General features: G+C 39.6%; 2 protein-coding genes across 5 annotated transcripts; both read left to right on the top strand.

The window, feature by feature from the left end:
- Positions 1-6,096: 6,096 nt before the first annotated feature.
- On the top strand, positions 6,097-61,371 carry MAMDC2 (MAM domain containing 2). 2 transcript variants are annotated; one of them, XM_064735552.1, is made up of 14 exons: positions 6,098-6,278; positions 6,370-6,483; positions 34,782-35,047; positions 35,765-35,849; positions 36,881-37,018; positions 39,280-39,536; positions 42,204-42,297; positions 44,884-45,030; positions 45,901-46,166; positions 55,604-55,697; positions 57,383-57,535; positions 59,291-59,550; positions 60,166-60,250; positions 60,561-61,371. In XM_064735552.1, the coding sequence occupies exons 1-14, from the start codon at positions 6,248-6,250 to the stop codon at positions 60,620-60,622; spliced, it is 2,052 nt and encodes a 683-aa protein (XP_064591622.1). In that variant the 5' UTR covers positions 6,098-6,247; the 3' UTR covers positions 60,623-61,371. The 2 variants fall into 2 exon arrangements, with proteins under 2 accessions (XP_064591623.1, XP_064591622.1); XM_064735553.1 differs by lacking the exons at positions 60,166-60,250; positions 60,561-61,371 and having other exon boundaries at positions 6,097-6,278; positions 57,383-57,531; positions 59,291-59,426.
- Positions 61,372-64,431: 3,060 nt separating this feature from the next.
- SMC5 (structural maintenance of chromosomes 5) lies at positions 64,432-107,797 on the top strand. 3 transcript variants are annotated; one of them, XM_064735859.1, is made up of 24 exons: positions 64,432-64,588; positions 65,868-66,009; positions 67,090-67,142; positions 69,239-69,401; positions 70,577-70,711; positions 71,311-71,451; positions 76,040-76,201; positions 80,502-80,573; positions 81,378-81,633; positions 82,803-82,957; positions 85,465-85,578; positions 86,561-86,655; positions 86,851-86,983; positions 87,857-88,030; positions 88,160-88,329; positions 92,953-93,076; positions 94,255-94,377; positions 96,514-96,591; positions 97,228-97,323; positions 97,672-97,776; positions 98,039-98,158; positions 100,920-101,099; positions 101,189-101,284; positions 103,992-104,729. In XM_064735859.1, the coding sequence occupies exons 1-24, from the start codon at positions 64,494-64,496 to the stop codon at positions 104,124-104,126; spliced, it is 3,117 nt and encodes a 1,038-aa protein (XP_064591929.1). In that variant the 5' UTR covers positions 64,432-64,493; the 3' UTR covers positions 104,127-104,729. The 3 variants fall into 3 exon arrangements, with proteins under 3 accessions (XP_064591929.1, XP_064591928.1, XP_064591930.1); XM_064735858.1 differs by having other exon boundaries at positions 96,466-96,591; XM_064735860.1 differs by lacking the exons at positions 100,920-101,099; positions 101,189-101,284; positions 103,992-104,729 and adding an exon at positions 107,375-107,797 and having other exon boundaries at positions 96,466-96,591.
- The last annotated feature ends 273 nt before the right edge of the window (positions 107,798-108,070 follow it).

Below are 108,070 nucleotides of genomic sequence, written 5' to 3'. Positions count from 1 at the left end.
ATATTTGATGTTGTAGGCCTAATTGTATTTACTTTTACATGTATACTGTTGCATCTGGTACAAATTACTGTCCATGGTGTTTTGTTATTTCTGGATTAAAAATTTTTGTTTACAATTTCTTCTCTTACCTGATTCATTCCACAATGTCCAAAGAGGATAATGGCACTTGAATGCTTTTTGAGCAAAAAAGTACTTTCTATTTTCAGAGCTCAAATTTGCAGCAGAATATAGGTAGTCTGTACTGGAAAAAACGGTTTACTTTGGCTAATTGGACACTGCTCCAATGTGGTCTTCAGATAACTCACCCAGACCCTGACTTTTAACCTTTGTGGGGGATAAGACCTGTTCATCATTCCAGATGTGTTCTGAGTTACATCTTTTCCTGAGCCCAGCTGCCATCCCAGGTCTTTTGGCTGAGAAAGATGTTGCTGACACTTCAGCTCTGAGGTCTTTGATTTCCCTGGCCCTAAACCAAATCCTAACTCTAGCTTTATGCAAAATAAAACTTCTCCAGTTCAAAATATACTCTGTCCTTCTACTCTGTCCTGTGACCATCTGGATTTTCCTGGAATTTTGTCTTCATGGGAAAACGTTGGAATTTACAAGCTAGAGTTACACTGGTACATCTTGTTTCAGAGTACTGTGAATCCCTTTTAAAATGAAAAATACACTTGTGTTGGAATTAATATTTAGGCTATATTTTTGCAAGTAGTCCTTATTCTCTATTTCACAGAATGACAGAATATGGTGAGTTGGAAGTGACCCACCCACAAGGATCATGGAGTCCAGTTTCTGACCCTGCACAGGACACCCCAAGGGTCACACCAGGTGTCTGTACTTATTGAAATTCATCTTTTCATGTTGACCAGCAAAGGTTGTTTTTTCATCTAGATATAACTAACCCTCAGTAACAGCACACTCACAGGATGGCTTTAATTGAAGCGTTTCTTTTTGTTCTCACCTGAGTAGCTGAAATATTCACTAAAATGCCTGAATCTTTAGAAGTTCTGTGTGTTTGTCCAGGAACCAAAATCTCATTGAATATTAGTCCCCAAAACCCAAAATATGGTAATATTTCTTCCTTCTTCTTCCTGAGTTCATTTCCTAACTGCTCATCCCCAGCAGAGTATCTGGGGTATTCTAGCGCTCAGCCTTGCCTTGAGAGGTCCTCACTTGTGGTGGTTCCTGTCTCTTGTTAGTGAGGCAATGTGCTGTAGCTTGGACTTATTACAAGAAACTCCCCTACATGGCTGCGTGTGGAAAGGCTACTTTTTACTACTACTTTTTTCATCTGTAGTTCTCATGGCTGTGAGATTGCTCATCTCCCTTTGGCTCTCCTGCTTTGCCAAGGATGGTGCTACTCCAGCTCCTACCTATGGCTTCCTTTCCTCCACAAGGCTGACCAGCCTGAAGTGTGAAGCTGTAGAAGGGACTCTTGTAGAGCTGCATTCACAAGGATGGATCAAGCTTGGGTATTCTTGTGACATTCCTGATCACTTATACCGACTGCAAAATCAGTGACTTGAGCATCCTCCGTTGACAGAAAAGGACAGAATTTGTAGCTAAAAGCAATATCCGGAGGCCTTCAGGAGCCATTATCTGGCCAGCAGGCCCACTCTCAGCCTTGTAGTCAATGTTTAGATACTGCTCAATTCAGTCACAGAATCACAGAATAATCGAATGGTTGGGGTTGGAAAACACCTTTAAGATCATCCAACCACTAACCTAACACTGCCAGGTCCTTGACTAAACCATGTCCCTAAGTGCTATATCTACATGTCTTTTAAATTTCTCCAGGGATGATGAATAAAGTATTTCCAATAATCTGCTAGCTGTCTGGTTAAAAAAAAAAAAAAAAAAAATTTGAACTCAGATGTGAGAAGAATTGTAAAACGTTAATTAGCTATTAGACTGAGCATTTTGTGGCAAGCTATTTCTCTGGCACCTGAATGGTGTCTCCTTTTTTCATTTGGCTTTTGAAAGAGGAAGTTGCTGTTTGCTGGTGCCAGCAGAGATTTAACAAAATGACAGATCACTGGAACTTAACTCATTTAGTAATTTCATATGCAGGTGTCATTCTTGACTGTTCCTTTTACTCTTCTTCATGAAACCACAATGTGGTAAAGCAAGAGCCCACATTGTTCCAGCAGCTGGCTTTCCTTTACAGGGAATTAAACAAGGTTTGTAAAGGTAAAGTAAGGTCCTAGTAAAATAATATAGAAATTTTAAAAAGTAGCCTGATTATTTTAATATAAGAGAGTACTTAAGATGTAAGAGAGCGTTCCTGAGGTCTCTTTGTTGCCCCTCACAAAGAGTCAGCTTAACTGAGCAGTGTCTTCATGCCTAGGTTTAACTTTCCTGAGATTGGCCTCCTGGTCTTTTCCCTGCTATGAGAACCCTACATATTATAGAATAATTGAATATTTTTTAAGGAGTTCTCAGCTCAGTCACTAACTAAACTCTTTTCTGTAAGCACTACCTATAGATATACATGTATCTCATATATATATACTTATATACAGCAAATGACTTGGCATCTAAAGCAGATCAAGCCCTCCTGTCTGTTGTTGTGGCTCTGTGTCACAGCCCTCAGCAGCAGCCAATCCTGCCAAGCTCAGTTGCTGCAGAATTCCCTTCACTGAGCCTCAGCAGGTGACACAGCACTGCCCTGATTGCAATTTCCATTCACAAAGTCACATGCTCCTTAAGATCAGTCACCCACCCTCAGCAAGCAGCAGAGAGCTCCATGGGTCTCCATGTGTAGTTTTCAGAACATCAATTGGAAGATGCACCTTCAGTGCTCAGAAGAGTAAATACACAGAATTGAGACACAAAAAGTTGAAACAACATGACGAACACGTGCATTTGTTAGGAGTAAACCATGTTGGGCTGCGCAGAGCAGGGCATTCCAAAGTGTTATACAGAATCAGTTCAACAGAATGTAAATTAATTTCCTCTCTGAGCCATCCCCAAAAGCACATAGGTGTCCCTGCTTTGCTGGTGAACATGTGGCTCATGCCAGAGACAGCAGTAGAAGAGCTTTCCCCAGTGCTCCAGCTGCAGCAGTTGCAGTTTGCTCCTAAGAGTACCACGCGATAGCAACCAGAAAAATGAAATAATACTGCCAGGAGTTTTTCCTGCTCATCCCATGGGTACATTTCTTCTCTTACCCCACCCTCAAATGGTAAACCATATGGGAGCAGAAATGTCCAGCACAGCCACTGGCTGCTAGTACCTTCTACCTTTCCAGTGGAAGTATTCCTACAGCACAAAATACTTACAGAGAATGGAGAAGACAGCAGCTGCAGAAACTGGCTCATAGGCAAGATCAGAATTGTCTGAAATTGTGTATCACAGGACACGATGGGCAAAGGACATAAGAAATATGGATATGTCAAAGCAAAGTTAGATTAGATGAACTCGGCTCAAATGACTTGTATTTTTCTTATTGAACATAAACATAAAAAGGAAAAGATGCCAGGACTTCTGCCTAAGTACACTTGCACAGTGTCATGCATGATTATATTTCAATTAAAGCATATAAAGCATAAAATAATAATATTAACACATGTATATTAGAAGACTGAAGCTTGAACACTGAAAGGTACTACAAGACCCCATTTCCTTTTTCAGTCCTGATATCCTTTTCCAACTGAGAACAGTACTGGTGTCCAATATCTGAGAACAAGTGGAAAGTTTGGATGTGCCTGGGCATGCAAAGAGGTTTTTTTTATTAAGTGTACTTTCCAGGATTTCAAAGCAAACACTGGTGAGAACAGTATCTGTAGAATTGAGGACAGAATCTGCAGAGAATTTGGAAAAGCTCAGACTTTAGTTGCTGCTCGTCTCCTTCTCTGGTGCTGCCATTAATCTGCAAAAATGGAGCCAAATTAATAAAAGTCAAATGGTAGCCTGTGGATTAACTTTATACTCAAAGCAAGCTCACTTAGAAATAGGAGTAGACAGGAGGTGTAACTGGCCTCCTGCCTTATGTTAGATCTCTGCATTCCCTGTCTCAAAAGGCAGTAAGGACAAACGTTTCTTACCCATTTCCTGCCTGGTCAGGAACAAACCGGGTAAGTGCTTATGGAGCTAAACTCAGCCATCTGCAGAAGCCTTTTGTACCTCTCAAATACTCCTATATAACAATTAATGGTGCTTCTGACATTTGTTTTCCCTTGCGAGGTTGCCTGGTTAGCATGGCCTTGATTATGTTACTCCCTGATGTGAAGAGGACAACTTAATTAAACCAGCAGCAGGAAAGGATGGGGTGAGATTTCAGGAAACATGAGTCAATAAGGGGCAAAATGCTTTTACAAATTCATTATTAAGGAGAATGTCTTCTATACAGTTCTTGGAAAAGAATTTAGTGGGCCACTGAGGTTTTACACCAGTTTCAGCAATTTTAATGCCATCTCATTCACACACACCTGCTACTTCCTTGGCTGCAGGTGCCAGTTTTAATAACCAGTTTACACATGGTGCTGTAAACTTTGGTGGCTGACATGTGAAGCTAAGCCACCTCTGCTAAGAGGTGGAACACCTTGGAAACCAGCAAGGAAAAGACTGAGGGCATGAGCCACTTCACCTGTTCTTAGTGAGTGCTCATATTGGTGAATCATCAGCATCCAATGGCTATTTGTGCCATCAGCTTTCCAGAAGTGGTGTATTCTAGATAATGCACTAAACTCAATTCTGTGTAAAAACAGGCATGTGTCAAAGCTGCTGGAGAAATTTAGCTAATTAGGTAATGGAGATCCTGAAACTGGCCAGAATAAACTTTCTAACTCAATTTGAAGGATTAGAAAGCAAGCATTCTTTATCTGCACAGGACACACAGAGGATCAAACTCTTCTCATTCTGTGTGTGAGGTGAGATTGTACAACAGGGGGTTTATCAATCATAATCATACATATTCATTAAAAGGTGTTTCTTATCTAACACATAGATATCACTTCCCTAAAAATAATTTACACACATCCACCTCCTGCTGGAAGTCCTTTTATGGTGCTGGAGAGTAACAAAAGGGGTCTCTGGTGGTCCTATTCACTGAATGCTTTGATATTAAAGCATGGTAATAAAATGGAAGTCTGTATTTTAAATACTACTGTGTGCCACCAGTCAAATCTGAAAAGTATGCTATGTCTGCAGCTCTGATTAGACATATAATTCAGAATTTCTGTATTTGCAATGCAACAAATTAAGTGATCTTAATCTCTTTTAGATGTGAGGTGAGAGAAGGCCACTGAGGCAGTTGGCCTGGACACCCTGTCCTGTGAGGAGAGGGTTCAGCTGCGAAGAGAGGCAACTTTGGCAATATCCAACAGCAGTCCTGGACAGGAGAGGAACAGAGGAAATGGAGCGTCAGGACTCATCAGGGTGGTGCATGGTTGGAGAATGAGAGGGAGTAGCACAGCAGTGGAAATTCAGAGCATTCTCAAGGAAGAAACACTTTTCCCACAAAAACAGCCCAGGATTGGAGCCAGGCCCAGCTAGGCCAACCAGCCTTGGAGGTTATCTAACCCCAACTGAGCAACCTCCAAGCTCAAAGCTGGCTCTGCTTTGAGCAGAGTTTGGACTGGATGTCTCTTGTGGTCCAGTCCTGAGCTGCTCTGTAAACTGATGAACTACAGCACTTGGAGCATCTCAGCAGCTGCTGGACCATTCTTAGCTAAAAGTGCCAGGGTACCCTGCCATGGTCCTCTGAAGGTCCGGTTTAGTGGAAGGGAAGGACAGACAGGCAAGCTGTGCTAACACGGGAGCTCTGGTGCAGTGGGAGCCTCCTCATCCTCTGCAGATGTGTTTGAGTGGTGATCTTCCTGTTGTGCACAAACATCTGACAGGGACTGCGTCATCCAGAGCCAAGCTCTTCGAGTGGTACCCAGCGATGGTAGAAAAAGGACGGGAGCGGTGCGCCGCATACAAGCTGAAACGCGGGAAAACAACACTTAAACGTACGAAAGCACATTTTCCCCGCGCGGGGGGAGGGATACTCTTCCGCAGGCTCCCCGGAGAGGCGGCGGCAGCCCCCGCTCTGGAGGGCACTGCAGCCTCAGCCGCTCCGGCCCCGGGCCACCGTCGGGGCCGGCCCCGCTCGGCGACAGGAGCGGCACGGGCCGCCCCCCGCGCTGTCCGCGGTCCCTCCCCGTGCCTGCCCCGCCTGCCTGGCCGCTGCCCTGCCCTGCCCGCGCCCCGCCGGCCGGGGTGCCCAGGCCGCGCTCCCGCCGCTCTCCGCGCCCCGGGGAAGATGCCGCGCCTCTGCCTGCTCGCCGCGCTCGGTAAGCGGCGCCTCCCGCCCGCCCGGGCTCCGGGGCGGCGGCGGCCCCCGGGCCGGGCGCGCCGTGACCGCGGCTCGTTTTGTCCTTGCAGCTCTGCGGCTCGCCGGGGCGGCCTTGCTCTCGCCCGGGTCGTGCACCTTCGAGGACAGCGCCTGCGGCTACCAGTGGGACTACGCGCATCTGCCCTGGACGCTGCACGGCGAAGGTGAGAGCGCCGCCGCTCCGGGCGCAGCTCCCCGCTCACCTTCCCCCGGCGCTGCCCCGGCCCCATCCCGGGTGCCGGCGGGGCCGCCCGGTGCTCGCGGGGAACGGCCACCGTCGGGATCCTCCCTGTGCTCCCCCTGACAACGGGCTGGCCCTGCGGGGAGGCGTCTGCGCTCCCCCGGCACCGGTGTCTCCGCAGGTTTCTGCAGGATGCCTCAGAAGTCTCCTCGCTTTCTCTGTCTTTCACGTTTTGTTGGGAAAAGGTGTCTTTTATAAGACCTCTTTCTTAAAAGACCAGTCACATCGGTCCCATTCCTTACGCATTATTTTCCTTGTGCATTCCTTATGCATTATTTTCTTTCTAAATGTATTTTGGGTTCTACTCCAAAAGTGGATGCATTTCGAGGGCAAGAGACAGTCTTTGCCAAGAGTATCTTTGCAACATGTTCAATTAATACTTTTCTCCGATTTATAGTATGTCCAGTTCAACAGAAAAGTGAAGTCTTTCAGTAAGTTGTACTAGGCTTTACAAGACTAAATGTTGTTGAAAAGAATAATCAGTCACTGCACAGTGTCCATGCAGCTCTGACTGCTTGGTAAATTTTCAGTGTGGGCTCCAATATTTGACAGAATCTACATGAACAAAAGACTAAACAAAAATATACACAGCATAGTTATAACTGGGTAATAAAATAATTTAGTTTTGATTATGTGTTCACCAAATTGTCATTCATGAAGTCAAAGCTGTGCTCACACAGAAAGAGAGACTATGTGTTTTTAAAGTTTTTAAGTCAAAAAACACGTGCCAAGAATAATGAAGAGGTGGGTACAGATACAAAGAGATAGACAGCTTCTCAGAAACCATTAATCAGTGCTCCATTCAAAACTGGCTGGTCCAGTTTTATATTCCACTTGTCTCTCATTTGAGAAAAACTGTTTTTTCCCTCTGATTCATACCCGGTTCTCACCTATGCAAAATAAGTCACCTTCATTGTTACTTTTTAGTTTACTCAGTAGGCTTTGAGAATGTACAAAAAACCCTAACTCAGAAAAGCTTGCAAGGACGTAATAATTGAATATGTGCTTTTTCTCTTATTTGATGTATATTTCTTAGTGTATTTATTTATTTAAATATACATCGATTTTCCTGTATTTTTGAAATTTCCTGTATTAGTATAAATTTAGTTACCATCTTTGCTGTCCCAGCTATGCCTCCCAACACCATGCCCTCCTAGTCTGTCTGTCTGCAAAGCAGCACTTACTTCCTCCTTGTGATTTACAGGCAGCCACATGGTAGTGGTATTGATTCAGCTCCAAGGGACTGGGAGCTGCTGGGAGCAAAACCTGCACGAGTGGGTGTGTATCATGTTGTGCACATCCACGCTGCAGTGTTCCAGGATATAGGGACCTTTGATCAGGGCTTTGGGTCAGCAGCAGCCTGCTTTTTTTGGTGCACAGAACACAATTTTTGTTACCGTAGTTTGATCTTTCTTTACAAACAAACAGACCAGCAGCTGCATGGCTTCTGTTATTGCACATCTCATTTTCAGAGATACATAACTGAACTGCTGTACTCTGGGAGGATGTGTGGTATACCAGATCTCGTAATAGGCATAGTTCTGTCAGGATTTCCATTATAAACAGTTTTTGTGCAGTCTGTAATTTGATCATAGCAAGACATTCTGTGCAAACATTTGGCACACAAGGTATTCTATTAGTCTCCTCAGAAATACATTCATAGAATCACAGCTAAACCTAGCTGAAAAGAATCCATTCTAATCTACACAGCAGGTGTGCAAAACTAACCTTCCTTAGACGCTCTTTCATTCTTTTGTCTTATAAAACCATGCCCCTTTTGGCAGCACTGTGTCCTGGTATTTGCTGGTCAGTGTATGTGCCTGTGGTGATTTACTGGGACAACAGAGGAGGTTGAGAACAGGAGACACAGCTTAGCTTTGAATTGTCCAGTTTCTCCTTGCTTTGCTTCAAAGTTGCTTTATTATTTTAAAATGTTGTTTGTGCTATAGAAATTGCACAAATAACATTTTAAAATAACAAAGCAACTTTGCATTCAGTGGGTCTTTAACAGGGATTATGTGACTTGCAGTGCAAGTTCTTGCATCTTATAAATGTCTCAATAGTGTAGTCTTGTGCCAAACTGTCAAGGTGATGTAAATATAACTAAAACCATGCCCAGAAAATTCCACTCCATACTTGAAAGTATTTTGCCCAGTTGCCAGGGAAGCCAGCATCTTCTGATGAGCCAGGCACACAGAAAGGAAGTATAAGTTTTGCTTTTGTTTGCAGCTACACAGTCCCACTTAAATAAATGTATTTCTAAGGTTCAGCTGCTGTTTTAAATCTTTCTGGTTTCTCTTTAGTGTTCCGGTAGTTCCAGCATACAATAATTTTTTTTGTTTAATTTTAGAATTTTCATAATTGAAAAAAATTTAATTTTTAAAGTTTTGATACCTGTAACTGGCATTTTAGGGCCTATTTTAATCAAGTGCAAATCAAAAGAAAATACTCAGTGCCACAAAGGATAGCTGTTTCACTGCTAAGTGCTTTACTCAAGACTGGCCAAGCTGGCCCTAGTGAAGTGGCTGTTTGTGGGAACAGCTATAAAGGAAACAATTCAGGCATCTGTCCAGTCAACCTGTGCTCCCATAAAACCTCTGCTTCAGTGAACCCCTCTATAAGCCTCAAGCTCTCTCACATGACTCTGAATTCAGGAATAGCATATCAAGGTGCTTTTTTTAAATGTCAGCTTTTTCAGTAACTGGCTAGCTCAGTGTTTGCCTTTTAGAACTATGATGATTTTAGCAGACAAACACCATGCAAGGGAAAGCATAACATACAGAAAAAGCTGGATATAAAGTGGATATAAATTCCTGGTGAGCCTGGGGGTGGTTTGGGAAGCACACCCAGCTGAGGTCATGGCCCAGGCTGGTTAAGCACAGCATCAGGCTTGAGGCAGCGTGATCCCTAAGGAGCCAGTTCTGTTTTCAGTGTAGCATGGGAAATTCCATGCAACACGTTCTGCTGTTCTCTTTCAGGTGTTTGTAGGATACCAACTACACAAGAAACATTGTAATGTTGTTGCTTAGGAAGAGATCATTATGTAATCCTGCTTCTGAAATGAGTGATAGATCAATTTGTATGTTACTAGTGATAAGATCTGAAAGCTTTGCAAGTTTGTGCTATGCATAAACAGAGGGGACAATGGTCCATTTTCATTTCAGTGGTGTAGGCATTCCCACAGAAATGTTACTGCATTCACGATGCCTCTGAACAGATAATTTTACTTTAAGTTCAGAATACAAGACAATGAATGTACTCTTGGACTCAACCAATGGATAGGAAATTTAGGAATCACATCTATATTCATCACTACTATAATAATTAGAGATAGTTGAGAAGCTTGAACACCATGCTGGTTCTACTAACACCTGCAGGTGTATGGACCATGAGTTCATGTCCATTTATTTTGGGGCATAGAGCTTTGCAGATGCAAAGTGGCTGATTTTCACAAGAATTCACTTTTTTGTCAGGAGCATATGTGTTTGCAAGAGAAATACCAGTTAATTCTAATACATGCTGTCAAACTGCCTAGGGTAATATTCATCAAATAATATTGAGATTTTCTTTAACCAAATTGCACAATTATTTTAGACGACAGACATGCGCTGGAAATCCAAAATGGTCTTTGAGGCAAAGGAAGATGCTGTGTGTAATAGGCAGTAATCCTCAGCAGAGTAATTAATAAAACCATGCAGACCCACTTGAAACAGCAGTAGGAAACACAGCCTTGGTTCAATTGTAGGCATTCTAAAGTGTTAAGTCTGGGCACTTTTTGCCAAACTTTACACTTAGCCATGGCCAGCACAGAGCTGGTCATAACCTGATGGTAAGAACATCCTGCTCACAAACATTATTAGAGATAAATTTCATTAAATGCAATAACAATGGCATGTCTTTTCTGTGACTCTGGGCAATGTTTACATTTTTGCTTAGAATATCTGTACAGCACTTTGTGTGAACTGTGGGTATGTTTTATTTTCCATTGCCCTTCACTCTAACAGAGACCGGTTTAATACTGCTAAAAATAATGTGCATTTTGGCTTTCAGCTTAACTCTGCCCTAATGGAGTTTGCTGTGCTGCATCTGCTTGCCTGGATTTAAGCACTAGATAAGAAACTTGTCTATTATGACCGCAACCTATAAGGAAGAGTGATTTTATATTGACAATGTGCTCCAAAAAGCAAGAGATCATTGTTTCACGTGCCTAATGAGTTTTGTGGCACTGAAACACTAGATCTGTCACTGGTAGTTGATACAGCTGAATGCACCTGGCTCTCATAGGATAATTGACAGCTTCAAATACCTATTTTTTGAGTGTTGCTTTCCTTCAGAAATTCTGGAAGTGTGTATTTCTTCAGATCTCATGTCACCAAGGGTACATTTTAATAGCCCACATTTCAGGGGTTTAATAATGCTTTTCTTTTTGCAGTATTTTGAAGGAAAAGAGATAGGTTTCACTCAGAAGAGTGATGTAATGGATTACATTACATACAAATATGGCCATTTTTTCTTATTCTTAAAGCATATGCCTATTTTTGCCTATTCCAAGATGCTGCTCCTGTGGTGCACTCCAAACGTGTGCACCAGGTAACAATTTATAGAAAGCAAGCAACATCAATAACAGTAGCTTCAGGAAACTGAAGTTTGTCTTTTGGAACAGATTTATCACATTGCTACACTTAAAAATTTTTGGAAAATAATTTCAAGAGACAGGACAGCTGTTGCAGGCCATCAGATAAGTCAGGCGTGAGAGCAGCAGCATAAGGAATCTCAAATCTAAACATTGCCTGCATACTATTTAAATAGCTTGTATTTACAGCTATGCCATATGACTTAAAATTGACCTCTTTTGATCTGAGCTCTCTGATCTTGAATGTCACATCATGTGGTTGTAATATGCAGAGTAATGAAGCAGGTGATAATTGGCAATCCTAGATTTTGTGGCACAGCAAACACAGTTCATGTCTGATATGTGCTCTGTCATGCTTTGTTACAAACCTATTGGCAAATAAATTAGCACATTTGAAGGCTTAGTTTTCTTTCCATCTATCTACAGTACTTTCTTGTATGTTTGGAAATACATAACTTGAAAATGTAAAGAAAACTTGTAACATTGCTGGCTTTGTACAATTCTTGTACAAGACAAGTGGTCTCACGTGTTTGTTGTGAGATCACTGTGTATTTGGGAGTCAAGGAGACTTGCACCAGCTTGTACCTAACTGCAGCAGAACTGGGCTGGCATACCCCAGAGCTTGTTTGCTGGCAAGTTCTCAGTTGATGAATTCACCCTGCCACAGGAGCTTATTGGTTTGGGATTTCCAAACCTGTAGCCACAGCATCTCTGCACTGAATGGTGTTTGATGGAGGGTAGTGGCCCTTAGATTGGCATATGGTCTGTTTTGCCTTGATCTGATAATTAAAATGTTGGTGTTCCTGGCCAAAGTAATTGAATTTAGAGAGACAGCTGTCCTTACTGAGGAGCGGGGAAAGAAAAAATCTTCTTTTACACTTAAACTCTCATGTTCTTCTTGTTTTCATTTACTTCTGGTGCCATTTCTCCTGTACACTCTACTTTGACTACTCAGCCACCACTCTGGTGTTAGTAACTCCTTTCTTCACACTGTTTTCCTGTTCAGGCTGTCACTGGCAGTTAATTAGTAGTACCTACCATGTGTGAGGAGCATTCCATTTTGCTCCAGCCTATCCCTTGTCTTGCTGATCCCAGAATCTTACATTTGGCTTGCCCAGGTGTAACGTCCATCCTAGGCTCCTGGGTATTGGCATTTTTATTGAGCTATGCCCAAATTACAGTTATTAGTGTGTTTTTTCCCCATCTTCAGAGGTGGGTCTTGTGCGGAAAAAAAGACAGCCAAGGGCACTTTATGTCCATCAAGAGCTCCAGCAGCAGTTGCCTGTGCATGATGACACTTGTGATAAGTCTGGCCTTTCCATTTGCCGCAGGGGAGCAAACAAAGCCCAAGCTGTTGTCAATGAGTCACTACATGAGAGATGAGTTTCAAAGCATTCCTCTTCTCCACAGAATGGTAACATTCTCCTAAGTGTATTTTCACATACAGCTGTTACTGATTAAGCACTTACAGAGTCGACAACTGCTGTAGTGCATTTTGCACTGAGCCATGGAATCTGGCCACAAGAGAGGGAGGATGGCTCTCAGAAAATTAGTGTTTACTGAATATACCTTGCACTTCTGACAGTAGGCTGGACTTCGTTTTGCATAAAAGTACTTAAAATAGATCATTTGCCACTTGAATTGAGAAAAAAAAAAAAAAAGAAAAAACTGTAGGAGGGCAAAAGAGAATTTGGGAGTCGTGATGGAGGTGAAATCACCTCAGTCAGAAAAATCACTTGCATGTAACCCCTGGCCCTGCAGATGTTGTTGAAGTTACCTAAAATTCAAGTACATACATGCAAATCACTAAAAACTGCTAGAAATATTTTCAGCTTTCTGAAAAAGAATGGAAGATGCAAATGAACTGATGTTAAGCTTCTTTCAGGAATTTCAAGATGCAGCATGGCATGAGCTTTTTTATCAGTAAAATGCTGTTAGGCAATATTTTGTGGTTGTTACACCTATTGCACTACATGCACAATAATTTTGAAAAAAGAAGAAGAAAGCCAATCATTTGCCAGTTCATTTTTTGGAGGGAAGGGAAGAAATTTTCACTATAAATTTTGGTTAAGATCCAGTGTGAGTCAAGGTCTGTAATGAGGAAAAGTAAGCTTACACTTGTGCTGAAAGGATGATCACAGATACTCCAGAAGCACTTCTACTAGTAAAGATTTCTTCATCTTGCACATGGTCCAGACTGTTAAAACTTTAATAGAATCAGCCTGAAAATGCATTAATATTCTCATTATATAGGATGCTGTTCAGTAGAAATATTTGGAAGCTTATTGAAAAAGTAAGTCCAAACCAGTTACAACTAGCTGGTTTTGTTCACTTTTTTTGGAGCTCTCCCATGATGTTACTTTCTGAGACATTTCGTCCCCAGCCACTGTGTGCAAGAGCAATGCAAGCAAAGCTATAATTACTGACTGATTAAATTTACCATATAGGGCCAAATCTTCTGTGGTTACATCTCATGAAAATATACTTTAAAAAATGGAGATATTTTTCTTTAACATTTGTGTTTTTACTGTCTAAACAATACTTTTTTGTTGTTGTGCTACAGAAGGCCAGATAAAAGGCCACAGTCATCCATGTACTTTTATATAATGCTTTGATTGCTTAGAATGCTTTATATAATTTGAAGAGTTTTGCCGATGAAAAAAGTAAGCCTTTTTTGCCCCATCCTTCACTGTGTCTCCAGACAGCCAGAGATTAACGTGTGATCATTGTAGTCCTTCTTCAAAGCACAATTAAGCCAAAGATTCCTACAATTTTACCTAACAGTATAGTGGTCTTTGATTAACAGTGTGTTCTATACTATACGGCTGTTTCTTTCCTCCAACACATTTTCCTTTGCCAAATGTGGCTCAAGATCAGTATTTGAGACTACTCTTCAAGTGTGAGTAATTGTGTTGGTGTACTTTGAATGCTGTTTTGAGTAGATATATTCTCTGATAGAGTATGAGCTACATGTTACTAGCTCTTCTCTCTCTTCTGAAAACCTTGTAAGTCTAGTATGAAAATAACCATGAATCATGGTAATTAGATTTCCATTTGAAACATTAGCCAAAGTCTTTTAGGAAACAGAGTCTTCACAGTTTTCAATTAGCAAACTGTTAAAATGTTTTAAGAGGCACTCTTGTGATGTGCCAAGTTTCTTCAAAATTTCCTGGCCCGCAAAATGTATTTGATATTAAAAATGCATAAAGAACTACAGTAATGGAAGGGCAGTTTACAGCTGTTGTATACAAAACCATATTGAGATACAAAGCTATTAAAGGAGGTAATTATCCATATTTCAGATGATCTTGTTTTTTGGATGTTACATCACTAACAATTGATCAATACTGTGAGACTGTTGCCTTGTCTGTCCCTCATGCTTCGGAAAGACTGGAGCAGGCTTCTGTGTGACAGTGAAGTCTAGGGAAATGCTAATGCATTTGTCGCAAAATTTTACACCTGGAGACTAAGGAAGACAGATAATTATACCTGAGCATACCTGTGAATAACCAGATTTCCCTGTTTTCTAGTAATAACATTAAAGATCATGTTCTAAGGCACTAAACAAAATTTAGATTTGCTCTGTAAACACTTCTCTTTGGTAAAATTTTTAAGTGTTCCAAAAAGAACTTTCCTCTTGCAGTAGAAATCCTCGGCGGATACATAAGATGGGGAACCTTAATTGTCCAATGAACTTAATAATTCATTTGTAGATCTGGCAATGAAAATATGACTCCCTTCACCAGCCTCTTTCATGTTTTCTAAACAGTGTTTATTCCAGCCTGGAACATGGTTTTTTGCTTTTCAGAAAATACCATGAACATGACTTGAGAAGGCCCTTGAAAAAGGCTGGAGTCAGCAGGTAGGATGAGTGCTTTCCCTGGGTTAGAGAACTGTGGAATGCAGCAAACACCACTTAACATCTGTCTGTTCATTCCAGGGTTAGATGATAAGGTTGGTGCCTGGCTATAAGAATCCAGCCAGGCTTATGGAGTTATAGGCACCTGTAAGGCAAAGTCACTTCTGAATTAAAATCTTTATGGATGCTGCAAGATCTGTGAGCACTGGAGGGTCTTTTGGGAAAACATTCCATGTTTTTTATATTGTGGCCTGGTTAGGAACAGCTCGGCAGAACAGGTCCTGGAGGCTTTGGTGGGTACGAGGTTGGACATGAGCCAGCAATGTGTCCTTGTGGCAAGGGCAGCTTGTGGTGGCCTGGGCTGCATGAGCAGTGTTGCCAGCAGCTCAGGAGTGACCCTTTCCCTCTGTTCAGCACTGCTGGAGCCCTGTCTGGAGGTCTGTCCAGTTCTGGCCTTCCCAGTACAAGAGAGACATGGGCATAGCGGAGAGAGCCCAGTGAAAGATTGTGAAGATGATTAAGAGACTGGAGCATCTCTAGTGTGAGAAAAGTCTGCAAGAACTGGGACTTTTCAGTCTGGAGAAAAGAAGGCTTGAGGGGGAAGTTTATATTATAAATAAATAGACGGACCTGAAGGGAGGGTGCAAAGGGGACAGAGCCAGGCTCTTTCTGGTGCTAGCCAGTGACAGGACCAGAGGCAGTAGGCACACACTACAACACAGAATGTTCCCTCTGAACAACAAGAAGCACTCTTTCACTGCGAGGGTGGCTGTGAGGCTGTGGGGTCTCCATTCCAGCTGATACTAAAAAGTTGTCTGGACATGGTCCTCAGCAACTGGCTGTAGGTGGCCCTGCTTGAGCAAGAGGGTCTGAACTGATGATTTCTGGTGGTGTCTTCCAACCTTAACTAGTCTGTGATTGTGTGGCATCTTTGTATTTTTGACTGAAAGTTAAAAAAGCCCTACTGCAGTGGCCTTTCAGAGATATCTTCATGCACAGGAAAAGAACATAAGAATTTCTAGTTCCTTTTAAAGTTAAGAATTAAACAGAATAGTCACATGCTATGTGTATGTATATATGAAATCTCTGATCCATTTGAATGTATGTATATATGAAATCTCTGTGCCCTCATGCAAGAGAAGAAATTAGTTTGTTGTAGATCCTGTTAGATTAATGACCTCAGTTGTAAGCAGGATACGGAGAACTTGCTGGTTACTGGTATCTTTGGAGCTTGACTGTCATGTAGCTAATGTTTCTAATGCTTATGGCTGCAGAATTTCATGGGAAGCAGATAGGTTAAAGTGTAGAGTGCTCTGATGCATTTTGTGACAGGATCTCTTCTTTATAATTTCCTACTTTTTTAGTAATTTCCTTTTAAAAGCCTGGCTTTGCTGTGTTCTGTTTAGACATGGTTGTTATCCTGAGGAAGTTTTGGCAAAATAGTTGTGCTCCATCTAATCTTGGCAGATCATTCTGCCCATGAACTTCCTTGACTGAGACCACAGTTTTGCAGCTGTTTGGCCAAAGTGAATTGAGTTCATTTTAGGCCATATGAGAGGGTTGATGGTAACTGGCATCATTGTTTTCTGGAGCCAGCCGGGAAGCCGATGAATGAATGAACATTGACTCTGAGTTGCTCTCAGCTCACCACTATGTTCAGGCAGGTGATGAAACAGATGTAGATGTCTGTGCTCCCTCCCTTGCATCTGTTTGGGAAGTAAGAGTCCTTAATTCTCCCAGGCCATGTATCCCCAAGCTGGCCTGCAGTTCATTATCTGTATTTATTGCTGTTGTCTGCTCCTAGCAAATCCCATCTTCTCTCCTTCTCCTGAGTGCCAGATGTACAGCAAGTTATGTTCTCCGCCTTGGACATGTAAACACTTGTGGCAATACATCGCAGTCATTTGCGGGCTCTAGGCGCAAGCTGGAACCAGCAAACTGGGTACCTGGTGACACATTTCTTCATGCTTCACAACCTTCCTGAGATATTTTTTATCCCAGGAGAATCATATTTGTATACCCAAGTGTCAGTTTTGTCCTGTATGATTACAGTAGCACAACAGTGAGAACTGGAGTAATGCCACTGTTGCTATATTTTGCCTCTACTCCATAGTCATTAATTTTCCATTATAGAGCGTGACAGTTTGGTGTCATCTTTAACTGTTCAATTCAGAAAATTTACTCAATACAGGCTGCAAGAAAATTAGGAACTTCTAGTCCTTCTCTGGCTTTGAGCTACAGATTGGTTTACTCCCCTAGCTGAGAGCAAATTTGGATATGGTTTTTCATTATGTAAACTACTTTTTGATTGTGTCAATTCCTGAGCTCTTAAGGAAAGTAAAGTCTGCCTTGAGTGCTAGAATACACAGAGATACCCAAACACAAACTGCAAATGCAGCTATCCTGGTGCCTGGATTGTAAAAGCTAACAAATATAGCAGCAATAAACGTTTCAAGAAATCTGGATATATTAGATATTTTCTTCCCTTAGAGGCAGGCCTTAGCAACATGATAATGTGGGCACAAGCAGCTATAAAATCTGACACTGTACAGAATAAAGTGCATTTTCTAGACTGTGTCATTATACAGGTTTGCTTAATATTTGCATCTGCAGGTTAATATTGAGCTTCACAGTGCTCACTGTCAGTATTAACATCTTCACAGACAGCCTCGCGAACTCACATCTAGCTATAGAAATGCTCCATTTTAAGATGTTGTTTTGTAGCATTTCAAGTAGAGTGACCTTTAACATTTTGAATATGCATCCATATAGCCAGACAGTGATAATCTAAGCTGAGCTTTGCAGAAGTTTAGTTGAAGTTCACTAACAAGCAGAAGGAATTCAAATGAATGAGGCTTTTCTAGTTCCTATACAGTCATTGCTTTGCATTTGAATTCTTACAAGACCTTTCACAGAGACATTTCTTTCCTGGCCAAGGATATTCTTGTGTGCTTGAGTCGAAACATGAGAAGCTTTATACCAATACCAGATTGTTCTCTAAATATAGCCACTTCTAGTTGTTATTTTAAACTGAGTGTCAAACTGGAGAGTTATTAGGGCAGTAACTGTGGTTTGTTTGAAAAAGAAGAGAGAACGTTGCACAGTGAAGTTGTCTTATATGGAAATAAGATGAGTGGTATGTGTAGTTTGGACTACCACATGTAGGTAGAAACCTGAGAGCAGTAATCAGTGTTTGTTTTTATATAAATTTGGAGTGAGTATAAAGTGAATATAAATTCACAGCTGATGGATGTTGAAGCCAAAAATAGGGCTACATGATCAATCATCCCTTACTAGCATAGGAATGAGAATCTTTTCCTGTGCTGGGTCAGCTAGATATTTTTCTGTTAGTTAAAAAAGTTCTCTTTTCATGGTTCCTTAGATTTTGTGCTGGTTTTCTGATTCTTTTTTCTATTTTTATTTTGAGAGAGACCATTTTGTGTTTTCTGTTAGCTATGCATCTAGAAGGAATTTTCATTGCTATGCCTATGGTTGACCTGCAGGTTAGTCCACTGTGAGAAAGTTGAAGCCCAGAGCAGTAAGAAGTCACGACAGAAGTCCACAGACTGAAAATATTTAAACAATTCTGTGAAAAGGCCAAAACCTCCTACTTTATCTTTGAAACTTGCTGGGAAATGGAATTGTTGCCTGCTGGACATCTGCACTAGCTGAATCATCCTCATAAGGTCTTTTCTAATGCAGTGATTGTACCATCTGATTTTGTATGAGCTGCTTTGTCCTGCAGTGTACCCCCTGGCAGGGAAGGGTGGCAAACAGAAGGGGCCTCACAGGAATGTTTTGCTCTGGCCTGATGGAAGAAGGCAGCCTGGAATCTTTTGGGAAGATGTTTGCAGGCTTTACCTGGCCAGGGGGTCTGTGCATTTAAGCACAGGCTGGTGAGGAGGTTGCATGGTGTGCCCAGGGAAGCTGCTGCAGGGTTTCCATTAGTGCTGCTGTGGTCACTCTTGTCCCCTGAGGTGCCTGAAGGTGGCAAGAAAAAGCCCTGCAAAGGCATGGAGGAGAGCTTAGGAGTGGTAGATTGTCCAAAGCCATGAATGCATCAGATAGGTAGACCACAGCATATCTGTTGAAAAGGCTGCTGAAGGAGTCCAGGTCAAAAAGGAATTGATATGCAGCATGGAATTTCAAAATTTAACCAGGAGTCATGGCTCTGCTTTCCAATCACTTTATCTCTACCAGCTTCTTATATCAGTATATTGCCAAACAATAAATCAATTTTTTTTCCACAAAGCTGAGAGAATTATAAAAATTTTGAAATATCGTGACCTCTGTCAGTCCTCTATCAACCACTTCTGCTGCCTATCATCTCTAACTAATGCCAGTAGTCTTGTGTCAGCAACAGTCTGCAAGCATCCACAACCAAAGAGCCATAAGCTGTGAGGGAGGATGGACCACTACCGTGACAACTTCAGTGAGCATCAGAAATGAGCATGAGATGGGTTGCTCAGTTCTAAACTTTTATTCATCGTTGATGATTCCCTGGTCAGATTAAATCAAGCCGATTATATAAGTAATACTCCAAATAAATGTTTTTGCTCTTTTCTCCAGTTGCAACATATTTTTAATTTTCATCTAAAGCAATTAATTAAATTAATTGCTTTTAAAACACCAACTGTAATGAACTAGTCTATACTTACTTCTTTATTCTCCTATTTCACCAGCTTATTGCACAACTGCATAATATTTAATAATAATAATGTGGAGATAAGCACAACACAGTACAGTGCAGGCACAGAATTGAGGGCAAGAAGTGGGTGTGGACTGTAGGGGGAAATGAAGACACCGAAAACTATCAAAGCCATCTGGAGTATTTCCATAAAGGTCTAAAAGAATGTACCATGTGTGGCAGCCGATTCACATAGAAGGCAAGAAACTTATTTCCAGGCAGGGATAACTTACCTGTAGGAAGGTAGCTCTGCAAAGCCCAGATGCTTGGGCACTTCCAGGACCCTGGACACCCCAGCTGGTTCAATACTAGAGCCAGGACTGGTGACATCTTTTTCTTCCTTCCTTTCTCTCTTTTTCTCTCTCCTTCTTTAATTAACATCTCTCTCCCTCTTCTCTTTTACCCTACGCCTTTATACAAAACCCGCTGTTTTGTGTTCATATAGCAGGTCAGGAACAAACACACCAATTTCCTTGCAAGGGTATAATTTACTAACAAAACTTCACAAGCTTTTGCAGACCCTCTGACTTTTGTCATTCCTTTTGACCGGGAGCCTCTATGAATCTTACAGAATCTTTCAGAATATTTAGTTACCTACTTGCAGGGTGTATTTTATTGACCCGCCCCATTATAATTTTTTTAAAATGGAAATAGTAAAATGCATATAGCAAAGTTCTTTGCAGCATTCTTGTGTCATTACATTTTCCTAAATTCCGAATGTGAAGAGTTTTTGCCTTAGATAATTTTTTCATAATAGATCAGCTTCTATCAGCTTCTTGGTACTTTTAGAGACCAGGGTTTTGAAGACTGGCATGTGAGTTCTTGTGCTTTCTTTCCTTCCTCAGAACACTGCAGCTGTAGGGCTCAGTACTTTGGGTTACTTCAGTATCATGCATTGAAAAGTTGTCTTTTCTGAGTTCCCAATGGTTATAAATATTCCCCTTGTTTTCCAAGATAAAACTTGGCAAGCATCTTCTCTTGTGCCCTGGTTTACTCTCAGCTTCTGAGGTGTGGAGGAGCAGCAGCTCTGGGAGTTTCCCTCTGCATGCGCTGAGTCTTTCTCCTGCTTCACAGCAGAGGGAGAGGCTGGGCACCATGTCAGAAGGTTGCACGGATACCACGTTTCATGGCAAATCTCGTGTGTGTGTGTGTTGTGAAGCAACTGTTGATGCTATTTGAGTCTGTAGCTTGGAGCAGGAGGCTGGAAAAGACATCGCCACACCTTTTTATTTTAAAGAGTTGAGCAGCCTGTGTATGAAATTTGAACCCAAAATAACAGTTGTCTAGTTAGTCTAGTTGCTCATTAACATTTAATAGGAAATTAATTGTCTCTGTATTCCCAGAGATGTCCATTGATACTTCTTGGATGAGCACACCTGCAGATTTCTTCAGTAAACAATGAGCTTTCTCTGCAAGCAGCAAAAATTTCTGGCTCTGCAGGGTAACAGCAAAGCTGGTGGGATCAGCTGCAGGGACAGGCTTGAAAATCTGTTTCTTGAATTGTTTCACTAGAAGCAAAGCAGTGAGGCCCTGCCAGCGACCAGCAGACATGCCAGCACTCCTGACAGAGCTGTGAGCAGCGCATGGGAGCGCTCACATGCGCCCCGTGCAAGCTCCTGGCTCCCATTTCCCCTCCAGGGATGCGTGTTTGCAGAAAATACTGTTGCAGCAGAGAATTTGCTCTTCCTGGGGAAGCTGCAGACACAGAGAACATGTGTTTGGGATCGGCACTGAATGTGTTTGTTGATGCTGTATGAACTTTGGTAATGCCTTCAAGCCTTGCAACATTTGCCTTGTCTCAACTTATGAGTTATACTTCATGGCAAATATGACACTAAAAAGCATTCTCAGAAGACGTGGACTAAGGACTGTTTTTTTAGAAAGACCACACAAAGCTTGGCAGATAGAGCAGAGTTATTTCTGCAAGGTTTATTTTCTGCGTAGTTTGTTTTTATTCAGAATAACTGCGAGGCACATGCTGCTCAGTTGGGCTTGTGTGTTCACACAGTTGATAGCACAGCCTGCACAGGCAGACCTCCACGCTGAAAAACAGCAGCAGGAGCTGGGAGGCAGCAGGAGGGTAGTGCCACAGTGTGCTTATTCTATGCTTTATTCATACCTGGGCATCCATCTGAGACCACTCTTGGGTACTTACTAACAGCCAGCTGGGAGGAGGCGAGGTCGGATCTGCTGGCACATTTTGGGGTTCTTTAACTGCATTGTGAGCAATACTGAAATGTAGGGTGTACATTTGGAAGGGAACTAGTCCTTTGGGGTAGTGCTAAGTGCCCAGTGAGATTTAGCACACTGAGTGTAAGTTAATTTAAACAGTGTTTTATGGATTTACATAAACTTCATTGATGTCTATTTGATCACCCTAGGGTCACAGAATCACAGAATATGCTGAGTTGGAGGGGTCCCATCCAGATCATCGAGTCCAACTCCTGACCCTACTTAGGACACCCCAGGAATCACACTGTGTGCCTGAGAGCATTGTCCAAACTCTTTGGGAACTCTGTCAGGCTTGGTGCTGGGACCACTTCCCTGGGGAGCCTGTTTCAGTGCCCAGCCACCCTCAGGGTCAAGAACCTTTTGCTGATATCCAATCTAAACCTCCCCTGACACAGCTTCGTGCTGTTTTCTTGAGTCCTCTCACTGGTCTCAAGAGTGCAGAGACAGTGTCTGCCCTTCCACTTCCCCTCATGAGGGTGTTGAAGAGCACAGTAAGTCCTTCCCTCAGCCTCCTCCTCTCTAGGCTATTTAGGATATAAAATAAGTGGAATAAGTCCTAATAGCCTTAGTGATCCCTTAAGAGGAATAATACTAATCTAATAATAAAAATATCTAATAAGAGGCTATAAACTCAATTACTTTGGAAAGTTTTGACAAGCTTTTACTTTGACTTTGACTGTGAAACATGAGTTGGTGAGGACATCTTGAAGAAAACAGTTTCATGAACTGGCAGGGTCAGATAGGTTTTTTTTCAATGACCCATTTATATCTCAGGTTTTACTTCGGTCTTTATAAATGTCTCTTATAGCTCAAGTGGGATTTGCTGAATTCCTTTGTGAGCAATTACCCAAGGATAATACTGGATATTCACTGGAAGGACATTGCAGAAAATACTAAAATTCACCAACATTCTCAGGAGCTTTTCACTTCAAAAGTCATCTAGGAAAAAAATTGAAACATTTGAGGCTTTTGTTACCCATGAAGTCTTAGCATCTGTGGTGACAAATGTCCCAGGGCAGCTGGGGAGTACTTGAAGGGGACGCCTGTAGGAATTCATTTGTTGACAGTTGCCTAGCAAGGGGAAGCAGAGAGGCCACCATAATGTGTCAGATGTATGAAGACTGGACTGGGACAGACAGATGGCAGAGCCCTGTGCCTGGTGACATCTGATGGCCTGAGGTGAATTTAGATGTGTTAGGTGGTTCACTGAGTTGGACAAAAAAGGGTTTGACTAGCTATTTTAATAAAAATAAAACCTAGGGAAGCTAAAATATATCAAACCTCAATTGTTTACAATCAACAGTTAGATACGCCATAGAAACCCAAATACTGCTTCCTAAATCTCCTAAATGACTAAACAGTCATAGCATTGACTGGCCTCTATCTCTTTCCGTCCCTTATATCAGAGTATGCTCAAGGAGTTGTCTTTTGCTTTTGATACTAAGCAATCCTCAATAATTTTGGATAGTTCAATTATCCTGCTTGGAGCAGAAGCTCCATGACTGAATCATCTTCCAGTGGTTCTAGGGACTGCAACTACTTAGGGAGAGGGGAGAGAATCCTAGGACATCAGCCCCTCCCCACAGAGTCCCACAGCATCCTGTAAAACACTTTGTGAATGTTATGGATATTGAGACCATCAGTAAATTCACCGCTGTTCCAGAGATTAGAGTTATATATCTTGGGACTATTTTGATAAACCCTTCCCCAGTTTCATGGATTCTGGCTCAGTCTGTCTGTACACCTCATACACACTTTCAGTTGCTACTAGCCCCTGCCAAGCAGAAATGATGTACAGGACTGTAAGCCTAGAAGCATCCCTAATAAACTGAAGCAGTCTTTGAAATAGTTATTTGATGTATGCAATTGTGCAGAACTCCAGGAAATGTTAGCCATGGCCTGGTGGTTGTGATGTTCAACACCAGTAGATGCGTTCCTTGACTGAAGGTTTTGTGACTATGCATGTTGAATCTTCTCCATTGCATGCCCCTGGTGCAGGATGCAGCTTGCTGGGGCAGAAGATGAGTCACTGCAGCTGCTTTCTTGTCAGTTTCTCAAGAGTGGCCACCAAGTGAGTAGAGCAGGAAATGAGGGGCTGCCCAACAGCAGCCAGTGACAGACTCATTAGAAGACAGTGATCTCCATCAGGTTTTGGAAACGGATGGTGTGGCTAAGCCAGTTCCCTCAGGTGACCTGTGACCAGGCTACAGCCCACACTCATCAGGATCTGATTAGCTCACCTGTAAGCTCTTTCTATAGCCAGCTGTTTCAGCTCATGTATATAAATATGTGCCTCACCTGTCTGCAGCTTTGTTTGCATTTTATGATGTGAGATCATTGATCAGCCCACCATGAGCCTGCCACTGATCCCAATGATTCTGGTATAAAAAAGAATATGAAACCACTAAGCTTATGTAAAGCAGGAAACTGAACTCATGGGAGTTCAACTTCTGATGTTAGTGAAACCAAATATGTATTTCAAGTTGTTTTTTGGTTTTTTTTTTTTCATCTGTGTAGGACCGGGGGTCCAGCTAGGTATCAGAATAAATGGAATTTCTACTACCTAAGTGGATCTATAGTTTCCCTTGGAGAGACAAGGCTTGTGGATAGAGGTTCCATTTTAGTTGATCTGATGTAGCTGGGAGAGACAGACAAGCGTTTAGGCACATGAGCTGTTTTCCAGGGTAGTGCAGCAGGCCAAGTGATTTGGCAGATGCTGAGAGAGCAGATCCAGGCAGTAGAAAAGTTTAGCTTTTATAGTCATGCATTTAGTGCATCCACATGGTTTGCAGATGCACTCCAGAAGGCCACCAGCTGAGGCTTTTTTGCTTCCCCAAGGGAAAACCTGGTCCAGGACCTCCCCTGCATGCTGTGACCCTAGTCCGTCATGAACCAAAGCCGAGTCATGATGGGCAGACTTGTTCCTGGCTCATGCCAACTCCAAAGCTTACCTGCCCTCTCCCTCCCAGCACCACTACTTCCTGTGACCAGTCTGACTGCTTCCCTAAGCCCAGGATTGCTTCGGAGCTTGGCATAGATGTGAGCACCATGGGCTTTTAGTTTAACCACTTTGGAGCACACCAAGGACATGAACTTGACTCAGCCAAGAAATCTTTACTTTTGACATGCCTGATCTTTCAGATGATGGAAATCCAGACACACAGAAACCAAAACAGTGTTGATTGCATTGGAGTATCTCTTCTTCTCTTTCTTAAACTCCTACTCCCCATGGCTGTTCTTGTCACTCTGATCCAAGGAGGAATAAATGCCCCATTTTAAAACACAGCAAGAAGTCCCTTGTTTCATGGTCTGGCTCACCAAATTCCTTCTGCTGGCTGCCTGTGGAATGCTGGCCTACAGTTTGATGTGGGCAGTTTTGATAGTTTTTTCTTCTAAGATGTGCCCCCAAAACTGTGTGGACTACAGTTGGGCAGGTTTGCCTTGGCCAGGCTGAGATGTGCTCATACCAGAGAGCACATAATGTGCACATAATACAATACAGAGCAATACAATACAATACAATACAATACAATACAGAGCTTGTAATATGTCACCTCCATACTCCTCTACATCACGTGCACCTATGCAAGCAACTAAAAGGAGTGATAAGTGAAGTAAATAGACAACATAATGCAAAAGGAATGAAATTTTGTATTTTTCTGCTGAAGGAGGGATGCACTCCACCAAGGCAAGCAGCTGTGCTGGAAGAAATAACACAGTGCATTCCTTTGTATGTTTGCTCCTGGTGGAAACTTGATTTAGCAAAGAAATAGAGCTAGTAATGGAAGAGATGAGAAATGCAAACAAATAGATGCTTGGTGATTTCTACCGTATCTACTTCTTATCTTTACTATTCCCTATGCACTGGGGGCAATGGAAACTCATTTAGGATGCCAAAGAATAAAGGAAAAACTCTTTTCAATTATTTCCCATCCAGAAATTCACAGCAGAGAACCTTGTGTTTCCAAATATTGCCTGTATTGGAGACACAAGATGTTGATGTATACCAGCTAACAGAAGTCATGGAGATGTCTTTTGGAAATAGCTGTCTCAAGGAAAATCAGAGATACCCAATAAAAACTTGGCAGCCTTTGTGTCAGCAGATGAAAAGTTGTTGAAATTATGTGATGAGTAGCGTGAAAATGAGAACTGAGTGATGTGAACAGCAGTTTGCTGAGACTGATGGGTCAGTTGAAACAAGAGAAACAAAATTTGAAAATGCATGAAAATTGTTGAGGTCATTGTGAAAGGAAAAAAACCACATGCTTGTGGCCCAGAACAAACAGGAGATCTGGTGCATGATGTAAGGATCTTGGGACTTGAAGGGGAACAAGGAGAGGAAGCATCCCCAGTGCAGTGGAGCAACTCTTCTAAATCAGAAGCAGAAAACAGCAGCTCAGGCTGGACCCTTGCCAGACCTTCACAGACAAGCTGATGGATGGAGGCTGGAAGAATTTTCCAGAGTGGTAGTAGCTGCAAGCAGATGCTGCAGTCACAGAGTGTTTCAGGCTAATTGTATTGGTTTTGACAGGCTTTCTAACAGCTGCATTTCTGAACTTCCTGAGGGAACAAAGCCCAGGGCAGGAGGTGGAGCTGGTAGTTAATTCGTAAAGCATCGTTTGGGAAAGGAGACTTGGAAGATTTAGGCCCCAGAGTGGGCAGTTCTCTGGTGTGGTCTGGGTGAATGTGGCAAGAAAAAGATCAAATCATCAATCTCAGTTCCTGTAGGGAGACTCAGCTTGTAAAGTAAGGTGAGCTGGAAAGAAAGCTGCTGGAGGAACTGCTGTTGCCAGATTTGTCCATTTGACCAGAGGGAAGTGGGTGGCTACCTGGCTGAACTGCCTGTGTGTTCATCACACCAGGCTGTGTTTTCTAAAAAAATTCTTCTTTTTTTTTAACATACTACTCAGCTTTGTGCAAGTTACCTGGAACCCTGTTGACTCCCTGAAGATGACTAGCACAGGAGCAGATCTGGTGGGGTATTCAGGTTCCCTCCCTGCCTGGAAGGGCAGCCAGGTGGAACCACAGGCTTTTTATGCAAAGAAATATCTTTGGGCTTGAAACTGCAGCTGTCCCTGTAGATACAGAAGAGAAAGCTAAACCTTCACAACAGCAGTCACTGCAGACAATAAACACAAAACACCCACCTCCTGCTTCTCCATCCCTCAGCTGCTTTCACAGAGCTGCTTTTAAGAAACCATGGAGGAGACAAGCAGGCTTAAAGAACAGAATGTTTTTTCAGTGATGACATCACAGATTAGTCCCAGGGTATGCCACGTAGGTTGTCTGGTGTGAATCTAACAGCTTAACAGAAATAAAATAGTCTGTGACTTGATGGGAATGAAAACAGCGGTTATACCCTGCAGCATCAGGTAGCTGTAACCATGGCACCCCCTTGAATGTCTGGGACTGACCCTCTACGTTCGTTTTGTGGGCCAGGCTTTTCCACTCAGCCCTGTGTGTATTGTGAGTGCATCCATCTGTTCAGGGGAGAAACTGCTGCTGCAAGTCTCCCACAGGCCAAGGGGAAGGGATTAAACACTGCTCTGGCAAAAGCGGATCAGCGCTTGTGTTCTTTTGAGACAATTTAATAGGTAACACTCTGAAATGAGCTACCTACCCTTACAGTTTTAATCAATCCCTTTTTACCAATGAAGAGAAAGAAATAGGAGCATGTACAGGTGAAGAAAATTACACTTTACTAACAAAACAAAATAGCAGCAGGCAAAAAAACCACTAACAGTCTCTAGTTACGAAGGTGCTGAAATCTCACCGGCTCTTGGGGAGCAAGGGGAAGCTCCAAATGGGGGAGTGAGGGTGCCTCCTCAGGCACTGCATGGTCTGGGAGACACGAGGAAGACACAGACAAACTCTGTCCGGTGCAGCCTTCTCTCTCGATCAAAAAACCGGGAAGGCAGGAGCTTCCCAAGCAGTTCTGGTGGCAGAATTGCTGGTGTGGCAGAGGCGCCAGCCTTTGGTTCTCTGGGTGCTGGTGCTGGGCTCTTGCTGCCTCCTGCTGAGCTCCGCCGGTGTTGGTGCTGCTGCTGCCAAGCTGCGGGTGTGTTGGGGGGCAGAAAGGATCTCCCCAAGCACTGAGGCAGCCCCCTCCAGCCCCTACAGCTCTAGCCCCACCCTGCAGAGTTCACTCCAAAACAGGCTTTGATTGTGAAATGCATCTTCTCGCGTCGCTGCTGTTGTGGGTCCACAAACCTGCCCGACACAGCCTCCTCTCTCTGAAGGCAAGAGAGAAACTAAAACACCCACCAAGGGGAGCCTCAGGCTTGAGGCAGAGCTTGGAGGCAAGGGAGCTCTGCTTGGGGGACCCTGGCTTTAAAAAGACCCAGCACCTGCTGGCCCCGTGTTTTCTGGCACACTGCCAGGTCTTAGACAGACTAACAATTTTGGGCACAGGTAGATGTGGCATAAAATAACATTTTGGGTTATCCACCACACTGTTGCTGCATTTTCTTACCTGCAGGATACACTTCATTATTTTGTCCCTCTGGCTCTATTGTTAATATTTCCAACTATATTTTTCTGGAGATGTAAGAAGATTTCATAGATCTCAGAAATGTACTGCTTCTCTACCTTTTTTGTTTTTTTTTTTTTTTGGAAGTAAAATACAAAAAGAAATCCCAAAATTAAAGCCAAGACCCAAAATTGAGATTCTGAGATTCCACAGAAGGCATCAATAGATCAAGTTTTGTCATAAGGAACCCTGGTAACATTCCTTCCTGTTTCTGTATGGGAAATACAGAGAAAAATTAAAGCAGGACCTTGCAAGTGTTAGACATTTCTTGCACGGTCTTCTGTATAAATGAGTATTTAATCAAATGTAGTTCTAAAATTTTCCTGCCTCATAGTTCCTTATTATTGTTTCTCTTGGAGCTTGCTGCTTATATTCAGTTTTTCTTGTAAAGTTGTACTGTGGCTGAACTAAGTGAACAGCTGTGTCAGACATAAACTCTACCAAGGGCCAGAACAAATCTGTGGTTACTCTTCCAAATTTTTACAGAGGAAATGTAACATTGAACTGGTAATTTTTTTTTTTTTATTTCAGTAGATATTTGGGGGCTTTTAAAATTTTTTCTCAATGCAATTTGTTTTAGTTTATTAGCCAGCATCTGGCTTTTTTGTCTTGTTTGTGCTATTTACAGTGGAAGCAATCAGTGTAGTTTCTGTGCTCTTTTTTGGAAAAAGCACAATTTCTGACCTCAGTAGCCCTTATTCCTTAGCCATTGATGTAACCACTGCTGACAGATCTACTGATGCCCACCTTTATGTATATATTTTTGGAAAACTTGGGTGAATGACTCATGGAGTTAGTGCATCACCGACTGTAATTGAGAAGAGCTTTGTATAGAACTGCTTATTAGAGCAGCAAGATGACAGACATTGAAACAGGAGGATTTTAAATATCTAGTTTCATCGGTGCATAGTTGCACTGATGAAGGATAGGCTTGAAACCCAGTGTCGTAATTCCCCCTGGGCTCAATGTTTTGCTTGAACATGGAGGAATATAAAATGAACACATGCTTGGTTCTGTAAAGTTTGATTCAGTTGTCAAGCAGAAGACATTCAAGTTACATGGTAGGTAAAACATCATCACAGAAGTGTGAGTAGGAAGTGCGTTACTTACTAGCCTGAGTAGTGAGAGAGGGAAACACATCTGAGTCTCCCTTCTCCCATCCCTTGTCCTGGCTGTAGGTGTTTGCCTTCACCAGGCATCTGCTGGCTGTCAGCTGTCAAAGGTAGTTAGCAATCCCTGGCTTTTGTCATGTCTGCAGAGGTTTGTCTTTGCTCAGGAGCAAGCAGGCCTCATTGATAGATGTGTCAGGGAAGGAGACAGTGTCAGGTTTGCCCCTGACAAGCTGTGGGATGGCATATGAAGGTTAAAGGGATAGGGTGCAGGTGAGGGTCCTCGGCCAGTGGACCTGAGACATGCTGGCCACACTGGAGCACATTTGATGTCTTGTGGAGACAAGCCAGGGGCTCCTGAGGTAACAGAAGCCAAGAAACACCAGTGAAATATCTCTGTGAGATTAGAAAGTATTCCTCCAAGAGGGCAGCTCAGCTGAGGTGCCTTTGCACCTGTACACACTGCGTGGGCAACAAACAGGAGGAGGAGGAAGCCACTGTGGTGCTGTGAAGTTTTAACCTCGTTGTCCTTACTAAAACTTGGTGGGACAAATCCCATGACTGGATTGCAGCTATGGATGGCTACAGGCTGTTCCAGAAAAGTAAGGGTGGAGGGATTGCCCTCTGTTTCAGGAGGTGGTTTGAGTGTAAAGTTCTGTCTCTGAAAAACAGGTATGAGCAGGCTGAATGCCTGTGGGTAAGAATCAGAGAGAGCAAAGAGAACCTCATGGCTGGTGTGTTCCACAGGCTGCTCAAGCAAGGGGAGCCTGCTGACAAAGCAGCTGCGAGAGGCATTGTGCTGGCAGGCTCGTGTCTGGCCAGGGGCCTTCAACTCTGGGCAAGTAACAGGACGAGCTGTGGGCAGTCCAGGAGACTCCAGCAGTGCACAGAGGATAACTTCTGAAGCCAGGTTATAGACAGCCCTACAGAGGGGCTGTGGTACTGGACCCATGGGTTGCCAACACAAGTTAATTTGAGCTGTCAAGATTAGAGACAGCCTGGGCTGCAATGATCATGCACTGAAGGAGTTTGCAGTCCTGAGGGATATGGGTCAGGTAAAGAGTAAAGTCAGAATGATGAAATTTAGAAAAGCAAAATTCTAGGTTGTCAAGGATGTAGTCAATAGGATCTTCTGCTCTGAGGGGCAATAGGAAACTGCTCTGAGGGACAAGGGAGCAAAAGAATCCTGGCAGATTAAGGTTGCTTTCTGTAGAGCACAAGAACTAGCAAAAGGAGGAGAAGTTCAGGCAAAGAAGGCAAAAGACTGCAATGGGTTAGTTGGAACCTGCTGGTTGAACTAAAGGGTAAGAAAGAAATCCACAGTCAGTGGAAGCAAGGACAAGTATCCAGGGGAGACTATGGAGTCACAGCCCAGTTGTGTAGAAATGGGGTGAGGAAGGCAAAGGCAAAGCTGGAGCTTAATTTCACAAAGGCCAAAAAGAAAAAATAAAGAGCATCTATATGTCTGTCAGCCAGAAAAGGAAGGTCAAAGAAAGCATTTGTCCCCTTGATGAGCAAGGCTGGCAAATTGGTAACTAAGATGAGGAGAAGGCTGAGGTGCTCAAAAGTTTTTTGCCTCAACCCTCACTGTCAGCCTCTCTCCCCATGCCTCTTGGGTGAATGGACTGTAAAATGTGGCTGGGGGAAGCCAAGTCCCTCAGAAAGAATTAGGTTTGTGACCACCTGAGGAGTCTGAGCATACATAAGTCTGTGGGACCTGATGAGATGAACCCCAGAGTCCTGAGGGAGTTGACTCTACAGTTGCCAGGGCCACTCTCGATGTTGCTCCAAAAGTCAGGTCACTCAGAAAATGACAAAGAAAGTTCAGCTTTCCTGTATTTGCGCAGGAAACTAAGGGCTGTGTCTACCCCCCTGAGCAAGTAATTGCTGGAAATTGCATGCTTGTGTTTCTGTGTCATCAGGCTTTTCCTAGAGTTTTGTGATTACTCTCATCTGCCTTCCTGTGATTTTGAAGAGTAGCCCTCTCTTGATAACTCCTGAATGACTGCTGTAAATTAACTGTCATGGACATTTGCAGGAGGACTGTGGCCTGCTGCAAAATGGAGCTGCATGTTACATTTTTGAGAGGCTACACCACTGTGCATTCATCAAATTCTCCACAGACTGGAAAATAACCTTCTATTACTCCCACAAACAAGTGTGGAAAGTTGTCTGCTTTAATCTAAGGACCCCCCCTTCGCCTTGCTTTGCTCTCACAATTGCTCTGTGTCAGTCCTTTAGGTCTGCATTGTGAGACCTTCCTTTCTGCACCAATGGCCACTGCTGTTACTGAAGCACAGTTTAGGGCAAAGGCTGTGTAGTCAATGCTGCCATTCATTTGGAAGAAATTTAATGTTGGCGTTTTCCATGCTTGGTACTGCCAAGTGCCACGCTCCCTGATCCTGATTAGCGAAGCATTTGAACCTACACATAAAGCTCTCTATCAGTGCTCACGCTGATTTCAGCAAAGCCAATTACACATTTAAGTTTTCAAAAGAAGCTAAAAATTATTAGGTTGGGAGTGAGAGCACTCTTCTTTCTGGAGAGTTAATGAGTATGTAAAATTAATCCTTTTAGAAAAAGCAACCAACCCCCATCCCCAGTTAAAAAGGGAGTTCATGATCTTTGCTGTCATACCTGAGGTGAATCAAACAAAAGTGGGAGCAAATGCACAACACACAGACAGCAGTGTCAAATTTACACTGACATAATCATCCTGATTGGAAATTATAAGAGGCTTTCTTTGAAACCACTATTTTTGTAGAAGAAACCTTAGTCTATATACAATTAAGTTTTAAAACCTGGCAGCCATTTAAGCCTCATAGCTGGTAATTTGAGGTCTTCATGTGAATGTATTTTCCTATGTCAATGCTGATTTATTTCTGGAAAAAAAAAAAAATTACTATTATAAGAAGGATCTGTTTTCTATGGGGTTTCTCTTGAAGTACAGGCTAAAACAGGACTGAAATCTAAACTAAAATTGCCAGGCATGGATTCCAAATTGTAGATTTCTTTGTCAGTAAAATGATCCAAGTTCAGGCCAGCATAAAAACATAGATTCTTCATCTGAATAGGATATTATCAATTACATCAATGAAAACCAAATGTGCAAGAAGCATTTGACTTCTGATGGAGTCTCGGTGATTTCCCTCTATCTTCCTGTGAAAAGGCATGCGTACCTTGGGCAGGCATATGTCAGTAAATAAATGCTGTCTGTGCTAACTTGTGTGAGCTAACTGGATTAAAGCATGAAAGTGGTTGCTACAGACTTCCTTGTAACATAGTGGCAGATTAAGTATTTGGCACGCACATTAAATGCCTATTTTTAAATATTTATTCATGTGTTTATTTTTCTTTCAAATACTGCTGCAGTAACAAGTTACTTGTACTTTACCAGTTATTTCTATCTTTCCCCAGTAGACTAAAACCAGACAGCAGATATAAAGCGAAATCATGATAAGAGGCAAAAAAAAAAAAGAAAAAAAAATTCCCTAAAAAGGGAAAGAGAATGCAGCTTTTCTGTATTTGCACAGCCCCTTTCACTGCTTAGGTCTGCAGCTATCTCCTAGCAATAATTTATCTTACATCAGTTAAACAAAATGTGCAGTACAAGTGTGTTTCTGGGCACTGTGTCTGCAGGTGAGAAGGGGAGCAGATGCAGGGGGATGCTGTAACATGCAGTTCCCAAAGAATCAGGTGTTGTCAGAGTGAGTGTCTGCTCCTGGGGGTCTGTGGGAGAGGACTTTGGGACCCCCATAAAGCAGATTACACGTGTGCTCTGCCTTGATGGGGTGATGACCCTCTGTGATGTTTCTCCTTCGGAGAGAATACTTTAAAAAAAGGCAACAAGGGAGCTTCTGAGAAGCAACCAGGGAGCTTCTGAGAAGCAACCCCAGCGTGTTTTGGTAGAGTGGGAGGGTACAGGCAGGATTTGGGAGGGGACTTTTGTGCCTGAAAGATAAGCAATGTATTTAACATCAGTGTAGCTGCTGACATTTCTGAGTTATCCAAGTATTTATATATGCATGGAAATTGACAAGTTCTGTGGTCAAGTGAGATGAGATTAAAGAACAAGTATATTCCCTGGAAAGTGATGTGCTGCTAGGTAAAGGCCTAATTGGACACAGGCCCTGACAGCACTTTTAACTCATACTTGCTGCAAGTGATGAGAATTAGGTATCAGAAATGTGATTTGTCTAATGTACATTGACAATTGGTTAGAAGGATCCTTTTCCTGATAATCTGTGAGACAACATTTCGGACATGGGCGTCCTAGTTTGTCTTACTGTTTTGTTTTGTGGTGTTTTGGGCTTTTAAAATTTATTTTTAAGTTTTCATTTTTTGTATCACTTGTTTCTGGCATTGCATTTCAGGTTTCTGTGACTCTTGTAGTCCATTTAACTCTTGGTTTTGGTATCAGTAGAGCTTCCAGGACCATGCTTATGCTTCACTATAATTCATTTGCTGTTGCCTCATTTTTCTACACATTGTTTCTTTTCCACTTTTTTTTGCCTCCTCATGCACTTTTAGTTTGTCATTGCACCCTTTTATTTTTATATGGAAGGCTGTTTTAGACTTTGTCTCAGAGAATAATTTTAAAATAATCTTGGACTGCTGGTATGTTTAAATGTTGCTTTACATTCTGTAATTTTTTGAATCAGCAGACTTGAACATGTCAGTTTTACTTAGAAGTGTCTTTCTAGTTTTGTTATTTGAAACCAGAAGTGCTTTGGGAGTTTTTAGCTGCAATGTCTCATTTTATGTGTTGATTTTAAGCCTACATGAAAATAAAAAGTTTTGATCTTTAAAACAACTAAATATTCCTGCAAAATATTTATCTGTGGGCAAATTGTCTTGTCAATCAAATTGTCTATTTACAGCTATCAGTTCCAAAGGGTACTACTTAATAATCTGCTTTATACCGATAAAATATCTTGTCTCAAAATTTCCAGTCGTTTAAAAATTGTTTTAAAAAAATATGGGAGACACATGAAGTCACATTTGGGGGAGTATAGCAGGATATCAAAAGGTTAAGTAACTTATCAGAGGAGTGGTAGTCTCAGCCTCCTGACCTAGTCTCAGAGCTACCATTCTTTCCTAAATAAGTACTTTCTCCAGGGATGCCAAACAAAGCCTCTGACATTTGTTATTGTGGTGTGTGTCTGTTCCCAGGACATTACATTTCTGTGGACACGTCTTACGAGGGTGAGAAAGCAGTGCTGTCCAGCCCTGACCTGTACTCCGAGGAATGGAGCTGTGTCAGACTGATCTATCAGATAGCAACAACTTCAGGCACCTCACCTGATCCTGCCAGGCTCAACCTGTACCTCAGGCAGGAGGGAGAAAGTTTTGATCGTTTGCTGTGGTCAGCCAAGGAGCCATCAGACAGCTGGCTCATAGCTAGCTTAGATTTAACCAACAGCACAAAGAAGTACAAGGTAAGGTATAAGCCCAGTTAAAGAAGATGCCACAGGCTTTCTGGTGCAGCCTTGTGCATGTGCTGGGCTGCACAAAGTTCTTTTTTTAATATATGCAGACTTTGAGCCATGTTCTTGGCTTTCATGTCTAAGGCTGGCGCACAAGTCAGCTGAGCCCTCTGTCCCTCTGTGAGCAGGGCTGGCACGAGGCAGCGCTCTGACCAGCGACTGCCTGGGGACACACGGCCAGCCGAGGCCTGCCGTGAGGATGCTTCATCTCCTGGTATCCCTGAGGAGCTGCTGGTGCCAATGGCAGATACAAGAACCCCCAGGGCCTGTGTCTGCAGCTGTGCTCACTTATTCCTGCCCTCTGTGTCTTTCTGGAAGGAGTCACATGCTGACAGAAGAGTATTTCTACCCAGAAACCATCATGTTGCATAATTCCCGATAATGTCTTGCATAACCACAGCTGAGGAATATAGAATTCCATACTCTTAAATGAAGTGTGGGAATTTTTTGCCTTGTCTCATTGTCCTTCAGCGTGTCTTCTGTGGTTAAAGAAGAACACTAGCTCCATCTTTAATGCATTCTGCCAAGCTCTCTCAGCAAAAGCACACCTGACTGTAAGAGGATGATGGTTCCCCAAGAAACATTTAATTTGTTCTCTTGTTTATCCTGTTTAAATATTCAAGGTACTAATGAAATTCTAAATATGACCGTTTGGTTTATATTGTGCAGCTGGTACTGGAAGGTGAAATGGGACAAGATAAATCCACCAGTATAGCAGTTTTTGAAATCAAAATAACTTCTGGATATTGTATTGGTAAGTACTCTTCCCTCAACCCTCATATTCTCTGCATGGAAGAGAATGCCTTGTTGGCAGTTTTAAAACTGGATGGAAGATCTAGCTTTAAAAAACAGACAATGGCTTTTTCCTAATTGAAAAGTACACTGCCATATTCAATACAGATAATTTTTAAGCTAAGAGTGCACAAACTAGTAAGTGGGGTTTTTTCACCTATCTCTGTGATATATATATACACAAATACACACGCACACACACCACATGCACACACACACACACACATACACATATATATATATGTGTGTGTATTATACACAGTATAATTTCAAATCTATTTATTGTTCAAGCAGGAACAACTGTTATATTTTAAAAAGTTTGCACTGCTTCAGATATTAGACATAACAGCTGCATGACTATTTCTGCTCTCTGCCTGCTCATGGCTTCCTTACAAGTATCATCTTGAGGCTACAGACAAAAAACTGTGCTGATATATATATATATTTACACTTACTACCATTTCCTCATGATATTTGCTAAAAACTGCTAATGAAGTTCAAAAATTCCAGTGTCTAGGAGGCTGGGAGATCTTTACATTTCTCGAGAGCTTTGGTGGAGTCCAACCAAGTTGTCACAATTCTTTGGCTCTGTGAAGGAGACAAAGCAGTTGCATTACTGTTATAAAATACTTGTCCTGCTTTTCTTCTGGCCATCTCTGATTTACAAGGGAAAGTTCTGCTTTGACTATTTACTACAAAGAGGTGGTGTATTTAAATCTGCTTTGTTTGGTTCTAAATTACAGCAGTCCTATCTGGCAAATGGTGAAAATACAGATTGGTTCATGAAAATGAAAATTTTATCAAAAAATTATCAAAAAATTTGGATAGGTTTGCTTCTGTTTATTATGAGCTCTTAAATGCTGTGTCCAGTTTTATAAATACAGGCATTATCTGCTCTGCCGTATGTGAAGCGAGGCCAGTGCTTAGCAATTTGCTGTTCCTATTTCTGTGATGAAAATGTGTGCACTCAGCTGGTGGTGTCTGCAATTGCAGAATGTGACTTTGAAGAAAATCATCTTTGTGGCTATGTGAACCGCTGGAATCCTAACGTCAACTGGTTTGTTGGTGGAGGGAACATTCGGAATTCTCAGTCTATCCTGCCCAAAGACCACACACTTAACAGTGCACTGGGTAAGCAACAAATATAGAGCAGAAATATAGTGGAAAAATCCGAGTGTGTGATTCATGTATGACTCTCATACTGTGAGTTATTATTATGTGAGTTGTTTCCATTGTGGGGTTGGGGTGGGGATGGTAAGAGTGATTTGTGGGAAAAAAGGGGGATTAGAAAGAGGTTGGGGGATTTTGCAGAAGCTCAGACAAAATTGCCTGTAAGCTTTATAAAAAGGTTGTTACACTCTTTGCTAGGATTCAAAAATACTCAGAGATAAGAGTAGAATTTTGGATGTGAGAGCTGGAAAACTCAACTTTCTGTGTATTCTATATGTATGGACTGCAGTAAATTTTAGATTCTTGTACTGCTGCTCTGTACATCTGGCAGGGGTTTTCTTTTCAATGACTATTGAGAAAATTGAGTAGGAAAACTAAGGTATTAAAACATGCTTGGAGAATCTTGAGTGAAACTGTACAGTTTAGAAGTCTTGTTTCTTTCAGACAAATGTGGTGCTGTTAGAACAACCCCTCAGAGACATAATGCTGGGAAAAATTATTGGAATTTTTGCACTTGCCTGGCATGAAATGCTTATCCTGTAACTCCTTGCTCAGGGAAGAGATTTTTACACAGCTGTGAAGAAGGCTGTGAGATAACTTCACCTTTGCACAAGGTACCACAGCAGGTGATGGTCAGGACGTGGGGCTGGTGCTGCACACTGTGTGTCTTGCTTGATGTCTGCCTGATGCTTGTGGCAGTGCAAGGGGTCACATCTCATGAAAAGCAGGGTTGATCCTCTTTCCTTAACTCATGCCGCTGTGCCTTTTTATTTACTTCACAATTGTGTGAGTTGAGTACAGAGTGTCACCCCCTGGCACTAAAATGCCTGTAAAATTCTGATTGAAGTTTAAACTTACCACAACTTCAACAGCAGACAGTGGATCAGCCTATTAAATAAGTACTATGACAGGAAATGCTCCCAGCTGGGAGGGATGTTTTCATGTAGCCACAGCATTTCTGTTTCACACCAAGCCCTCACTGCTGAGCATTTACTGAGAAGACTTCAAGAAGCCTAAAGTCACAGAAGAGCCTTCTTTTTGCAAAAATTGGGCTGCGAAGTTGCATCATCCAGGGAGATTGTAGCTAAACTATGAGATATGCTAAAACTGCAGAACAAAAGTGAAGCTGAGAACCTTTCAGGCAAGTATGGCTGAAGTCACCACTCCCTGGCAGTGGGCAGTCTGGAGGAGACCCACAGCCAAGCAGTGCTTTCCCCTCCTTCCGCCAGAGAGAAGCGAGAAGTGACCTCTGAAGGTCTGAGAGTGCTGTGTGCCAATTGATGTAGTGGCAAACTGAACAGCACAGCTTGCAGTGCTCGTGCTGAAGTACCCCTCCAGTCTGACACTTCTGTCTTCTCCAGGCTTTCTACTTGTGAGGAGCCATTTTTTGTTCATCAAATACTGTTTGATGCTGTGCTTCTGGGAGTGCAGAAGAAGAAAAACTGCAACGCACAGCATGTTTGTGAACACGGATGTGTCCTGCTTAAATTGAGATAGCACTCCCGAAATCAAAATATTAGAAGCTGTACCCTTAGAAAATCCTTCAGGTCATATTGGCTCATATTCATGATGGGGAGATACTCTCCTCAAATGCAATGCATTTTTCTGTTCATTAACATCTCCCAAAAATCTTCTTTAAGGATTTTACATAAAAAGCCCAGTCTATGCAGTAAAAATGAGACATTTTTTATAAACCAAATTCTAGATACACTAAGTGGATATGTTAAGGACTAAAAGCTATTTGACAATAATTTGATATATTAAATGAACTGCTTTGTAGAAGATGAGAAAACACATGGCTTACAATCTTGTTAATGTACTTGAATTGCTTCAGCCAAAGTTGCACTTAAGAGAGACGAAATACTACACCAAGGGAAATAACACGGTTGTTGCACATTTTTGCATTTATGAATGGCTTCCAAAATTTAGAGTTTATTATGTTTCAAATATAGATAAATATATTATTTCTAATAATAATAAAGACTTAAGAAAAGAAAGAGCTGGGACTGACTATTTTGCCAAGTGATATCTTAGCCAAACAATTTTGGGTTGTACATTGGAGGAAAAGAGAGGAAAAAAATCTTTTAGAATCACTAAAATTTTCTAGGAAGCAACCATGTTGCTCATAGATATATATGTCTACTCCTTGTTCATCTGCTGATACTTCTTGTACGTGGTTTTCTTTAAAGAGTGTCTTATGCCAAATGGTTCTCTGCTTCTAGGTCACTACATGTACGTGGACTCTGTGTATGTCAAACACTTTCAGGAAGTGGCCCAGCTAATCTCACCAAGGACCACAGCCCCAGTATCTGGCTGCTTATCTTTTTATTATCAGCTTAAGCTGGAAAGCAGCATTGTTTTTACTGTTTACCTGAGAGACATGAGTGGCTTTTATGAAGAGATCTGGAAAACAGACAGTGCACTGAATGCAGACTGGGCGTTGGCAGAAGTCGACTTCAGTGCGCCGTATCCCATGGAGGTAAAGCAAACCTTCCTGCTCGGTCCAGCTGCGACTTCCAGATTGCCTCAGACACGAGTGCCAGCTCAGGCCAAGCCAGGAACATAGCAGGCACCATGCAGTATCTGAAAGACAGCTATAAAGATGTTGGTGATCTGTGATATCCTTTACCCTTTGCATAAAGGTCAAGGAGAGATCACTTTCCATACTCATGCTTGATTTTGAAGCCAGGGGGTTTAGTGCTTGATCAGAGTATCTTGGGAGGTTTTGGAGTCTCACTGATGGGAAGTTTTTTAGTTGCTGAATAATATCAAGGTTCTCTCCGTTCCCTGTTTCTATGACTCTCTGATTCATTTTTGAGGATGCTGAATATCATAAAATAATGCATAAGAAAAATACTGCAGAAGAAAAATTTTAAAAAATATTTGAGGTCTGTTCTCCACCTTACTTAGATCCTGCAGTTCATGAGAGAAAGTCCAAACTTGGGTCCTTTGTACAGTAGTCCTTAAATGTGAAAGACAGCTCTTGATGGTTATTACAATGACTGTCAAGAGTATTAGAAAAAAATTGAATATTTTATTCCCTAGTGTTTTCTAAAAAGTACCCCAGACTTAGAAGACTGAAATAAACATTGTATGTGTATTATATACATACACATATACTTACATATATGTGTATTCTACACATATATATGTAATTTTTATATATATACAAACATATACTCTCTCTATACATGCATACTTCTAATACATGGATTACAGATAAATTCCTCTTGCTTTAATTCTACCTAAGTTATTTGCTAATTCACCATAACCCTGTAGACTTCCAGAAATTACTAGGGGTAAAGCTAATTTTCATGAGATATTATGTAGGCCTTTTGCACTCTATAAAGTCAGTGATAATCCATTCAAATCTTCACGGGAAAGGAAGGCAGCTCTCAGAAGGCTTCATAATACAGAATGGTAAGTGAATTACTGATTCACTTAATATAAAATAAATTCATGTTTAAAAAAGGGAAAATCAGTCCTAGCGCTATTGATGGAAATGAATTAATGATCACTTAGAGCTTGGCAATACTGTTGTTGAGTTTGTGAAAATACCCTCTCATTTCCTGGCAGCATTCAAAAATCCATCCAGAATGTTGGAAACTATCCATATGGGAATAAATAGCAAAACACAGGATGTTGTACCACTGGGTAAATGCACAGGGAAACCTTGTGTTCAGCAGGGTATGCAACTTCAGCTCTCTCAGTTAAAAAAAAAAAAATATTTAAGAAGATTTTAAAAACATTAAAAAATGTTGTCCGAGAGGGAGATGCAGATAATGAAAAGTATGGAGAAGTTACATCAATGAAATGACAGTTTTCAGCCCTTATAAAAAAAGATGAAAGTAGCATATGTTAGAGGTTCTTAAGAGTCATGAAGGACACAGAAAAGATTAACTGTTCCCTGTTTCTCAAAATTTACATTGCTGTTCCAAGTTCTTAGTTACCATGTAACAGTTTTAAAATAAAGTGAACAGAGGGTCTTTTCATATGTGATTCAACCACAGAACTCACTTCCACAACATACCTAGGTACCATTATTAGGATCAGTTAAAAAACTGATCAGAAAAATTAATGGGAAAGGAAGAATTCATCAGGAATATAATGTAAGGGAAGAAGAACTGAAAGCCTGTGATTGTCTTCGGAGCACCTGTAGGTGCTCTCTGCTGGAAAACGGCACTGAGCTACACAGGCCTTTAATCTGCTCAAGAAATTTCTATGTAATTTAGCACAGAGATAATTTAATAGAAGTAATATTAAACCTTAACACATAAATTCTTTGGTTGCTTCAAGACGGTGTTCTTCTTTGTTTCATCTAGCTAAAGAAGATTGCTCAGGATTCTTTCACTAGCTCTCTAGTCTGCAAAACATCACAGGCATTGCTTTCACTGAAACAAATCTCACTCTGAAAGCTTTTGTCCTTATTTCCTTGCTTTGTCCCCGGGGCTGGCTCTCAAAGTTTTCCTGTATCTCAGACGTTTGATACTTAAGAGAAATTTTAAGACACTTCCTCAAGAGTTATAGATGGTCCTCCACTTACTTGAGGAAATTATTTCCCCTGGGAATGACTAAATACAATACATTGTTTGATCTTTGTGGTAAACAAAACACAGCAATAGCTTTTCTGGTTCTTAAATAAATTCTGTACAGGAAGTCTTCTCTGACAGCTAATGCCAAGTCATGGGTTTCAATATCTGAGGATATTTACAGAAAACTGTAAAATTTAATATATTAATAGCAAAGTAATGAACACAGGGGGTTTTTAGCTCTTGATCCAGACAGATTCTAGATAAAACTGGAGGTTTAGTCAGTACAGACGGATGATTGTGAATAGCGGTTTTGTATAATACAGTGGCAGAAGCCTTACTGCATCTTTAAAAGGGGTGCTTCATAGAGCAGAAGAGCTATATTCCTTTTGGTGTTTCCTTGACCTGGAGTGAGCAATGATCAACACCTAAGGTCAGGCTCTGATTTATATCCCTAATAAGTGATATAATTTAATTAGTCCCAACACTTTCAGCACTATATGAGATGTGCTGGAGTCTGTCTGGGACATTCAGTCAGAATTCTGTATTTCAAAGATGTGTACCAAAATTATTGCTGAGTGTATGGCAGACAAATAACAACTTATTATAATTTCTAGGTAATATTTGAAGTGGCTTTCAATAGCGCCAAGGGAGGTTATGTTGCCCTTGATGACATTTCTTTCTCTCCGGTTTACTGCAGCAATCAGACAGGTATGATGAGCTCTTGCTGCTATTTATCTCCCTTGTTTCCTCCCTCTGCCTTGCCCGTCAGAACGGTCTGTCAGTATTTGCAGTTTTGGTGCTACCTTCTCAACTGACCAGCACCACTGGGCTCCTCTTCCTTCAGAAGAGATAACAGCAGATAACACCTGTGCCATTCATTTTTTGGAAACCAATTCTTAATGCTTCCTTTCCAAACACCTTGCCTCAGGGTTCTGCAGCTGGAGTGCTGGACTGAGCGCTGCATTTGCATCACTACTGATTTTAAGAAATTACCACTTGCAGGCTTGTCACAGAAGGAGAGGGTGGATTTTCCCAGGTGTGACGGTATGAGGAAGAAAATGCCCTGGGCTTTTCATTAATGCCAGTGTAGGCATTCTTCATGCCACATGCCCTGAGGTGTTGTACAGAGCCAAAACATGAGCTCTGCCTCCCTGTCTTCACTCCCCCAGGAGGTATTACTCATCTCAGGCAGGGCGTGTCTGTCGAGGATTTGTTAGGTTTTCCCAGCAACAGACACCACCTGAATCCCTGTGACCTCTGATGCAGAGGCACTTGGCACAAAGGACATTGGCATTTGTGAATGCATCCTCTTAAGTAGCTGGTTGCTGGCGTTTTACTCTGGCACTAAAAGATAGTCAAAAGTAGATGCCATCTTTTCCTTTGGTCAGAAGTTTGAATATTTTGGCAAATTCTCTAAAGTGATCAATGAAAAAACAGCTGTTTTTTCCCCTTTTTATCTCAGAGTATCTGCTAGCTCTGCCTCCACTGCTGAAGTATCACTGCTGAAGCAGGCAGATGCCAGATACATTAATCATTACTAATCCACATCTCATGGCTGGGTAAATCCATTGTTTCATTATCTCCTCAATAACTTTTTGGTATTTACTTTATTTTGTAACAAAAATCCTAAGTTATGCTTGCAATTTTTTGCAGGTTGGAGCTGCTTATCTGTTTTTTCCATTTTAATTTTCAGACAACTTATATCTGTTGAGAAATGGGATAAATTTTATAGCATTTTCTGCCTCAATGGTTGAACTTCAGATCTAATCTGAATGGATCAGAATCTGTTCTGAATATGATAGGTTCAACTAGAACTCCACCTACTAACTTTGATTTTGAAAGTTTGTTTTGTGGTAGTTTTGGGATTTTTGTTTGAGAAATGAAAGTAAATTATTTGCTTTATACTCTTTTACATACAACATACACAACATATACTGTTTGATCCTTCAGACTTACCAATTATTGTCATCTTCAGTTCTTCTGAGTAGAAATGTTAAAAAGCAAGAGCTCTCCATTCTCCTTGTATTTGGCCATAGCAGTATATATACAGCATTACATTTTTTCTTAATTTTTTTCTAGAAGTTTTGTTCAACAAAAGTCTTGATGTTAGCCAAATGGAGGAAAAGGTACCAGAGTACTTGCTCAGCAAAGGCTGAGTCAGAATATGGGTTTAATGTCACATGGAAGTGCTCCACCTGCCTTTTCTTTAACTAGGAAAGCAGAGGTGGGAGGCCATGGCTGCAGGAAGAGTTAAGACACATAGGAGAGCCTAGATTTGGCCTATCTGAGACTCAAAAGACCTCAGGCATCACTCCAAAGCCACAATTTTTGTTCTCCTAAAGCTGATAGCCTGTGTACCTGCCACTGGTGTAAAAGCTCTCTTCGTCTCCATGAGAAAAGTCATATGTGCTGCTGTAGAGTGATGTATACAATGTCCTGTGTCTGGGCTCCTGGCAAAGCCAGAATTTGCAGGATAGCTTTGGGTTCTGCCTCTCCTTCCCCAAGCACCTTCTATAAGAACCTTCACCTCACCTATGGTGAGGCCTTTGAAGAAGTAGAAATGTTTTACTTACTAGCATGGCCCATATAGTATTTTTTCAGACTGAGGCAATTTCTGACCCATGAATTCCATACTGCAGGTCTAGAGAGAACCATCTGCAGGGCTGGGCGGGTCTTAGCTTTGCTTTTAATCAACTTTACTATAAATGGTTCAGCTTTCTTCTCTGCAGTATTAGCACTGTGTGAGGCGAGCTCCAGAGCAAAGTTGCCATGAGGTGGTACAGGAACTAAAAACTGTTTTGCTTATCTACTTCCAGCATGCACATGCACACACGTAACTATACAAAAGATTTTTAATAAATGCTCTTTAAAAAAATACTAAATGTTGATGTTCAGTGCACACACAGGCACATGGACACACTCATTTTTTCCAAATAATCTTTTGAATGAAGGAGCAGATAAAAACAAATGGTCTGAATGTCTTTGTGAATTACCTATCCTGGAGGAATAATCTGGTCTTAGTATCTGGAGCTCATTTGTGTTTTAGGGGGGCTATGAAGCAAGGTTTCTCCTGGCTCCAGCAAAAAGTATAAGAAGATAAGACCAACTTGCAATAGAAATTTGATAGTTTGATTTCATCATGGCTGTGCACTATATGTGTAACATCTTTGCACATGCTTATCCTTGGTAAAGAAAAGCAAGATGAAGCAAAGTATGCTTTGGCGTCCTTCTGCATCAAACCTATGTTTATCACACTGTACTCATCCTAACAGAACATATGCATCTTTCTTTTAGGAGCTCCTTTCAATCCTGCCAATGCAGGCTGCAATTTTGAGGAAGATCTGTGTAATTTCTACCAAGATCACAAAGATGGCCCAGGGTGGAGCAGAGTGAAAGTGAAGCGCAATGTGTATAGAGCAGGAGATCACACTACTGGATTCGGTGAATCAAAACTGCTTTCTCCTAGAAGAGTCAAACTATATATAAGTGTTGTATAAAAGGTTAAGGTTAACCTATTGTATCATTGTTCACTCTGTTAAGTAATATCACTGCCACAATGGTTAGCTTGTCTCAGTGCAACTCTCTGCCATTAAAGATCAGCGCTCACAGCTCGGTCCTGTCTGGAGCTCTGGCTGTGCTTCCCCATGTGTAGAGGAGGAAGGTCACCTATTGGATAGTCAGGCAGGGCCACAAATCAGAGTATCTTCACTGTACTGCTCTCTAGTTGCTGGAGGGATGAATCCAAAAAAATATGGAAGCAAATGTAATAATAGGTTAATGCATATTTTTTAGAGAGCAGAAGTGGTCATTTAGAATAGTTGGCTTTTTTAAGGGAGAACATAAATATTGTGTAGTGAAACCACATGATGAAAAGACTGTTAATAAATTCTGAAATTCAGACATCTCTTTGAGTAGAGTATTCATGGTTATTAATCATATGCACTAAGGTCTCAGTTCTTTATACTTGGTGCAGAGAATAATAGGTCTTGTACCCCACCCTCCTTTTTTTTGTCTCACAGTGCTAATCCTGAAAAGGCTAGTTTTCCAGTGAGGCCAGCAACCCAGGGAATTTTTCAGTATAAATTTGATAAGTGCTTATTTCTGGTAACTTAGCCATGCGCTAGTTTAGCTAGAAGCAGACAGGATGCTTTTGGAAAAAAATGGTTATTTCCTGTCAGAGTGTGATAATCTATTTCTTGCCAGTTGGAACTGTTTTTATAACCCAAGTCTGATGCAATAACAGAAGCTGCTTTAATAGCAAATCAGCTGTATTAATACCATATTAAATACAATAATTATGCTGTCTTGCAGGCTATTATTTGTTGGCAAACACAAAGTTTACATCACAGCCTGGGTACATTGGACGTCTGTATGGCCCGACCCTGCCAGGAAACCTGCAGTTTTGTCTGCGTTTTTATTATGCTTTATATGGGTTTTTCAAGATGAGTGGCACTCTTGCAGTTTATATTTTTGAGGAGAATCATGTTGTTCAAGAGAAAATCTGGTCTGTCTTGGACTCTCCAAAGGGAGTTTGGACTCAAGCTGAAATCTCCTTCAAAAAGCCTATGCCTTGCAAGGTAAGACTCTTCAAATTTTCCAGATTCTGAGAGGAGATTTTCCTTGCCTTCTCAGAGTTCTTTGTTATAGGATTAATCCTAAGTGAGCCATACCTGCAAAGTGAATTAGCTGGAGATTTCGACAGAGGAGTTCTACCAAAAGCCGTTTGAGTCTTAGTTTCTCAGCACGCTCCACATCCTCTCATTTTCATTTGCTTGTTTCCTATGTGAGTCATATCATCGTTGCACTCAGTTGCAGATTTTAATTAATCTAAAAAGTATTGGTAAGTTCTGGTCAAAATGGGGATCTGTTCCTTCCCTAAACTCAACTGCTGGGTTACAGTATGAAACTAGAAGTCAGTGTAAATGAGAGCAATGGACTTGAAGAATTATCAATGTCTCTTTGGAGAGGTCATTACATTATCTCAGCACATTAATAACACATTGGTACTTGACATCACCTCCTGAATAAGTCCTTAAGCCATTGTAATTCCTTATCTCCACTCTTTTTTCAAAGACTGACTTTTACACAGATTTCTATAAGCGCTACTTCTGTATTTACCTTGATTTCTGCAACAGATTTTTAGTATCAGTGAGTCATCTACAGAGAACCAGATGGATCTCTACATGTTGACCAGAGTGTGACAATATGTTGAACATTTGAATGGAAACTTGTCTTGCAACTCTCAGTATTCCTAAATTAAAGACAAACATAAATATTTTCTCTGCTAAAAACTAGTTTTTGAAATAACAGCAGTTACTGACCATAAAAGGTCAAAAACCAGCTGCCTAACTGTGTTTACAGGCAAATTTACATTTAAAATTTCAGTCCTAGTTGTGGGGAAGTGTTTTATGTCAAACACCTGAAATCCTAAAGTTTCAATGGGTTTTTTATGTGCTTTGTCCATAAAACATAACAGAATTTGTAATTCCCTTTCAAGTGTTAGAGAGTAAAAAAGGAATTTTATTAGTGCCCAGCAAGTGCATATTAGAAAATTTCTCATAGTATCATCCCAAGATACTTGTAGAGAAGTTAAAATGACAGGCTTATAATTTACTTTTGTCATCTCCTGTTTAGGTATTTCTTTATTAGTTCTGGAAGGGTTTAGTAGCATAATCAACTGCATGAGTAGTGGTGATGTCTGAGCATGACTGTTAGAACTGGTTGACAGTCTTGGAGGTGGCATGTTTTCAGCATCAGACATATACATGGAAAATATTTTCCAGCATGAATTTGTGAAGAGCAATTTTTGTTTTCCTAGAAGTCAGGATATGTAAAACAGTTGTGAGGAAGCTTGCCTCCCTGCTTCTGAGTATGGAGATGTGTAGGAGGGGGAGAAAAACTATGTTCTGCAGAATGGTTTATTGGCCTCTGTCAATTCTTAAAAAAACTTCTCTGGATGCTTCAGGTCTTGTGAAAGTCTTCCTTCCCATGGAAACAAGTTGCAAAAGGTTTCTGTTGAGGAGGCATTCCTCAAATATCACAAAATATTGGGAGATTTATTGGGCTTTACATAAGTCAGCATGTGTTTAGCAAACCATAATTTAGACACCCCTTAGCTAAATAACTGTATTTGACAGGGGGTTAAGTTCATAAGGTTTTCCTTAGATAAACAGAACGAAATGGGTGAAGTTTGAAACATATTAAATGGAAAAGTACATCAAGGTGTATTACAGATGGGAAGGCAGCATAAAAAATACAAATATTGCCAAAGTTTAAGCATGTCTGCTTGAGGCAGAGGGTGAAAACCTGGTGTAGTTACAGGCTATCTGCTCATAATATTTAGAAGTAGGCTCAAATGGAGTTGCACAGTGAATTTGATTCTGACTTTTCCTTGCAATCTCATGTCCAGCTCTTCAGCTTTAATACTTTTAAAAGTCTTTTCATGCTTTATTTTGTTTGTTTCTTCTTTTCCAAGGCAACAGAAGGAAACAAAGTATTACTGTGTGGCACTGTGTAAACACTCAGGTTAGTTATCTGTGAAGATGTGTCTGCCTAGTAGTGAAATAGCCGGCAAAAACCACGCTACACATTTCAGTGTGGGGCAGCCGTGGAGGTGCACCAGAGCGTGTTTTGGCTGGTAGAAAGGAGTGGTAGGAACCAGCAAGTTAGGGACTACGCTTCTGGCTCTGGAGGGAGAAGTGCTGAGAGACATGACAGAAGCTTGACCTTTTTTGTCCTGTGTCCTGCAATCTGCCCTTATGTCTCTTGCATCCTCACCGAGGCATCTTTGTTTTATCTAGCCTGTCCCACAGGCAATGAATCACCCCTCTGCCCCCCACCCCAGTCCTCATCTTACTCTCAGCTCTGGACAATCCAATTTTTTTTTTCCCTGTAATATTATTCATGTTCCATTCTGTTTGCCCTGCTTGTCCCATTTCTTACAAATTTTAGTTTCTCAAAAACTAATGACTTGACAGAAAAGTTCGGACTCTTGACACTTTTCTGCTTCTACTCCAAAGCCTTGGAGTGCTCAAGCTTTTCACAGAATTTTTTTGTTTAATAGGGGCAAAATAAGCCCTTTTTTCTAGCCTTGTTCTCGGAAATGATGGAACTGTTTTGAATTAAATCTTCCAAAATAAGGCTGTACCAAGGACCTAGCATGGAAAATCTGAGCTGAGATCATTGTGTCTTGGCAATGTTATAGACAAGTGAAAAACAGTCTTTCAGTGGAGAGAGGTGGTCTCAAAATAAGATAGGGCTGCCACCTTTCCTCTAATACAGATGTAGTGACTGATGAGCCTCTTTTATTTTTTCCTGAGATGTATCATATGTGGACTTGGATGGTAAGAAGTTGTACAGCAGTTTGGCTGAGCATCTTCTTGGTTACCAGGGGCCACTTTTGGATCGGGTCAGCCCATGTGGAAACAGTAAACAGTCTCCTGGCACTTCTTTAACAGCCGGTCAAATCAACGATAATGTGTCCTGAAGGTCAAAATTATTTTTTCAGCCAGAAAACAATTGCTATAAAATAACCAATTACTCACATCCTTCATCTTTTTTCTTCTACAAATACTACTCCCAAAGCTTTGAAAAATATATGAAATCCATCTGATACGTTTTAATTTTGATAGCATATTTGTTTGCATCAGGACAATAAAAAGATGCAGATTTTCAGTTCTTGGTTTCTGTAATGGTTTTTGCAAGTTCTTTTTGAATTAGCTAACTGCAGTCTGGCACAAGTTGATGGCTTGAGTTCTATGAGCAGGAAATATTGAAGCTGGCCAGCTGGCTTTTATATGACATTTTGAAAATAAAATGTTTTAAAGGCTAGGCAGATATGATCCAGCTAAGCAAGTCATAAATGTCTATACCTACATACATATATGTGTGTTTGTGTGCATATATATTTATATTTATATATAGGTGTGTGTGTGTGCACATACTGTAAATACACATGCTGATAATGCTAGTGAAAAGGCAGAGAATTTAAAATCCTGATTTCCTAATTTGTACTTGCAGCACTGTCTCATTATATTGATTTATACTGTACCCAGGAAATCAGTGTGAGAAGAAAGAAATACAAAAAAAATTCTAATGTTTTTTGACATTAAATCCTTCATGGTTTATTGTATAAGCCTCTTTAAGGGCAGCATGAAAACCTAAATCTGAATTATATAGATTATTTTCAGTAATTGATCTTCCATGCCAATACATGTCAGGAAAATGTAGGAGCTAACTGGAAGAAAATTTGACATGTCATTTGCATCCTTTAAAAGCTCACATGAACTGTGAAGCAAGAATCTACATTTTAATATTTTGTGTGTGTGTGGGTGTGTGCGCGCGCGCGCACGCATGTGTGCATGTGTATGTGGGTAAACACCAGCATGGAAAAATATTTTTCTTATGCAACTTCACAATGAAGTCCAAATACCTAGATTAAAATGAAGGTTTAAGTTCAGTTGGGTCTGCTGGTATCAAATCTGCTCATTTTTGCTAGATTTGAGTTACCATTCTGAAGCTCAGGTTTTTGAAAGCTAACATCTTGTGGTTTTTGTCCATCATGCAAGCTTTTGCAATATTACCCGGTAAAATAGTGCTTGAACCTCCCAAAGAGTTCAAAATCAAATCCTCAGAAAGGTAATTGGCATAACAGTCTATCCTACTACCCTATCTAGCTGTGACTGCATTTTTGTTTTTTCATTGTTTAAGTATTCTCTTATTCCTCTTTGATGGTTTTTCCTCACTCTCTTTACTTGAGTTTATCTGCTTGCTTTCTCTTATCCTCCGCAAGTAATTTTAGTTGCAATTGTGAGAAAGGAAAATCAAGTGACTCTGTGTTGCACTTGAATATTTGCATGTTTTAAAACAAAGAGAAGAGAAGACTTTCTCAGAATAATAGTGAGAAACTTTCCTGCAAGATGCTGTGGAGGCCAATAGTAGACATATATTTAAAAAATATTTTAAAAAATAATGGAAAATGGACCTCACAGTGACTGTAACCACAGTGGTCCAGTTGTGACCTCCAGTTCAGCAAGTTCTTCAGCTTTTTTTGGGTCGGACATAATATAAAAGCTTTAGTGCTGGTTTGTTTCTTGTACTGTTTTCCCTAAATATCTATTATCACCCTGCTGCCTTCCTTGTACTTGATCTGAGTATCTTTGGACCTTTCTTCTCACATCATCACCATGGTGATGCTCAATGTTAAATTATTCTTGCATTTATTTCTCTTTGCTGGCAAGAAATCTGTGTTTCCTGCTTGTCCACCCAAGTCACAGGTAAATGACTAAACTAATCTTGGATAAACAAAAACATAGATCTCTGTGATCAAGTCACTAGTGTAAAAAATACAGTTCTCCAGTCAGGTGCCAACTGAAGGAAGGCAGACATTCTCCTCCTCGTCCTCCTCCTCCTCCTGTTCCAACAAAACCTTTATTGGTCTTCCCACAATAAGGTATGCACCCTAAAGAGGCTGGAATTAGCTGCAGTTTTATAGAACAGTCCTGTCATTCCTTCCCTTACCTTTTAAAATGAAAAACTTCTTGAAGGACAGTCACCAGAAATGCCTAAAATAAGAATGGTAGAGTTAGTTTGGGAACAGTAGGATAGTGCTGTTAAGTGGGAACCTCAGTTCCCGTGGTGCTTAATACGTGGTTATGGAAACAGCATACTGGAAACTGAAAAAAGTTACTTAGGTTAGGAAGCAGTGCCCAAATGGCTTGCATCTTCTTAGTTGCTTAGCAAGGTGATATGTTGCATGAAATATTACACATCTCCTTTTGGAATCTCCAATCCTTAATGGTCAGGAAACTGTTTAATGGGAATGAGGATAGAGCCCTTACAGTAGATTTGTGGAAATCTGTGAGAGTGTTCAGGGACAGATGACAATATCAGTGTCCTGTGCATATTTGTGTGCAGGCAGTGTTCTCTACTGTGCAATCCAGCAAGAGGAGATGTAGGATAAACAGCCTGTGGCACTAGGTTATTTTGTTAGCTTTATGTTTCTCTTTCATTATTTGTTTCTGCCCTTGGACAAGAAAGGTTTTCAAAAATACTTGTTCAAGTGTCCCAAGCTTATTACCAATGTTATCCAATTATTTATGTAGAAGCTTTCATATTACATTATTTTTTCAATAGAAGCTCATTGTATTTACATGGCAAGAAACCGAACTTGCTTGGCAAGTGTCATTTTAAATCAATCTGTTTTAAATGACAGAAGCTTGCAGATGTTCTAATTTTGGCTTACTTGAATTCTTGATAAATGTTTCTGACTGTTTAGGCCAAAAAAATACAAGCCACTTAAAATCTAGTTTTATTTAAGCTAGCTATGAGTAATTTGGTCTACACTTAAAACATCTGTATTGAAAAGCCCTGAGACAGTCAAAATGGTTTTCCCATCCCCCGTGTGGTCAGTCCTTGGCTTACATGCTTGTATGTAAGCTTTTTATTTGCATAACTGACTGAAAAGTCAGGCTCCCTGTCTTGTGTGAAAACATCTTAACTGCTTCTTCCTGTCAGGTCACACTTTTGTTTCTAGTGTTCAAATTATTTTTTTATTTTGTAATACTTGTGTCACTGTGAAGAAGTTAAAACAGTAGCTTCTCAGAAAAAAATCCATGTCAGACTCCACTATAACTGTTGTTCTTCTTTAGGAAATTGAACTTTGAATGTGTCTAAGTGACAGACTGAGTTTTGTGTCTACACAGATTTACAGTGTGTCATTTAAAGTAGGAATATTCATTAGGATGGAAAAAATAAATTACCTTGCTGCAGAGGCATAGCTTGCTTTTAAGTCACCAGTTTAGACTGTTTTCATATTTTTCTTCTGTTTGGCTGATCTGGCTCTCTAATTGAGCAAGATGTATACGTTCTGGGATAAACAAGGAGGAAAGAAAACACACAGAACATATAGGGATCCAAGGGAACATATAGGCATCTCCTTTTCTCCTGTTCTCAGTCCAGCTCCCACCAAACCTTCTATAGCAAGCTTCCCACTATCTCTCCTTACACTGAAGGTACCTTACTGCATGTCCTCCTATTTCTTCTCCTCTAAAAGCAGATTAACTTTATATGCGTGTGAGTTTTAATTCCTTGTAGAGTCGCTGAGTGCTAAAGATGAGAAGTCCCTTCTACCTCACCCAGTACCTGCAGCACAGCCCAATGTGGTGTCTCAGCAGAAACTTGCTCAACCGGCCGTTTTCATCCGGCATTGCTCATACCTCGTATCATCCAGGATACGTGCTAAGAAAGGATTATTGATATTTTGAGACTGAAGGCCAGGACCATTGATTAGGCTCTGCAAGATAAACAAACCAGCTTCTAAGCTGGGGCAATGGTTTGGAAGAAAACTGACTCCCCAGCCGTGTCCTGTTATTGGAACAAAAAGAAACATGAGAGATATGTTTTATTTTTCAGTAACACGGGCAACAACTGCCTTCACTGGATAGTGTTTTTAATTTAGCGTCCAAAATAGTATGAGAGTCCAGGAATCTCTGTTACCTAGCTTGAAACAATCAGTATGTTGATCATCTGCCATGCTTTATGACAAAAAAAGCTCAGCACAAAGAATCCCCTATTGTCTTCTCCAAGGCATGAGATAAAGTCATAAGATTTTATTTTGGAAAAATTGACCAAGCAAATATTTTAATTCAAAACAAGAACAAATGCAAAGCAACTTGAGATTAGTTCTATTGAGACTGCAGGAAGGATTCAGAGATCTGACTTAGTGTGAAAATGAGTAGTTTTGTAAATCCAAGTTGGTACAATTTTGGTAGGTAAAGTTCAAATACTCAAATATTTTGCTTTATGACAGAAAAATATATTTAAAACAGAAGAAGAGTGAATAAATTTGACATGTGAATAAAAATGTTCTAGTCCATTGCTTAAAATTAAATCAAGAATGTAACAACAAAATAAATTGAGGGGACTGTAACAATTTCAGTAGATTTGCTATAGCCAGTACTGAAAACTCTGCACTCACAAGTACATGCTCCTAAGTAGAAGACTTTGTAATTTCATCCCTGAAATTATGGAGTTTGCTCATGGCAGTGTGTCCCTCAACACCACAAAAATCAAGTGGAAAACTAGTGAAGCTTAAGCTACAGATGGCAAAGCTGAACAAGTCACTGAATCAGATCAATCCTTTAGTTGTACAAAGATTACTGGTTCAATGTCCTTTGAGAGACCACAGTTATTGTTGTGATGCTTTTTAAATGGAGGGCTTTCTCCAGGACCCAATGGGTAGTTACATACCTTGTATGGAACAAATTACTGCAATCTAAGAATAAAGAACTTAATCCTGCTCCCAATGAGGTCAGTGCTAAAGCATTGCTTAAAACATGACTCCACAGTGTGGAAATGTTATTTCACAAATGGGGACTGACTTCACTCTTACATGCGTGGTTTTCTGAAGATTCATGGATTAGGGCTATAATATGTCTTTAGTTCATTACAAATGTTCACCAGAATACATTTATTAGAATTTTGGCCAATGGTATTCACCCAATGTCAGTATCTTATTTTATGCTTATTTTATGCTTTTTTCCAAGAGATGCTACTGTTTTTAAGGGATTGCCCCTGTGTCCTGACAATGAATTTATAAAGTATGAAAAAATTTTTGTCCTGTTAAACCTTGAGGCTAAGATACAGTTCCACAGTGGGAAGAAAAGAACAAAAAAAGGTGTGAGGTTTAGGCCACCATATGCTGAGCAGTTTTGCATTCTGTGCAGGGGCACTTCTTAACTCCATACCAGTGGTAGTTTACAAGACAGATAATCAATAATAATCAGGCTTGGGAGCACTGAATTGAAGATTTTCAAAAATTGCTCCTCCCTGGGCAGCATAATGCATACACTCTTCCAAGTTTTTGGTGTAGTTCCTGTTATTATAAGCAAATGAGTCAATAAATACTACATAGCAAAACAAACTGGCAAAATACCATGTAAGTACCATACTGAAAGTGTTACCAAGGCTACTAGAAGAGAACATACTAAATAATGCTCTAACAACTTTTGAATGCCATTTTGTACCCCTGTGAAACTTGTCAGTCAGCATTTAACCTCAAATATGCAACTGAGGTGATGTCCAGAAGATTAAACAGTTAGAAGTGACAGTAATCCATCTGCAATCACTGGAATAGAACTCAACACAAAGGAATTGTTTTGAAAAACTCCTCCTAAATTATGGTCATAACCCCAGTAGTCAGACAGATGGTTTGGTGTAGTTAGGACAAGAAAACCGCCCGCAGTGTTTTCATAAAGTAAATCCTAATGTGTCTACTGTAATTCAAAGAAATCTGTGTCAATTTTGGCAGAAAGGCAACTGAGAGTCTTAGAGTTTCTTTACATTTTATTTTACTATCTCATGAGTGACTTGTATTTTCCATGTCAGAATTAATGTTTACTCAAATCAATGATCTTGGATGTTTTTATTAACCTCCACAAACTCAGATGAGCACTGTGAATCACGCATAACATTTCAAGTCTCCTGCGCTATGATGTCATGGCATTGAGTCATTTATGAATAATCCCATTGTGTGCAGTAGTTTGAGTTCCTCTCTATTATTCTTTGCATTTTGCCACAGCCTTTTTTGTCCATCACTCCACATTACTTCTTCAAATTTATTTTTCCATGGATAAAACCTCCTAGTTTTCAGGATAAGATAGCTGAAGATATTTGAGCTCTTCATGTTGGGTGTTGGGCAAGAAAAAAACACAGCCTCAGTGAGTCATGTTTTCTCAGAGACAAAAAAAATACTCTAGTAAAGTGGGAATTACATAGAGATATACATAATTTGCCTACAAAAGTGAGAAAATATTTTCTTTACATTGAAAACATACATTTAGTCCCCACTAGAATTGACATTTCAGTCATTGGCAGAATGTGCCAAGGCAAAGTGCATCCATTATTTCTGTTCTGTAGATTTTAAAATTATCTGTGCATTTGGAAAAAACACCTAACATTTCAGACTCTTAACAGTGCCAGGTTTTATACATTACACTTCCTTCCTGTATCACAGGTTGTCTTTGTTAGCTGGTGTAAAAGCTTCTGGGACTGTGGACTTGTGGCACTGGATGATGTATCATTGAGCCTGGGAAGCTGCCAGGCTGCTGGTAAGACCATGTGTATTTGTCATCCAACAGCTGCTATCCTTTTGAGAAGAGCTCATACACCTTCATTTTCCAAGCCTGTCCTACAGCTGACTTCATCCTGTTGTGGTTTCTTGTCTTTTCTTTTTTTTTCCAATAAGTATTGCATAAATCCTATTTTTGCAAAGTAGCAAACATCTAGCAAGGACCAGTTTTTGCTCACAGGGGTACCAGCTAACTCCTAATCAATTTCAGTGACTCCAGAGCAGTTGCATATAGGTGAAAGGTCCTTGGAGGGCATTAAAATGAACTCACCGTTCAAGTGAGTGAAAAGTAGTTTTCAAATGGTCTTTAAGAAGCCAGGAATGAACTCTGTGTTTTTCAAAACACAGCGTAATTTTTTTTTTAGGCAAGAAATAGAGTTGTGCCAAGGTCAAGGCACAGCCTCACCTGAGCTGCAGTTCTTTGATTAAGACATAGAAAAGCAGTCCAAGACTCCCACTGTAGTGGGAGAAACTGAATGGTTTTCAGCAAAATTTTACCCTCTGACATGCACAGGCCAACCTCTCTGAACTCACAAAACTTCTCCTTTTGTGGCTTTGTGAGGTTTGACAATACAACAATTGTATCCTGATTTTTAAAAAAAGTTCTCATGAGGCAGGCACAATCTACAATCCCATTCTTCTCTGGAATAAAGCCATGCCTTTGCAATGATCCTGATAGCTTTTTGATGACCCCTCTTGATTGGATTTTATGCATTCAGGCTAAAAAACAGAGAGAAGTCACATGTACAAAACAAGATGCCATTTTTCTAAACTATTTCCAACAGTTGTCTTGCTGTAATTTTTAAGTAATTGGAAAAGGAACCAAAGCTGCAGAACTGGTATTTGGGTGGAGAGTCATGCCATGGCTTGTCTCTGATGGCAGCAAAATAAATGCCTGAAAAATGCCCCAGAGGTATCAAGGCTTCCTCCTCTTCAAAAGGTGTAGGCAGCTCAAAATGTTTACTTCTGAATGACAAATTAGGATTACCTGACAGAAGCTTCCTGGCATGTACCTGAATTATATCACCTTTTGTATGATCTAATAGAATTGAAATAATGAAAATACTCCAGTAATTGCAGCTCTGTGGTATGTTGTAGGCTGCAGTAGAGTCTGGTGCCAAAGGAACAGAGGACAGCTAAATGTGGCATTGATTTCAGTTCACAGAAACTCCAGTCTTTGACAATGCTCATTTATTATGCATGTTATACATGCTGGGACTTATTAACCTGCTTGGGGTGCCAAAATAGTGAAGAAAATTACACTGGTAATTGTATAACAGTTATAGAATCATAGAATTGCTAAGGTTAGAATAGACCTCTAAGACCATTGAATCCAACCATTAAAACCAAAAGACCTCATAAGATCATCTAGTCCAAAACACTATTGTGAAGACTAATAAACTGTTTTAAAGAATCCTAGGACTAGTGAATCCTAGTTACTGAGCTAGACTAGGACACAGATTTCCCCAAAGATGTGAAGAGATTTAAATTAAATTTTATACAACAGTTTGAAGGTAGCTTGTATAAGCTTGTAACTATTGTAAGCATTGCCAGGTAGCTGTAATTGATGTCAGCAGGTGAGGAAATGCAATACATTACTTGTGTAATCTTTCCATGTATCAGTCTAACATATCTGAAGTTTTAAACTATATCCTCTCCTTACAGATTTGTTGCTGCCCACTCCTGGAGAATGCACTTTTGAAAAAGATGAGTGTGTGTTCACCCAGAAGAAGAGAGGTCGTGGGAGCTGGCACAGGAAGAGGGGTCCAACTCCCACTTCTTACACTGGACCAAAAGGAGACCACACTACTGGGGTAGGTGAGTTAAATTCCACATTGAACTTTCAGAACAGAGTTTGGCAGTTAATAAAAAGTATTAATCAAATATTTTAAATGATAACCCAGAAGATAGAGAAAGCTTTTGCTCTTCTATTCAGAAAAGTTACTAATCAAACGAAATAAGCCCATTACACAGGGAACTCATGCATGGTTTTGAGAATACGACATTTAATCTGAATTATCTCTAGGCCATGTCAATAATTTGATTGTCATGTCCCAAAGTAGCCTTTTCCTTAGGAAATAAAAGAAGAGGATGACTGTCCAGATCTCACAGAAAAAGCTCCTTCCAAACTCCCGGTTTACGTGAATATTCCCTGAAACTGACTTTAGACCTATTTTCAGTTTACGTGGATCATTAAGAAGTCTGAGAAGTGAGGCTGATAGCTTGACTTTAAAATTGAGAGCCTTTTAAGCCTGGTCTGTGAATGATTATTTCTTAGTTCATTTCTTAACAGCAAGCTGTGCAAGGGGTTGGGATTCTTCTGTATGAACCCCTTTGGGTTCAAACTTAGAAGAAAACATGAAGAATAAAAGAGATCCCACAAGCCTTTATCTTGAAAATGTGCTCCACAAGCTCACTAGTGCAAGTTCAAGTATTTAGGACTCCCATTAGCATGATGGCACAGAAAACTGCATCGCCACCAGCCATAGCCTAAAAGCATACCCTCAGATGTACCTGCAGCTGTCTCAGAATTCCAATGAATCAACCTCTATCAGAATGCAATTCCTGGTGTAACAGCAGCTGTAGTATATTCTTCCTTTGTATTCTGTTCTGTGGCTACATATTTCAACAGATATAACCAAGTTTTAAGGGTTCAGGCCATGAACTGGTGCAAGGCAAATTCACGCCCCTCATTCCATCACTCAGATATCACCAGCTGGAGCAAACTGAAGTGTGTGAGAAGACTGAGGAGCACCCCCACAACCCATCTGCTGCATAAAGCAACTGTTCTGTTTTGAGATGTACGCTCTGCCAGCAGACAGTGAACTCAGATAATGTAGGAACTCTTCATGCAGTCCTAGTGTTCCCTTTTTGTGGTCTGTCCCTTTACCTGCCTGTCTGTCACCAGAAGTCGTGGGGGTGAGATTGCCTTCAGAGGGAGTGGGAATTCCCAAGGATCAGTTAGACAGGCAGAATGCTGAGAGCAGCAACAGCAGCCAGTGGTTACTTGAGAGTACCTTGTGGTACTCAAGAGTCCTATTTTCTGTGCAAGCCCCTAGTGAAGACATCTCCTCTCAGCAAGGTTGTAGTTTGGTGGTGAGCAGCAGTAAAGAGAGAAGGTGAAAAGGAACATTATCTACAGCTGTAGATCCATAATTCATGCAGTGTATTGGAGAATTCCCAGGCTGGTTTGTACCAAACCTAGTGCAATCCATTTCAAATACTTTGTTGTTCACTATGCATAGAAGTACCTTCAGTTAAAAATCAAAACCTAAAGCTCATATTACAGCATAATAAAATAACTTGCCTTTTTCTCTAAAGACTGAATCATATTATAAACTTGTTATAAAGACTAGATCTCTTGGCTTTATGAATTCAAACCCAGCATTACTACAGCACACCATTATTACAGTATCTCAAATATTACAGTTCAAAAATGCAGAAAGTCTGTGAATCATTAACAAAATAGTTTCAATCATGGGGTTTTTTTTAATATAATGAGTATATTGAGCATAATGAACTTTCCAACGTAATGTATCCTACTTTGCTAATATTTACTTATGTCTTTTAAAGGATACTACATGTATATAGAGGCATCTAACATGGTCTATGGACAGAGAGCATACCTAGTTTCAAGATCAGTAAGAGGAACATCTGGAAAACAGTGCCTGACATTTTTCTATCATATGTATGGAGCTGGGACTGGATTATTAAGTGTTTATCTAAAAAAGGAAGGGGATGATGAAGAAATACCTTTGTGGAGGAGGACAGGGGAACAAAGCATCTCATGGCTAAGGGGACTGATAGAGTATGAAAGTGATACAAACTACCAGGTAAGAAAAAAAAGCAAGAAGCAGTCAAACTGGAATATTGAAATGAAGTATGTATTAGAATCCAAGTTTTGTATTGTTTAAAAAAAATTACAATAAAATGTTTAAATGTAGGTGGCATTGAATGGATACCTGAAGAACATGAAATAATGCAATATTTTACAAATGAAGTTAGGGAGGGATTTATTAAAGACATGATTAAGTTGCAAGTAGGAAAATAGTTATGAATTCAAATGTATTTAAATGTATTAAATGCTATTTTAAAGTACTTAAATTTAGATGCTATCATTTTTTATCAGTAGTGATAGGGCTTTTTCAAGATCATTTGTGTAATTTCTTTTCCTTCAGTTGTCTGTCCAGATTTGACACAGCTACTGAGCTGTGATGAAATGGCAGCTTCTTGTAGGATGATCTTTCTAAGGGGGCACCAAGGAGAAGGAATGATGCAAAGCCAGAGGTCTGTCCAAGGAGAGGGGAAAACAAAAAGCAGAGGAAAGGAGAGGGGAAGGGAGAGCAGAGGAGGGGATAAAGGGTATCCCTTGAATAGGTTGCATGGCTATTATTTTTTTCAGTCCTTCCACCATTTGGATTAATGAAAATTTGTGTTTCACTTTACAGATTATTTTTGAGGCAATCCGTGGTGTGTCAATAAGAAGTGACACTGCTATTGATGATATTCTGTTCCAGGCAGGACCTTGTTTGGGTAAGTTTCAAGACACTTTGTAAGAGATATCTGAAATTCCCAGTGCTTGTTTGTGGGTGAGTGATGTTTCCCTTGAGTCTCCATTTGAATTTAGTATCAGGCTGCTGGGTTAGTGCAGAACTTTTACCCTCTAATAGGATGTGAGATCATCCTCAGAATCTCAACTAGTAAGCCAGTGGCTGTAAACTTTTTAAAAACCACATGACAATACCATTTAAATCCAGCATGCCAATTAAATTCTGCTGTCAGTATTCTTATGTATGACAAAAATAAAAATAATTACAGTATTTCTTCATTCTTTGTATTCCAGAAGTGGAAGAAATTCAGTTCTCATCAGGATATCCAGACAGCTTAAATGAAATTGAGTATTAAATATAGTCTGCTGAAAGGAATGAAGCACATTGAAGAACTGTATGTTAGAAAATGCACGAACTGCCTGTTTTAAAATATGATTTAATTAAATACTGCTCTGGTTTGAATACACACCAATACATAGGAAAAACTTGGAGCACTCATGTTCCTTGCCTTTTCAATGAAATTATTGACTCAGGGCTTGTTAGACCATAATTTTTTGATACTATTTCCTCTTCTGCATGAGGTATCAGTTATTACATAAAGACTTCCCATTTTGCACAGATCATTCATTTTTAATTTTTTTAACGTTTCTGGTATATAAGTAAAAAGAGGAAATTCAAGTTGCACAATTGAAGTCCAATATTGTGTTACCTTAAATCTGCATTCAGTGAATGTTTTGTGTTGGGGATAGAATGGATTTTTGTTAAGAAAATTATAAATGCTTTGAAATAACAAAGAAAATAGTGTTAGCTACTAGTATTATCTTACAGGTTAAGTGCAATTATTCTCAATGACAAATCTCTCTGGGAAACTTAATACTCTGCTGGCAATTTTTTGTGATAGTGTATTATTTTACTATAACAAATATATTTGTCAATAACAAACTCACTTCCAGTGTTCAGTATAATTCAGCATGAGATGCTGGCCTGTGGAATTATATGAAATGAAACACTTTAAAGCCATAGGTTTTCTGGGATGAGAGTCTTGATGTTTTTGGATTTCTTTTATTAAATAAGTTTGTACACTCACAGAGAATGCACTTACACTTTGCCCAACCACAGATGTCTTGCAATTATATTAATAGGAAATTAAATTCACGTCTTGTTATTTTTTAAGGTTTTATGTATTTGTGTGTAAGGTTTTTTTAAAATTTACTATAACTTCCTAATAAAATGAAAGTTTGAGTATCATCCTATTGCTCTGCTCTATATTTCATACTAATCAGTGTAAGGGGAAAGAACTGAACCTAATAAAGTAGCCTGAATTCATTATTTTTAACATGAAGAGAATGAAATGTGTGGATCACATTACCTAAGAAGGCCAACAAAAAGTAATCTGAACTGCTGCAGGAAGCTATGTACTGCGTGGTAGAAATTATTCTTACAGCCACCATATCCTGATCCTTTCAGAACAAAGAATATGCTTTTCCTAACAGCCTATAAGGATCAACAGCACCTGAGATGATCTAGGCCCTTGCATCTTTTGTAAATTTTCATTTTGGTGGCAGAAACAATTGAAGAGAATGTTCAATGTAATACGTTCAATACTCATGCATTTATTTAACCACACAGATTGAAGCCATTTTTTGGTTCCTAGAGACTCAGGAAGAGCCAGAAGGAATTGGTATCTTATCTGCCTCTCCTAGGTACCTACAGTCTCCCTAGCCAGCTGCTTATGAACGTCACTCTTGCTATTATTCAAAAAAGAAAGCAAACAGAAATAATGGACTGTTTCCTATGCATCAACACAATTTTACAGTTGTTCTGTAAAGTGCATGTTATGTTATCAATGTTTTGTTCAGCTCAAATTATCTAAGCAGAAAACAAGTGAAGATGAAGTGGTTCAGATAATCAGACTTGGTGGTTCTCTGTATGTAAATGAAATGAAGCATGAAGTACAACTGTTAGGCTCTATCTCTAAAGTTTTACATAACTCTGCCTCACTCCATCAAAATAATCAGATTTAGGCTGATAAAATAAAAGCCTAAATGAAGGACTCTAACCTGTTCTCCACTGAGTAATTTCTAGGGACCTCAGTGCTACAGTGATTTTATCAGTATTACTGAAGGAAATACTTATCCACAAGGTGTGAAGCATTGTCCTGATGAGGGGAGGGGGACAGGGGGGGAAGCAAAAAAAGGTGGGGGAAAAAACTCACCAAAACAACCAAACCAAAGAAACACCTAAGCTCTTCCCTAAGTTGGGAACATCACCTTTTCAATCATTTTTTTGGCAGGAATTAAAGTACAGAGGGAAAATTTGAACGGTGGCTTTCATTTACTTCAGTGTCTGATGAATATCAGTTCATAGAATAGGAAATTCAGAAACTAGTGAAAGAATGGCTACAAAACATTTGAAAACTGGGTATGGTGCATTAAGATTTCTCCACTAGCAAACTTCAGTTTTATGGTGAGATAAAAAAAATATTCTATTAGCTCTGTCCAAATCGGAAACTCCTCATGCAATTGATTTCTGCCCTGGAGTCATATTTATTTACTATTTTTTCTTTTCTTCACTGCTGCAGTAGCTGTACCAGTACCACAGTGGGGCAAAGAACAGTTCTTTTGAGACTTGCCATACCAGGCCTGTTTAATGTCTGAAAATTCTTCAAAAGCTAGTGAAGACCTTACAAGTAATTGCTTTGATCCCAGTTGTGTCACAGTCTGTAAAATGGAAATGAAAAAAACCTTGAAAAGCAGGTAAATGCCCCAAGAGGTAATGGGCTTGTATTTGATTGCCATAAATGTAGCTTTGTGCTGGACTGGAGCCCAGCTTATCCTGAGATCAGTGTAAAGCCCTTTTATTGTCTTCCTGTTCAATATCATCCTTATTTTAATATTGGTTTTATTTTTTAAATATTGACCTATTAATTTTCATTTTATCATTATCCTTAATAATGTCCAAAAAGACAAGCCAATTCAGATCTCATTTACACCAACAGAAATCCAGAATAACAGCTGTTATAAAATGTCATTGTTATCCTGTCTCTGTAAAGTAAATGAAATGGTATTCTGACTATGGTGTCACACCAAAATAAACCTAATACAAACTTCACAATAATGAATATTAATAAAGACATGTCAAGCCAAGCACTGAAAGAGCTGGCATTTTGTCCTGGATGTGAGCAGCGCTTGCCAGTGTGACTGCCCTCACCCAGGAGACGCAAAGGAGCAGCGGTGTAGGGCAAAGCCTGGAGAGAGCACGCTCCTCTGGCAGTGTGACAGACACACTGAGTCCTGTTCCATCTCTCATGTTTTGAGAGAGAAAACCTGACTCTGATCCCACCTCAAAGAAAAGACAAGCCGTCTGTTGTGATTCCCGGCCGGATTCCCCGGCCACTCAGGAGCTCTCCTGAGGACTCAGCCTCGATTCCTGGCTCCGGGGCTCACCCTTGAGCTGTGTTCCCAGAAACACCCGGGAACAACTTTTGTCTGACAGCCAGTCTTGCAATGTTATCTACCCGAACCATTAGCCTGAATCATGGAATCACAGAATTGCTAGGATTAGAAGGGAGCTCTGGAGATGATCTATACCGCCCCGCCCTGCCAAGGCAGGGTCATCTACCGCAAGTGACACAGGAATGTGTCCAAGTGGGGCTTGAATGCCTCCAGAGAGGGAGACTCCACAACCTCCAGAGAAAGGCTATTACAGTGCTCTGCCACCCTCAATATAAAGAAATTCTTCTCATGTTGAGGAAAGCTCTTGAGCTTTACTTTATGGCCACTGCTCCTCATCCTGTCGCAGGACACCACTGAAAAGAGTCTAGCAACCTTCTCTTGGCATCCGCCTTTGCATCAATGAGATCCCCTCTCAGTCTTCTCCAAACTAAACACGCCCAGCTGCCCATAAGGCTGCAAACGAACGCAGGGAACGCGGCGGTGGCCGGCCCGCACGGGCAGCGGAACGCGGAGCGGGGCACCGCTCCAACCCGACCCCCGCAGGGTGCTGCGCCGCAGCAACGGGGCCACAACGGGGCCACAGCAACGGGGCCACAACGCCCCGCCCCGCCCCGCCCCGCCCCGCCCCGCCCCGCCAGCCAATGGGCGCCGGCGCTCCAGGCCAATGAGGAGCTTTAGGGCGGCTCAGTCCCGCCCCTCCCCTGGGAACCGGGCCGAGCGCGCGGCGCGGGCTCAGCCCCAAGGGGGAAGGAGTGGCGGCCTGGGGGAAACATGGCGGCGGCGCGGGAAGAGGGAAAAGCTGTGAAGCGTCGTGAGTCTCCTTACGTACTGGGCTCCATCGTCAGGGTCTTAATGAAGAACTTCCTGTAAGTGAGCGGGGGGCGTTTCTTCCCCCTTGAGCGGCCGCGGCCTGCTCCTTCCGCCCCCCTGTAGAGGGGCCGAAGCAGCGCAGCGTGGTCGCGCGGGTACCGAGGGCTGGCGGGGTGGGGGGGGTGCAGAAAGCGATGTTCCAGGGAAGGTGGTGTCTTACTGGGCGTGGGGCGCTGGGAGACGCTGCTGTGTGGGTGACGAGTCCCAGGCGTTGTCAGTGTCGCTTTCCTGGCAGCGCATTCCCCGGTGCTGGGCAGCCTTGCCCAGAGACGATGGCTCCTGTCGGCCGTGCAGCCTCTGCGTGCTCTTCGTCTCTCAGACAGGAGGCTGCCAAGCACTGGAGAAGGGGAGACTGCAGAAAGCCCTCGTAAGGCAGTGGCGACGCCTTGAGACCCATTAGGATGAAGAGTGTGTAGTCTTTGCACATATTTTTTCCACCTGCTCTGTACTGCGAATACCATGGTTTTTGGGCGTATTTGGACCAGCAGGAATCCTCGGACCATTTTCTTAAGGCTCCATGCTAGCCTTGAAAATCTTCAGTAGTGTAGTGCATGAGTCACGTATTAGGTGTTAATTGAAACCTCAGAGATAGTAGCTAAATCCTCCTTAAGGGTTCACGTACCTTCTCTTCCGCAGGTATATGGTTTATAATATTGCGTTGCCATTATGCACTTTGTACTCCTCCTTTTGTGGTAGTATTTCAGCTCTCTGTGTTTGGCACAGTTCAGGAATAGGAAATTCGTCAAATGATTCCTTTTAAATTTAGGGTGTTAACTTGAGTTTGCATGGATGAGTTTGGTCTCATCCCATAGTTACTATTGCAGTAGGCATTCTGGATGCACATGGTGAAAGATGTCTAATGCAGTTAGGAAAAAACCCCGTACACTGGGGATGATTTGATACGAGTTGAACTCCAGAAAGCTACTGCATTATCTGTTTTCTGTCTTCTTTTTTGATGCATAAAATAAAATGAGATCCTGGTAAGTTTATTTTAAAAGTTATTATTCTGTTGCTAGATTTTATTCTGCACAGTCACTGATTTTAAAGAAAGTTCTGAGTACTCTGGCTGGTGGCAATGTCTTTCATGGTGTTTCACTGAAATGTTAGTTTTCACTCTCGAGACTATCTTACAAAATGGTATTTCACAATTGAGTCTAAAGGAGGTAATTTTATCTGTTTAATAAAGTAATGAAATGTTTCTAAGCAAGTTCCTTTTTTTTTTTTTTTAAAGGTAATATAGTGTTTTAAAATTCAAATTCTTGCTGTGCTTTCCAGGACATACACTGTCTGTGAAGTATATCCAGGGCCCAGCCTGAACGTGGTTGTTGGTTCTAATGGCACAGGCAAGTCAAGTATTGTTTGTGCCATCTGCTTGGGACTGGCTGGAAAACCTGCTTTCTTAGGGCGAGCTGATAAGGTAATTAGAGCTTTTGTAATTTTCATAGTTCAGGTGAATTTCATTCATAGCACTGTCTAGCAGAGGATGGAGGAAAGACTCTCTTCCTTGATTTACTTTACTTTTATAAAAAGTGATGCATCTGAATTGAAGAGTAACCTGGTCCAGAGCCAAAGAGGAGTTATTTTAATTAACTACTAGCTGTCTTGTATAAATTGTGAAATGAAAACACCTAAATTGTAGGGCAGTCTGAGTTGACAAGAGATTTTATTTGAAGATGACTAAGCATCCACGGTGGGGTAGAAAAATGCCACTTAATGGCCTTAACATTTGATAAGAAGTACCAACTAAAGGAGGAATAGACAAAGTCTAAAATAAATTTCAAAATACGTAGTACCTCTAGAAATAACATACCCACTAATGCGTCTTGAAAATTCATCTGAAAGCATAGAGGCACTGATCTTTGATTTAAATGGAATTTGGATTGTTCTACTCTATTTTCACTTTTTACTGTCAAGATAAGCATTGATGTAGGAAGTAGGAAGGTAATATCTTGACATTTTCAAATTTTTGCACTTGCTTTCTTGGATATTCTCGTTGGATGCAATTTCTCTGAGTAGGTTTGGAGCAATGAATCTGGGTGCCTGAATGATTGCACACATTGAAGCTGCTCAGTCATAAACAAATGGGAGCATGGGAATTGACTAGATGGCAATATTGTGTGTTGGTATTTCTCTTTAATTCTCATGATGTATTTTCATACTATTAGAATTGTCAGTTCTAGTACAGGTACTCAGCACTGTCTTTTCACTTGTCTTTGCTCCCCAAATTCACAAGAACTTCTTCCTGTCTCTGGATCTGCTGTTTATAATTTGTTCAGTTTTGGAGGCTCAAGTTGATCAGAAATTGTGTGGAGGAGGTTCTAATGCTGATGGTGGAGGATAGTAGTGTCTTCCTTTATTTTTAGTTATTGCTTTATTTTGCTTTTAATTGTGAGTTTTCAATAAACTACATTGTTAAGTAGCTCCATTATACAAATGTGTGTTCTTGTAAGATAATACATTTTATTTTGAAATTTCAACTTGTAATTTAATTTTGTAGGTTGGTCTGTTTGTGAAGCAGGGGTACATGAAAGGCGTAGTGGAAATTGAACTGTAAGTAGTAAAACTCTTTCCTCATGTGCTTTTAATTGGATTATTTCCCCACACAGTAATTCACAAACTTGTGAGAAAAAAGTTTGTTGTGCAGAGGTTTGTCTTTAAGCTTAATTTGTTCTTTTTTGATATCCACAGGCTTCGGACCATAAAGTTATTTAGTTATCACACAAGAAATAAGCAGTGATGGATACTCTTGATCTTGCTTTCTGAAGCATTTCACCTTGTCTTGATGTACAAAAAATGCATAGAAAAAGATAGTTCTGTATGGTGTGTTTACCTTTTGATTACATTTAAGGTTCTGATGATTTTGTCACTACTGCCATCACTATGTGGTGGTTGGAATTCTTTTCATTAAAGAAAAAGGACAAAAGCCTAAGTTTTAAAACCGATTGTTCCATCTTCACTTTCTTATATTGATATTGCTGGAAGGAGGGGCTTGCCTACATTCTCACTGAAAACATCACATACGGATAGAAGTAAAAGAAAAGATCTGACTAATTCCATGTAATACAGTCTTGTAGGTAAGCTGTGGCAGAACAGAGCAACTGGAAATCTTTTGGACTTAAAATTTTATTAGTAGCTTATGCATAGGGCAATATTACATGCATCTTTTTTTGTGGATGCTATGGCACAGGTGATTTTAACAAGCCTTAGCCTAGTCTGTTGCCCTGAATGAAAGAGAAAATAGAGATAGTGACCTGATTCATAGCCTGTGTTAATTTGCATAACAATTGGCCACCCTGATCAGAATTTTAGAGAAAATTTATTTTCTCTTCAAAGAAAATTTTATTGAGACAAAAAAAACCTGCAGCAGGCCTTGGAAAAATTTTTGTCTGTCCATTTTGGTTATTGTGGGAATGATCAAGTATGACCTTCTTTAGTGTTTGTCCAGACTAGATGTATTCAGGAGATAGGATGTCTTTCAAGTAGATGGTGCAGTTGTTTTAACATAAATATATTCCAATGTTACTTGAAATTCCAGAGAGAATCTTGCAATGTGTGAAGATTCTGTGTTTCATAGCTCATTAGACCTAGCATGTCATGGTTGCAGTGTAGTTGAGTTCTTTGTCTGATTGGTAGAAAATGTTTGAATGCAACATGTAAGATAGGAGATGATGCCAAAATTGCTTTTTTGACAGGAACTAAAAATTGAAGTTCTGTAGGCGTGTGTTGCCTTTGTTGAATTTGGCGCTTGAAATGTAGCTAAACCCAAGTTATGATAGTGAAATGATTTTATTTTAATGAAAGGGAGGAGCATGGCTTTGTACATCTTTGGAATGAAGCCTCATAAATTAAAATGAGGTGATGCCGGAAGTAGTAGTTCAGTAATCAAGAAATAGGATTATGTCCCTATGGTGCTTAGTCCAAATACCGGCAGCAGATGTGTACTCACTTCATTCTTAAATGTCCTGAGGTACATGGTCACTCTGCAAGTCTATATTCCCCATCCTTAAGAGTGTGCTTAACAGGCACTAGGCAATTTTTAAATCAAAATGGTAAACCAAAATTCCAGGAGTTTGACTTAGTTGTTATTGCTACATCTTGACCAGACTAAATTTTTGAAAATAGGTATGGAGCTAGAAAACTAATGTATCTTCTGTGGTTTTTAAAAGCAGAAAATGAAAATAAGTATTTTTGTGTTGTATGCTATTTTTTTCTCTCATTGAGTATATATACACAGCTTACTGATGTATTTCTGTGTACTAAAACTTAAAGATGTACTGTACCTCCTTCACACCAATTTTAAAATTTATTATTGTCACACAGATTATGCTTTTATAGAAACTGTTCATATTTGTAACGACTTTTAAGTATTTCATACATTCAGCATGAGCATCTCATTTATGTAAGTAACTTCTGAGTTAAGATTTGCAGATATTCTTGATGTTTCCTATGTGAGTTTAGTTCATCACTGAAGTACTGGATATTTTCTGAATCATGAAAATAGGAATCTGATGCTACTGTCCAGTTAATTTCTATTAAATATTTAGCTATCTCTAAATTTTAACAATACTTTGACACTGGGTAACCTTTAAAGGTGGAACACTTTTCAGATGTTCTTGGAAGTGTAAACACTTCTTTCTATTAATCAGGTTTCAGTCACCAGAAAATATTATTATCACACGTGAGATTTATGTGGTGAACAACGCATCAGTGTGGTATATCAACAGAGAACCAGCAACCCTGAAAACAGTGGAAGAACAAATTGCAGCCTTAAACATCCAGGTGGACAATTTGTGCCAGTTTCTTCCTCAGGTATGAATCAATTTTGAAAGATGGTGTGTGCAAATGGAGTCCTGTGGTTTGAGAAGATTTTGTTGCTGGTTAGCTTTAGCAGCACGGTGCCTAGTTCAGTGGGACAGCACAAAGAACAAGAGGGTTGAGGCATCCATGCTGATGTGATGGTGAAAGAAAAGAGGAGCTGTGTGACCATTAAAGCTCACTAATTGGACAATTTTGTACATGTTGACTCTGAAAGGAGAGATGCTGAAGTTCCCTGTCTTCATGTTCAAGTAGCAGCACTTGCTAATACAGCCTTTCTGGTAATGTCAGCACTTTGTTGAGCATAGGGCTGAATGATGTATAGGATTGAATTATTTAAGAGTAAAATCATTCTAATGGAAAGTAAGTCTTAAAGAAGAGAGATTAAAGAATATTACTGGCAGTTTCTGTATTTGAATGCATGTTAAAGCAGGTCAGGATTCATGTGTAGAAAGCTAGGTTGCTTCACACTGCACCATAAAGTTGTGACAGATTCCTTCCCAGTTCATGTGGATCATCAGGAATGATACTGAAAGGAAACCTTATCAGAGCCTATTCATGGGGTTATTGTTGAATTCAAGAAGACAGAAGAGCATTAAAGTTTAGAAAGCTAATACTGCAGAAATAAAAATATGCCAGCTGACATATCGTTCATTTTCACCTGTGTACAGTATTTGTTTGGAACTTCCAGCATACTCTGGTAAAACACCTTTTTCTTTAAAAGAACTTTTTCTCTTTAGTACAGTTAGTTCAGTCAATATTACAGTGTTGATAGTTCTGGTTTATTTGTTCTCTCCCAGTGTACCAACAGCAAGCACACTTCTTGCATCAGTCTCAGTTTTGAGCAACTCTGCTCAACAGAGTATTTCAGAGTATTTCAGTATTTCAACAGAAATACTTAAATATCCTTGTCTGCCAGCTTTGATAATAACTTCCATGGGGCTTAACTTTCCTGTTAGTCCATTTATACTGCAAAAGATTTACACTGCAAGGCTGCTTCAACATCCTGAGAACGAATGTTGAAGGACTTTTCTGGAAGGCTTGATGGCTACTCCTTGAGATGGTCATTAACTATGACAGAGTTATTTAGCATAGAATAAATCCAGTATTACTGTATTGCACTGGTCTAACTAATCCTATATTTTTTATAACTTTTTAAAATTTTGTAGGACAAAGTTGGAGAATTTACAAGATTGAGTAAGGCTGAGTTGCTCGAAGCCACTGAAAAGTCCATTGGTTCTCCAGAAATGTACCAGTTGCATTGCGAACTGAAAAATTTCAGAGAAAAGGAAAGAGAACTAGAGGTAAATATGTTCTTTAGAAAGCAGCGAATGTATGAAAAGTGAAGTAAATATTGCCCTGACATGTAACAGAATTAGAAAGTGGTATTTGTTTACCAAGTCTGTGGTGAGTTAATTTTACCAAATAATATTCTTGTCTCAGAACTTAATCACTCTGACACTCGCATGCTTGTAAGTACAAAGATGTGTGCAAATGGTCCAGACCCAAAAGATGAGGAATGCCTGTTGTCAAGTACTCCTTTCTTTGGGATTTTTGACTGGCAACAACTTTCCTAGACAAATATTTTGTCTTCTATAGGTCATTGGCTTATGAATTAAAGCATAGTCCTTTGCTTTAGTGTTGCTCACTTCCTCGAAAAAAAGAGACAGACAAAAAGGAAAAGGACTGGTGTTCTGGGAACAATGTCTGTCCTTAGCCATACAGGCCATTCTTTTAATCCTTTGTTCTCCTGTTCCTGTTGTTTTGGATGGCTCCCCTCCACTTACTGCTGTACTAAAATGTCTCCTCTGATGGTAAATTTCTGCTTTAATGTACAGGTGAGATGCAGACTATTTTCTGGGAACTGTTTAGATACTGTAAAACCTGAAATTATATATTACAGAACTTGTTCAGAGAAAAAACCACCTCATTGGAGAAAATGAAGCAGAGGGTTGAACGGTACAAGCAAGATGTTGAAAGATACCATGAATGCAAGCGCCATGTGGACTTAATAGAGATGCTTGAGAGGAAAAGGCCATGGCTGGTAAGTTTAATTTTCAGTGTCTTTCTCACTTAACCTGTTTTCTCTAAGATTGTGAAATTAGAAATAGGCCAAAAGTTGCTTTAGAAGAAGTGTGACTGGAGTAATTTGAGTATCATTGCTTAATGCTTAGTGCAAGCAGGCCAGTTCTTGAAATTCTGTCCTTGGTCCAACTGTGATGTTTGCTTACATACCTAGCTGCATAGGTTGCTTCAAGTAGTTGTTCAGGCACCTGCACATTTAGGAAAGCCAGTAGTGCTGGCCAAGAAGAGTAGTACTCCTTTTATTCTGTGCAGAGGCAACTGGTTTAAGCTCTAGACAGCTCTACTTGCTTCTTCAGCTGTAACTTTTTTATGGGTTTTTTGTTAAAATTTTTTCGCGGTTATGTTCATCTTAATTTATTAGTTGAAGTTTAGTGTGCATGACAGACATATCACTGAATTTAAGTTGCCAATCTCAAAAATATTAGCATTTGAGCAGAAAAATATTTAAACACATTTGAAAGAACCTAGAGTAAAGAGCGGGTCATTTAAACAAATCAAAGTAAGTATTTCTGAGGAGCACTTTAATACTACCTTAGTTTAGTGTTGAATGATCAATCAGATGAAATTATTCTAAACAGCTCCAACTGATGGAGATTTCGCTTTACTGAAGCAATATGTTGTTTGCAAGCTTAGAGTTAATTATATTATATATAAGTATAGAGTTAATGAAATGCAGATATAGAACTTCCAGAAAACTGGATTTACTGCTTGTGAAGAATGCAGAACACTTACTTTTGCAATTTTGCATATAATGAAGCCTCATATGGCTGTGCAAAGAGCATTATGGCCTTTGCATCTTGAGCAACTGGGAATCCCATCACTGCCTTCAAATCATATTGCTAACAGCAGGGGGATTTAGGAGTAGCAGTTTAAATAGATGGATGGTGGTAGGTGTTAAGGAAGTAGGATATACCTTGTGTGATGTCAGTACTTTCTGAATGGTAGGATTTTTTCTTACTACATGTGTTAGCCTGCTGTTGCATAATAAATGCAGACTGATGCTGATTGTTCTCTGCTGTAAGATACTTGCTTATACAGAGCTCCAAAGGCTTGCTGGACACTGATAAAGGAAGACTAAGCTAATGATTTTATCTGCTGTCAATTAAGTTGCCTTCCACAAACTAGAGAACATGGCTATTTGTTATGTCATACTTAAGCAAGTTTAGTTAGACTTTGATTAAACACCTTATTTCCACTGCTGTCTTCTAGACAGTTTATATTGCTCAGTATGTTAAAGGCTCTTAGTGGTTGCACTCAGTTAACTGTAACTTTTTGCCCCCGGAATCCATGGAAACAACAGTGTGCTTTGACACCTTGGTGGAGCTCTGATTGACAGTACAGAATCAGTAGTGTATATTAGATTGACGAAAAAGAGAAGAGAACGGAAGGTAAATATGCACTTTAGAGATGCTGAGAGCAGTGACTATACGGAAATTCTAATAAATTTTAACACAAGATCTTTCACGTACTTAATTTACATTTGAAATCAAAGGGCATTGATGTAGTTGTTTTACTAGGTAGAGGATATCTGAATTACAGGCTATAATAAAATTTCACATTCGGTTGCTGTTTTGTGATTTGTTAAGCTGTGACAGAATTTTTAGTTTTCTCTTACATTGCAAAAATACCAAGCTCTTTCTAAGAGAAGAATTGCATTGTTCTGCAAGAGCATGAGTTGTTTTTTTTTGTTTTGACCTAGCACTGCTTAGTCCTTAGAATAAATTGATGGGTTTGTGTTTTAAAATGGGTTTTACTGAAATTGAGAATAGTATGGGAGTTTATTCATCCTTCTGTTGTAGCAAAGACTCATTGGCTTTACTAAACTATTTAGCTGCTATTTTCTTCTCTGGATTTAAACCAGATTCTAGGGATTGGAAGTCGATTGTAATTAATGTACTAGAAGAGTAAGATGCCCATCAGTAGATAGAAATGTAGAGGAACAATGTCTACGAAGTGTCAGTATCAAGTGGCTGCTTCAAATCCGAAGTGGTGATTTGATGTGAAGATATTTCATTTGCTCTGTCCTCCCCTAAATGCAGATTTCAACTTGAATAGTAAACACACCTACCTGTTGAATTTACCTTTGTAACCAAGCAGAGTAGCTACACCTGAAGTTTTAAGTAAGCTGGAAGGCAGATGTATAAACACTGCATGATGTTGTGAAATAGAGAAACAGACAGCCTGGAAATATGATAACTCAAATATGACATTAGACTGCTTTTTAATCACAGACGAAAAGAGAAGTCTGGTGATGAGCTTTTTCATGTTCTGATCACTGTTGAAGTGCATTTTAATTCAGAAGACTCTACTGCTTTTTACCTGAGGAAGATTTTTTTGTCAAGCGATTTTTTTTTTTTTTTCTAGACAGTGACAGCTGTTTCTATATATGGAGAATTTTACCCCATTTTCACATATAACTATGTCTAATAAGTTTGGAACATATACTTTAGGTTCCATAGAACTCCATAGTTCCTAGAATCATGTCATGTAGTTTTGAAAATGTGTTTTGGTCGACCTACGTCCATTCTTCTTTTCCTCTCTTCATGTTTACAATTGGTTTAAGGTGCAAACATCTCTTGAGAAAGCTGGAATGCTTTCAGATTTCTGCAGGTCTTTAGTGGAATGCATAATTACAAGCATCAAAGTTACTTGAGTACAGATACACAAGATCTCTGTATTTTGATTGAGTCAGAATTTCTTAAAATATTAAAAGCATTTGCTCTGTAAAAATTACGTCATGACAGTTCTGTGGAACTTGCTTGTACTTTGTATTTGTGGAATCTGAAGTGTAAATGTACATGTGTGCATTTGCTTTAATCTTGAAATAAAATGCCTTACTTAGAGCAGAGCTGAATTTTACGCTTAATCTTTCAGATAAGTGAAAATATAATCCTTTTATCTCTGTAAATTTGTAGCACTGGCTACTGATTGTACTTCACAAAATTGCGGCAGCTTTCATCAAATACCTTTTGACGTTATGAAAAAGATACTGTCAAGAAAGACCTTGGATTTTGTAGCCTAGGTTGATTTATCTGTGATTCATCAGGTTAGTTAAGTAGCTATGAAAAAGTGGTAGCACATAAAGTCAATTCACTTGTTAAAATTAGCTTCCAGGTGATCTTAATGTAAAATTATTATTATTACTATTACTGTTGTAATATTAACCTCCAGGGCTTGGGATAACTAGGCATATGTTCTGAATTAGGGGCAAAGTCACACAGCCTTCCCTTCCTCTGTCCCCCTGCATACCTGAATCTACTCCTCTCTCTGGACCTCTGAACATCTTATTTTTTTTCCTCATGAAGCTTTCATGGAATGTATGGTTCTCTTATGTTTCTTAGTTTGGAGGGGCTGGGGAGAGGTTCCCCTTCTTTTTGTTCCTTCCTTTTTTAATGTTTTTTCTCTCCAGAGAGTATAACACACACAGAAAAATCACTAATAATGACTCCTTTAGCTTAAACTACTTTCTCTACAAAATTCCCATCTTCTTGAAGTGGAGGTTCTTGGTCACCCTACTGCTTACCATCTCTTTGCTCTCATGAATGTATCTTGAGTTAAACTTCCTTGATAGCAATGGCTTTGTTGTTTGTGGTGTGTGGTGGAGTTTTTTTCCCCAAAAGTATTTTGTTTCCCCAAAACTCTCTCCCCTTGCTTGGTTTGCTTCAGCAGTGGCTGTGTCTGTTACTTGCTCTGACAATCTGTCCAGCTCGTTTCCTTTCCTTTCTCCCAAAAGTGTCTGTCGGAAGTGAAGAGAGACGAGCCCATCCTATTGATGATCATTGGTCTCAGATTTATTGATCCAGCTTACATACTTTTGTAGTAGTGTTAATTAAGCTCATACATATTGCAAAAGCTGAGCTCATCATTGGTTACAGATTACATGTCAACCCCTCCTTTGTGGCTACATTCTCAAAATACTTGTGGTTTTCTTGTTGAGGCTAATACTTGTTTTTACATCCTGCTGTTGACTACGTTCAAGGGTGCCATGTTTTTCACCGTGTTTTTCTTGTTATTTGCTCAAGGACGCAGTGTTGTTGTTTTTCTCATAAGGGAAAAGGCTGACAACTTACTGCTTACAGCTGCTTTTTACTGCTTAACCAGCTGTATATGATCATGGCCTTTTTCCTCAAGCCACGTCTGCACAAAACTCTCCACAAGTGTCTATGGTTATTTGCACCTTGGCTTTTAGACTCCTGTGTAAGTAGTCTCAAACTATGAACAGAGAGGGGCTAAGGGTTTTTTTCCATGATCCCAGATGAACTTGGAGACAAGGTAATTGCAGACAATTGGGTTGTTTCTTCTAGTTGATTGCATATTATGTAAGAAGTATTAATAATGTGTCCTTGTTCACTGGGGACTGAATGACCCCTATAACTATTTGTCATTTGAACTAGTAACAGTATTAATTACATAGTTGCTGTAATGCTAGTTTCTTAAAGAGATATTTTTCTAAAACTCATGAACAGTTAAATAAAACCTTTGGACAGTATAAAACTCTGCAATAGAATACAGCAGTTTTTAATTGTTTTACTTTCAACTCCTCCAAGGAATATGAAAACCTTCGTGAACAGCATGAAGAAGTGAAACAGTGCCGAAACCAAGTTCAGAAAGAACTGAAGTGTCTGAGAGAAAAGCAGGCCCCATGGACAAGAAACATTCAAAAAGCTGAAGAAAATTTAAACAATCTGGATATGAAAACCAGAGATAATGTAGGTATTGAAGTTCTTGTTTAACATAGGTAATATTTCAGGTTCTCTCTGTTCAGCTTTGTAAAATGTAAAGTAATAACCTCTTTTTTCCTAGTGTGTCATAATGATGTTTCAGCAGAAATTTTGCTGAAGCACCTGTGCCCTTGGTTCTTAGTGCCTTCTCTGTGTCTGTTCAAGGAATATATTCCTTAGTAAACCTTTAGTAGCAGTTCTTCAGTCTGCTCTTGGTTTTGTAAAAGCAAATCTTTAATGTACAATAAAGAGAAATTTTAAAATCTGCTGGGATATATTGTTTGTAGTTTCCCCAAGTTAAGTACTTCCAATAAATTATATGCCTGTTTTCATCTGTCCTGTGGTTTGGATTTGTGGGATGTTCACTCCTCTTATCTTCTTCAAATATGGTTTATTTAAGGTAAATTACAACTTTTCTGGCCTAAAAGCATTCCTCTAATATTGAACATAATTGCATAAGTAGGACTTCATTTTTTAATTAGACAGTAATTGTTCATTAGTTGTGAATATTTTTATGCATAAGGGATTTTAATGGTAAACCTACTTATATGTTACAGTTTATATAACAGCTGCTCTTCCTGGGTTTATGAAAAAAAATATTATTTCCATACGGAAAATAAGAGTACTGTAATTTCCTGCAGGATTTTGACTAGTATTTGCTATTCAGACTGCAGAAGTCATTGTGTGTATAAGCTGCACAAATTTGTAGTGGATAACCAAAGTTAAATGATCCCATGAGAATGTTTGTTTGCTGCAGTGAGTTCTGTTTGTAGAATGGGGGTCTGAAACTTCAGTGGCATTTAATGCACTGTGAGTTAATAAACTAGTTATATGCTTTGTCAAAAAAAAAAAGCGCCAAAATACACACCCTTGCCCCAAATAAAAAACAAACCCAAAACCAGAGCAGAAAGACCAGGCAAAAAACTCCTACAGATTGTTGTTCACAACATTGTTTTTGTTGTGATAAATGCTACACTAACATTAGGAAGTACTCAAGTACCTCATAATTATAAGAAAATTCTTTGTTAAAAGTAATTGGGTTTTGTCTCCTACAGTATTGCAAGAGTTTATTGTGCTGTGAGGCAAAATACATCAGTGTTCCAAAATGTTGTAGTCTTGCTGCTGTTGCCTTTTTTTGGTCTGGTTGGGCTTTTTGTTTTGAAGGTTTTTGTTGTTTAAGGGTAAATGTACTTTCTTGGAGAAAAGTTAACATCTGGAAAATTGAAGTTGATTTTCATAATGCAGCAATGCCTTCATGCTTGTGAAGTGATAAACTTTGTTCTCATTACTTGGTCTTACTGTGTTAGGTTTTACCCGTATGTGTCAAACTACTCTCTTTTTTTGGAACTGGGAGCAGTTCTACTTAATCATTGGTACCTCTGTTCTTGGAAGTATTGGGCTGTATTCACATCAAAGTAATCTTTTTTGTTAAAGGTTGTACTTTGTTTCTATAAGAAACCTAGGACAAACAGTGATCATTTTAGTTTGAACTTGCAGGGAGCTTGCTCAGCATAGGCACTTCCTACAAAACAGTGGAAGAAAACCTGAGAGAATGTTCGAGATGATTAATTTATACTCTTGAATCAGCATATTTTTCTTTTCAATCTAAACTTGTTGAGTAAAGCTTTCATATACTGTATATTCAAAAGGTTAACTGTGTGCTAATTAATTATTAATTAATGAATTAATAATAAGTAAATAATTTATGTCTGGAAATTGGATTAGGTACATTTGTTCTACAGTATTCCAGTAGCCAGCAATACAAGAAGAAGGAAAGAGGATAAATTGGAAATAAGTAATTTATAGAAGACTTACTGAGATACTCTTAATACGACTTTCCAGTGATGAGTTACAATTTTGTATTTTATTCATAACTAATAATATTCTTTATATAGTAGTATACTATGACGCTTCCAAACCTGTTTTTTCTGATGTTAAATGATATGTTCAAGTCTAGATTGAATGATTATAATTTTGTCTTGAGCTCAGAGTCCAGAATTGTGGAAAAAGATGTAAGGGAATATATTATATATGTTGTTATGGCATTAGTTATTTGCAAGATACCAGGCAAGTTAAGAAGATCTGAGACACGTATTGCTGCTTTCTGGACTTTCACGAAGTACCTTTTTTTCAGCTGCTGAAATGAATTTCCCTCACACATACTTTGAAACTTGGGCTGTTGAAATGTCTTTGGAAAGGAGAATCAGTGCTGGTTGCACTGTCAGGAGATAGTTTTGATGTAGCATGAAATGGCTTTAAGCTGCTCTGTCATGATTAGTTCCTCACCTTTTCATAGACTGCTTGAATTTTTTGTAACTTAAAATTCTGTCTTTGTACAAATGCAGCCATTTGGCAAGAATTTCACAGGTGAATATTCTGTGAGCCAGAAGGAGTTGATTAGTTTCAATTTGGCATTAAAGGAAAGCAGTTTAATATTTAAGTCTGCTCTATTCTGGATACACAGATCTGTAGGGAATATAATTCTCTTCAGATCCTTTGCTCGAGGCTTATATCCATTATCAAATAACTTTAATTCTGACTGCTTCTTGAGATCTTTCTCTTAACATGAGGATATTTATGTGAGAGCGGAAATAACCACACCTTCATTTTGTCTTTCTTGAAGTTTGTTGGCAAAAAGTCCAGTATGGATTTGTAGTTTTGTCTGGAAGGAGCTGAACAGCAAAGAAAGGTGGAGTAATTCTGGGAATTATATTAATATATCCAGACATTGTATTACTTTTTCTCCTGTTTCTGTGTGTAAAAACCCTTTCAATTTCTGGATTAGAATAAAAATTTTTAGTAAGACTTGGTGGTTTGAGTGTGTCATGTAGAATGTGGAAAAAAGAAACTGACCCATTTTATAGGAAAAGTTTGAAATGTTGTATTTTCAGAACAGTTTCTTCAGGCTCTTTAAAGGCATTTGAACAGAGTTAACTATGTAATGCAGTTTTCTAGCAATATTTAATGGTGTAAAGCAGTCTTTTTTGGTTATACAATGAAAATCATAAAGACAATTCTAGCTTTTTGTCTGTTCTGTAGATAGGTCTGTCTAGAAACATATAACTGAAAATACAGTGGTAACTGAAAAACAGAATTGCGGTTCCGTAGTAGTGCCCCAATTTTGAGAGCCTTCAGAACCATTTTGTGAACATTGTGTATCAGTTTCCTGGAGAGAGCTTCCTCTTCAGGCTGCCTCTGTGAACTCTTTGAAAAGAGCATCACAGAATCATTACTTCATAGCAGTCAACTGCAAGACCCAGATGTATTTCTTCTGTGTTGACTTCATGCAAACCGTCTGCACGAGTCTTAAAATTTGGGGGCTTTTTTGAGGTTGGGGTAGAGAAAAAATTCTGCATAGTTTTATTTTCTCCTTTTTTTTAATGCATCTTAGTGTTTTCAGTATGACTTTTCATAGGAAGACATTTCTTCTGCTGGGAGTGCTGTGTTGGTGTCCATGTCTGCACTGGAATTTACTTGGAATCTTTCTGTCCTTCTACAGTGTTCCAGTATTCTCTTCACAGTGCTTCAGCCTTGAGAGTTTAGGGAAGGAAGAATGCAGTTTTCAGAGAAAGGATAGTGTATTTTCCCTGTGTTCAGAACTCAGCTGTGTGAGTGCCTGGGCAACCTGACCTAATAAAATCATGCTCTGAGAATGGATGGGACTGGGTAATGCCAAGAAATTCCTTCCAACCTATATTGTTCTTCTGCTTTATGGAAGCTGAGCATAGAGAAAGAGCAGAGACATGGATGCCTACACTTGAGCCAACAAATTATTGAGCTCAGTTGGGTAGGATCTAGCTCTAGCACAATGCAATTCACAGGTAGGATGACTTGGACAAAACCTGGTTTGGCCATCCTGTGCCTAGGAGCTTAAGCCTTGCTTGCTCTTTAGTATCACCTTTCTTTGCAAAATGTGTTTGGAGAAGGAGGCAAGAACATTTTATAGTTGTAGGCATCTGAATGTAACATTTTCATTGAAATCAAGGATGGAGGTATTTCAGATTAGGCGCATCCTCTCTATGTCATGCCAGAATTTGCAGACCTATAGCAGAATGGTTGTGAACAGTACAATATGAATGCTGTTATGCAAGTCTTGACAAATTGCTGAAATTATACATGCTACAGATACAGTTAAGAATAAGAAGTGGGTAAGGATGGCTTTGTCAGTAGTAAAATGGGGAGTAAATACTTAGTTATGTATATACAAGATGTTCTTAAAAATCTGGCTACTTTTTACAAATATAACTGAATTTATTGACTGTAAATTTAAATATCTTGCTGTATGCAGACTGCTGAAATCAGAAATATTTCCCAGAAGTGTAAAGAGAAACAAGATGCTTTGGAGATGAAAGATAAACAGGTAAGAGTGTTGCTGACTTTTCTTGGTGTTTGTTTTTGGTTTTTTTTGTCTGCTCTTCTGTTAGCAGAGTGGCAAATTTCTATGAAGATGCTGCAAGTGCTTGTACTCTTCCCTCCCTCTAGTACACAGTGTATCTTTAGAACTCTATCAGTCAAACGGGAATTACTAAGAGAGAGGTGTATACTGCATGAATTATGTTGCCTACTAAAATAGACAGTGTGTATATATATTGATTGACAGAAACATATGCACACATGCCATTTGTGATAGGCTTTGAAAAGCTGCAGCCTCTATAGTGTGAGAAGTTACACCGTAGAGGCTGTAGGTTACTGCTTCTAAGGATATACATATTGCATCTTGTAAAAGAAACATCCTTTCAAGGCTGTGAAACAGTCTCATCTATGCACTTGATCAAGAAATGCATAGTAAATGAAATGTATAAGGATGCAAAGTCAAAACTTCTAAGTTGTGTTTGGGCTATAGATTTTACTTAATCATAGACTAAACTTCAGATGTATTAAGCAACTGTTAGTCAGTTAATTAACCTTTGAGGTTCTGCTTTTGTGAAAATGAAGGAACTTCAAAAATTGATTTATAGGCATGATTGTATTTTTGCTTGTGTTCTTCAACTGCCGTAGTGCTATTGGAACTGTGTCATAGTGCTGTTGGAACTGTAACAGACTCTTGGGGTTTGAGTGCACAGTTATGTAACCATTTAATAGCAGTTGCACAGGTATCCTAGGTATTTGTTGTAGGTTCTGTATACCAAACTCATTTCTTGTTTGAAATACTCCAAATTTTTAGATTGAAGAAATTAATCAAGCATTCAGAATGAAAAAAGATGAAGAAAGAAGCAGGCAGAAGAAAATAGACCAAACTCAACAAATAATACAAGAGTGGCAGAATGAGCTGGATACAATGGCAGTCTGTGAGAATCTTCAGCCACAAATTGATGCTGTTAATACTGAGCTGAAAAAATTACAAGAAGAGAAAGCAAATATTGATAACGATGTTAGTGATCTAAGAGCAGAAAAAACCAACCAAGAGCGAGAAGAGAAAAGTAAGTTACTTAAGGTTTTTCTTTGTCAAATTATTTTATTATTTTAATGCATCTGCTTGTACAAAATCTCCTTGTCCTGCTGTAGTGAAATAATTCAAGGTGTTTACTTCAACTACTACTTGTAGTTGGCCTACATGTATAGCAGTCCTCTCTCTTGTTAACAGCTTTATTAAAAGTAACAACTACTTTCAAAATTGAACAAGAAGATGCAAAATTTAAAATTGACCTTAAAACTATCCTTCAAGGAATCAGTATTTCTGATATCTGAGTAAGGAGAGTCTTTTGGCTGTTTGGAGGTTTGGGGGATTTTTTGGTTAATAAGGAAGGTCTGTAGTTAGCAGGTTGTGAAAAGCAATCCCAGACCTGATGGAGAAAGCAGTTTGCTTTGAAGAGACAATGTTTTAGCTACTTCATATACTGTATGTAGTATGTTAGCTGCAGATGCTGCAATTCTCCTTCTTAGATGAACCTTATTTCCAGAGTTTCTTTACATTAATCCGGGATTTACTATTAGTCCTTTCTAATAAATGAAATAAAATTTAAAAACTGAAGCTTGACAGCTAGTGAAGGTGTTATATACATATTGCTCAGTGAATGTTGCTCATTTGCACATACCTGTCTGGCAATCCAAGAACCCTAGAATCCAAGAAGAAACTGAGATAGGGAGTCCAGGTGACCTAGGGAAGGAGACACTATATTTTATCTTGAGTAGCACAAAATTCTCAGGTTCTGATCTCTGTCTCTTCTGAGTAGTAGATGTTTTCATACACAGTCTCTTGTCACACATTTTGTTTTTTGCTAGCATGAAGTAACAGATATTTCACATTACTAGTCCTACTGTCTCTTTCTTCTGGGGAAGTTTTTGTTTTTGATACAGAGGTAGGACAGGTTTTGAAAAAACATACTTCCATGGCAAAATTCATGTGTTTTTACTGTGCTTACCATATTTTGTTAATCTTTAGATAAGTTTTTAATTGTGTTTTAAGCTTTTATAGTTTTATTGATTTCTTCAGAAGTAGCAGCATCTCAATTCTGGAAAGAGAAACTTAGTTCTTTCCATTTACCAACAACCTTAGTTTTGGAGGACTGTGGTCACTAGATACCAGAAAATGCTGGTTATAATGTGTACTTACTGTGGACACTGTTTAAGACATTACCTTAAATTACAGGAATAATTGATCGCCTTGGACAACTTAATAATATAATGCATGTGAAGGAAGAGAAGCTTAAACAGAGGTTCCAAGACACGCACTCTGCTCTTATGTGGCTAAGAAAGAACAAAGACAAGTTTAAAAAAAAGCCTTGTGAACCCATGATGCTTGAAGTAAGATGATTTACTTGCATACCACTCTGTAAACGGTTAGATTATGTATGTCTTGCAAGGCTTCAAGAATGACTGGGAGACTTTTAAGACACGTCTTGGAATGTACTGCCAAGTACATGCAGGATATTCATAATTAGATTTCCATAGGCAGTGTTGTAATTGAGTAAGGTGGGATGGCTCCTTTCCTCCACAAGAAGATGCCTGTTGCAGGCTTCTTCTGCGGTGCAACCAGTTATTATCCAGTCTTACTACTTAAGTAGTTCTTAGTTGCTGCTTAAAAAAGCAGTTGCCAATTGAGTATCTGCCTTTACAGCGCAACCTGCTCAGCTGTGCTTAACTTCCCTCTGTGATCTCGGAGTAGTTTTTTTGTTTGCTCTACCCAGCCATTTAGAAACACAGAAATCAGTTGCTGGTTTTGTTTTGTGTTTTGGTTTGGTTTGATAACTTTTGTATGATCTAGAAATAGCAAGGCTAAATTTTCAAAGAGGATATTACTTTTTTTAGTGCAATACATGCTTGCAGTATATGCTCTATGTAATGTGAAGAGGATGAAGATCTCCAGTTGCACTTTGCAGAATTGCAAACTTACTTAATATATTGCTACAATTTAAATTAGTATATCAGAATATTTATATACAAATTCTTACACTTGGTACATGTACTGGGGCTGTTCAGAATTACTTTTGTTTAGAATAGAATCCCAAATATTTCTTGTTATCATTAGAACTTTGAATTCTCCCTGAAAGACCACATCAAGATAGCTTTATAAGTGCTTCAATAGGGATATCTCTACTTTTACATATGGCCTCACTAGCCTCTGTGGCATCAATTGATGTGTGGATTTGTTTTCTCTCTGAGGTGTAATCCTGCCTATCAGTCAAGCCCCAGGCAGCTGCTCACTCACTGCCCCTGTTCAGAATTCAGTAGATAATCAGAAGAGTAAAAGCTTAGACAGCTCATGGTATAGACAATTTAATAGGGAAAGCAAAAGCCATGCACACGAGGAAAGCAAAACAAGGAATTAAGTCACCATTTCCATGGACGGGCAGGTGTTCAGCCATCTCCAGGAGAGCTGGGCTCCATCCTGTGTGGCAGTGACTTGGTGTCTTGGTTTTGGCCAAGGACAGGGTTAAATTTTGGTAATGCTTGAGAGGATGTGTGGCTGAGAGGGTGTGGCCAGACCCTAATTTGTTCCATATAACTGCACCTCTTTGCAGGGTGGGTGGGGGAAGAGACTCTTGCTGTAATTTTGCCTTTCAGGTTGGGAGAAGTCACAGTCGGCAGTCAGCATTTGTTGGGGGTGTACATTGTTAGTCTTACACCTTTTATTATTGAAATTGCTGCAGTTACTGGTTGCTTTCTTATCTTATTGCTCTTTCCAGTAAATTATTCTTATGTCAACCCATGATTTTTACCTTTTTTTGCCTCCAGTTTTCAACTCCATCCTGCTGGAGCAGGAGGCAGGGAGGGGACATGGGGGGCAAGCAGTGCCATGATTTTAATGGGCCTTCTAAATTGAAGAATAGCATTCCTAAACTATGACATTTCGGAAGCCATCACTCCAAGGGTACCTCCTTCCTCTCACATTGTATACTGAGGATGATGATCTGGAATATCCCTTTAGTCAGTTTGGGTCACCTGTTCTGGCTCTGTTTCTTCCCAGTCTCCATCATCCCTGCCCTACCACTGTGGCATCACAAAGAGCAGAAAAGGCCTTGGCTCTGTGTAACCTTTGCTCAGAGATGACAACCATCTCTGTATAATGAACCCTCTGTTGAGCACAGGCCCAAAACACAGCCCCATACTGGCCACTGTGGAGAAAATTAACCCTACCTCAGCCAAAACCAGTACACTTTGGTATTATGTAAATTGGTCTGGTGTACTTAAAAATTCCAGCTTTCAAATTGCTGTTAACTGTACCCAGCCTTTCTCCATTTTGAGATTATTAAATTGTGTAGTTGGTCTGTAATTTTGCCTTTGTGTTTCATGTTTAATGACATGATGTTTAATTACTAGTCAAAGTCAACTGAAAACCACAAACATTAACATTTCATTCAGATTTGGAAGGCTTCATCCATTTTAAGTATGTGGGGCTTTTTTCTTAGGAATTCAAATGCTCTTCAGCTTAAGGAGTGTGATGTTTTCTGTTGCTAATGGAAAAACCCTTACTAGTGCTGGAGCAGAGCCATTAGACATAAGATGGGGGTGGTTTCAATTGTAAGGCCAGGATGGAGTGGGAGAGGTGGTATGGTAAGAGATGGTGATAACTCCAGGAGTGCTGAAAAAAGATATGGATGGCTAAAAATTAAGCACAGTGATCCGTGACTTAGCATAGGTTTCCTCCCAAGAGAATTTGTTGCAAAAAAGGCAAAGAAATATATTTTTAAAGACATTGTTCTTGGTTTCATTAAATGTATGTGTGGATATTGTGTTGATTATTTGAAGTGTTTTTTGGGATGTTAAGTTGAATTGTATTAAATCACTTGCTCATTACCTTTCTTTATTAGATCAATATGAAAGACAGTAAATTTGCACAATATGTTGAAAATCACATTTCGTCCAATGACTTGAGGGCTTTCGTTTTTGAGTGTCAAGAAGATATGGAGACATTTCTGGTGGAGGCAAGTTGGCACCAATTTTGGAATTTTATCAAGTACTGAAGTAGGAACCCTGGACTTGGGAGTCTAGCGAGTAAATCTGTATGATAATGATAGATACCTATATCATAACAAGTGGATAATGTGTAGTGTTCAAAAATTTTCTTCAGAATTAAGGTTTCCTTAAACCTTAGATTAACTGGATACATGTAGGACTATTAGAAAATGTGGTTTTTTTAGATTGTCTTCTCCTTTCTTCCCTCCTTAAGGCAATAATCACTTAAGTAGAAAATACTGTGTACAAGAAAATGGGTAGAGCAGAAATCTACAAATTTAGTACCAAAATTTTCCACTGCCCTTTGAATAAAGAGGCAGGAAGCATATTTTGTGACATGCAGTGGTCTAAACAGCAAATTAAGCTTGTTTTTTCTTAGTTCTCCTGTCTCCTGAATCAGTGAGAAGATTGTTCCTTTTGAAAGTCAGGCAGATTATGCAAGAGGAAAAAAGCAGAAAATACGGTATTGAACTGTCACAATGTTTCCCAACTACAGTCAGCACAACGGTGTATTTAGTGACAGACTGTCCTCCAATTTTTGAAGACTCATCACTCTTCATGGAAACTAACCACTTTTTTATACCTGAACAGTAGTAGTGATATCTGAAGTTCTAGGGGCGTGTCTTGCTTGTGTGGTTGTGGAACTCAGTTCAAGGCTGCTCAAACCAGCTCAACTGATCTTCACTTATACAAGTAGCTCTTTAGACTGAGCACTTGGCCCTGGGTTTCTTTGATTGCTTTTATTTTCTCTAGCATATAGTGTTTTCAGGGACATTAATAGAGTTTGCTTTTAGAGAACTTGGTTATTTCTGAGCCAAAGTGGATTTGTAAGTTCTTCCAGAGGTCATCAGTTGAAAATAATTCTGACTCTGAATCCGTAATTAATATTTTATTTGCACATGGTTTATTTTTCTGGTCTTTACCAAATAATCTAATATAATCTTAATATAGGTGCGTGATCGTCAGAATCTAAGAGTGAATGCTGTATGTGCGCCTGATAAATCATGTGCTGAAATTTTACCATCCAGACCTATTGAAGAATTACAGTATGTATCTGATTGTATTTGGATTGTTTTAAATGCAGTGGGTTTGTTTTGTTGCTATATATTAGAATTTTTTATGCAAATCAAATTATCACCAGTTTAGTTCTGGGTTAGTGGGACTTCTTTCTGACCCTTCAGTAACTTCAGCTTGCTTACCTGCTGAATTGGTTTGTGATGCTTACTTTATCTCTTCTCCAGCCGATACGGATTTTATTCATATTTACGAGAGTTATTTGATGCGCCTTCTCCCGTGATGAGTTACCTTTGTTACCAGTACCATGTTCATGATGTTCCTGTGGGAACACAGAAGACCAGAGACATGATTGAAAGGGTAAAGTATCTGAAGAAGCATAAATGCACCTGTGGTGTGGAGTTTTATTTCGGAAGTTGTTTGGCAAGTAAACATGGAGAATGCAAAAAATTGCTTTAGCAATTTTATTTACCCTTTTTGTTTGCCTTGTAGAAGTGGGAACAGTTCATTATGGGCTAACATATTGCAAGACATTTTAACAAATTCAGTCAGCCTAATTATTTGCTAAGCCTAATTGACAGAATATAGCTGATACTGCATAAATAAACTGAGCAACATTTTTAGTCAAATATAACTTATCCTGTGGAGGCTTTTTGCTATTTCTGGTGTAGTGGACATATTTTACCTTTATGTATCTTGAGTTATGGTAAATATTTGGTTATTTATAGTATCCTTTTTGATATGAAGCTTGTAAGACAAGCAGCTCTGGTATTTTTATGCCTTCTTTTCTCCTACAGACACATTTGCTTGACTAATATATTACAGCTCACCTTATGGTTTCATCTATTAATTCTTTAGTACTTTGTTTCTTTGTTACACAGGATACCTGTGCAGCATGTTAGGTATCTGAAGTAAATACAATCCTTGTTCACTATGCAGTACCAATGCTAACAATTTTTCATTGGTGTCTCTATTATATTGACAATCAGATTTGTTTAATTAGTTATGGCAATGTACTCCAAAAGTATCTCAACAGTTCTTTGCTTACCAGTCTGAATTACAAGTGTAATGCTGCATTAAACTTAGCATCTTTTTGCAAAGGTTGTTAATAAGTAGGACCTGCAGAAGCTGAAGTTTTTTTACTGTGTTTATCAATCACACTTATTCCTTGTTCTGAAAAGTATTGCCTTCAATAATGCTTTTGTCAGATTAATATTTTTCTGTATATCTTAGGTCACACAGGAAACCAATCTGAGGCAAATTTATACAGCAGAAGAAAGATATGTTATTAAAATATCTGCTTACACAAAACAAACTGTCACTAGTAACATGTGCTTGAAGGATGCACAGTATCTCACTAGTTCAGTGGATACAGAGGAAAGAGGACAGTTGGAAAACCAGCGACAGGTACCAATGTATTTCTGTAACTGTGTATGTTGTGAACTTTTAGCCATTTTATCATGCATTAAGCAGAGTCTCCATATGTTAGTATGGCATACAGTGAGGATGCTGATGTTGCATTTTCTTTTGTTTCAGGATATCAGTAATACGTTAAAGTCATTGGATGCACGTTTGACTGCACTGTTTGAGAGACAGAAACTTCTGGATCTCAAGGACAATAAACTCAGGCAGGAGAAGAAGGCACTTTTAGAGAGAGAAAACCAGAGGAGGCTGTTGGAATCAAAAATTGGTGTGAAGAAGGATAGGTAGGAAACAAGCTATGTTATTTGTGAAAAAATCTACAATATCTATGTTATCATTTTAAAAGCAGAGATATTTTTGTTTTCTCTTAATACAGCGTGCTTTTACCCTTAAAAAGTAACCAGTATTTGAGCATTAGATACAGGTGATAATCAAGACAAGGAAGGTGTTCAGAAATTATGTATGTATCTGAGACAACATGTAGCAATGTTCCAGATGATTTTCTGTAATAAAATCATAGGATTCCAGTTAAATATCACTGCACGTATTTACTCAAATATTAGATTATTGTTCTAACTTTGTAGCACATATCTAGATAATGCCATAGTGTGCATAAATGGTACTAAGTGAGCATGTCAGGGATTGAGTAAGGCCCCAGTTGTGCATAGTATCATTCATTACATATGTTTTGTTTTTGTGGGTCTCTGCAATTGGTTTTTCTGTTGCTGTTTGTTATAAGACGTGAAGTCAAGGCATTTTTCAACTGGTATTTCATTTAAGCACACACTCCCAGTAGGCAGTGTAGACAACATGAACATCCAGTTTGGACCTTTCTTGTTTTAACCTAGGCACACTGTCTATCAATTCTTCTACTGTGTACCTCATAAGAGAACTTTGTTCCATCCTGTCAGTGGTTTCTGTTGATACAGGGCTGTTATTAGTCTCTTGTGTATGGTGAACAAACAGAGCACCTCATCCTGTGCTGTACAGTGCGTGCTGTAGCCCCTGACCGTCTTGATTGCCCTCTGGGGTTTTGCACAGTGGTCCAAACTGTGTGCAGCGCTTAACAGAGAGGAAAAATCACTTAACTTGCCTGTGCTCCTATTCATACAGCCTGGTTTGCTGCCAGGGTGCACTGCTTGCTTATGCACAGCTCATTGTCCAGCAGTGCTTTAGGTTCTTCTTTGTAGAACTTTGCTGCAGTCAGTCAGTCATGAGCCTATAGTACTGCCAGACCCACTGTGTTCGCAGGACAGGACTCTGCATTTGTCTTTGCTGAATCTCTCAAATCTTCTGTCAACTGCTTCCCCAGCTTCAGTAGACCTCTGTGAACAGCAGGCTTATTGCTCCCTCCCAGTAGTTCAGTGTCTAATAACCTATCAGCAGGGCCCTCTCTTTGCTTTTCCATGTGCCAGTGAAGGAGTCCTAAACAGGATAGGATCCGGAACATAATCCTTGGTACTGACTTCTGGACAAGAGAAAACAAACCAAGAGTCGCCATTGAACCACATTTTTTTACCTATTTAGTCTTCAATTAATCCAGACTGTGGTCTTGAAATTCAAATGCATGAGTGGGGTGGGACACAGCACTCAAAAAATGAGAGAAATTCGTCAGGATCCAGCAAACTGAGAGGAAGATGAAGCTTACGCAGGTTAATGCTCCTCCCGCATGAATCCAGTAGTGGGGCTAAGCCTGACTTCCCACTAGACACACAACAGAACACATCTGAACAGCTTATGTGTATGTATTTACACACTGCATAGTGGTCATACAGAGCCACTGGTGTTTGGCTCATGTTTGTACTGTGTCTGAGCAACATGAGATTACCCATAGATATGCACAGGTGCATTGTCTGTGCATATCTGTGGGCAATGTGGATCCCGTTGGCAGCTGGTTCCAGACACTCTGAATCTTCACAGTCAGTACCCCTAGACCTCAGTCTCCTGAACTACTTGTACCTGGAAATGCAAACCCCTGAGGCTGTAGCCCTGCTTCTGTTGGCCTGTAGAGACTGCCTCCCTCGCCTATGTGTGCCTGCATGCCAAACTGGCTGTGACTCCCTAGTTTCCAGTACTCATTCTGTGGCCTTTGTCTCAGAGATACAGAGGTAGCCACAACTCCCCCAATTTGCTCCCCATAGCCAGTATTCCTGTCATCTTACCTGTAAGCACATGCATGCGGCAGCAGTCTGTGTCAGCCAGGCTGATCCTCCAGTAGCCATTTCTTCCTGTGGTGTCACTCTTAGTGACTCGCTTACTGTCTTGGCTCCTGCGCCACTTACTGTCTAGTGTGCTTTGGTCTTTATTAGGGATCAAACACTCTCTTGCACACTTGTACCATGGTGCTGGCAGCAAGGACAATCACATCATCCCATGGTACACTTGCTCTGGTCTCTCCAGCCAGGCGCAGCCATCACAGACAAGCAGGTTTCTCCCTCTGACTTGTGATTTGACTACAATTGCTTGCACTTAGACTTCCAGACATGTGAGTGCCTGAGTAGAAAGCAAGAAAAGAGGGATGAATAGAGTTGAGTAAAAAGTGAATGTGCCACTTGGGTATGGCTGGACAAGGGTAGCAACCAGCCCACTATTTACATCTAATTGTCCCTCTTATCCTCATATTCCTCTGTTTTTCTATATGTGTTATTCTCCAACTTACCTAGTTCCTCCCTTTCCTCACATTTTTTGCCCTCCTAAATATGTAATAGTAAGAGTCCTGTGCTTTTCTGCTGGATCCCATAATGTTTATTGTATAACACAATGTCCAGCACTATGCTGTTCTACAGGAGATGCAGAGGACTGGGCTGGGGGCTGAACAGCTTGGGAGGAGTGTCAGTGACAGCAGCTGATAGCAGCTTTTTGACTGCAGAGGTTGAAGGACTCTTCAGTCAGGGAGAGTAATGTTACCCTCTACAGACTGAGGTTTCTTTTGACACTGAATTGATGACTAGTGAAGCTGGAGGACTTGGCCTTTAGGAACAAAGATTCAGGGCACTCTCTACTGAGATAACAGCAAAATTGTCAGAAACAAGACGTCTCCTTATGTTACATAATTACTTTTTTATTTAGATATCTTCTATATCATAAATAGGAACACCATTTTGTCTCCTCTATATAATTTTTACACACTGCTGCTTCAAAAAGATATCCATGTGTTCATGAGCTTCAGTGAACAATTGGTAACCCTGGTGAACCTTCACAGGACTTGGCCAGCAGTGAGGCTGCTCAGCCACGGTGACAAATTTGAGTTACTCAGTATCCCACAAATACACTGTGGCATGTTTGGTGCATTCTCAGTACTGCTAATGCAAACAGAAATGCCCATTAAAATGTGAAAGAGCCACAAAACCACAGGGTTTCCAGATGAACTGCAATCAGTGGAGAATAAGTGGTTTCTTAAAGAGGAAAGAAGCTGGAATGGTGGTGTGACTGTCTCTTTGCCTGGAGAGCTGTTGCCAGAGGTTGTGCCACCACTTAAATTAAGGTAGGGGACTGCTGTTGGAGTCACAGACAGGCATGTGTTCACTCATTTTCTGTGTGATACCCCTGTAGACTTACTTGACATGTAAGTAGTATTTTCAGATACTACTTTTGCATTTCAGAGCCTGAAATTACATGAGAGCTGTATCATTGCCTGGAAGACTGGAGTTTTGGTTTATTTCAGTTACTTTTTTGGTTTGTAACATGACCTGTAGGTGTGGTTCTTAGGGACATAGTTTCATGAAGAATCTGGCAGTGTTAGGTTGGTGTTTGGACTAACATAGTTTCGTGAAGAATCTGGCAGTGTTAGGTTGGTGTTTGGACTAAATGATCTTAAGGTCTTTTCCAGCCCAACCAATTCTGTGATTCAGTTGTGGTGCAAGAAGGCAACCCTCCTCAGTCCAAAGGGGGCCTTGGGTGTTGACTAGTTTGATTGGTTTCACACCTGGACACTGGTATTGAGACTGTCCTGGGACAGGGTGTCCCTTTCTCTGAGTCCTGAATTTGCAGTCTCATCTGCTCCCATGGCCCTGTGCTCCTCTGAGCTTGTGCAGATGGGCATTTCATGGGCTCATGGCTCATGTGGTAGGCCTGGGTGTAGCCAAGATGCAGGGTATTATTTGGACTTCTGGCAGCTTCCGTAGTCTCTTTTATATGTGTGGAGGTGAGCTTCTGTCGGGTACCCTAACAGGAAGCTAAAATTGACGTAAGTAGCAACGGCTTGGTCTCCGTCACCCCATTATTTTACAGTTGATTCATGAGGTATGGCATGCCCTTTGTAAATGCTTGATGAATCTCCATGATCACCTTCTCCATTATGCCCCTAGAATTGCTTCCTGAAGGAACTTGTTTTACTGTTTTCTCAGGGATCGAAGTGAGAATGACCAGTTTGTAGTTTCCTGTATCATCCTCTTGGCCTGTTCAGCAGTTTTGAAAAATCTCCAAATGCTTTGCAGCTCACTAAATATCATGGTTCCTCTTCCATGTTCCAAAGCTCTATAACAAGTGAAAACTCTGTTTTTCTTCACTGAGACGAGGATATAGTTATTTTTTGGCTAGACTATGTAACAAGAATTAAGTAAACTTCCTTAACTCACCTGTGTTGTATTGTTACAAAGAGATCTTAGAAGAAGAAAAGTTCATTCCTTACACTGATTTTCTTTTTCTCTGTTTTGAAATTTACAGAAGTAAAGGACTGTGCTTGCACAATGGTGCTGTTAGTGGCCAAAAGTGGAATTTCTTTAACTGCTACTTGTTTTGTCTGTTGTATTTCTTTGATTTAAAGTGCATAGACTGGGAATGCCTCCAGTATGTTTGGAATGTTTATGATTATAAATTATTGGTATGTCATCAAGTGTAGGAATGTTTGTGTTTTTAGTATGATTTATTTTTAATGACGATGAATCAAATATTGATTCCTCCCATAGTTTAAGACAGCTGGAACAAGATGCTATTGACCTAGAGATGGAATTTCAGCTGGCAGATGTAAAAATCAAAGAAATAAATAAACAGAAAGCAGAACTTGTTACTGAACTGATGCATCTCATGAAGGTATGTATTTTTAACTTGGTATGTGTTCCGCTTTTGTGAAGAGTCCAGTTCTTGTAATTTAAGTGGGAAGCCTCCAACATTTGTTACTGTCAGTGTTTTTAAGCTAGCTTTCCTAATTATTGAATAATATTAACTTTTTCCATTTTTCATCGCCTAATTTTTTTTAAGTCTGTATTTCTGATAATTATTTTGAAATTGCTTAAGAGAATTGTAAATGAACAAACTTTTTCCTCTGCCCAACTTCATACTGTAGAAATTTTGTGTTAAAATGACAAATAATGAAGAACCTTAGCTCACCACTGTAGTCAGATGTTAGGACCCTCAAAATTTCATCTTGTAGATCCCCTAGGTCTACAGTAGAAACCTTTTTCCCATCCGTTAAGGGAGAGGATTAATTTGTATTTATGTGCTGATCATAAAGACATGATAAACAGTTGCTTTCAATGGCCTAATTGTAGCTACCCTTTAGACAGTAAACAATGAGTTGATGGTTTTGAAGCCTCTGGACTGTTGCTGAGGCTGACTTGTTTGAAAAAAGCCCAAACGTTTTAATGTAAATGTCATGAAACCAGGTTCTAGTGATCATTAAAGTCTGTTATGTAACTGCCCAAACACAGCCTTGTTTAGTTGTCATGTGCTGTTCCAATTAAGACATGAGATATAAGGGTTTCTGTGCAACTTGTCAGTCAACTGCAATGTCATTACAAGATGTGTATGTCTTTTGTGTTTATTTTTGACCTTTTCCCTCCCTGTGTGGCATATGATGTCCACTGATATCCACCTGTTGGATTATTCTCTCTGAGTAACATTGAGATGGCCTTAGCTCTTACATTTCGCATGGTAGTATATAGTGAGAAGGTAAAGAGAATGGGGCGAGGGAGGGTTGATGTAAAATTGTGGGTTGAAAGTAGACATGTATATGTATCTACATATGTGTATTTATATCTATTTGGTGGAAATTATATATGTATCTGTACATACTTAAAAGTACATGTGGACTGTACCTCTTTAAGAACTTGGGTCTCCACTTTTCATTGAATTTGACAACAGTATTGATGACCTGAGCACAGTGTGAAATTGTATGCTATGACTAAAAGGATGGGTATTTTCTAAAGTAGTGATTATTATATCAGTTTTGAATCTGGTGAAAAAAACCTACTTTCTTTTCCTGTGTGTAGAGGATCATACCATTGAACGTCATCAAAGTAGATCTAGCTTGTCAGATGACCAGAGTGACTGCTAAGAAGAACAGACTACAATCAGAGCACAAGGCAGGAACTGTACAGCTAAGAGCTGCACAGGTAACAGTATTTATGGATATTGGGATATCTACTATGAAAATGTCTCATTGGGAAGCCTTTATGTTGTTGAAAAGGATGTTTCTCTTTGTTTAGAAATGGCTGTTAGTAATGCTAAATATTTAGCCTTGATTTCTGTGCTTTGACTTCAGCCTCTTCATTTAAAGCAGAATACTAGCTTTGCCATCCTCAGTTAAGACAGCTAAGCTGCTGTGAAAATGTGCCACTTAGTCATCTTATCCTGGATCCTTTTATTGTAGTAAGAAATGTGTAAACTCTTCTTTGTATAACAAAGCCATGAACATCATGTCAGTAATGTGTATTGTTGCTGGGAAACTCATGTAATGTTTCTAGTTGTCTCTGCACACATCTTCATCATTTAGGGAGAAGCTTGGGCTGGTACATAGTTAGATATCTGGTCAGATTGGTAGACAGGATTTGTGATTTGTAACATTCTGATAATTCTTAAAAATTGCCTACTTCCTAGTGAATGGCATGTGAGTAAAGTGGAGTCCCATTGGGGCCCCCTCAAGAAACCAACAGGAACATTGCCACATACTTTCTAATATATAGAAGAAATAAGGAATCAAAGCTTGTGTATTTATATTTGTCTAAATTGTATTTTGTATGTGGGCATTGACAGTAAACTGGCAAAGTTGAGTGAAAATTGAAAATTGACTTGCTGAATTGTCAGTGCATTTATTAGTACATGCTTGATATTAACATCAAATATCTGTTGCTTTCTAGTTTTTCTGTCACATACTGAAGTTTCTCCTGCCAACTGTATATTTTCCTTTTCACTGAAGAATTTTACTTACCATAATTTGGATCAGGCATATTCAATCTGTTGAATATTGAATCTGTTTCAGATTTTAAGTGCCTACAGATCAACTTGAACTCTTGTTTCATGCAGCTCTGCAGACCTCCCTTCAAGTGGGAGCTCTTTATACAATTGAGAATTGATATTCCCCACTTCAGTTGATTCAGAATTGATTTGGGCTCTGAAAATGATCAAATACATAAAATTTACGCTTCTTGTAGGAAAAAAGTATGGGTGACTCTCACAGGATCTTTTGCCTTCATTATCATGTCAGAATATTTCAGATGAAGCCATTTGACTTTTAAATTTGTGGGATCCAAAAAACTATTACAGGGCATATGCGGATATCCAGTGGAAGGTAACTATTGTACTGTACAATACCATTTATGCTAATTCAGTATAACGTGAAATCTTGGCTGGAAAGAAGAGGGGGGATGTCCTCCCTTTACTGTTTTATCTGTACAGCTCTGATGCCAGTCCTTGCAACCCTCCTCTGCAATGGACTTCATGAAGTAGAAGAGATGATCTAGAAAAGGCCTCTTCTAAAAGTTTTCCAACCTTTCTGAAAGCACCAACTCAGTATAGAAAAATATTTTTACAGTTTGTTTGTGGAGATTGTGAAATGCTTATCTATAATGCAAAGATCTTTTGTGTAGTGCTTAGTGGAGAGGGAGGGAAGAACAGGGTTTTTTTGAGTTTATAGTTGCTGAGAACAGGTAACTAACTTGTGTGAGATGATCACAAATGATCATACCCATTATTACCACTTATGTTGTATTTAGTAAATAACAATCAGTTACAGTTACAGAAAGTAATGTGAGTGACTGTCAATGTCTATGCCCTATTTTTAAATCTGTGAAACAAGTATTTCTCTAGCTGTGTGATTTCAAATGAAAACTGAATTTTTTCCACCACTGGAGGGCTCCTATATTTAGCTGAAGTACACAACAGTAAAACTTGGGAAGATAACTCTTGAATCTACAGGCACACTTATTAAGCTGAAAGAAAAGAAATTTAGCTATTTCTGAAGAACTTGGTTTTGATCCGTTTGCCTTGTATCTGTTGACTTGATGAGCGGAGATGTATAATGAGTTTTGGTTAGTTGAAGCAAATTGTTTTGATATTTTAATAGTCTGGTTTCACCTACTTTTTCTGTTTCAGATGTTGTTTATTGCTAGTGCACTAGAGTTAGCTCTGGAAATCCACAACAATACTTAAAAAAAAAAAAGATAGTGGTGATTTTTAAAAATATCTTTTAATATTTCTAACAGCAACGTTTTCATGAACTGGATAATAAGAGGCAATATCTTTATGACAAGTGCAGGGAACTGTTGGAACGGGCTCAACACATCTGCAGATTGCGTCCAGATCAAGATTTTCCAGAAGAATTTAAAGTTGTATGTACAAAAAGAAAATTTCATGCATCTCTTGAATTTCTGACTTCTCCTGCAATGTATTTTTTTTTGCTAGAAGGCTCCTAGTAAAGGATTATGTGTACTTCTGTTACTCTCATTAGCCTTTTAAACCACCTTTGCAATAGTGCTGAAATACCCTTTGACTACTACTTTGTTTTGTGCACAGGGGAGAGAAATTTAGACCTGTGACTTCAATTGAAATCCAGAGTCTTGTGTTCACAGAAATAAAGAGAGGCCATATTTTTCTACCTTCCTGCTCTAATGGAGCAACATCAAAGAACTGAGTTCTGAACCCAGCCTCTCAGGAGTATTCATTTGCATGACTTATCTAGCATAGTCCATGTCTTACACTGAATCTCAGAGTATCTGTGCCTGCACACTTTAGGCGACTGAAGAGCAACTGATAATGTATCTTAATTATGTAACCTTCCAACCTTCTTTCTCGGTCCAGAATAGTTAGTGGGGGAATCTTGCTATGTTAAATCTTGAGTATCTGACACCCTGATTAAAAGTAACAAAATAGTTTATGGTTTATCCAGTTGTTTTTTTTTTTTCTTAAGAAAACTTGAGCCCTTCATTAGTATTGCTTTGTAACATGTGCAATCCTTTGTCTTGTAGGCTTTTCAGACTCTTCCAGACACATTGGAGGAAATTGATGCTTTTCTGAATGAAGAGAAAACCAGGGCTTCCTGTTTCACAGGCCTCAGTAGTTCGGTATGTTCATTGCTTTCCCTCCCTGTCTACCCACATTGTACTTGTTTCCCACTTTCTGCTAGATCTTTCAGTATAATAAGCTAGACAGTATGAACAATGTGCTGTAAATGCCAGATTCTGCATCTACTCTGATTTAAAGTAGGTTCTTTAAAAAAAAAGATGTTGCAATAATCTGAGAGAAACCAAGCTGTACTGTTTCCTTGCTTAAAATCAGAAATCTGTTTTGTTTAGTGTGCAGTGCAGTAGTCTGCAGTTATGTTTGAGCAGTATTGATGCAGTGTGTTATTTTTACAGTCAGAGTTACAATTAGCAAATATTTTGCTGACTGCTTGCTTTTTGTTCTGGCAGGTTGTTGAAGAATACAATAAGCAAACACAAGAAATACAGCAGTTAACAGAGTATCTAGAGGAAAAGAGAAATGAGTTGAATAACTATAAGCAAAACATTTCACAGGTAATAGCTCAAGTTACTACTTTTTCATTATTATAATTCTATGTTCTTGTAAGAGTGTAAGGACAGAAATAAATGGTAACATTATAATTCTATGTTCTTGTAAGAGTGTAAGGACAGAAGTAAATGGTAACATTACAGATTGTTTTGAGTGTAAATGGAGATGCTAACTTCCCTAATTACGATGGTTTTTTCAGTGTAAATGCTATCTCCAAGGGAAAATTCAGGCCTTAAATTGATTTTACATGGATATATCTGTTTTTAGGTCAAAGAAAAATGGATAAACCTCTTGAAAGTGATGATTGAACAAATTAATGAAAAGTTCAGTAAGTTCTTTAGTTCTATGCAGTGTGTTGGTGAAATTGATCTTCATAAGGAAAATGAGGTATGATTGATTTTTCATATAACATGCATATTTTCTTGCATAATGTTTTGATCATATATTGCTAGAGAAAAAAACCAACATGTCCTGTGGATATGTTTTTTTTAAAAGCACTGAACTTTTACTCAACACTTTCAGTGTACTAGAACAGACTTATCAGTCTGATTGAAGGCAAGTGAGTCTTTATCCAAATGACTAGGACTTCACCTTCTCGCTTTTGAAATCGGCCTGCAACTTACAAAGCTTGGTTAGAAACACTGTATTTACTTAGCTGTTACTCAGATTTATTAAGCTCATTATTTAATTCTGAATTTTCAGCCAACTTTTGTCCTTTATTATCATCTAAATATTCTGTTATTAGGCATTGAATTTATTTGCTTCTACATGTAGTCACTGCCGGAGTCTGAGGGCAGTTATGTGTTCTGAAAGCAGCTGTCATTTGGCCCATCCTGTTGCCTTCTCTGTAACTTTTATAGGTAGGGTTTACCTCTGGTGAAGAGTTTAAAGCATCAGTAGAACCTGGGGAGAGGTATTCAGTGCAGTGAACTGGAGAGGGAAATTTGGTAGTTCGTTTTAAATTGATCACTGAAATGATGATGTCAAGATTCTCATATGTTAACACATAGACTGCACAGTAGTGAAATTTAACACAATTTTTTTCTGACTTTTTTTTTTTGTTATAATTTACTCAAGCAGCTTTTCTTAAAATAACAGTGGTAGTTATTACTTAGGGCAGAAGAGTGACTGGTAAGGCTCTTTATATGAACTACATAAAAATGTTTACCTGTAGAATAGTAATATGAAAAAATAGAGCATTAAAACACAGACTTTTCAGGTCTTTTGACAGTTACCTCGACAGATCTGTATTACACAAAAACTCTGTTTTGGATAAAAGTAGGTTGAAAGAGAGAACACAGAAGGAACAGTAAAGCTGTTTAAAAGCAAAAGGCGTGTGGAGTGCCTTTCTGAATCTCTTCTTTGGAAGGTCTTGCTTTTCTATAGCAAAGATATCACAAATAGTTTTAAGAGATTAGCTAGCAGTACTGTGCCAGTGAGTAACACTTCTTTCCTCAAGGAATCAGTGGCTACAGTCTAGAAGGGTGAATAATCTGTTCTCAAGTTTGCACTCCTTGGTGTTCTCTGCAGGAGAATCTTTTGCCTTTCCTGTAGAAAAGAAGAGAGAGACTCTTGAGGTTGACTTACTTTTTATTAGAGATATTTCTGTGACACTGAAGTTCAAGCCTCTGTTAGTCTGCCTTATAGGAATCTCGAGGTCTGTGGATGTCCTTGGTGACACTACCTGCTGTCACCATTGGATAATAAGAGGAATTGGACATTAGGAGGAACTTCTTTACAGAAAATGTGATTAAACATGGAGTGTACTGGGGAGGGAGGTGATGGAGTCACCATCCCTGGAGATGCTTAAGGAATGACTGGACAGAGCACTCAGTGCCATGGTCTGTTTCCCAGATTGGTGTTCAGTCACAGGTTGGGCTCTGGTCTTAGAGGCCTCTTCCACTGGGTTCTTTCTTAACGTTCTAGCAGAAGCCTCTGTTCCTCTGGGAACAGTCTGACTTCCCTTGGTAACACAGTAGCCAGTACTGCTAGCTATGATAACATTCACATTCCTCGATTCACTACAAGGAGTTTTGAGCATCATTTTTGTCAGGTTTTGGAAAATCTCTCAGTTATACAAACGGGTATTCAAAATACACAACTGTGTGGCAGTTGTCAAGGTCTGACTGATGCCATTGTGGCTGTGTCTCACAGCAATCTTTTTCATTTGGTTTGCTAGCCTTATTTTCACTTTTTCAAACCTACTTTTGCCAATGCATCTGAAATTACAGTGCGCTTAGGGACCTTAGATTCTGGGGTCTATTTCTCCTTATGTGAAATTGTAGTCAGAACAACTCACAGAATAACAAATCAGTTGGAAGGGCTCAGAAGGATCATCAAGTCCAGCTCTTAAATAAATGGCCCATACAGGGATTGAGCTCACAACTTGATGTTGTTAGTATCATGCTCTGACCAACCAAGTGAACTCAGTGGCCACTGAACACAACTTCAGCAATCCTAGAGAGTCCTCTGGAGATTTCTTTTTCATCTTAAGCATGAATGCATTTCATTTTATGGTCCTTTTGAGTCACATCTGTTATCGTGATACCTTGCATCATTGGCTGAGGCTGCTGCCAAGTTTCACTTTCCTGTTAAAGAAAAGCCAGCACTGGAATCCTTGTGTGTAGTTTTCCCATTGAAGTATAAAAAGGAAATGGCTGTCCTGCATTTGGACAGCAGTGGTTGATGGATTTTGAACTGCTTGTACTTAAACAGGTTCAGATGGGTACACAGCCTACACACACACCATTACTCTACTGTTCAAATTGATAGTATCCTAAGGCTTTTTTTTTTAAATTAATGGGATTTATAGGGGCATTACTTTCTTCTTTTTCTGTCTCAAGATTTTTATTTTCTTCTTGATGTTATCACTGCATATCAAAACTTTTCTTAACAGGAATTAATAAATCATGGTCATGAAAAGGAAATTCTGTAACAAAAGTAGACATGGAGGAAAAGAATAATAAGGAAAACAAATGAAATAGGATTAATATATATAGATGAACCAGAATTAATATCTTGATTTTAAGTTGATCCTGAGTAGTTTTGTACATTTGTGCATTTGTCTAAATGCCCTGTAATTTGCATGTCATTGTAAAATAAGCTATAATAAAAAGAAAATTAGTTTTAAAGGTACTGGCTTTCACAGGAGGAGTATGAGAAGTATGGAATTCGCATTAGAGTCAAATTCCACAATAGCACTGAACTTCATGAATTGACTCCGTATTATCATAGTGGAGGTGAGAAAACTGTTTCCACTATGTTATACCTGATGGCGCTGCAAGAACTCAACAGATGTCCCTTCAGGATTGTTGATGAAATAAATCAGGTGAGAATCAATGGTGTGGTATTGCTCTTTCTGTGTACAGATGCTTATGACATAGTGGAGAGAACAGACTTTTTTTTTTTTCTTTTCAGGGAATGGATCCAACAAATGAGAGAAGAGTTTTTGAAATGGTTGTGGAAACTGCTTGTAAAAAAAGGACATCTCAGTACTTCCTCATTACACCAAAGGTGTGTGGCAGAAAATTAAATAGGAAGTGTAAAGTGTAGGAGAATGGAATTTGGTGTGATAATACACAATATAAACACTGTATAACTTACCTGTGTTTTACCTAAGAAATTTGGATTAATGGACAAATACTCCATTTTAAGGACAGTCAGGCAAGAATTCAGACAACTTAGACCAAGGCTCATCTCAGAAGCCTGCTCTGGAGTTGTGGCCCCCACTGGAAGTATCATGTGTTAGCCACCAGTGGACAGGGTTACCATGGAAAAGGCTGTAAAAGGTAATGCCTCTGTCTAACACAAAATTCAGACTGTAACAGAAACTAACTTCCAGACAAGTCAGATGAGGACACTGGAGGAGGAGCAGGCTAGTGCTGCTGACATCAGAACTAGAGGAGTCCCACATGATTACTTGAATAATTTTCCTGTATTAATGTGAGATTTAGAGGCCCAGAAAAGATGAGATCTGTGCTCTGAGAGTGACCAGTTTAATGGTACTCCTCAGTCAAAATTTAAATAAAGGCAGTTAACTTACTAGTCATGCAGTGATGCAGTGCCAAGTCTTGAAAGGGGTAAATAAGGTGGCTGTCCACCTGTGCTGTTAACAGAGACTAATGTTATGTTGAGCTTGATCCAAGACAAACTGGAGCAGTAAATTTTACTTGTACACCAGGGAGGCAAGCAGTCAGTAAGTGTGCTGGTTTTCATTAAACCACTCCTGTATCGCTTTATACACTGTGTTTTAGAAAATCTGGCTGATATGTCCTGTTTTTTCAGTAAGTAGCAATGGAAGGGTCTGAGTAAGGCCCCCTCATAGCATTTACCTTACTGGAAGGAGATGGAAGGTAATGCTTGCTGTTCCTTCTGATCTTGCAGTATGTTTACCGCCCTGCAGTTTGGTAGTTTCCTGACCACATTACTTCTTTGTTGCTCTGTGTTACCTATTCCCTTTTGTCTTCTTGTGATTCTTATTGAATCAGATTTTCCATGCACTCTCCTGCTTAGAGAGACAACAGCATGATCTGGATGTTGAAAGATAGCTCAACTAACTAATGCTTCCCAAATTTAAGGAGTTGCAGAAAATTGCTGTCTGGGGTCCAGAGTTTGTTGTGAAAGTTGAGTCTGTTGTCAAATTACTAAGAATAGAGACAGGCAAAATTTGAGTCTGCAGAGCTAACCAGAAAGATCAAAATTAAAATGAGAGAGCATAATTTAAAAAATCTCCAAACTTTAAAAAACCAAAAAAAGTCAGCATCATGGTAATAGGGAACTTGAGGACTATGTTGCAGCATTATTCAGCAACAAGAGACAGGGTTATGAAGAGGTGGCTGAAGTGCCTCCTTCCCTCTTTCCTCCATAAGCAGGTGACGTGACAAGTTGCAATAGCCTGTCACAAGAAAAGTTAGTGAGAGAGCACATTGTGTAAAGGTTGACTTGATTGAGAGTGTTTGTGTGGGCTGCATCAGAGGATCATTAAAAAGGCTGCACAGGGTGGGCTGAAAAAGCCAGACTCTACTCTTCATGGCTTACCTGCAGTTCCTGAGCCCCTGCTATGTGTCACCACTTACTAGAAAGTGTGACAGTTTGTCTAACCAAGCCAAGTTCCATGTGTGTACCCAGTGGATACAGGAAAAACTGCAACCCTGTTTTTCACTGTGTTGACACCTCCTGTGGTTGTATTTTTAAGCAAGCTGCAGAGGGAAGTGGTATAATTTATTATGCAGTAAAGTTGATTGGGAATACTGTATTTTGAGTAGTTGTGATCTGCTGTCATAGTGAGTAGATGAACTGAATATGTTCTTAGAAATGGGTTTGAAAATTAGTATTTTTAATACAAATCTGGTGAAACATTTTGTTTATTAAACATAAAAATAACTCCCATGTTGGGAGTTAATCCTTTTTTCGCTGTAAAGTGAAATTCTGAATAATCTTAGGTTAGGTAAATTTTATCAAAACCAGGATTCATTTCAGTACAGACAAACAAAAAATTTGTATTTAAGTGAGAAAAATCAACAACAGCATCTGGTGTAATGCCTAAATGACTGGGCAGAGGGAAGTGACAAGTTGAGCATTAGTTGCAGGTAAATTGTTCAATGTCATCCTGAGCACTGCTTATAATCTGTGGTTTGCATGACATCTTTGTCTGCTAGGCTTGTGTTTGGCACAGTCTGGATTATCGTAAGTATCCAGCTTTGGCTGTTACACTTCAGAAAAGTAGTACAGGCGCTGGACTTACTCCAGAACGTAGCAGTGCAACTTGTAAGTAATTTTTTTGATCATTCTGAGTTTCCACTAATGGAAATTGCTTAGCTCAGAGAAGGACAAGGCTAAAAAGAGACATAGATTTACTTGGGTACAATTACTGTCACCTGTCCTGCCCTGGGGAAAAAAGGGAAAAACATTATTCTGTGCCCACAGTGGAGTGGAGGTATTCTCTGGATACAGTAAAAAAGCAATGAGGTCGATGGCAGCAAGAAGGTGCAGATTAGATATGAAAATTTTCCTCTAATAAGAATAGCCACGCATGGAAATTGGCTGAAGAGTGAGTCCCTTTGAGGGGGTTTCTTGGAACAAATACACTTCATTTCTCAAGTTGTAATCCTAGTTTAGTGATATTTTTGAGATCTCAGGTTTTTCATAGATCTTATTCAGCTTTTTTAGATAATGGGGAACATCTAGCTATTTTGACTTTTGTTTCTGTGTTTTTCACCAGCTCCTGCAGAATCTCACTTACAATAACAAGATGACTGTACTGCTTGTCTACAATGGGCCTTTTATGCTGGAGACATGCAAATGGAACCTAAAGCGCTTCAAGAAACGGCAACGGCGCCTTTCATGCATGACTTAATCTTAATTCTACAGAAGTATTTTATATATCTTTATTGAAACATCTGGCTTTCAAGAATTCAGAAATTGTCAAAGAGGAAAACCCTCAAAAAAATTGATGATTGTGAACTTTGGTTCTTATAACTTACACAGATGGATGGATTTGAAATGCATGGTTTTCTTTTTCAAGTCTTTCATAGTGATCACTTTCTCCAGATAACCTACTTTTCTCAATTGTAGGTGTAAATAAAAAATTTCCTTTTTTTTTATATTCTGTCAGCTAATGCAACATCAGAAGTGCATGTAATTTTTCTAGGTTATCCTGGACTTATTCTGTGACTGTTGGTTTTCTAGAAGTTGGGGATATTTTTCCAAAAATTGGAATTTGCTTTTGGTAAATAATTTTGCTTTACCTCAGATGTAGGTATTGTCCCATTTCCCTATTGAAATGCTATTTCTTAAAATTACTTCAGGTGATCTATAGAAAAAGAGTGGTTTGTAATGGTTTGTTTTGTAAAAATAAACCTGAAATAGGAATATAATATATTCATATTATTATATGAATATATTATTGTTGAGGAAATACTTTGTCTCAAAATTAACAAATAAATATAGTAACATTTCATTTTGTAGTGCTCTAATGATAAGGTTTTCTTGCAAATCTCTTAGCAAGGAGACCAACAGAATTCCAGGTCTTCCTGAAACAGTGAGCCTAGTGAGTTTGCAGAAGTAAAACTAAGCAATATATAACATCTTGTGTGTTCATTTTTCTAAGTAAAACTTCATACATTTTGGGTGATAGAGAAAATAATGCTGCAGATTTGACATGTAAGTTTAAACCCCAGGAGGATTTTACAAGGGGTCAGCTGCATTGGAGTGACTGTACAGTCAATTGCTTTTCAACGGAAAGCCATAAAAATGTTTAATAGGAGTGTTGGCCATTTATGTTAAGCATATGGAAATGTATATTACAACAGCATCTTGAAGACCTAAAATAAAGTTCTGATTATTAAGTTAACTATTAAATAAGTAAGATTCAGCAATTTGGTATCTGCTTTCAGTGGATGTTTTTCTTAACAGCATCCTGCAATTAACTTTGCTAGTTAAACTGGTATTTCAGGCTTTGATATTCATGCATTCAAAATAAAATAACCCACTACAAAATAAGAGCTGGAATCTGGCAGGTTTTAGTTATTAAAGAGGAAGTATTGTAACTGTTCCTTTGAAAGATGAGCCCTCATTGCAGTACTTTGTTGTTACTGCAGGCCAGTGTTAGTCAGTGGAATTGTGTGACTGTGAAATGAGCTCCTGGAGCAGTTTCTGTGATGATTAGTGTCCCAACACATGTACTGAACAGAAGATACGAAAGTGTGGAAACTCAGGCTGTGATCTAGAGTTAATTTGGGCACCAGAGTATCTTTGACATAATTGAGGCTACAGGCTTGTCTGTCTGTCCACTGTATTGAAAGCTCTTGGTTTTAGAAGTAGTCTTCAAAATTTTCTGTTACTGTTTGTTTTCCTATCTGATTGTTGTTTACAGTAAATAGTTTTTATCTCTCAGCCTGTGATCTTTGCCTTTTGTGCCTCCAGTTCTCTCCAGCACACACCCCCCCTGCAGGGGGAGGGATAAATTGAACAAGAGAGTGGTGTCTGGTTTGAAGAGTCTTGAGGGGGCAAAAATTGGGGAGTGCCATTCCTAAACCAGAACAGATTGGCACAGTGTCTGATGGGAGGTGTCTGACAGAAGAGCTACAGCATGGGAAGCAGGGGAGGGGGAACCTTGGTGCTCTAGCTTCTCTGTAAATAACTGAGCCAGAATTATTATTTTCACTTGTTATGCACTAAAACACAGTGTCCAAAATTACTTTTCCTAGAACTTTTTGTAATGGAAGCCCTTTTCCCCTCCATACCTTGCTAATTAAGAATAAAACCACGATTAAGTACACTATAATTTGTGAGAGAAAGGATATGTGGAAGTGAGTTAACTCCTCCTCTGCTCCAAAAAACGTTCTTCACCTGCTCCTGCCTAAACATCTGAAAAGCACATTTCTATGCCATTGCACCCAGACTAGGCTTCCCAAAAGCCGAGCCTCTGGGAGGCTCATTGATACAGTGTCCTTTGCGTGTTGCAGTAGCTTGGGTGAAGGGCAGTTCTTGTAGCAGGGGCTGATCTAGTAGTTGTTATAACCTCGTTTTACTTTGATGCTAACTTCAGCCACTGACAAGGCTGAACTAGTAGGGAGAGGGGAGGTGAGTGCAGAAGGACAACATTTTTAGCCACTGAAAGCTTTTCAGACATGACTGTAGCAGTGTGGAAAGCCAGCAGGGAAAGCATGGAAAAATAAGGACCAGTAGCAACAGTAGAGGCAGAAGTAAGAGAGGTGAAAATCAGCACTAGAGCAGCCTATCAGCCTCTCCTGTGGCTCAGCTCTTGCCAAGTGGTGTAATCCTCTGACACCAATTCCCATCTTCATGCTTTCCACCAAATTCCTCCGCTTTTTCTCCACTAATCTGCTCCTTGGTTACTCTTGGAAGTAATTCCCCTGTTGTCCAGTCTATCTTCTGCTGATTTGTTACCCCAACTAGGCCTGTGGGGTTTTTTTGTCAGTTGTACTGGTTTTGGCTGGGATAATTTTCTTCATAGAAGTTTGTATGGGGTTATGTTTTGAGTTTGTGATTAGAATGCTGTTGGTTACTTACATAGGGGTGTTTTTGGTACTCCTGGGGAGTGCTTTGCACTGCATTTTTGCCTTTTCTGTTTGTCGCGCTGTCCTGCTAGCACAAGAAGTTTATAAGAAGCTGGGAGAGGGCACAGGTGGGACAACTGACCAAAGGGCTATGTCATGCTGTGTGACATTGTCCTCAGCAGTAGAACCTAGGGGAAGAAGGAGGGTGTTTGGAGCTATGTCTTCTGAAGTAACAGCTCTGTGTGGTGGAGCCCTGCTTTTCTGGGAGAATAGCCGAACACCTTCCTGTCTGTTGATGGGAGGTAGTGGATGACTTCCTTGTTTTGCCTTACTTGTGCACACAGCTTTTGCTTTCCAAATTAAACTGTTTTTATCTCAACCCAGAAGTTTTCTGACTTTTACCATTCTGATTCTCTGACCCATCCCACAGGGGGAGAGTGCGCGTGTGGCTCTGAGCTGCTGCCCAGGATTAACCCACAACAACAGTGTGTGTTGGTCTCAAAACATGGTGTTGCACTTTCATTTCTGCATCCAGAGCTAAATGAGATCTTGACAAGTATTTTCTCTTGTTGTGTATTCATAGAAGAGCAAGTTGCTTGCAGACTGACCTCTTTGGAAAGCATGGTGATGAGAACATGGCAAGTTAGCTGGAAAGGAATGACAGACTTCTTTGGGGATAAGAAGCCATGCGTAGAGGTGGACAAAGTTGATTTTGCAGGAAGCAAGACGAAGGGAAGGGATGATAACTCAGAAAATGGTGGCAGAATATTCCAAGGAGCCATAGAAAAGAACTGAGAACTGAAGAGTGCACAGGTGACATGTGAACATGAACATGGACGGTTCAAAAGAATCTGGATCATGTAATTTAAAGGGGAAAGATGTCCAATTCCCCCTTCCCAATTTGTAACCAAAGACTGTGAACATTACACAGCATGACCTTAACTGCAATCCATTGACAGTGGTTTACCTCAGCTTGGGTCAGGTAATAGGTTTTCATGGACAATAAAGGTTTTTTTGGATGGTTGAGTTTTGCAGGTTTTTTGTTGTTTGTTTTAGTGGCTTGGGGTTTTTTGTGGGGTTTTACTTGTTTTGTTGGTTATGTTGTTCATTTCCCTGAGGAATTACAAACATGGTGCAAATCCAGAGCAGATGATCAGTACAAGGAGTGCAGCGACATCTCAGATACCACCAAGAGTACCAGCCTTGCTTTGTCGTCCTGCGGTGAAGCTTAAAGGACTGTTCAGGTGAAAAGCCACTAATACTACAGTTTTCTGTGGGC

The sequence above is a fragment of the Zonotrichia leucophrys genome, chromosome Z (assembly GCF_028769735.1).
Source record: "Zonotrichia leucophrys gambelii isolate GWCS_2022_RI chromosome Z, RI_Zleu_2.0, whole genome shotgun sequence".
Taxonomy (NCBI): domain Eukaryota; kingdom Metazoa; phylum Chordata; class Aves; order Passeriformes; family Passerellidae; genus Zonotrichia; species Zonotrichia leucophrys.
This window is presented reverse-complemented; position numbering and strand designations above follow the sequence as displayed.

What these genes read in the sequence shown, in the direction of transcription:
- SMC5 (XM_064735858.1), top strand. Translation starts at nt 64,494, where the DNA reads ATGGCGGCGGCGCGGGAAGAGGGAAAAGCTGTGAAGCGTCGTGAGTCT. An exon ending in GGCGTAGTGGAAATTGAACT is followed by an intron (nt 67,143 to 69,238) that starts GTAAGTAGTAAA and finishes TCTATTAATCAG; the next exon opens with GTTTCAGTCACCAGAAAATA. An exon ending in AGTTGGAAAACCAGCGACAG is followed by an intron (nt 88,031 to 88,159) that starts GTACCAATGTAT and finishes CTTTTGTTTCAG; the next exon opens with GATATCAGTAATACGTTAAA.
- MAMDC2 (XM_064735552.1), top strand. Translation starts at nt 6,248, where the DNA reads ATGCCGCGCCTCTGCCTGCTCGCCGCGCTCG. An exon ending in CTGGACGCTGCACGGCGAAG is followed by an intron (nt 6,484 to 34,781) that starts GTGAGAGCGCCG and finishes GTCTGTTCCCAG; the next exon opens with GACATTACATTTCTGTGGAC. An exon ending in AGACCACACTACTGGGGTAG is followed by an intron (nt 57,536 to 59,290) that starts GTGAGTTAAATT and finishes TGTCTTTTAAAG; the next exon opens with GATACTACATGTATATAGAG.